We start from the raw sequence: 122516 nt of genomic DNA on the forward strand, positions 1-122516 counted from the left end.
CCGTAGAACTATACCAAAGCGACATGACGATACATTTTCTATCAAAATATAATCTGTAAGACAGTGTTCATGCAGCAAATACGTTGTATTCAACGATATCAAATATTAGCGTAGAAGCGTAGAACTATCCTCACCTAGCAAAATCTAACTCACGTGTACTTCATGTGCTACAAAGAGCCGACGATCTTTCTTAAGGTACAATGTAAGTGTAAACTTACAGTGACCTATGGCAGACGGTTTATACAGTGAGTCTCCATCGCATTGAGCTTAATTTTTTGGCATATCAAAAGTTGAAATTAATTAATTGCTTGAATTAGGTTTACGAAATGCCTTGATAACCAAAATAGTCCAAATGGCCGCCATACGAGGACTGTATCTACATTGCAGTTCGGAGCAGGTTATGTCATACGGTATGTATTTTATATTATTATGCAAACTGTACATATATGCCCCAATTTCATTCAACCGACCCCGTTCTATGATTAGATATGAAATTAAGCGTTCAATTTGAACGCTCGAGATTATATAATGTTATAATCCCTGGTATATCTTTAGGTTTTTACTGACTTATTGTCCAAAGAAACGTGCCTGACATTTCGATACTAATGAAAAATATTGTCTCATAATCTTCGCAGGTAACAAAGGATACTGTAATACTTGAAACTGATTGATTCGATGGACACTGAACGTCTTTATTGAAATGTCAAATATAAAATTCATAATGTCTGGGTCCCATCAGATCGAATCCAATTAAAACTGAAAATAATATATTAACATAACAAACAGGTATTTTAATCATTACAACTGTTTTTATGGTAATTTTTTGAATAATGCATTAGGTACAGGCCAAAGTATTTGGATGATATTCAGTCTGAAATAAATACTTTAAGTTTTTTTTTTATAGAACAGGGGGCAAACGGGCAGGAGGCTTACCTGATGTTAAGTGATACCGCCGCCCATGGACACTCTCAATGCCCGAGGGCTCGCGAGTGCGTTGCCGGTCTTTTAAGAATTGGTACGCTCTTTTCTTGAAGGACATTTTAAAACAAAATTCGATTTCTATATCAATTTAATAATCACCAAATACCACGTGTGTTTATGATATGAACAGTTACACCGTAAGGGACATTTAGAATACAATAATGACAGTGTCTCGGGAGTGCGCAGTTGGAAACTGGAACACTGAGGCGCCCGTGATGACAATTAGTTATGTAAAACATTATATTAATGTAATTTTCCCCATTTTTTTTTCGGAAGTGGATTACTTAAGTTGCGATAAAATACATATACTATGTAAGTTTCAAAATCATGTTCCTTATAAATTTTCGTCATAACATGAGTTCACAATGTCAAGAATTGGCTAACTTTCTACGAAGCTATGTAAATTTATAATAAATTTACATAATTTTAAATTTTTCCGACGTTTCGCGTGCTTTACAGCGTGCGTGGTCACGGTGACTGAAGACAGAGGGGTGTTGAATGTCAAAAAGTATCACAGATGTAGAGAAAAGTAACTGTATTTATTTCCCCGATCGATTAACGCTCAAACCCAAAAACCTATCTCAATCTATTTTTGACCATCTGAGATGGGTATCTTAATCCAAATATTGATAAAAGTGTGCCAATAACCAATCGACGGATTGATATTAGATTGGATATCGATCGAATGTCACATTGATAACAATCTGAGATAGTGAATTAATTATTGGGTTCGGGCATAAAAGCTGAAGGGGTTGGTTAAAATACCTATTTTCATTGCGTAGCTCTATTTAAAAATATATGGGGATGATTAAACGTGATATTTTACGTCATCCTTATGTGAAGTAATACCACCCATGAGTGACGCACGATAAGAACATTTTCGTATAATACATTAAATATTATTAGTCGTAAATTATAATGTACCGCTCTCAGCTATACGCATTTTATTATACTTTATAATATATTATATGCATGAAATCATACGGGAACATGTAAATTATGTATTGGAAAGGGTAAAGATAAATTACTCATTACTAACTGTGACATACAGAAAAAGTTTATTTATAATAATTATTTTATATTTTAGTTAGGAACTAATACGAATTGTATTGCATTGTAATGTACATTATTTCTTAATAAACCATCGAGGATTTTTTAAACACAAATTACTCGCATTAAATTTAAAAAAATTGCATATTAAATACATGAATTGTTGAGATTTGTGTGCATTGAGATTGTTTGTGTAATAACACTTGACTTCACTATATCCGCACTTCATCTCTTCAGTCTTTATCTCTTCAAATCGAATTCGATAAAGACGAAAGAGAGGTATTAATTGGTTGCGTTTCGGCTTGGTAATACATCAGGCATGATCTTAAAAGATATTCTAGAACTCACTAGGCAGAATTGAAGCAGATTGCTGCATACTTGTCGTACGGCGTTCTAGAGTGCTCAGTCTAGGTCCGAGAAAGTTCCGATATTCCCTCTCTCTCGTGTAGCATTCCATCCTTGTCTCTTTGTATATTATCACAGGGGTATAATTGGTCCTGAAAACGGGTTTCCTGAAAACTGTACCATTCGAATACACATGCTCTGTAACTGCCCGAGTAAATGTTTTAGCCTCCTTATAACGAGAGCCTCTCCAGAACAGGCCATTAATCACGTTACAGTTTATTTAAAACGTCTCTAACATGTGGTAAAATCGAGAAACACGTCATCGTAACAATATTATTGAAAAATTGTAAGGAAAGAACTTAATTTCCTATTGTTAAAAGGGTGCGTGCTTACGTGCTATTACGGAAATTGGCGGATTTTTATTTTTTATAGAACAGGGGGCAAACGGGCAGGAGGCTAACCTGATGTTAAGTGATACCGCCGCCCATGGACACTCTCAATGCTAGAGGGATCGCGACTGCGTTGCCGGCCTTTTAAGAATTGGTACGCTCTTTTCTTGAAGGAAGTCGAATTGGTTTGGAAATACTTCAGTCGGCAGCTGGTTCCACAAAGTGGTGGTGCGCGGCATCGGTCCAGTACTTTCTGAACCACTTCATTACAAACATACTACCATACAAATATTTCCTCTTTCTAATATAGATAAATGTAAATATTTTTTAGATTTATTATTTTTTATTAATTTACATACATTGACGGACGCCCTAGTATTTTGTAGAAGTATATAATATATATATATATATATATATATATTTTATTATTATTGGCTAGTGGGCCTATCTCCCCGGCGACTTACGCCCCGGGGCCGAGGAAGCTAAGCTTGAATAAGTTTTTCAGTACAAGTTTTTTATTGAAATAAAATAACAATATTTATTTTGATCATGAGTGGGTTGGTGTGGTTGAGGGTCAGTTTTGCTATTTGATACAATAATTTTCCCTCAATGTAGTAAGTATATTTACCACTATTAGCAATTCGAGCTAGAGAATTTCCTTAGATAAATGTAGTTAAAACTAATACAACAGAAATAATGTTAATGTATTCATGATTACAGTACAAGCATAGGTCTTAGGTGGTATACTAGGAGTTAAATCGTACGGAAAATTTTCCTTTAAAATATTTAACATTTATGAACAAGAGACTGATTATTCCGCTAAAGGTGTCAGATTTGTCTAGACGCATTAGTTGTGCGTAAAGACAGATTCGTTCACAAACTGACACGGGCAAAAAGCTATTTCGATCAAATTAGATTTTATATGGTCACCCCAGACGAAAATGCCGGCAATTTTATTCAAGGTAATTTATAAACATTTTCTTGTCATTGTCATTATAGCCTTATTACAGGCACCACATTGGATTATAACTACGACGTACAATAATTAGTAAATAAACCGCATGAGTTTCTTCTTGGTACAGATTTTATTCGTAACGTTATTAAAACTTCATTTTTACAATTTTCCCAACTTTGCTGTATAAATTCTTGTAGGAGCAAACTTTACTTAAAACTACATTAGTATGAAAGTAACCGTTTCTAGATTGCACTCAAGAGTACGATAAAAATTTGTACAAATTTTATTACAGACATTTGAAAATGTTCTTAAGTAATCATCAAATATTAACGGTATAATATAAGTAAGTTAGTTTTTATATACTTTGATTAACATTATTAATTTATTTTAATCAAGTTCAATTGAAATACGTTTTTGTCCAGAAAACGGTGATTACTCCGATAAAAATAGTTTGTTCAGAGCTTTTGACGTCCTTGTGTCCTTTTTACATGTCTTATATTCCTTATTTCACAAAAAAATAGTAGTACATATAATAAAATCATGAACTCATTTGTGTGGTGTATCCTACGAGATGCGCCGGCGAACTTACATCGGTAATATTAAATTTTACAATATTCATGGGCGAGCCGCGGCGCAATTGCTTGCGACACCCGTTCTTTCATTCTTGTCTGCCTATTTTACTAAATATATATTATTATTATTTAGTCGCAGAATCGTTCCAGGCACGATCTGTGCTTTAATAAGATGTCCTGTTGGTGGTTTCGGTCTACTGTAATCTGTGTTTGTTTCTCCTGGACTGTCTATAAGAATTTGCACCATCTGGAATATTAAACGCTTGCAGCTTTAGTAATTATTTATTTTTTGAAAATGTATAATTATTATCTTTACTAAAAATCTAAAACAATATCTTCTTAACCTGTCCTATGATGATACAGGAAATATTCTTATTGTACAAAAATAGTTAAAATATAAATGTGTTATGTAGAAATCATTAAGTAAAATACTGTTTACATGTGAAAAGGAAGAGGGAATCCTAGTGTTGTGTGTAGTGTTGTAGTGGGGCCAGTGCACTTTACTTAAAAATATTACTGTATATTATTGTGTCTAAGTTTTCTTTCTTATTATCACTTTAAACTATCGTATGTGTTTTTGGTAAAGTGTTTTTTACAATGCACCTATTAAAAGATCTGTTATCAGTCTAGGTTTCACGATTGTTACGATGGGTCCAGATGCCATGTCATCGTGTTCCAATTAAAAAAAAAACATGCGATAGCGGCCACAAAGACCTGAGGGGAATAAAGAGGAAATTGTCGAGCCGGCTCTTTGAATACCATTTTTATAACATGGAAATTCACATTTGTTATAAAAAAGGTATGGTTAATTTCCAAAATACACAATCGATGCATGTAACTTTGTAAATTTTTCATGAGACTACATGCCTTTAATTATTTCTGACAAATTCGTAGTTCTATCAGTTAATATATCAATCATTTAATTTGATTTACATATTATATAGGATATATATAGCATACTATGTTGAGGAGTCTTGTAAGTATGTGAAAAGTGACTTCAATCTTTACAGTTTAAAATGTATTCTTTACCTAGTGAAATAATAGATATATGAGTCATTGTATTTTATTATTGAAAAGTGGGCCAGTGTCTGTTGTTGCTGTCTGATGTTGGAGAAAATGTCGCGTGAGAAAATGATGTGGAAAAACCTAAAATGTCTAATATATTTCATAATTAGATGACTTCATTGGATTAGGTTAAGAGATGAGAAGAAAGTTTTATATTACGCGTTTGTATCACTAAACTAATTGAAGCCATTGACTGTATATTAGAGATAAACTTTTTGCTAAAGTCAACAAAGAAAATATCCCATTCAAACTAGAAGTAGTTAATAACACGCAACAAAGACGTCAGCTTGAACGTGTCAATTATGCACGGATATAAAAATCGAATCACTGTGTAATCAATCGATGGAACCTTCGAAGAGATCGTAATGATTGACAAATTAAATTAAATCTTATTTAGATGCAGTAAGATCGAAAATAACCTGTTCGTAAGAAGTAAAACGAGTTGGTCGCGCCATTGTGCGGGGGGGGGGGGGGAAGGCTCTCGCGCAGCCAGTGTGACGCTCGCGCTCGATTGATGAGCGCGGTTTTAACGATTTCTTTAAAAAAATCGATACAGAACCGTGTATAGTGAAAGTGTATGATATTAAAATTCGTTTCCATATCCTTAAGTGCAAGTGATTTGGTGAATATCGGGGCTATGTCGAGTGATTTTCGGTTTTAAATATTGGATTTAAAGACTGTATTTGCTTGCAGGTAATTATTACTGTTATTGATGATGTGGGTTTGTAATAAGTATTCAATTAGATGCAATAGAGATTTTGGGGAAATCTTGTAGCTTTCTAATTTCGCGTTAAGTTGCACTTATGTTTGCCATTCAATTTTATTGACGTCAAGTCAGTCGTGAGTTGAGAGAATAACAATCTTGAGTAGCCATCTTAACCCCTTTTATAAAAGATCATATTTAAACAGAACCTTGGTGAATATCATATAGTTCATTCATCATTTAGATATACTTGAAGAAAAAAATGTAGTTTACAATATTAAAAACGCGATTTTTACTTGTGGTCACACGTTGATTGGCAACTCGCAAAAGTCAAGGGGCAGCGGATAACAAGTGAATATTTTTATTTTTGCTCGAAAAGAATTTTACAATCCTATGCCAATCGCACAACAAAATTCATAACATTTGAAGTTTGCAGTAGGCATTCTATACTAATTTATCTCTATAGGCTCAATACATACTAATCATAACTTAAAGCATGTTGTAACATGTTGTAAATTTCAAGATTCTCTTTCGTTCTTTATAACAAAAATATCCTACATCATAATCACAAGTGTATCTAATAAGCAAATGTAAAAAGCTAATATGCGTATATAAGCTAAATGCGTGCGTAAAGCGTTCCGTCTTAGCTATATTAGGCAAAACATATTAATACATATATGAATATGATAGAAACAAGCTTTTGTTTATCTTTCTTTTTCCTTAAATATTATTATTCTTCTTGATATTTTCCGTTTGTTGCAAGTACATATATAAAGTTTATTAACTCTAAGGAAAATGTCAGTTGGAACTCATCAATTCTGACTTGAATCCACATATATATTTTGTTTAAATTCATCCATAGAATTTACCTCTTTCTGTAACATATTATGTACATTAATTGTTATGCAATCAATGGCGGCCGGATGTCATAACTGTTACGAACTTTCACTAAATATAAAATTTAAATATGTTATCTCCGGTTTAATTAAAAAAATATATTAAGGAGATCTCTATGATTTTGCTAAAAAAGTATATGTTATTTTTTTGACGATTGAAGCTTTAAGCTATAATGCCTTTATCAGGGCCAATTCTATCTACTTAAATACTTATATTTAAATTAGTGAAATCTAAACAAAAATATATAATTGAGTCTGGCAATAGTGAAAGGATATCGATCTATTGTTATAATATGGGAATTATCGCGAGAGATTCGTTGACCCAGTTGAATCACGACTAATATCAAATTAAATATCTAGTTAGACAAGATTCTTGTGAGACAAGATAAAAAACATGCAATAACAATCTAATTACGTTCGATAATTGTACACTTATTATACCATTCAGAAAATAACCAGAAGTCCTCGCTTCCTTGTAATGAAGGTTACAACGCCGGATATTTTAGGCTTTCGCGTCTCATAAAATATTAGCTTAAAATAGTCATTTTTCGTCGTGGCTTAGTAGGTACGTCCCAATGGAACGATGTTACTGAATATTACGCAAAGTTTGAGTAATATTGTAATACATAATGAGCATGTAGTACCTACTAGTTAGTACAGAGTTTGATTGTAATTGGCAGCCCATGTAATGTTAGGCCTAAAATTTGAATCACGATTAGAAACTTTGTTAATTAATTAGAAAGCTAATTCAAGACAAAGCTATTATAATTTCTTTGGCCAGTTACGTATAGATAAAAAGAGTGGTAGAAAGTTTATTTCCTTACGCCCTGAACTCACAAACTTTTTTGATGTTTTTTATTTATAAAATCATGTATTCATATAGGTAACACAATGTACACTTATAAACATCAGTCAAAATATATGAAATGCTAGATTACATTTACTGCCAGTTCAAAAATCAAGGGCGTAGAACGGACGAGAAAAACTGGCAATTAAGTCTCCGCCACTATTTTTAATGTGTTAATATTTTTATGTATTATGTCACTTACATGAAAAAACGTTTCTATTGGAGATGCGCGTACCGTCTCCATCAGAGCAGTTGCTAGAGCGCGGAGCGCAAGAGGTTTACGAACATAGTGGACACTCACCATAAAAATGGAGTCTGGACACAATAATTCTGGCCTCTACATCGCCTATCATCAGGGCTATGCTGACCAAACAGCCTATGCTGAATGTTGGGCTTTTGAGAAACAAACATAAAGCCTTAGACTGATCGCCGAGACAGGGTCTAGTTATAAATCTTATTAAATCCAAATTAATCATGGAGTTTATTAGCTAACCGTACTCGTGTTTATAGAAAGTATGTTTAAATTTTCTAAATAACTGTTCGACGCATAATGAGATTTAAATTGCTTTCAATTAGACCCAGCCAGAAACGTTAATTTAGTAAATATCTCTGATAAGAATTTTAATAGATTTACCCATAAGGGAATTTGTCAGTTTTGTTTATAGGTGTGAATAGTTTAAATAAAAATCGTTCTAAAACATTTTCTACTGACCCCACCCGACTACTAAGACACAAAATACTAAGGGTCTATTTCACAATGTTCCAAATAAGCTATTTATTACTTATTGGTAGGATAAACTAGTGTTTGTTGCGTTTCACGACTGTCAGAAAGCGCTATTCATCATGAAACGCGAAGTTTCTTATTCGGAACTTTTATCTTCCAAATAATTTATGTGTTGCATAGCTATTTGATACTTTATCGGTACATTGTGAAACAGACCCTAAATGCTATACAAATTCTTATTCGAGCATAGCAAACGTATAGAGTGTATAATTCCTGACGTTCGTGACGATAAAAATAAAATAATTACAGTTTGTAGTACTTAATCCATTCAAGAAGACATTTATTATCAGCTTTTTCAATTTTATAAGATATACTCGTCAGACACCTCTACAATATATTATTATCCATAATTATTTTAAACTACTTAAACCAAAAAAACATGAATGTAAGTAACACTTGTAGCCATAAAATTAATTATTACATAAAATTAATTAATTATTAAAATAATTATGTAGTAAACTAATTGTTTCCATTACAGAAAATATGAAATGTTTTGATTAACTCAAATGCAAGCGAATGAAGATTTTAATTAGTGTCTATTAAATTTACGAGTATATTTAATGGCCAGCCAGTAAACTAAATTCGAGAATTGGGCAAAATTCTCATTTAATTTCTGCAATTAATTCAAATATTATTTCATGCCAATTTCTAAATAATAATAATCCAGTTGGGCTACAATCTTAAGTGAGCTTCGGCTAAAATTGCATCAATTTCTAGTTTTTATTTTACAGACCTTCTGTGGCCAAACGTCATCAATATTTGCGTTTAGATATGCCGGTTTCCATACGATGTTTGTATTCACCGTAGTGTCAATTGCGTACATACTGAGAAAAACCCATTGGTGCACAGCCGAGATTCAATCACACCTCATAGTTGTCGCACACTTAAGCCATTAAGTCTGTCGCTTTCTGTTTAATATTAACATAAACAATTTCAAATCAAACAAATTCGATCCATCGGCAAATGTAACATGAGATAGACCAAAGCATTTAATCGTCATCAAAGTTTGCTTCGAAACCTCATTCCAATTTGATTCAGCTTAAAGCAAGCGACTATTGACGAATATTGACGATATTAAATTATCGGCATTTGTCAGGCGTAGTTCGGAATTTTTGAACGTAGTTATGATATATTTGCGTCGCCATTTACTTACTACTTTTTTTTTTTTTTACTTGGGGAAATGCGCCTACCCTACCGCGGCGCGACTGCTTGGTGCAGGAAGGTTATGTGAGACTCGCTGTTGTGCATACCTAGTAAAACCCCAAGGCGCCACCAACAATCGCCTTATGCGGTAACAGCAGAGCCTTATCCGCTACCCGATATGATGCGGCGGTTGCGTCCGCCTCTCCACGCCCATTGTTGGTTTGACGTTTTGACGTGACGTAAAACAGCAAGTATCCGTCACAAATCGAGCCATACGCTTGTACAAGTACCTAGGGAAGATCGGGTCCAGTACTTGCAGGGTTCTTTTGAACGCATGGACCCCTGCTTGCCCGCTTGGGCACTTCTTAGGTGGCGACGATTTAGTAGGTGCGTCGCATATTTGCGCCTGGGCTTTGTTAATTTGGGCCTGCGGTTTCTTTCGTAGTCGCAGTTGGGCTTCTGGACAAAATTCCCTGGTCTTTTCCGCCTCTTTGATTTTCATGACCGCCTCGCAGAAATTGTAGAAAAATTCAACGGGCAAAATTCCCGCGCTCAATAAAGACCATTTACTACTTAAGTTAACAGAGTACAAACAAAGCTAAGTGCTCTTCGTCTAAAGAGCTTGACTAGTGAACCATGTACTAGCAAGTCCTACATAAACTGTTTTATTTAACTTGCTAAATATAACAAGCACAGGTGATCACAAGAGCTTTAAGTTGAAATGAATATCGTTTTAACTGCAGGAGTGTCGTAGAACTTTTTCAATTTTAAAGCGATTTAAAAAAGGTTTAGTTACTTCGGGAATAAAGTTTGATAGGTTTCACTGAACAAAAGTGAAGTTTGAGGTACAAAGTTTTATAAAATCTTTACTTACTGTCTGTTTATTAACGGAAATATTTTATTGAGTATATATAAGACTAATATAGTTTTTTAACTTTCAATTTGCATACCCATTCTAAACTTAGTGAAAAAATTGAACACAAAAACAGAGTGTCTTTCCATAGTATTGGCTTTTACACATTCAAAGAAAACACTTTTTACCGGATTGAAGCTATGTATTATTGTAAACTTATAATTATTTAACATAATTTTAAATTTATCCGACGTTTCGCGGTCACGGTGACTGAAGACAAAAGGTGTTGAATGTAAAAAAAAGTATCACAGCTGTAGAAAAAGTTGTATTATCTGTATTTATTTCGAATCGACTAAAAGATGAAGGGTGTCTGCACAAATGGCCCACGGAACGAAACACGAAAATGGAGGACACCGTGAGCTATTTCTGCAGAAACCCAGAGATGTTAAGAATCTTTATTGGACACTTTCTTATGACTTTATTAATAAATTAGCTTACACTTCAGTTAGTCTACATCGTAATGTGCCATGATCGTAATGTTTTTTATACATGTATTTATTTTTAATTTGCTACTATATGTATGGTGCAACTTAAATAGGGATGTACTTTTTATTATAGATTAGCATTATTCCACTGCGGCCATAGAATTTTATTAATAATCAAATCAAATTAAGAAATACTAAAATGTTGTCAGGTTGAATTTAAAAGCTTTGATATAATGCGCATAATATATCGAAACTATTTTGTATTTATCTAATTAAATTGTGATTTAAGTTTAACTAACTAAATAATAGTGATGCAGTTTAAACTATCTATCTATACTTATTTTTTTCTTTAGATTTGATTTGATTTAATTTGAGTTTCTTTTTGGTAATTAATAATGCAATTATTTTTCTATTGTTCCATATTAGGGTTGCCTGGAAGAAATCGCTTGTAAGCGATAAGGCTGCCTGTCGCCTTACTTAAGTAACCTGCTTTTTTTGTTTTTTTTTTTATATGCATAATTTTAAGTAATTAATTAATATATGTATATTTTGTTACATCACCATCTAACATTATAATAATACAGGGAGATACCTATCTTGAGTCTAGCGGTGAGCGGCATAGCAAGGCTATATCTAACTGAGTAGTGAGTCAGGCAGAAGTGACTTATTCTCAGCCCGCGAAGCAACCTTGGGGTTTCACAGAGTGTAGTAACATTTGATATAAATGTAATTACCTATCTAGCAAGGCAAACCTACCGACTATTAAAATATTCATGTTCCGGATTACAAAAAGTATCTCTATCGACCAAAATAGCTCGTCGTGTTAATCGTGTTACAAATGAAATTATTTCCGCAATAGTTTTTTAAACCCGCGAGCGTCCCTGATATGTTATTGCATATTTGACTCTAAACGGGACATTGGTTTAATATTGGTCAAATAATAAATAATCAATGAAAAAATGAACACTTTTTTTAAGTTTATTTAAAAAAAAAATGGCGCAAAAGTTACGGATCACAAAATATAGGTAAGTAGGTACCTACCCAAAATCTTTAGTTGTTTATCAGACGAACACATTTTGTTTTAATATAGCTGGTGACGATTTCAAATAAGAATGAAACGTGGGCACGTTTTTTTTTATATTCTACGAAAATGAGACAATTGTACGCCCCACAGGCCACAGTTCATTTCGGGGACTCGCAATTTAAAAAAGGGACAGTCTCGTTCAAAACGTCTGGCCAAACGTCAATATTACGCCTAAGGTAAATTAAAAATATTTTTTGTACCGCGCGTGCAAGGTTGTGACATCAGTGCTGCGGATAAAAAATAAATAATAAAATACGTTTATTTTGGAACATAAGATCATCATCAGGTATCACTTATTCCACGTCAATCAATTCGAACCTGTAGGCATCCCTACTCATCGGCAAAGATCGAGATATTGAGAGGCCGCCATTCAACATATAAAAATGTTGGGATTGGTATCGCTATCTCTGTTGGAAGTAACTGAGTAAGGGCGTAGGTTTTAAAACTAATTAATACTGATTTGTTTTGTATATTTTAATGTTTAAAACTGTAAGCACTATAGGGGGAGGGGACTTGATTTTCTTATTTGGTGATTACTTTTTCAACCCACACATTGTCTATTCATGAAAACGAAATGCATTTTCGAGGATTTTTGCTTTCTTTTGCTGACAAGAGGAAGGGGGGGGATATATTGCAGTAAATCTGCTTATGTAATACTTGAACGGCCCCTAAGACAGTGTTAGAGTTTCCAGTTAGACTTTATATCTAGCAAACGCCACAGAACCTTCTGACACAGTACGAGAGAGTGTTACAAACAAAATGAATTAATATCCGTTGATGCACAGCCGTGAGTCAACTTTACTCTTCTTACAAAACGTATTTAAAATAACTTTCTACAAACAACTGGTATTTCGACCCAAAATGCATCAACCTCACCTGTCAAGCAAACTAGTGAGGTCCAAGATTTTAACGAAAAACTCAACCCGGAAAGCAAAACCGGATTGTACTACGTTCACGGAAATTGTTTGCCAAATAATATTCGTGTAATTAAAATGTATGGAATATACGCGAATATACATATATGGCATGGTCAGTGCGTGTCTTATTATATTAACCTGTCGATTACGAAACGACGTTGAATAATGTAACAAAATGGCTGTTATATTTAAAGCGTAAACATAATCTAATAGAAAAAGATAGACGTACTCTGGTTAAAACAGTGCAATTGGATAGATATCAATTTACTCTTCTAATACCACAAATAACTACTTTCCTAGCTTTCCGTCATCAAACTTCTCTATTGGTAATTTACAGATAACTAGAGAGGAATTGTTAGGAAAGTTACAAAGTGTCGATCTCTCTAAGGGTGCTGGCTTTGACGGGATTCCACCTATTTTTGTTCGTTTTTGCGCTACTGCTCTTGTTACACCGTTATTGATTATATTTGAGAAATCTTTGCACGAGGGAGTATTTCCTAGCCTATGGAAGATAGCCAAAGTTACACCAGTGTATAAATCTGGAGACAAAGGTGATGTTTTGAATTATAGACCTATCTGTATTCTAAACTTATTCGCTAAGATATTCGAGGGTTTCATCTATACCCATATGTATAACCATCTCAAACATATATTGAGCCCACGACAGCATGGATTTGTTACTGGAAGGTCAACCAACTCTAATCTTTTATGCTATTCTACTTATTTATGTTCATCATTTAATGATAAAAAGCAGGTGGACGCTATATATACCGATTTTTCAAAAGCTTTTGATAGAGTGGACCATTTTGCATTGCTTGTGAAGGCTCAGCATGTGGGGATTCATGGGAACTTATATAGATGGTTAAGTTCTTACCTTTTGAACCGTACCCAACTGGTTGCTCTGAGTGGGTACGAATCTGTGCCTTTTTTAGCAACATCGGGCGTGCCCCAGGGATCGAAGCTGGGTCCTTTACTCTTTTTGTTATTTGTGAATGACTTGCTTGGCAAAATAAGCAGTGAATGTTTGGCATATGCAGACGACATTAAAGTCTTCAGACGTATATCTGATGAAAGAGATTGTGAGACCTTACAATTGGATATTAATACTATCTCTGCTTGGTGCGATGAAAACTTTATGGTTCTGAATATTGAGAAGTGCCGAGTTATAACATTTACAAAAAGTAGGAACCCTATCCAGTATAAATATAATGTTAAGGGTATTCTAGTTGATAGAGTTGAGGTGATTCGCGACTTAGGAGTGCTATTTGACTCTGCTATGTCTTTTAGACCTCATTATAATGATATATGTAGCAGAGCTGGCCGGATGCTGTCCTTCATTCTTAGAACTGCTAAACCATTCAGGCGCGCCGACTCCTTGATTATCTTATATAGCTCTCTCGTGAGAACCATAGTTGAGTATTGTTCGACGGTATGGACCCCGATATACCAAACTCATATAGATAGATTGGAGGCTATACAAAGGCGGTTTGTCAGAGCATTGTGCTATAAGTATGGTCTTAGGAGAAAAATAAACCAATATGACCAGCGTCTTGCCCACTTTCAAATGGTGAGTCTTGAAAGGAGGAGGTGGGTGAGCGACCTGTGCACTTTGCATAAAATAGCAAATGGCTCATTTGACAGCTGCCTTTTGGAGAGGCTGGAGATCAAGGTGCCGACGCGTTCTGTGCGCATCCAGGAATTATTTGTTATACCTATGACTGATAACAATGTTTCCCAGAATGCTCCGCTCGTAAGAATGTGCAAATATTATAATGCTGTGTGTGCTGAGGTTGATATTTTTCACAATAATATTTGTAAATTTAAAAAGATAGTTCATAGTAAATACTTGCAACCTTAATTACTAATTTAATTGATTAATGTATATGTATATAAGCATGTGTGTGTGTGTATGTATAGATATAGTTTTTTCTTTTATTTTTTCTTTTTTTGTCATTCGGTTTGATATGTGTATGTTGTTTAGTTGATATTTAGTGTAAATGCTGTGTACAGATATAACTGGAAGTCAGATTTTTAAATGTTGTTTAGTGTGTAATAATTTTATGTATGTAATTAATCTGTTTTCTGTTTTTGTACCTAAATGTGAAAAATAAAAATAAAATAAAATAGTCTTTATGGATAAGGTGGTCTATCTTAGTTCTTACAATGAAAATACTTTGAGCCTCTCTTAAATACTCTTGATTTAAGTACGCTTGGTAGATAGTAGATACCAATGACTCTCTTGCAGGTGCTTTTGTCGCTCAATGAATAAGTATCGCAATACAGAGAGGAAATGCTGCCAGCATTAAACACCAATAGAGACCAAAAAATTTTATCCATTCATCCATCGAAAAAAGTATTTAAATACATTTTTAATTATTACCCATATGAAAATTGTAAATTCTATTGCGACTTCAATCTACGAGATCGTAGGTTCGATCCCCGGCTGTGCACCAATGGATTTTCTGCCTATGTGCGTTTCGAACAAAAAATAGTTTTTTTGTATCACAGAGAATATCAAACTTTGTACCTTTGATTTCGAACAAAATATATTTGAAGTATGATTGTTTTACGATTACTCTAAGTATTAAACGATCTGCCTTCAAACGTTCCTTGTTGGCCTATACTACATCAGAGACGTTATTAGTTTGTCAGTCATGGTAGAGTTGTTTATTCAGCGTATTGGCGAATGCATACTGCTAATGAAACTTGACATAGTGTTTGCGTGTAGAGAGAGGTACATACGAAGATGTTGAATTTTATCGTTTTTATACATGAAATTTGATTTTCACTATGTCACTTCAATACGACTTTATATGTTTTAAAACATTTGCATCCTGAGGGAATACGGACAACTATTATTTCCATATGTGTCTAGAAACATAACCTGGCTTCTGAACGCAAAACAATGGTAAAAAATATTCCTTGTCCTCTATCTAATTCGACTTGTCTTTATCGTTATAAACTAAATATTTATTTCTAACGTACAGTATTGAGAATACAGACTAATAGAAAAAACACATTAAAAAAAGTTTGGTCCCTCTGGCAGTTTAACATTAACACGGCAGTTCGTACACCGATTTTATATCTAATATTTTAATTGCTTACGTATTTTTTTAATTATTGGCATTTTAAATCCAAATATACTAGATATTTTATCTAATTATTTAACTACCAGCAGGATATATTATAAGATAGCCTATAACTCGTTATATATCATATAGGTTACATTATCTGTTTGCAATTGTTTGATTTCTAATGTAGGTGGTATCAACAGCCGCCACGCCTTACAATACATTAAAATAAATGACCTTTATTGACAATCTTGTAAGTAAACATAAAATGCATATGTTAATTCTACTTAGTTATTAACGAAATTTACTTAAAGTAAATGTAAATATTATCTTATTATTTCTTATTAGGCACCGGTACATTGATCGTCTTCCTATTCAGCATAGTTCTCCCCATAAAAATACTCTATGACCATTATTGTAATACCATAAACAATACAATCGTTTAAACTGCAGAGCACGTGTCATGGTCACTGACTTTGACTAACGGTAGCTATGCTTTGGCCGCGCCGGATCCGATCTTAAATACCTCTTTGATTTCTCATCAATATTATATAGAGATTTGCGTTTAACATTAGTTATTCATATAAAGGAAATTGAACGGGAAATATCTATTGTATCTTCAAGCAACGTAGCTTGGAAATACCCCAATACCTTCTTAACTGTGATGTGAAATTGATTATTTAAAAAAATCCTAATTGGTTACCATGGTAACCGATTAACAAGTTATTAATTTTTCTTAATATTTTTATAGATGGTATTGTATCTATGTATGTATGTCATTACAATCGCGATCTATATTTATAAATACATGAATGACTTAGTCTGTTCTATTATTTTGATGTATTTCTTCCCTTTAATTATTTAGTCATAATTTCAAAGATATAAGCCGGCCTTTTCGTAGATAGTCAGATATGGTAATAAATAATTAATTAATATATTCTGAAATTTATTCTAGGATTCACATATCTGGGTACAATAATATGTGTAGGCGCTTATTGTATCAAAAACTTTCGATCAGATAATAGCAGCCTTCAATAGAGAGTGAATGCCGGTACTGTAGCTAAAACGTACTTTCTACTCTTGCGTCATAAGTGCTGGCTTGGGATTTGTACACGGTGTTTTTGTAGAAAACACCTGAACATTGTACAGACAAGTTACTATAGGTCTATTAATGAAGAAATGAACACAATATAAAATTATAACTATAAATTGCTTGTCCCGGGTAACAAAGTCGTAAAGCACTTTTATGACTGTTGTAATGTTTTCTCATTTTTGTGATGAACTGGGATGTAAAGGCAGCTCAACAGTTCAACGTTCCCAGATCAACAGTTCTTCGATTTGTTAATGATAGTCTCTTCAATTGAATCAATAACAATTAAATTATAAAATAAAATAAAAATAGCCTTTATTACTGATTAACCTGATACAAATATACATTAGATTTATTTCAATTTTCGGTATCAGTTTGCCTTTTGGCATAGGCCTCCCCTAGGCTTTCCCATCCTTGAAGAATTTAGGTTTATTTGACAATATTGTCAAATATTGTCAAACAATTAAATTAGAGCGTACCAATTCTTAAAAGGCCAGCAACGCACTCGCGAGCCCTCTGGCATTGAGAGTGTCCATAGGCGGCGGTATCACTTAACATCAGGTGAGCCACCTGCCCGTTTGCCCCCTGTGCTATAAAAAAAAGTCGACGGCCAATATTTGGCCAAGATATTAAAACCTGAGTTCGGAATGATATAATCAAAGTTATCTGCATTCCATGTAAATTACGTTTTTTTAGTTTGATAGAAATTTTGATAAGGTTTTGTTTACATTTGGTTATTACATTTTTATTTGAATTAAAATTTAATATCTGACTGAGGCCTGTATTACGTGTTCTAACTCAGCACATTGTATAGTCTACAATTCATAAATTCAAATAGCTTTTGCATGTTGTGTCCTTATCAGATTTATCATCACTTCGAAATAAATAAACGTGACAAAACATTATTAACCTATTTCGGTTGGTGAAGGACCTAAAGGTCAACGCAAAATAATCGGTCACTTTTCAGTACACCGTAAATACCATTTGGCTTAAGTGTCTTAATTATGTACTACAATTGTTAGATTTGGGGACCGTTTAAAGTAAGAGATTCCTGTCTTCTCTTAAAGATCCAGTGCTTTCGTAGTAAGCTATTACTGACAACATTAAGATGTTGGGACATTTTAATAATTCTATAGTAAATGTTAATACTTTATAATTAAACAATGATATGATATCAGATATACCCTGGCTATATCTATGTAATATATTAGAAAACGGTCTCACACTGATTGCAAAATGTATGAGAAATAATAATATAAAAAACAACTAGAAGCGTTTGAGATCTGGGTTTATATCTTAATATATATAAATCTCCTGTCACGATGTTTGTCCACGATGGACTCCTAAACTATTTAACCGATTTTAAATTAAATTGGCACACCGTGAGCAGTCTGGTATTATATAATATGCTTAAAATATATTGGACATACCGCATACGAAATACAACAGTGCTGGACAGAATACAGATTATAGTATTAGTAATTTAGCATTTCGGACAAGTACGTACTTAACTCAAAAAAATACGAGCTCCTTCATCTAATCATACAAAGCAAAGTGGTAGGTGGAAGGGAACCTGGCCGCGTCCTGGTTGAAAAACTTAAGACTGGTTTGTTTTTGAAATTAAACTAGCTAGGAACAACTAGGAGATGACAAAAAAAAAACTAGGAGAAGACACTATAAGAAGAAGAAAAATACATAACGAAAGACCGGCCTGCGGGTCGGCGATAAAGGGTTGTTATTGCAGCCCATGGATACAGTCAAGGAGCCATTGCCTGCTTTTGTAGGTACCTAATCCTTATGTATTCCAGTTTATTTAGAGTAGAGGTAGGTAGAGAGAGGTATGGGTAGGGGCTGTTAGTACTGAAAGGTCTTCATTACTGATAAAATATACGGCTAAGCGCTGTTTCAAATGACACAAAGTACCAGACAAAAGCGAATAAATCAATGAAAGCGTATAAAGCGATGTTAGCGCCTAACAGTGAAACTGTTGTTCGGCCAGCTTTGTTTGTGACCTAAATGCTTGTCTATGACCAATTTGATGAAGAATAGCAATAAATATGATTGGTTATCGTGATTAAAATTGCTTTACAATGTTCTAACTGTGTATTTTATCTGTTTTGTTTAATTGTAATTTTTTACGACGCCGGGCCCAAGTCGTAAAATTTTAGTGTTTTAAGAATTACGCGAGAGTTGTTTAAAATTTCAGTTAAATATTGATTTACAACGGTGTTACTAAATTACGAACTTTAAGTAAAATTAGTTGAGTTACTGTTATAATAACGATCTATATTAATTGCCGATTAAGCAAGTATAATAATAATAATATTACCTATAATGCTCCGATGTAGTTTCCTGGACTTGCATGTTCAGAAGATTTATATATTTAGTCAAATACAGAAAGCTCCAAAAACCACTAAGGGGTTTAACCTTGGTGCCTGAAGGTCAACGCTGTGCACATTTTAAAATCCTTACACAAACAAAAGAGTAAAAAAAAATAAAATTATTACATAAAACGAAAGGAAAAAGAGAGCAAAGTTTTTATGCCTTTCGGGTGTTATTTTAAGATTTAAGGGTAATTAACAAGGTGAAACAGTATATGAGATTTTCTGTACTATGTATACATTTTTTACAGAGTCCGAAGTTTTATTTGCAGTAATGTATATATAAGTACATATGTATATACTCAATGTATACAAATATATAGAACTAGATGTTCTTCGCGGTGTAACCTGTGTAAAATAAAGACCCTTTTTCATTATTTCATATCTCTATTAGATTGTTCCGGGGTTATTTTAACACTATCTCGTAAGAATCAAAATAAATTTTCTTTAAAATGTAATATTTGTGATGATATAAGGTTAAGAGTTTATATCACATTTTAAAATAACATTGGCGAATACATTTTTATAAACTAACTTGATTTCTATATATTTTTCTTATGGAGTCTAAAAGGGTCAAGCGTGCGTGGCCACTATCCATCGGCTGATCTACTTGACCACAGTCAGTAGAGCGTGATCGCCGTAAACACAGCTTTCTCCGTGATAGACAAATGCCTTAACATACCAGACTCTGGGCCAAATCTTTGGTTTTAAAGTTTCTTAAATTGCGTTAAAACCGAAATAGGTTGAATGAAATACATTATTTTGACCAATTTAAAATTTACTCTTCATGTACATAAGTACACTTTTGTGTATTTGTTGCGGCACAATTTACATACATTTCATTTATAAGTTTGCTTTTTTTGTCTTTTTTAGTTATTATAATATTTTTTTTAATTATTATTAAACTTACACTTTACATTGTTTTTAACTTGTAAAACACGTGATAATATATCAGGAATATTCATAATATATCAAGAATATTAAAAATTATTGCATATTCTGGGATTAAGATAGATCAAGATTAGCTTAAGTAACTTAACAAATAGTTCTAAGAAACGATAAATGGATTCAAAATAATTTCTTGAAAGTCAAATAATTCAGTTTTCTTACTACAGGAATAGATTATAAGTTTTTGTCTGTAACTTTCAAATATCCGGAATATTTCGAGGAATCCCAAGACTTTGTAACATCTTCGTGAACTCAGTTACTTTATAGAAAATACAATTAAATGAATTATTCGTTTTAACTTTTCATTAGCTATAAAAAGGTGATATCGTTTATTAGATCGCGTTTCGCGTGTTCTATGATAGGTATCATAAATCTTTGTTATACTGGCACGAGCAATTAAAATTGCTAAAGTATAGAGCACTACTAACCTAATTTTGAGGAATTTGTACATCAGTTTGAAGCTTTAGAAAGAAAAATATGTTCTCAGTTAACACCGCATACCTATAACCATAAGTACAGTCGTCTATATATATATATATATATATATATATATATATATATATATATATATATATATATATTTTACATAACAGGGGAGTAACAGGCAGGAGGCTCACCGGATGTAAATTGATAAGTCTATGATCACTCACACTGCCAGAGTGATCGCAAGTGCGTTGCCGGCCTTTTAGGAATTGGTACATTGGGCCTTTCTTGTTCGAAAATATATCGGGGGGAAGCTGGTTCTTTATGGCCTGTTAATCAATATTTTGTATTTAATGAACAGAAAATTTTATATCCGATGGAATAGAGGCCAGCACACACTTTTTCATATATATGTATACTTATTCCTTCTGTATATTTATCTCAAAACATACTGAAAAAATATTTCACCACAACCAAGAAACAGCGTACCAATGCTGATCTGCAAGCCGAGAGTGTCCATGGGCGGTGGTAAGTCTAAACAACAGATAAGCCTGTCCCAACTCTATATATATAAAGAAACAGTATCCCTAAGTTATTGAATTTATTTTATAGGCTAAATTAAATTACATTTTTATAAAATATATTAAGTAACTTATAAATACTTTGATAAATAGCTTATTAATAAACTGGTCTGAGTGCGATTAGTAGTGAGTTTATTTATAACAATGCTTTTAAAAAGCCGATGTGCGTTAATAAAATTACTTCGATAAGTTAATGGCAATAACAAAGTTTTACTTTATCTTGCTTAGAACATAATGGATTTTAAATAATTAAACACTTTTAATTAACAAATATTTTATAAGTCGTTAATGAAACAGTTAATATGCTTTTGAATTTATTTTAGACTTGTGTAACAAACAAATTACTTAATAATGATACTAAACTGTGTCATCATGTGGATGTCAGAAACAAAGCGACTAAATATTTAAACATAATAGTAGGGGAGCCCAAGAGGGGATTTCGGGATTTACTCAAGCGCGGCAGATTAATATACAGGGGGATACCTTGTACCCGGTTAAGTACCTCCACCAAATATGAGGCCCATATATAAGGCCGCCCGTGAAGGATACAGGATCAGATTAGTAAAAAAAAATTGATCATCAGACATTCTCGAGCGCGTCAGATTAAGGTAGTGTGAGTTAATCACATCCTAAAAAGTGTATATTCCACTAATCTGACAATTTGAGAGTGACGTAAAGAGAGGGGAGGGCAGCAAAGTTGTAAAAAAAAATCGTCATCTTGACATTCTCGAGCGTAGCAAATTTTTTTTTTATTTTGAATGAAATAATTTAAGAATATTGAAAAATATATAATCTGACGATTTCCGCAAGCCGAAATAACAAAATTTCGTCGATAAAGTTCGTGCGATAAACGCGTGCAGCTGCGTGATGCCTACATTTCCTTCTCCGCGTTTCCCTCAAAATTAGATTTCATGTGAATTTGAACCGATTCGGACCGATAGATTTTGAGAAATTTTGAAAAATCTAAAAAAATAACAATTAGTTTTTTTGAAAGTGTTTTTGTGCAATAACTTTTAAACGGCTTTATCCATCAACTTCAAAAAACTAATCCACCTTTAAGCTTGAAAAACGACGTCGATCGCCACCAAACTGGTCATTACGGTTGATTCGTTCGAGAGATATCGTGAACGAAAGAAAACCGAAAAAAGTGTTTCTATCACATAACTTCGACATTTCATATCGGATTATCGTTTTTGATGAAATTAAATAATTAGAGATTAAAAAATGCGTCGATTGCCGTCAACCGCGGGAAAATTGCTTGATCCATTCAAAAGTTATTGGGGTTTGAAATTTTCAAAAATAGTGTTCTATGAAACTTCTATCAGACTTTCGAGCTGGGAGAACTCAAACGCATAGAAATATTATTTCTTTGAACTCAGCGAGCTCATAAGTACAATTTTAAGCGCCCAGGAATGGAATTGCAGGGATGGCCTTTAGGGTGAACCGTTTTTCTAATATTTTTTTTGTCAGATCAGGCAAATCCCTCTAGATAATCGTCAGATTATGAGACAGTACGTTTAGAATATAAATCTGAACCATATATATCTTAATCTGACGCGCTCGAGTATTTCAAAATGGCGATTTTTTTTTGCACATTATAATAATGGCTGCGAGTTTGCGTCAGATCGAAATCGTCAGATTATTGAATTAGAGCTTTTTTTTTGGTGCACTTAACACCCCCTTAGAAAATCTGACGCGCTCGATTAAATTTTTTTTTTTCATTTTTAACCCTTACGTACAACTACCCCCATCATGCAAATGATCAGATTAACATACGTACATTATTAAAAATACGTAGGACATTGATGCTATCAATATCTGACGCGCTCGAGTATGTCCATGCAACAGTTTTTTTTTACATATTTAAACATCTATAGCCGCTTTCCCCACCGATGAAAAGGTATATATCATATAACATTTTTTTCTTCTTATCATCTAAGCTTTGCAACCCAATAGGTCTCCACGACGCTCGAGTAAATCCCCATTTAGCATCGTGGGCTCCCCTACCATAATCAAAACGATGAATGGTGGTTTTTATTAACTACAAAAAGCCACACACAAAGACAAAAAGTATATTCATTATTATTAATTAACTGCAATAAATTGTACTACGTTGGTGCCTACAGTCTTTTTCTATAAAAGGAAAAAAAAATCTTTAGGGTATACTGGTTAGTCATTATTCTGGTATTCCTAACAACATTTTACGTATATATTCATAACATATAAAAAAGAGTATTATCAATATTCTTAACTCACATAATCATTAAATATGAATATTAGTATAGCAGAAAACTAAATTAAATTTATAAAGTTAGGTCTCTGTTGCTAAGTACCCTTAATGCTGGCAAAATGTTTGTACTTCGTAGGGTTTGGTTAATACCTATATAATATTTTGGTAAACCAAACCCTACGAAGACAATTCATTTTTGGCGACGGATAGAATGCAATCTCTGAGAGCGAAGCTCTGTACACTCATGTTTGTAATTATGTAATTATATTAAAATATACTTATATATGTTTAAAAGCTTTTTAATTATATATTTTAAAAAGTGCTCTAAGCTAAAATCTTGAGATGGGATATTGGCACGGTTTAACTGTTATTTTCATACAAAGGTCTATACACAATACACATACACCGATCCGATCTACCATGCTGGTATCGACAGATGGCTATTACATTCCGTCGATTGGTTATTGGCACACTTTTATTAATATTTGGAATAAGATGTCTTTCTCAGATGGTCAAAAATGGATTGAGATAGGTTATTGGGTTTGGGTGTTAAACGTCACGGCGCAGTGTCCCTACTCCAGAGGCAACAAAATTAAAGATATTTAGGGCCTGTTTCACAATGTCCGGATAAGTTCCAAATAAGCTATGTATTTCTTAATGGTAGGATAAACTAGTGTTTGTTGCGTTTCACCACTGCGCTATTATCGCCATAGCGCTATTCGTCATGAAAGGCGAAGTTTCTTATTCAGAACTTTTATCTTCCAAATAATTTATGTGTTGCATAGCTATTTGGTACTTCATCCATACATTGTGAAACAGACCCTTAGGATCCTTAATTGTCAAATTAAAGTCGACAAGTATTTCCATATTACAAAAAAAAACAAAAGATAATAACATGAGATGAGACTTGTTTCGGATATAATACATTCTTCGGATGTCGTTCTTTAATGAATTCCCACGTACAGTTTCCAGGAAACATATTATACTCGTATTACTTAATAATAAATATTGGACAAATTATTTTACAAAATCTATATAAATTAAGACATTTTTTGAATATTATTTTATTAATTTTATATTATTATTATTCAGTAATTATTCAGTAATTTTCTGAATATTTATTAATTCTACAAGAAAAAATGCATATATAATTTGGGTTGAAATATTAAAGTTTATTTTTAAATATTTTGTGTCGGAGTAATGGCGTTATCAGCTGCCATTGTCATTATTTATTACTGAGGTTTTATATTAACACAAATTAGTTTAAAACCTACCTGTGGCTTATTCAGTTTACCCAATGTATATAAATTATAGACTATTCGATAGTCGAAAGTGATTAGTGATTCTCCAATTTATTATGTCGCATAATATTTTCGAGTGAAATAAAAATCTATTGCTAATAATTAAAATAAATATAATGATAATTAAATCTTCCCAGAGCTAAGTTGCACGTCTCGGTATATTTCAAAGGGAATAATAATTTATTTCCACGTACTTTGATTGATCCAAGTGGAACGACAGGGCAAAATATGTCAGCTTCTTGTGAATTGATTTCTAGATAGAAATGCGATGTGAAAGTCGATGGCTTACCGCAAAAGTGTATGTTACGAGGAAACTCTAAGTATGTTAGGTATTATGTGTTACGCCTGTTTAGTCTACAATGACAAATATAATCTGTGTTAATTATTAACTTCTCAAAGTCTTATAATTATAATTCCGTCCTACTTGAGACGTATTTTTTTAGAGAAAGGTAATTCCAAAATAAGAAAATGCCTTTTGATAAACAGAAGAAACAATTTTGTTGGATAAAACAATAGATATTATTTAAACTTAAATTTCATTCCCATTTAGACTATATCGTTCATTTCGTTGAACCTATAAGGGCCAGTTTATTGATCCGTAGTTAAATGTGGTATAACCATTTGTTACTTTAACTATAGTTTAATAAACGTATGTATCATAGCATGATTTCTCTAACAAACAGCTGTTACTATATGAATAACCAGCGGCGATCTTGTTTAACCATCCTATACTGACTAATTAACATTTTTACTAATGGTTAGATATTTGACCATTAGTTACTCTAACCACGGATCAAAAATGTATTTTGCTGATTTTTAACTAATAGTTACGATATTTAACCAATAGTTAAGTTAACTACGGATCAAAAAACTGGCCCTAAGTCAAGCGGTAGCTTTCCGACGGCAGCGCTATATTTATATATTACTAAATTGAAATTGGCTACAAAAACTTAATGTAAAAGTCGGGATCGCAATCTTACAAAATAACAGGCTTTTACCGCAATTTATTTAGTTAACGTTGTGAATATAGATATTTAGTTTACAAGCGATGACGTTAAACTAAAAACATAAACAATCAGTAGGTTTTCCCAGTCTGCTGAATTAGCCAATTTTGATGATTTTATATACATATTTAAAAAGCACAGTAAATAGGTTTAATATAAATTTGACCCAGTTTTCTCAAATAAATTCTGTCTGCCAATATTGTATATGGTAATGGTATATGTATAAATATTGTCTGCCAATAATTATTTGCGTTTTGGCGTCTACATTTTATTTCTTATTAATTAATTATGATTTTGCTTATCATATATACTTCGTCTTTTGTTGCAGATATCGGGGAAACAGTAGTAAGATAATTGTGAAGTGAGACAAAACATTTATGTGTGTGTGATGTGGTTATCGTGTGTGAAACCAATGAAGCGGCGAAGAGTGCGTTTACCTCACCAGTAACTAGTACAATGTTGGCCGCTTGGATCCTTACGGGATGTTTGTGTCTGGGTAAGTACTTCGTGTTCATGCGATCCTGGTACTTCAGATGGTAAGGTGAAGGGTTAATGTGGCAAACAAACAAATCATTTTTTATTTTGATTAAAATAAAAAATAAATGATTATCTATAAATTTTCGGTTGAAAATAAATATGTAAGTACTATGACTAATCCTACTATGTTACATATCTTTCATTAATTTAAAATAATTAAGTACAATATTTTTATGTTTAATTAATAAAACCTAGATAAATTTTAACTATCTGTACGTTTATAATTTTTATATATTTTTTGTTGTATATGTAATTTAGGTTATACTTCGATTCATAGATAATAAATAATTAATTCTTAATAATTCTTTCCAATGAGATACACATAATGATTGTGTTAGAATTCCTCAGAGCATTAGATGTTCTTAGAAAACACTAGGATATAAGGAGGCGGCAACAGGTCTATCTAGCCTAGCTTTCTCATATAATATGTAGCACACGTCCAGAGTTCCAGACATGTCCGAACGTTCACATGAGCACACATAGACACCTTTTCTATTATCCCTATTTACGTCTCCTTCTAGCTGGTACAATAGATAGTGTGCGAAAGAGACGTTAGCCTGTTGATACGTAAAAAGTTTTGAGTCGTATTCTCCCATTGAATTGAATATGTGCATTATGTTGCACGATGTTCAGTATCATAGAATACTAGGGCACTAAGAATGTGTGAGATTATAATTGCAATTGCCAATAGGTCCATTCCGTAAATAACTCTGTCGCTAGTCATTACCACAAAAAATATAGATGTGATAGAACTAACGGTGAATTGGAAAATTATTTGATTTTAAGACAAGATATCAGTCACATTTATTCGAAATACTGGGCATACAATATAAAGTAATTAAAAGACCGAAGGTCCGGTAATCATCGTTTTTGTCAACATTGCTATGTAATGAGTTTTTTAGGAAATTTACAAATGGATTTGGCTCAATATTTGGGAACATATATTAATATCTAATATCTCCTACGCTGTTAGCATCATTTTTTTTATCCTTAATCAATCCCTAATTTACTATTAAATAAATGTTTAAAAAATATAAAATTCAAATTTTTCTAAACTTCACCATAATTAAGTAAATGAACGTTGTACAATTTAGTGCAACTGCTACAACTAGTGGTTTAGGGTTCGTCTTTTATCCCTGAGTAGTCGTAGGTTCGATTCCTGGCTAGCCACCAATGGACCGCCTATGCGCGCTAAAATTCCCTTGTAGTTGAAGTAAAACACCGTTAAGAAACCTTCTTGCTGTAGTCGTGTGTCAGGCACAGAAGACTGATCACCTACTTACCTTTTAAAAAAAAAACATATGCTCACTAAGCAGAACAGAAATCTGAAGGTCAGGCATAATACACGACTTTTTTTTCTTCACAAAAAATACTCTTCTATATTAAGTAGGTTTGACATTATTGAAAGCCATTTTAACGAAGACATTAAAGGACGTTTTTGACTTGTATATATTGTATACATTTTATTGACGTTTAGATTATACAACTCCAAGTACAACAAAAAGCTGTTTTAATACTGTAATCTTACTGCAATTCCGGCAGAGCTTAAAAAAGTTACCTAATTTTCATTTGGTTGTCAAGATTAACTCATCGGAAAATAAATTTTATTGCAACGGCGGGTAAATTATAATGATACAATAAATTATAGCAGAGTTTGCCGCGAACTTTCATTTCTTATTGACTTCAAAACGCCAAAGGTTTAAACGCGTATAGCATTACTTAAAATTACAAAGATCCATTAAGTTTGTTAGTACAACTAAAACAAATTTTAGTGAGGTTAGTAAAGTATTTTTTTTTTAAGTTAGAGTGGCCATAAAAAGGCCAGAATGGAGAAGATTGGAGGCCTTTGCCACCTGGCAAACGGACACGCATAAGTGCAACAAAAGAACAATCTACGAAAAATAAAGAAATTTTTTGTGTGTGTTCGTGGAGATTCGAGAATGGTTTAGATTCACAATTTTGTCCGCTGGACAATGTTTTTTTTAATTAATTAGTAGTTGTTGATTTTGGAATGTTTTACATTGGATCCGACAGACGGCGCTACCATCGCACTGTCAAATTTTAAATAATATTCGAATTTTAATTTTAGTCTGTCCCGACAGTTAGTTAGCGCTGCGATCAAATTAAAGAAAAGTTTTGTTATCATTGTGTTATTGTAGACCATGTGCTGGATCGTTAGATATTGTCATATCATTTGAATAATAATTTTCATCAAAATGGTCCAGAATGTTTTAGCTTATTAAAAAAAGTTTGAAATTTTCAAATTAAAGACGTATAGACAGGACAACGTCTGTCGGATCCACTAGTACTGTATATAATTTAAATACATTTAAAATATATACAGTATTTATTTTAAATGCATTAAAAAAAATATTAAGGTATATAGAAATAAACTATACTATTGTTATACAGACTACATTAAAACTATTCGTTTACGATAGCAACCTAGCTAACTACAGACACGCGATACGATCTTTCTTTGACCAATCATAATTACGCGGAGCACATTTATTACTTTAGATTTCCTACTAACTAAAAACAGAAACAGTGGCGCTACAACCTCTTTAGGTCCTGGCCTTAGATTTCTGAGTCTATTTCATGATCATTTTTTTTTTAATTTAATAGGCACGTAGGTGATCAGCCTCCAGTGCCTGACACACGTCGTCGACTTTTTGGGTCTAAGACATGTCGGTTTGTAAATTATTACTTATTAGCTATAGTACTTTTATTTAGTAGTAAATCATTCATTAAACATTAGAATAATTACGTGAAAATATCATCAAGAGCTTAACTATTTTTACTGAAACTTTTGTTAAAATCTCTCTAACGATTTACGAACATTAAAGTGGAATTTTAGAGTAGAGAAAATTGATTTCGGCTTCTTCATCGCGTCGAGATTAATGTTTGCTCAAACATTAATTCCATCGTTTTAATTAATCCTCGAAAATCGAATTTTTGATTATTTTAGGATGACTTTGTACCACTTCTATATTGTATGTATCGAAATTATTATTTCATGATGTATATATTTGTTAAATAAAATCTAACTCGCCTTTAGAATAAAATACACTTTTGTAGATCGTAGAAAGAAGACTATATGTTGCGAGCAAGAATTAATTTCAATTTATTTTTTAAAACCTCTTTTGCATACAAGTTGTTTATAGTAGCAAATCCGAACTACAATTGCACTGCTTATCACATTTAAGTTAAATTTTGTGAGATAAGATCATTGAACCCAGCCAATTTAATACGAAAACCGCAAATTCAGATAGTATATTTAAATTTAAATCATACAAACTTTTCACTTGTCATAACAGTACAAACTCAGGCGGAAGTTAATTTTGTGACGTATTTAAGTATAATCTTATATCTTTAAAAGAGCAATGCTTGTATATATATATCATTGGAATCACTATTTATATGTAATTGGAATCTCGGAATCGGCTTCAACGATTTTCATGAAATTTAGTATACGGGGGTTTTGGGGACGATAAATCGATCTAGCTAGGATAGAATTGCTCGTTTAAAGATGTCAGTCAAATAAAAACTTAAATATGAATATAATTTTTAATCTTTATTTGATAATTATATTCATATCTCATCATTTTCTTAAGTAGTATGTAATTCGTACTTAAATATAATTTCCAAAAAACACAATTTATAAAAAATATACAGAGCAAAGCTCGGTCATCCAGGTACTGTTAATAAACACTATACTTCAATACGTCACAAAAGTTTCTTATCTTATACTTGTACTTTTTAATGTAACTGTTGCTGTTTACTTACGATGACAGTCATATTTTTATCAAAGTGGAGAGAGTACTTTGTTAAAACCCATAGAAAATGTTATGCATACCTTAAAAACATTTATTTTACTCTTGAAAAGTCCGTTACGAACTTCCTACGCAATTCTATTGCCCTGGTACAAACGAATCCTAACAACAAACCAGCTCGCACAGAATATTTTTTCCATTTTCAAATATAACTTTTATAGTACTTGCCATAGAGTTCAATTTTACATTTTCCTCTTGAAGAGTATCTCTAAGTCATTTCTGAAGCCTGACCCAGCTTACCTACTCTTTACAAGGTCATACACACATGCACCTGTTGCTTGCCATCTCTTTCCCATTGTATAGGTGTGATAAGGAATGGTGGTTCTGATTTAAATCGCCTTAGTCTTTTTTCTATAAGTATAGCATTGTTTTGTATTAGCTACAAGTTTTGACTCATAATAGTTAAATAAGGCTTTAATACAATTATGTTTCCTGGTCGTAGCAAATTATAACTAATTGTTATCTATTTCGGGCTCCAGCCGAGCGGTCAAATCTCAAATTATTAAACGATGAAGTTTCATTATTAAATCACAGAGGAATGTCGGAAACTAAATATGTTAATTACACCTCAGCGATTCCCTATTTGGTTGTATATTCATTTGGTACGTATAGTTATAATTCTAGTTAAATGCCTATAACGATTTATGTCGATATTTTGTTGTATTTAAATTAACCTTGATATTTTATAATCCAAAGACCCAGTCTAGTTCACAGTTCACTTGTTTTATATAGCAATATAATTTAAAGTTGCGTGTTTGAATAAAACGCATACAGCGTATGGCGGATGTTCAAGGTGATCGGGTTAAGGAATTTATCGATGTTCCGCAGGCTTTTGGTACACGTCATCTGTAAAAAGCGAATGGCAAGCTAAACAGAATATTTAATGGTGGGCGCCAAAGTCTCATATTGGCTCTTTGTGAGACCATGACGTAACTATAGTTATATCTATTATTTGAGTATACTCTTTCGCTCGAACTCGATTCTCTAGTTGTTAACTAATTGTTATGTATATACTAATATTTTATTACTAATCTTATATATATATATTAAGTAAATAGTCGTATTTAGTTAATTTTCTATATTGTCTGTGTTACAGTTGTATTGATACAATATGGTCGCTAGGTTACTCATGTTAAAAAGCTTCAAAGCTGTATAATTATTTTCATATTTAAAAGCTTTCATTGTCTTTAACGCTTTTAAAGCTTTTGTGCCTGGTGGATCATAACTATTAATACATAAAAATATTACAGCACATGATAGGAATATATAAGTGATAAGTTATGTTGTAACAAGTGAAAGTGACTTTCACCACGCCACGCTGTATTAACGAGTTAAGCATGCATCTTGTTAAACTTGTTACAGTTTTGCAAATTGTTTTCATCTCATACTAACCTGGTATTTCGTAGCACTGAAGTCTAGAATAACTAGATATTTTGCCGTACCGGTTAAGAAAATCTAAGCCAGTGGTTCGAGTAATTGTAGGCGAATATAAAAACGATTTAAGTCCTCCTTATATTGATATTTTTAGGACAATTTCATTTCCTCTGTTACCGTTATCTTTAGGGACAACTTTACTTTGTTTTAGTTAAAGGAATTACTTTTTAAATATGCCGTTGGATTGTTAAGTTATTTCGTAAAAAGTCACCAGACAGGTCGATTATCTAACTAACGGCGCGTATTAAGAGATAGGTTTATTAGTTACAAATTTAGGGAAAATATAATTATTATCTATATAAAAATCACATATATTGGACATTGAAATTTTTAATTTAACGTGGGTTGGCGAATTTGTAAATTTTCGGGCAAACCATGTTAGTGGTTAAGAATGCGTTTATAACACCTACTCTGCATTCTGACTAGCAAAATTGCACTGTTATACTAACCTTGCCCGTGAAAAGACGGTAAGAAGTACATGAAACTGATCACCTGCATTGAAAATACTAAAATATATAAACTCTTCTATCTGTAATTGAGAGAGCTTTCTTAAAAGTCCGGCAACACACTTGCGCGTTTTTTGACAGTATGAGAGTCACCATTTAACATCAGGTGACCCCTGCCTTGTCTATAATAAAAATGACAGATACAGAGTTTTTAAATTACATTTATGTTTTGTAATGAAAAAATACTCTACGAAATGTTACTTAATTAAAATTTTCCAATTAATTTTATTCAACAAACCGAATATGTAATTCAATGCATTGCAGTTCAGTGACTTTTAATTGTCATCATAGAACATTGTTATATTATTCGCCCTTGTAAAGTATCAAGAAATTTAAACAAGACATATTATTAAACGATATATACCTAATTACTTACATGTAAAATTATTATTTATTCACAACAAATAACATAATACATAAAAATATACATAATAAGTAACTAACCTTAAAATTTAATAATTAAAAAATATTATTAAAATGAGTCCCTTTAGGCAAGGTTCCGAAGATACTGGCAGCGTTCCCCCTTTGAATAGCTAGACTAATTCTTTGTGCGAGGTAGCTGCCAGATCTTCGGACTCCTGTAATGTCGACTAACCTTTTTGATAATTCCCTAAAAAGCTTTAATGCGCTAGGACCCCACGGACCAAGGGTCTCGACACCGAATGGGACAAAATCATATTCAGAGCCTAGACCCCTGTATTTGCCTTTATTTGTCTTTAGCTTTTTCAGCCGCATCACAAGCTCTGTTTTTGATTCCATGAAGATGGAAATTTTTTATTTAATTTTTTATTTTATTTTATTTATTTTAAATTATTATTAAACGATATTACGTTACGATTAACGTCTTCCTGAGATAATTCAGTCAATTACGTTGTAGTTAATATCCCTGGAAGATACTTTGTTTTTATTGCCAAATTGCTGGAATTCTATCAAATTTTATAGAACTAGATAAATTTTTATTACGCTTATTTTCTGTTAACGTACTTTTTTCCTTTACAAATGTAACGGAGAGCGTTCTTCTCTCTCTCCTTCTCCTATCTCATATTTATTATTAGGTCCTTCTAACTTCCTGTGATCAATGAATGAAGAAATTCCATCATGTAGTATTGCCGACATATTGGCTACCTCTCTCTAGTCTCTTAAAAGTCTTCTACGTAATCACCACTTTATCATATTTTATATCCTATATTGCTCAATCATGTGTTTTTTTTTAATTTTCTTATGCTTTTTTATTGTTTTATTGATTTTTTCCTTACTTTTAACGTTACGAAGTTTAAAATAATCAAATAAACTTACAAAAATTATGTATTAGATAGAACATGTAAATACTTACTTAATATAAAACATTTATTTTTATGAATGTTCTGTTATAAAATTAATATTTTACTAATGCGTAGATGAGCCTTTTAAATGATTAAACAGCTAGGTACTTATAATTACGACTATGTGCCTAATGACCAAATTAATTTGGATAACAGACGAAATACTCAAAGAACAAACAAGGGAACATCACCGCTTGTTTTAGTTTACTGGGCCATTATATAAATTTATATCATTATAACCATGGGAACATTTAAATAATTTTGTCATGATAAATTCGTATAGTATGTAAGTAAACCGTATGAAGTCGTGGATGTAGTATAAAGTCTAATTATCAAAGATTTCAAGTATATATACAATTATTTAATTGTTTATGCTTGGGTTCATTATTTAATTGACTTAAGTAATTTGGTATACTTAAATACTTTGTATTTCAAACAAGTTGTTAATTAAACTTGTGCTATGACAGAAATGCGATTTTTTAATCAATGTAATGTATAAAAATCTCGTGTTACAGTATTGTAATTAAACTCCTCTGAAATGGAGATTTTTTTATTTTTTATTTTTTGGTAAAAAAACGCGAAATTTTATGATACAGGCTACAAAATACATTCAACCCTAAATTTTTTTGTATCTGAATTGAATCATGGCGGGACCAATTCAAGCAATTCTTATTTATTCCTTGAACTATGAAGAAGGGTTTTATGAAGGGTAAATTGGAAAAAAGGCTATATAAAAACATATTATTAAGACAAAACGACGTTCGTGGGCATAGCTAGTTTATCTTATAAATTCGACAATAAAGTTTAATGAAAGTACTACTCTAAAACCAGAAACTATTACAAGATCAAAAGTATTAGTTTGTGATTTCTGTTTCATGATATTTCTTTATATATATTGATAAGCTGGGTCTATAGAGTCACGAACGAAGAACTTCTTCGGCGCGGCAAACGATCCCGAGAACTCACTTTGACCAATAAATAGAAGAATATAAGTTACTTACACGGGACATGCTTCGACACAAACGGTACCGACTTCTTCAAGTCATAATGATGGGCCGACTCGACCTTTAAGGGAAAATGGCGCGCTGCCACAAGGAGGAAGTCGTGGCTCCGCAATATCAGAGAATGGACGGGAGTGGCCAGCGTAGAACAGCTTGGCCATGAATGAGAATCAATAAGAAGTATGACGAGCCAAACGCCGATTTGCAGTATTGGAGAGGCACGAGCCAAATGCATGGCGCAGATTATGTTTTCCTTACTGTGCCGATGTTGATTCCGCATCGAAAGAAAATATCATACATCGTAAATCCTTTGGTGTACGCACAATGTGTGATTCGAACGCACGAACTCAGGTTTAGTGTCGCACGACAAGATCATCGTTTCTAAAGCGCGGAAACAAGTTTTATTTTAAAGGGGATCGTCTGTTGAAGATTAATGAATACAAACTACATATATAACTGATTTGTACCTATGTACAGATAGATACTCTGTAGATATTATTATAATTTAATAGTGACGGTTCACAATACTGTTTTACATAATATTTTTGTGGGTTACGACTTATAAATGACTGAAAATCGAAAGTCTGGGCCAACACTGTTCTATTTATGCCTCGTCGAAGATAGATTAGTTTTACATCTATACATATTATGTGAACTAGATTGAACCTTGTGAAAGGTCGTTGTCTGATGAGATTTAAAATACTGCGGACCGACAAAGGATCTAGAATTTGTTCCACAATTTCGTTAACTATTTCTGAACACGGTGGTTGTTTGAAACGGTCTAAAACTTTGGGTTGTAAATTTTAATTAAAGTTTATTCTGATTTGAGAGCCTAAGTAACTTCACATGTTACTTTACGATTAGTTTCGGAAACAAATGTTTTAATTCAGTTACCATATAAGGCCATCATACCATTAAATACTACTATGGTTACATTTATACAAATCACAGCAATTTAATAATGTAATAGATTATGATTTTAAATATTATTCGGAATAAAGGGCACACAGATACCTAAAAGTAGATTGAAATAGAAACGTGTTTAACAGTAGGCTATTATTATTAAATTATATGGATATGCAACACATAGCATTTACAGAATGTTTGGGGTAGATGAGATAACTTTGTAAGTAATTCAAGAAGGTTTGCTCAGTGCCCACAACTTCCGGTGTTTCGCCAAGTAACAACGAAGATAGCGGTGACTAATTGCTTCTAACAGATTCTTAGTAAACTGTTAATATTACGCGAGAAATGACACGTTTTATTACAAACTGGGTACACTATTGTCCATAATTAACATTTGTTTGAAAACAAAAGTACGTGCGTACAAAGTACACATGTCAGAAGTGAAACTTCTCTGTAAATCAATTATTATAAGCCCCAATAGATGATCATGTACCAGTATATGATCACTCCATGTATTTGTATATCTATATTCACACTGTTAACACACGACACAATTGGGCATAAAAAAACATTTGTTTGAAAACAAAAGTGCGTGCGTACAAAGTACACATGTCAGAAGTGAAATTTCTTTGTAAATTAATTATTTAAAGCCCCAATACATGATCATGATGTATATGATCACTCCATGTATTTGTATATCTATATTCACACTGTTAACACACGACAGAATTGCCATCTACAGTTCTAATATTTAACTACTGCCTTCTGGCAGTGCGAGTGTCCATGCCTTCTGCCTGCCTTCTGTAACATAAAATAAAATAGTTTTTTTACAATTACTTTTACCTTTTTTATTCCAGCCTCGTCAGATCTGCAACTCCCCCCGGGATTCAATTTGCCTGCGATCACGCAAGTCGCCCGCAATTGGTATGTGATGTCCTCTGACCCGATCGGGTCAATAGTGACCCGGGTCACGAGGGAACGGACCGGGAAGCAGAACGTGACCTTCGGCTTGGAGACCGGTGGACCTCCAACACCTTTTGCGATTGACCCTCATACAGGCGTTGTTTTTGTTAATGACACGCTTGCGGATAAGGTAATTAATATTTACTGAATCAACGAAATTTTTTTTAATGTTTTGTTATGTTGAAAAATTTGGTTAAACTACTTGTTGTTTCAAATTGCAATAATTTTTATTCATTCCTTTTACGTGATTTGATATATATAGTTCTCCTTCATTTCTATGCATGTGTTAAAAATACGTAATTTATTAAAAAATATAGTTTTTATGTATATTTTTCTCGCTGCCTCTGAGACGTAGGCCTCTCCAAAACCTTCTGGTCAAAGCTTTTTCATATATGCACATAAAAGAAGAACATGATTTACAATTGATTTAAAATATTTCAGGAAAGTAAATCATACTCTCTCTGGGTAACGGCCGATGATGGCGTGTCACTCCCGCAAAGAACAGAAGTATTTGCAACCGTCACAGACGCATCAGGTGCCCGACCAAAAGTACCAAGTCCACCAGCTTTCGCCATTTCAAATTACAATACTGCTATGACGCTACAACCAAATTTTCCTTTACCACCTCAAAGCACCACCAAAGCAACAGAAGGAACAGAAAAAGTACCTGAAACAACAGTCATTACAACTTTAAGTCCACCTAAACCACCTGCAGATGTTCCGCTACAAGAAACAAACAAAGTTGGCATTAAACAAATGAAAAATAATACAAATGAGGAAACACGGCCGAGTAATGAAGTGCCGTTAACTGTCATACCATTAGTTGCAATTGGTGCTTTAATAGCGATCGTAGCTGGTGTTATAATATTTGTCTGGAAAAAGAGGCATGTAAAAGGAAAGAAAAGTACGAAGGATGATATGGTATGTGTTATTCTATTAATTACACTAACATGCAACTAACAAGACTCAATGAAAAGCTTATAAATGAAATCTAAATTATATAATACAAAATACCACAAAGATCGTAGCTAAAGTCCCAAGAATTTTTATGAGCTTTATCTTCATTTATTTTAAATCCGTTGTCCACAGAGCAAAGACTCAAGTGGGATTGTTCTGCAAGATTCGTCTGGCAACTTGTGGGATCGCCCACGTGCTTATTCCAATCAGTACAAATCTTGGGACACAGGTCATTTGCAGGTCAGGCTTCTCTAACTGAATCATTGTCGTTTTCAAATATCTCTCAGTAATGGTTAATGAATATATTGGCACGCCATAATAAAGAATCTAAGCGGCCTTATCGAGTTGAAAGCCCCAGTAGGAATACCCAATAGTTCAATTGCAATATCCTGGTCGTCAGTTACGTCTTACGAAAACTAAACATTCAGTTTGTAATGTCGAATGCCTGTAACCGATTGACTATAGGAATAATTTTATTGAAATAAATAATAATAAAAAATAAACTTAAGTGGTAATTACAACGTTAGTTATTTAATGTCTATAATAAAAAAAATATTTAAAATATATTTTCCTACGCTGTCCAAAATATAAAATACTAAATATTTTGTTGACTACAAAAAAAGGCTCGACTTCATACAATTTTTCATCTGTGCTCGTGTTGCAGACATTTAACACTTTATAGAATAGAGGAAATACAAAACAATTTAAAAATTCGTAGGTATTTACGGAAAGCGCTATATTTATATATATTTCAATTTCAGAAACACAACTTTTACAGTTCGAAACTTATGTGCGATCGAAACTGTTAATAATTCAATATGTGACTAACTTTTGTTTCCTAAATAATTAAAAAAATAAAAGTCTCCTCTCAACGAAGCCACTCATTAGCATGTGAATTCAAAGTTTTAATCATATTTAACTTTAAAGCTTTTGATTTAAAACTATTAGCTTAAAAGTTCGTTTAACGAACGAATTTAAACATACTGTGATTTAAATTGTTGGTAGAATTATATTTCATTTTGTTTATATTCACTTTCTTTCCTTTTATGAAATAAAACTTATTTTATATAAAGCTAGCAACATTGACCAGCCATATATACTTCGTATTTAACATAATATCATCTCAACTAAAATATAATAAAGCCGACCGGGAAAAGGGTTTTTCATATAGAAAGTCAGCAACTACCATATCTATAGCATAAGTTATAACAAACAATCACGTCACTACAAATTTTGGAGTAAGATTCAGAGTCAAAACTTATTGCCAAGTATGTATGTATGTATGCAAAATCCAAAATTCATAGTTGATCGAGTCATCGGCTGATAATCGGTCTTAACATAATTACTCGTATAAACAAATAGTAATTGTTAAGAAAATATTTTTTCTGTTTTCATGTATTAATACACTAGCTAAACTAATCTTAAAATGTAAATGACTTATGAATAAATAAGTTCTACAAACATATGAAGATACTGGACTTATAAAAAACCAATGTTTTGTAGACCAAATAATTTAACTTTAATTTAACATTAATTTGGTATAACATAGTCTACAGATGTTAAAAAAGCTTATTAATGTTATGACGTTATTCAAAAATGATTTTAGTTATTTAATGTCGTAAAATACCGTAAAACTTAAAACATAATTTTGTGACAGTCGGGAAAAAGTTGATGTGCGCTGGAAATTAATTAGAAACTGAGATGAAAACAATGAATTAAAATCTGCGTTTATGCAGTTTCGCAATAATGATAATTTTAACTTGTTAGTCTGCGCAATCTCTAAATTTCTTGAAAGAAATCATAGTAAACGAATAGTAAAGACAACATGCGTTAGATGCTAAAGGCAAGGTTATTATCATGTTATAATAATCCACATCGTGCAACGACTCTCTTATATGATTATAAAACTATAAATATATAACGGCTTATAAAAGCGTATAAAATGATCTATTACATCATTTACATCCAAGTAGGTTTCCATGAGTCGGACTTTATTCTTGATTAATAATTCCACTATGTGGAACCAGCTGCCAACTACAGTATTTCCGAACAAATTCGACTTAGGGCCCGTCTAGAATAGAGCGGACCAATTCTTATAACGCTGGCAAAGCACTTATGAGCCCTATGGTTGAGAGTGTCCATGGGCGGGGCGGTATCACTTACCATCAGGCGATCCTCCTGCCCGTTTGCCCCTTGATCTATAAAAAAGCAATTATAGCGATAACAATTCGTAAATTATGACCTGTATTTCGTTCATAAGATTTGATTTAGTTTATACTATACTTAATACTACTGGTATATAATACTTGTTCTTTTATAATTTTGATATATACCAATCATAATATTAAATAGTTATCTGCCAACTTCATGTAGAAGCCAACCGCAGCCCACGAAAGCTCAAAAGCACTCGAAACATCATGTTATATATTAATGTAATAAATTTGCGTTTAAGCTTTATTGTAATATATGTAAATGTTTACAATTAATAAAAAAAACTTAACTACTTCTGTATGAAACAGGGGAACGTATACGGGAAAGTATATTTCTTCATATAAATCACAATTTCATTTTTTTAACAGTCTTATAAAATATTTCTTATCGGCCATAACCAACTTAGCCTTATGTTTGTATATTTTAGTATCTATTAAAACAAAAACTATTCATTTCAGATTTCAGAAGAGACTACAATAAGCAAAGAAGATCCCATAGATGAGTGGGAGTTTCCTCGTCACCATCTGAAGATCTTTAATATTGTCGGCGAAGGGGCTTTCGGTCAAGTATGGCGAGCACAGGCTGTTGATATTGATGGTAAGGATTCGTAAACTCACTATATTTACTAGAAATGTATGGTACTTTATATACTATAAGTAATAGACAATTCTTGGACAGCAATGCTATATGCGCAATATATGCGCCTGTAAGATTCGCTCAAACGATGAAGGAAACGGGAGGACCCCGGCTTGCCTTACACCCAAAAAGTCAACGGCGTGTCTCAGGAAGACAAGGCTGATCACATGATCATGGAATAAATACAGAGATATGAGGGTCAGACCTTAAAAGGTTGTAGCGCCAATTCTTTTTATACTGCCAGCGCGTGAAAAGAGACTTTGTCAGTCGATGTCAGATTGTACATTAGGTACTAAGTTTTCTTTGACTGCTGACAAGTTGGACATACTAGCTCGTTGCCGCCACAAATGGACCTCCCGGATTCCATTAGAGGGTTTAGTTACCTCACCCCATCTTGGGTGTTGGTTTATTACTTCCAATATTATATCGCATACCTTCTCTAACGCCAAAATAGTATGACCATATGTGTGATGTATTAAGTCTCTCAGTTTGAAGCTGCAACATAACGATTACCACAAATGAGTGAAAATATATTGTTTGTGAAAAGTATATTTTCATATATAAAGAGAGAATACGTAAATGCATAACAATTTAATTTTTCCATCTGATGTCGTCTCTTACAGAACATCGTGCCTTTGTGCAAAATTCTTGAACGAGAACTGGAATTGTTATGAAATGTTTTCAAAAACTGTTTCAAGTAAACAGTACAGTTAATAACACAAAAGTAAACAAGAAATATTGATACAGTTTGTAGACTTTGCTTGTAAAGTTAAAACAAATAATTTATATATAGCTTTTAGGGATCGTAGCGTTGGCTTAGTCGCTTCGTATGTTTCTCTACTGACCGAAAGCTCCATTTATAAAATGAAATCTTTTAAGCCACTCTGCTACCCGTGTGTATATTGAAGTAAATATATTATTTGTTTAGTTCATTCTGATTTGGATTTTAAGTTAATTAGTTTATTTTTTCAATACATATTATGAAAATCTTACCTCGGATAATCATTCACCAATCACGACGAATCTTGAACTTTATTTTATTAAACTTTTAACTTGTTTTAAAGTAAATTTCTATGTATTTATGTGTATAAAACTGTTTCGGTTTTCGATTTGGGATCATCGGGAAATGAATATTTATTAAATAGCATTTCTTGTCAACATATTTATCACATTGAAATGTAAAAATGGATTATTTGAAATCTTACAAATCGTATGCAATAATTATATATATAAACAATATAACTATTCTACTAATTTAATTTCCAGGAAAGAAAGGCGAACAAACAGTAGCTGTAAAAACATTGAAAGGCAACGCCTCGGAGAAGGAAAAAACAGACTTGTTACAGGAATTAGCTGTCATGAAGTCGTTGGGGACGCATCCAAACGTTGTGAGACTTATTGGATGTTGCACAGAAAAGGTTGGAGCTTTTTAATTAACTTCGACAAATTATTTCACTTGAATAAACTTTCACAGACTGCTTGAATTAAGGTTTAAGAAACTGTTCATTGCTTCTACTATGTCAGAAATAAGAAACTTTACATAAAGGATGGTAGAGTGTCGTGTTTCACATTTCAATTATACTTGTAATGTGAAACACACATTATATTTTGATTTTGTCCCAGTCAGTGTCGAGACCCTTGGTCCGTGGGGTCTATAAGGCTTTTTAGGGAAATATCAAAAATATTAGTCGACATCACAGAAAACCGAGCTGGCAGCTACCTCGGACAAAGAATTAGTCTAGCTATTTAAAGGGGGAACGCTGCCAGTATCTTCGGAACCTAAAGGGACTCCTTTTAATCATATATTTAAGTTATTACATTTTAAGGTTAGTTATTGTATTAATATGTAAGTTAGTATATCTTGTAAATATTATTTAACAATTAATAAATATAAATTATACTTGAAAGCCATCACATGCATGCAGTAATGTAGTATACATTAAACAAATAAACAGATTTTATGATGCAGTGATAACGTAAAGCTTTCATAATTATATTTTCAAATAATAAAACCTCATCTCATTCCTATCTTTCAAGGTAAAAGTTCAAAGACGTTGAAATAACTAATAAAACATAAGAGAAATATGGATACATATTTAAAGTGGAAGTTTCATATATTACACATAATTGCCAAACTAAAATCACAAATTATAGGCAGATTTTGGTCAATATTAAAATACATACCGCAATCAGTACGTCATTTAATGTATAACTGTTTGGTCAAGCCATATTTCATGTATTTAATTGAAATTTCCGAAGGCACATACAAATTTTTTGATGGGTATCTCGTTCGTATATACATAGACCCAAAACTTACAAAATAAATTAAATAATTCATCAAAAAACCAAAGAAGTTTTGTTTTGTTGTGTAGCGTAACTTAAACTTCAGATCTTTATGGCCATTAATTTAATTTCATGGAAGGATAACATCGCGAGGAATATCTTAGACACCACTTGCATGTTATAAAAAATAAATGATAACGAAACATATACTGAAATCAGAAGCCCAGACCTAGACCTTGATTTTTACATAAACATAATATTATTCATTAGAATATATCAATATTTTTATCAAGTCTCGTCTTACTAATTAAAGAATATTCAATATCTTGATAGAACATTTCCTCATAATTACCTAACCGAACACGGAAATCACTTTATGATTGAAAATGAATTTCTCTGACCTTTCATAAGCCACCGAAGTAATACTTTCAAATAAACCAAACAAATATTAAGCAAAATAACATAGCATACATTATGTTTGATACATATATTACAAAAGTTTTATAAAAAGGTAGATTCCACAGGACTTTATAGCCCAAATACCAATATCTGAATACCCTTTTTCCTACATCAAGCGATGTCTGCATATATCTAATTAAAACAAGTACCGACATCTCATGTTTACTAAAACTAAATTAAATAAAGTCTGGAGATATTTGACGCCATTTCATTCCTGTATTTTGCGCCTTATATAAAGCTTTGGAGCACCTCTACTCGATCCTCTTTGTCCTGGGTATGGTGGGTTATGGACTAGCTACGCTTTAGAAGAGAGCTGGTTTTATGGCTGGCTTATTTAGGATACTTATGGGTCGAGTGCATAATGTGGATGTAATGGAGAGACTGGGTCTACTGGTTCCCAGAATCTGAGGCGAAAGTCACAGCTTTAGACTGTACCCCACGTACACTCCAACATAGTTAGCGAGCTGCTTCTAACATCTAATAAATAGATTTCTGTCGAGCTAGACCTATTTGTTTGTGGTTGAGTTTGCTAGAGCAGTTTGTTGCATTATTAGTTGTACGATCTAGTCATAAATAAAAATATTTTTAGATATATTTAGGTACTTTTAATTGTAGAATTATCGATGTAGGTATAGTACTATCATATTAGTAGCAACTGTTAAGATTATGTGGGAAATAAATAAATTTTTAATCGTAAAATATTTATTACAAAATTTTATATAAAACATTCAAACTGTGTAAATATATATTCTAACTGCCTTTTACGCCTTGTGTTTTGATAGAACAATTAAAATCATTAAAACTACAAATCAAACTGAGTATATTATATAGTATTTTATTTTATTATTTATTGTAAAATGTGTAAAACACTTTCTTGTTTATATTTAGGAACCTACGCTAGTGATTATGGAATTCGTCAGCTTGGGTAAGCTACAGCAGTTCTTAAGGGACTCGAGAGCTGAACGTCACTACGGAAATACTCATGGAGGGAGCCGGTTCCTCACATCACGTGATTTAACACATTTTGCGTTCCAAGTGGCTCGCGGAATGGACTTTCTTAGTTCTAAAGGAGTAAGTAAAGCCTGTAAAGACAATATATTTATAGATTTATTATACTAGATTTATTAAACATACAACTTTTCGTAAAGTTTATCCAGCTATTGCTAAGGATACCTTAAGCAGCTACATACCAACATATTGAACTTTTTTCTGGGCAAAGAAAATGTACGCCTTACCACAATAACATCCAAATTACAAAAAAAATTGTTCTGTTTAAGATTTTTTATTGTGCTTAGAGACATTTTGCGATTCTTTTTACATACTTTCAGCTCTGTTGTAATGCATTTACATAATTACTCACAAAAAATTAATTTAACAATACAGAAATATACAACGAGAGAAAAAAATTAAACTCAATAAATTTTTTGTTCTAAATCAATTACACCCTTTTCATTATGATATATTGGTAGCATTAATCTACGCTTATCTGTGGAAATATTTAAAAAAAGAGACTGTCATTTTTTTAATTTTTTTGGAAAAATTAATTAATTTTTATTTATATAGTGGAATACGACAGAAAAAAATTCAATTCAATTCATTTTCTGTTCTAAATCAATTACACCCTTTTTTGTTATGACAAATGGATACCATTAGTCTACGCTTATCTGTGGAAATATTTTAAAAAGAGATTGTCATAAGTCAATTGTTTTATTTTTTTTGTAAAAATTACAATTAATTTTTAATTATAATATAAACTTTATATTATAATTATAAAATATTTTATTTTATATACTTTTAGCTCTATTGTAATTTAACATAATTATTTACACAAATTATTTTTACATTACAAAAATATACGAAGGAAACTTTGTTCTCAATCAATTAAACCCTTTTTGTTATGACAAATGGATAGCATTAGTCTACGCTTATCTGTAGAAATATTTTAAAAAGAGAGTTAGTTGTTTTAATTTTTTTGTAAAAATTACAGATAATACACAGAGATTTAGCTGCTCGTAATGTGCTGATAACAGATGAGCGTACATGTAAAGTTGCTGACTTTGGATTTGCACGAGATGTCGCAGGAACGCATGTATATGAACGAAAAAGCGATGGCCGTCTACCAATCAGGTATATTATCAAGGGAAAAATTAGATTTTTTTCCTAGTAATAATTTATTCACGACGTCAAAAGAAATTATATCGATCCTGGAAATCAAGTTATTTTGTAAAAGAATTTTCATACCCCGATGTATGTATATATATATACCTATATACAAGGGCCCGTTCAAGTGTTACGTGCACTATAGGGGGTCTTTGATTTTCAGATTTGGTGATTACGGCAACAGTAATTATTTACTTTTTTACAAAAATAACCCACACACTTGAAAACGAAATTAATTTTTAAGGATTCCTACAAAAAATTAAAACCTTTATGTACTATTAATTTTAAAGGCCTGCATTACTTTTTCTGACAAGCGGAGGAGGGGGTGAGATAAATTGCATTAAAACTGTTTACGTAATACTTGTAAATTTTGGACAAACATTGTTCAAATGTTTATTTATGTCACTCTAAAATTTCAACATTATCTCGGGGTTAAAGATAGCCTGCCATTTCCTATTTAACGATCCAGTGAATTGAAATAAGGACTCACCTACGTGTAAGATAAATGTTTCTCGCATATTCATGTGTTTTGCTAACATGGTTACATAAATCGATTTCGACTTGACATTTCTTAAATTGTTCTTTTATGTTCACGCCAGTCAGTACAAGATTAATTTGTTCCCAATACCTTGTTTAAGAATCGATATCTTTCTGTATATATATATATATATATATATATATTTATTTATATTATAATTTCTGACAGACCCAAGTACATATAATAAATGAATACTAAAAATCGTGATCAGTAAACTACCACTGCCATTAACCAGCACAAAAAACATAAAACGAAGGGTTAAAAATTAAAAAGTATATTAACTTATTTCAGATGGATGGCCCCAGAGTCACTGTATGACGACATATTTAGTGTGAAATCGGATATTTGGAGCTTCGGGGTTTTGCTGTGGGAGATCGTGACCCTCGGTTCAACTCCTTACCCTGGCCTATCAGCTGGTGACGTCATGAGAAAGGTAATTTATTCTTTAGATAACTTAAAAAACCATTACAAGAGGGCAAGCAAGTGCAAGCTTTTTTTATTACGAAGAATTGCTTTACTAGCGATGATAAGACTGATGCTTGTATCACTTATAATTATGAAATTGTTAATTTATTTAAAAAATACAATTAAGGTAAGGTAAACGGGACCTGAAATTTGTATTTTTTTACGGTTTACCTAACCGTTTACCCAGTGCTGTATTTCAATAAAAAACTGTTTTATGTGTTCAAGCCAATTTCATGGCGTTTCTTATTGGAATTTAGGAGAAATAAATCTCACAAGAACACAATTTAGTTTTCATCTAGGCTGGTTTACGAGATTTTCTCGTACAAAAACAATAACAGATACATTGAACATAATAATAATCAATTTACTTTCTAAGTACAAAAATATATTTACGTTACTATGTTATTAATATTTAAATACTGTATTAAACGTTTATTTAAGTTTGAAATAATTGTAAAGTAAAAAAAGCGTTGTTCAAATTTCAACAAAAGACATTGTTTTGAATAATGTTTTAACTTAAAAAACAATCTTATTAAGAACATATTCACGAGTTCTGTATATAAAAGTAGAGTATTGGAAAATAAACTAGAAAGTATTGTTAATTTCGAAAACTTTCTTGCATATTGATAATACTTGCTGTAATAGAAATATCGAAAACACATACACCACATACACCGATCCGACCTACCATAGATATCTCATGGATTGCTTGTACCAACAGATGATTATTACAATCCGTCGATTGGTTACTGGCACACTTTAATCAATATTTGGATGAAGATGTCTATCTCAGATAGTCTAAAATGGATTGAGATAGGTTATTGGGTTCGGACATTAATTCAAATGGTTTTGTCCTTTGCAATCTTCTACTAGGCCCGTGGTTTCATGAAGTTGAATAGCCATATACATATTATACCTACGTTTATTTTATTACAATCAATGTTTATCATTTGAAATGCCAAAAAGACGGATAGTGACGCAATTACGTTGCACTAGAGTCTAGACAATCAATAACCACTAAACGGGACGCGTAGTTTCTTCATTCGAAACATAATATTCCACAATACTCTATCCATGTTAACTATAACATTATAAACTTCCTAGACCCACATAAGAAATTTAAATGATAGGTTTTAGGAAGAAATCACTAGCAGTAAACGAAACAATAAATACATTTTCAAAACATACTAAAAAAATGAAATTCAAATTCCAAACCATTTTAATAGATATTTTTTATATATTATTTTAGTGAGATCTTAAAGCTCGCTGTACAAAGCTTTTATAGATTCCAATTTAGTCAGCTTCAGTCTCAAGTCTCTACGTTGTGTTATATCCACATGATTTCGATTACAATTAAATTACCCTCCTGTGGGGTTTGGGCTCCACGTTGGGAAACACTGATCTAAACGTATAATTAAGGTCCTATTTCCAGTTGTGTAGGGCAAATACAGCGGTAGAAACGTACCGGGTTATACTTGTCTGGTTCTTTAATGTATACTAAGTTTAGTAAATTTACTAAACTTAGTATATCATGTTATTCGATACAAATATAAAATTATAACAAAAGGTGAATTATACAAGTAATACTAATTTAGTTTAGCGGTATGGAATATAGATATATGAAGACAATATTTTGTATTATCTGTGAATGATTTAATTTTTTATTAAAATTATAAAAGTTGTTTTTGTCGATATGTTTCGATTCACTTTGACATTTACTTCATGAAATTGATTATCGTTATAGTTGACGTTGGATGCAAATATATGCCATAAATAATTATATATAACTACTAAGAGGGAGGTACATTGTCTAAATTCGTAAAGGTACTGATTATGAATCAAATACTATCGAATGTTAAAGGTATTTACATTGAAAATTTATTAAATGAATAAAATAGTATACTTCAATTTTCAGTCATTTGTCCACAACGAACCACTAACTAGATGTAGTCTCCATAAAACAAAACTTTTTGTTCCATAATGTGTATAAGTCATATAATTCTTTTATTAGAGTTATCTGCTTACACCTGCCGTAAAGCTTAAACTAAATTAGTAATGTTTGGATAATTATTTTATCCCCTATTAGTCCTCATATTTAGGTATTGAATTTATAAACAAGTTAGAAACACCATCAGGGGAAAATGGTCACATTAATAGTTCTAAATTTGAACTCAATGGAATCGTTTAAATGTAATTTTCGTATTTGGTTTCATTTAACTTGAACAAATTTGCAGGTTCGCGACGGTCATCGCCTGGACAAACCGGAACATTGCCGTCGAGAGCTTTACAACATTATGTACTATTGTTGGGAGGCGGAACCGAGCTCGAGACCGGAATTCAAAGAAATCGTAGGAATGTTAGAGCGATTGTTGTGCACTGAAATGGACTATATTGAATTAGAACGATTCCCTGACCATTCATACTACAATGTACAACATTTGGATGGCGAAAAACTGTAATTAAATAATTTACTAACACGTATTGTTATTAAAAATGTACAAGTACTTGCAAAGATTTTAACAAAATATCGTTCTCGAAAATAACTAGTGTGTACCTAAGTAGCCGTTTATTTATCATGAATTATATCAGTACTTGGCATATTAGCGGAGAATTATGATTTTGAAATAGTAATATTTCTACTTAGTTGGTTGATAATATATTTCTCGTATTACAAAACTAATATTTTCCCTTTCGGAACTTTTCCTGTTTAATAAAGGAGGTTTCCCTCTCGAAATCCTTGTTTCTCCATGCCAAACGGTGTAAGTTTACGAATATTATTTTTCTGTTCTACACTGTGTAGTTATATACGGCTGTATCATAAAACGTGGAAACCACGTCTTTGTTAACATGGTTACGTATTTTCTATAAAATAACTGTTACTATGGCAACAAACAAAACCTCAATCCAAATCAAATCCGAGTTTTATTATAAGTGTTTGTATTGTAAAGTGAGATTAATTTGTTCAATAGAACCAAAATTTTGAATGTAAGAATGAATTAGGTATTAATTTATTTAATTTGCTTTTAATGTGCAATCTATATGTATGGTTAAGACGTTTAAATATGTAATACTACAAATTTGATGTACTGTTGTGGTACTCTATAACTCTGATAGCGATCCAGACTTCAATATTAAATAAAGTTTCTCTCATATTGGCTTACAGAAACACACTTACAGGTTCGCTTTAGTTTTAGTTTCAGGTTGTACGTACTTTTCATTATATAATGATACTAAGCAACCAAAATCTAATATAATACTATATCGGCAATTCTTTTAAGATCTGTATTAAAGAGATTTTGTAATTTAATAATAGTTACTAGTCCTTAGGTAATAATCAATTGTAATAATAATAAATTGTTTTAAGTTTAAAGTTACGCTTCAATATTTGGAATAAACGTTTTGTTTTGTAATTGTTTTATTATTTCAAGTAAAACTTAAGTTTCTCATATTTCTTAAGCTGTAGAATGTTTACATCAATTACTACAATTTACTAAATTTGTATATTGTTTAATTTGAGCCTGACTGGCTGCGGGAATCTAATTAAGGATCATTATAATTACTAACAAGTGACAAGAATTTAAAAACAAAAGAACTAAATGGTAATGGGCCGGATATAAATGGAGCAAAGTTGTAACACTATAGCAACCAAGAGGCCATAAAGAAACCGAGGCAATTTAAAAGGTGGGCCAAGGAAGTCGTGGAATTGGCTGGAAATACCTGGACGAGATTTGTATACAATAAGGGAAAATGGAGGACAATGGGGGAGGCATTTGCCTGTGGGCAAACAGAATCAGTTATCGTAGATATAAAAAAAAACAATAGTTATATATTTTTAGCCGCTAAAAATAAATATTTATTAACTATGCCATTTAGACTTAATATACCATAGCTGACATGTTTTTACTATGATTCTAAATGATTATATGATATGATTGATTCTAAACTCAGTAACAAAATGATTTTATCATTAGAATGCTAAATTATGCCAGAGTATTCTTATTTTTTCAAAATATTAAATTTACAGCTGTGTGAAGCCTTATAATAACTCATGAAATGTGTTTATATAATCAAAGCTCATAAAAATAACTCTAAAACGGATTTACATCATGAAACCGTATGAAAATCCACAGGCAAACATCTGCTTTTCAATGTAAATGTACTACCGCAGAAGCAATTTTGGCGAGCTGCCTGCTTGTTTATGTAACTTTGCAGCATCAAAAATTCAATTTAGTTTCAGACAAATCAACATTGATAACGATATTGAATAATCCCTATTTCCCTCGGTACGAGATGCCGTGTGAACGGCTTGACTGATTTCGCTTTTATGTTTTTGTTGCCTTTGTTTGTTAGGAGATAGAATTAGAAAATTTAAGACTACTTAACCACAGTATTAAGTAATCCTGACTTGTTACGATAGCAATTTTTTTCAGTGCTTTTACAATTCAAACATTGTTGACGTAACATTGACAGAACGTGCTGCAAATATCTTCAAAGTGGATGTAAGAAAAATATATATCGTGTAAAACAAATGCTTCGATCGGAGTTATAATTGTGACAAAATATTAAAAATCTTGAAAATCCATGTTTTTCACATGGCCAGTTATATGTCGCCTGTTCCCGTATTGGAATACCAACAAAACTATTTATATAGGCGCCAGAAAACAAACAATTTTATATATCATAAAGCGTTATAATTACACTGTGTTTCTGAAATTTTTTTTAGTTAATTACACCAGTTCAAATTCAATATTTATAGTTAAGATAGGACCACGTATGTTGGGTCCCCTAGTTCAAAATAAAAATTCAGCCCAATAAGATGTAATAGGTGTAGTGTGTTTATTGTCTGGTGTACGACTATGATAAGGCTATTAAAGAGAATAAATTAAATCGTAACAATTTCGTTTAGTTGACGTTGCTTTGAAATTGACAGTATTTATGTAATACTAGCGGATCCGACAGACGTTGTCCTACACGTCTTTAATTTCAAAATTTCAATTTTTAATAAGCCATTTTGATGAAAATTATTATTCAAATGTTATGACAATATCTAACGATCCAGTTCATGGTCACACACGATATAACACAATGATAACAAAACTATTTTTAAATTTCGGGACAGACTAAAATTAAAATTCGAATATTATTTAAAATTTGACACTGCGATGGTAGCGCCGTCTGTCGAATCCAATGTAAAACATTCCAAAATCAACAACAACTTATAAATGGAAAATTAATTAAAAAAACATTGTCCAGCGGACAAAATTGTGAATCTAAACCATTCCCAGATCCCCTTGAACACACACAAAAAATTTCGTCTAAATCGGTCCAGTCGTTTAGGAGGAGTTCAGTCACATACACACGCACACAAGAAATATATATATTAAGATGAAATATAATTATAAACAGCCTTTTAATATTAACGGTTTATACGAAATAAAATAAAAAAATAACACCTATTTTTTGCGTGATTTGTTGAGACCCACAACTCGTTTATTTCCGTTGGTTCGGAGTTTATTCTATTGGAATTTCAATTTCCCAAATTTATTCAACACACAAACTACAAGTGTATAACAATGTTATTTTAGAAAATAAACATGAATGTATATTTATAATTATACACATGACTCGACCTTAAAAATAACGACAGTAGATAATCGCAAAACAGAAATAAGTTTTTAATTCCATTACTGACACAACAAACAATCAGGGTTTATTTGAATAAAGATGTCAACTTTTTGTGTCAAAATAATTATATAAAATGTAAGAATTATATATTGTAAGGTGTTAATAAAAGCGAATACATTGGTCATGTTACTTATATACAAGAATATTTTGACGTTACTGATTTTCTGTATCAAGATCCCCATTCCCAGTAAGTGTTACTTTAGTTATAAAAAAGTAATAAACTTTGAAATAAGCTATAAAAATCACAATAAAGCGATTTCATATAAATTAGAATCCTACCTATACCATAATTATGGCTAATAAGTAATTACGCTGACTGAATATTCTGTAATACTATCACACAGCTTAAACTATGATAATTTTCATTATAATTATTACTGTTTTATATTTTAGTACTTTGATCGGGTGTCCCAAATACCTGTACTCTAATTTATTTACCTGGTTTAAGAGTTTATTTAAAGAAAACACAACATTTTTAATCGCCAAGTTTTTTTTGGTGTTTTTGTAAGGAGCTGCAACCATTACATTACGTTCCACATGACATCTTAAGTAATAAATAAAAATAATATAAATTAAAAACAAACATTTGTCTCAGACTTTCCAAGATCCTCTTTCAGTAGAAGGCACTGCTAGTGTGTATTAACTAAACTACCATACTAGCTGTTACCTTAATATTTTAGCTGCAATACAAGACCAGACCAGTACGCGGGCGAACACATTGTTGGATGACGCAGACGACATACAAAGACAGTTAGACAATGAAGCGCGCGACAGAATGTTAAAAGTGAGATCAAATTACTAATTGTCTATTTTTATAGAACAGGAGGCAAACGTGGAGAAGGCTGATCTAATGTAAAGCGATACCGCCGCCCATGGACACTCTCAATGCGTTATAGGTTATGCGCGATACGCCAAGAAAAGCTTTTTTTAAGTCTTCTCAATTCCGACCAATTTCAAATGTTCTAACACAAACATGGGATGCTACAAATATCCCAAAGCAACATATATTTGTTTTCAAAATAATAAAAAAATATCCAAACTTACGAAACCGGGACTCGGCTTGTAGACGAAATTAATTTAGTCTAAACATACTTTTGATCTCACCGTTTAATTTTAAAATGTTTGTTTTTTACGCCACAGTTTTAATCAAAAATTATACTGTAATTATTTTATATTAATTATAAAAATAATTCAGACGGTTAACGTGCTTAATAGCATGTACGATCTTGGATTAAATCTTAATCCAGTTAAGTGTATTTATACTTTTTATTTATTTAAACGAAATATTCTCACATTAAGAAATCAACCAATCAAAGTGGGGCCAATAATTGGTGAGTCAAATGAATTAGTCGTTTCAATGGCTCTTTCGCTTGATTGACGTTTAGAGCCGCTTAAATTTTCACCTAAATATATTTTCAGCCGACAACAGTGTGGGTGTTTCGCCTTCCCACGCAGACACCGGAACTCAAGATGGCGGTAATAAAGAAAAGATTGCTTGTTAGTTGTATAGATGTTGCTTAACCCACAAGATTATTTAAATACAAAAGTCCATGTTAAAATTAAATTAATGATTTTAATTTTAATGTATATTGAGATTTAGCGTATTTTAGTTAAATTCTAATTATTAGATTTTTTCCGCTTTCAGAACCAGATCAAAAGATGCAGGAGTTCCAAATTGCAGAATAAAGGCAAGACTTATTATTTATTTAACTCTAGTTACAGCAGTCACATTGCGCTGAAAATCTACAATCGTGTTGTACGGGCAATTTTATTTATAACTTAATAATCTTAAAAGGCCGGCAATGCACTCGCAAGTTCCCGGCATTGAGAGTGTCCATGGGCGGCAGTATAACGATAGGGTGAGCCTCCTGCCCGTTTGCCCCCTGTTCTATTAAAAAAAAATTCAAAATGTTTCATTACAATCCAAACAACTCATTATGAACTTCTACCCTATTTAAACTTCTCTTAGTTATAATTATTTTTAACGTTATGATTATCGGAGTGCTATACATACTTGTATGTGACCATAGTTTCTGTCTGTGTGGAATAAATCTTTTAAAATTTCAGATGTTGCTGGTTGGGACTATAAAAGTATGTGATTTATTTATTTCGTAATCATACAGCTTATAATACAATTACACTGAAAATATAGCCAAAAATGCAATACTTAATATTTAACTAAAGAAATTTACAAAAGAAAACAAACAACAAAAATCATTCAATACATTTAACTTAGTGGTACCTAATTTGGCTGTGTTGGGTGATGATGTAAAAGTGAGGGAAAGTACGTGAAGGTATGCATAAGATTTGCATATGTTATGTATAAGATGTGGGTTATGCCTAAACTGACCATTTATTGTTAAACCGGGACGGATTCAATTTAGGTCTAATAATATGATAAAAAAATGATAAAAAAAGCACTTTTTTAAAGTGAGGGTATTTATTTAGGAAAACTGAATTGGCTTAGAAGTTACAAATCATAAAATATAGGCATCCGAAAAGTTTCGTTGTTCATCAGACAAGCAATTTTTGTTTTAATATAGCTTCTGACGATTTCAAATATAAATGAAACTCTTGGCACGTATTTTTTATATTCTGCTACTTAAAAAAGGCTTACTATAAAGTTAGTGATTATCTAGTTGATAAAAGGGCCTGGGACTAGTGCTGGGCAGGCTACTTCTTATTAATTTGCTATATTTGTTTTAAATATTGTAGAATAGGATAGTAGAATTGTTTGATGATTTGCTTTTTTTTTAAAAAGTACCGAGAGTTTTTTACGCCGGCTTTTTCTCTCGGCCAACGCACTCTGTCTTCTTTGCCGATGAGTAGGGATGCCAACAGGCTCGAATTTAATGACGTGGAATAAGTGATCCCATGATTATCTTATGTTCCAAAATCAACGTTTTTTTTTTTTTTAATTTTCACGCGGTTTCTGAGAACGGGACAATTTTGCGTCCCACAGTTCATTTCGGGGACACCGGGACTCGTAATTGGAAAACGGGACATATTTCTGGTCACGTTAGGTATGCCCATGATGCAGGTGATTTTGCACTATGGATATTCTAAATAGTATTTTAAACCATATGCCGCGATATCTTAAACAAGTCAAGGCTTATATTGGTCGTTGTAAAACCCGGCTGCGGGATACAAAACCGTTTATTTTTATTTTTTGCTTTTATAATATTAGCCAAATATTTCAGTAATAATTAAAATGTAGAGGAAATGACACTGCAATGTGAAATTATTTTTATACGTAAGAAATACGACGAGACGGCGAGCGGGGTTGTCTTCTTAAATAATCTTCTTATAATTTTATCGCAACAGACGTGTATCCGACAAGGATAATAAAAGTAACATAGTTTTATGTGAAGTCCGATTACATTGCGTCACACATGTACGACATGACATTTAGCGATGTAAACCAATCGCTATCACATAATATGTCGCTCATAAAATTATGAAGATATTACCGAAGTAGTTGCCACCCGGGCCCGGCAAAAAACGCCAATCCCACCATGTTTAACCAAATAAAGTCCCTTTTTCGGAAAGAGGGTTTATTTATTTACTTACAACCCATACATGGCCAAACCGAGACTAAAAACAATTATAATTTTTAACGTTATGCTTATCAATAACATAAAACCACAATAAAATACAATTAAGTTATTAACAAAATTGATAGAAAATGCTATCCTCTGATCCCCTCCAATTTTACTTCTACATACGCTTCCCGAAAAGATGCTCTCTGGATAGGATATTTGACACTTCTCAGCTGCCTTGCTACTCGGCCGCAGATCAGCCTGATCTCGTGCCTGAGAGACTATTGAGGGTGCTACGTAAAAAAATGCCGACTGACAGTTCAAGGCGCCGGGCCGACAGGGCGTCGGATTCTGTTGGCAACTTTAAATTTGGTACTGTCATTTATTTATTTATTTATTTGGAAACAAAACGGATACAGCTTGACAATAAAAATAAAACATAAAATAAACACATTAGATGTATCCACGATAGGTTTCACTTATATACTATATGATACAAACAAAACAAAACATGACAACGACACATATACATGGCAGAGTTAAGACACTAACAGTTGTTTTATTTTATTTTTAAATAAAGCAGTAGTGGTGTGCGAAAAAGGGTCAATGTTTTTAATAGAATCTAAAGAAGAACACATCCTGTGAAGAGGCTCGCGGAACCCAATGTTGGTTCTGGGAGTCTGAAAATTAAAAGTTCTATGTGAACGTAGAGACCTGGCAGGAACATTAAATGGTATGAGTTCAAGAATAATTTAGTCTAGATAACATTATTCCAGATCAAATGAAGTGGTATTTAGATTTTCCTGAGTGTGGTGGCCATTTGCAGTCGCCAATAGATATTCCCAATGGCTTGATCAAGACAAAGGCGGGTCGGAAAATGATATTCGCTAATTACAATAAACGTCCGGAAGCATTCTATATGTCTAATGATGGAAATCGACGTAAGATATCAAAACAATTGTCTTTTAGTAGAGAGGTAATATTATTTTATTATGTGTTGCGACCTCAGTGCCGTGCAGTAAAATTACTATCATATATATTTATCATAATAATTAATCATAATTTTTTTACTTTTGATTACAAATATCTATTCTGACTAGTAAATACAGATGAAAAAGTAATATTCTACCTTTAAAAGTAATGCTTAAAAATTACTCAAATATCGGACAACCTTTCAGTTTAGTAGGAGGTTGGTTACTAAGCCTACTTTACATCCTTATAAGAGGCTTTGAACATTTTATCAGCTTCTACCTGGATATTTACTCGCGTGAATTTTGTGTGCTTAATATATATATATATTAATATATTATATTTATATATTTTTTGCGGCATTATCAAAAATAATATTTATATTTTCGTAAATTTACATAAAACCATATATCTTATCGTTCTCTCATAAAACTTAATTCTCATCTTTTTTTTTTATTGGACCACAAAATTAGGACAAACACATGTCAACATCAACTTACATGCGAAAATATAAAAAAGCGGCGCCGTCCCTAAAACATGTGGACACGACCAGCGAAATTAGGTCTTATGAAATTGCATCATATGACGATAAATATTTATAATATATATATTATATCGTCTTAAACATATATCATGCCTTTTTAAATTCATGCTTTAAATTATATTACCGTTATCAACCAGATATCACAGCTGAGAGATTTTCTATAACAAGGAAATTCCCAGACTCGTTAAAGCACTGTTCTTTATGAAAGTTCCATCTGGGCCATTGAGATGAGAACCATTTATACGGAACAGATATAAAATGAAGTTTATCGCATCACCATTACTAAGAACGTTATCTCAACTTACATTAATGCGTCCCTTTATTGCACTACGCGTAGCTATTGCTACGGTATTATGTAGCACTTTCCTTAAAATAACTTCCGTTTAGGCGAACTCTACGAAAATTCTGTAGTGTACAAAGTATTTATCACATTGTAATTAGAACCCTGGTAGAGTACTGACTTTATAAATAAACCAAGTTTTAGTTGGGGCATAATGAAAAGTGTATTATTCTTCCAAGTAACATAAATGATTTATTACTTTTCTTAATATGTGAACATGAAATTGCAACCGAAGAAGAAAACTTGTTGATTACATAATATTATTTAAAAAATTTAATTAAGTCAGATATAAAAGGTCTGGATGGGATAGAAATAGTGTGGTAAATACTTCAAAAATAGTATAATTGATGCAACAACGTTTGCTCCCTGTTCTATAAAAAAAAATGTTTCGCTTATGTCTAAGTATTTTTCGTTTTCAGTTCGTTTATTCGGAGATTGGAGTAGGAAAGACAGACCGATGATATATGGAGGAGGAGCTCACAATCGACGTTATGTTTTCCACTCAATAACACTTCACTGGCCGTCTGAACACTCAGTCGGTGGTCTTCAATACCCACTTGAAAGCCAAGTACTGCATGTCTCGGCGGATTATGATACATTTGACGACGCTATTAATGTTTCAAGGAAGGATCGGCTCGCTTTTCTTGGCATCGTCAATTTGTATATGGTAATTTATAGGGTATAGTTTTTAATTTATGAACTAAAATAAACATTTTGCACCTAATTTTAAAGAGAGTGCGTTAGAACTTGACCTCATTTAAGTTTGTTTATTTGTCAAGTCCAAAGCATGTGCGTTGTACATCGTACATTCACACTCACACATATTAATCTTTTGTACTGTGTATTTCTGTATTATTCGCTGTAATTAAACACTTCTATAAATTTTAAACAAATCTTACCTAGAACCGCAGTTTAAGGTTAAGTCAATTAAGTCTCGGCAAAACTTAATTGCCAAAAAAACTTCATAATGAAACTTATAATATTATTAAAGTACAATGGTTTTAATTTTACCTTTGAAATCTAGTAATTACTAATTATGCGTTATACATTAACTTTGTTAAGCAAATACAATTTCATAATAAGATTTTAGATTTAATATCTTTCCAAATATTGTCGGTAATATTTTACCTTTGTAATACTCTTCAAAATTAATCCGTAATTAAACACAGAGTATATCTATATCTGTGCTCTTATGTATAAATTATTTTAATATTGATTACTTTACTTACTAAAAGAGTGCGGTTTTTTTCATGGCATCAATTTAGGGTTCTCTCAATATTATATCATCACATCTTCTTAATACAATGCAATTCTTATTGTTTTAAAGGGCTAGTTATCATAGTTTACCTGTATTGTACATTTTACTCAACTCTATGAATACAAGCATTTCGTTACATTCATAACACAATGTTTTTAGTACCTTTTAACACTCGTGGTTTGCAAACTGTTAGCTAACCATCGCCAATACAGATCGTATATTTTACATCAATTTTCCAAGTTTAGGCTATTAGTTAAATATTTGGTCACACAGATTTTCTAAGGTTCAAACCTTGGAACCCTAATGAATTTGACTGTTACAACGGTTAACCTCCGGCACTCGTCAGGACTCGTAACAATTTTATTAAGCATTAGCGGCCCGTCCCGACTTCGCACGCGTGAACTGTGGGTGTAAATATTGATATTTCCTTTAATACTGTGGAATAACTATTGATCATAATGTCATAGACATATCAGTTTGATAAACTCACACTCAAACACAAAATAACTTTTTCATAGCTAGCAGCTGGCTCCACAAGTATATATATATATATACTTGTGGAGCCAGCTGCCAGTAGAGGTACCTATATCCGAACCAATAGAACACAATTTTCGTTCCCATACTCCTCCGAAATGGCGACTTATCATTTTTTTTATGTATATTCATTACATCTGAGAATCATCTACTATCTATCTTTCGTATACCTAAATGATAAGGGGTGACCCCTAGTTTATTTTTTTATTTTTAGACAAAATATTTTGTTTTTATTTTTTTATGATTCAACATACAACAAAACATACAACCCATAATTTTCATTTACCCTCTACGATCAACCCTTATTTGTTATTTGTTGATTAAGGGCTGATAACTTGAACTCTGAGGTGAATATAGAGAAAAATTACATGAAAACCTAAAAATTTTTCATTGTGGAAAACCCAGTCAGAGACTGGGTAGCATAGCAAAGTGTTCCATATTGGTATGTACTAAATGGGAGTCTAGGCATTATAGAGAAACGAAATTCGTGGGGGCAGCTAGTATATGTATAGTTTGTTGAATGTCGTCAATTAAAAGTAGTAAAAGTATAAAAATGTCCATTTCAAACAGTAAGTCTTCTCAAATCCTTCATTAAACTTTTTATCAAATGTCTCCCTTCTAGATTCCGAATGCCAAAGATAATTTTATTTTCAAATTTCTGAAAGTGATAAAGTACTTCGAATAACTTCACGTTGATCCGATTATTTTTAGAACCTTAAGTAGATAGATTACTTCTAAATTACATCGTCAAGCTACCAGGAAGTTGAGCTTTCAAAAGCTTAACGTAAATTTAACTACATATATTCAATTTTTAGTATCTCAATCACGAGCCTAACGGTAGTACTATGGCTACAGCTCTATAAAAAAATCACATTTAATAAATTATCAGATTTACGTACCCTTAAGTATCATTGTATACAGAATTGGTAGACAATTATTTATATAACTTTCTAACCAGGTTGTGTTTTTTTCAGTACAGAAATTACTCTCACTGCAGCGTTGGAAGCATATTGAATAACGCAAAAAGTGGATTAAACTCGACAATTACTTCGCAACCTTTGAGTCATTTCAATCCACCCTTGAAATATTATGCCAGTTATCATGGCTCTTTGACTGTGCCACCTTGTACAGAGGCTGTACTTTGGCTTATTAGAGATCAAACATTGCCTATAACAAGGGTAAGGAATTATCTTAATAGCAGTTGATTATATAAACTACTAGCGACCCGCACCGGCTTTGGAATGGTGCAATGCTGATTAAAGGCACGTATTTATTAGCTATTGTTATTTTCCTCTCTAAAGAGCTCCGCTGCCTAGCCTTTACAACTCAGCTCGGGCTGTTTTGGCAGGCCTAGCTCGGCCTATGGGAGGGAGAACCGCGGCCTCCGACACGCTATATATAGGCAGGCCACGTCGCGCCGATATAATGTAATATCTTCGAATATATTCATTTAAATCATATGCTGTACATGGCCATTTAGATCCATATTCAATAAATAATTTATTATAGGTATTATATGGATACGGATAAACGCCATAGCCATTATTTGTCGTAAAAAGAAAATAACAAAAACATTTATTGTGCGATATCCATAAGAGATAGACTTATACCGTCTGAGATTTCTGTAGACCTTTTCAATGTGTATTTGATGGATGTTATAATACATATAAAACTTCCACGTCAATCTCTCTATTCATAAAAAACCGCATCAAAATCCGTTGCGTAGTTTTAAAGATTGAAGCGTACATAAGTATATCGGGACAGAGAAAGCGACTTTATTTTATACTATGTAGTGATGACGGACTTTGATGAATGACGGCTGCCATTCCAAGACATTAATTATATAATATAATATGATCAGAGAGACTCTATTACAGTTTTTCATTCGCTTGATACAAAAATCAAAACGGCGTATTACAATTGTTGACTAGTTTAAACCCTCGCCGGTCCAGGGAAGGTTTTCAAGTGTTCAATAAACTCTTTACGTTATCAATACTGACTCGATGGCTGCTGAAAAAAGCATCTTCCACTGTCTAAATTATGTTGGAATGCCAAGCACCCAATTTTCGATTTTTAGCTCGCTCGCCATCCACTAAAATCCAGATAATAGATTAAGTTTGATTGTGAACTTGTCTTTCATAGGCGCTTTGCTACTTTCTTAATATCCCGATGATTTCGTTAGTTATAACTTTTGTACACTTCGAAATTTCACGTTTTACTATAATACCGACTGATATATGTTTGTTATTAATATATATGTTTTTTTTTTGTTTTTTATCTTCGTTTTTTTTTTCAGGAAGCAGCGAAAGCGTTTAAGTCTCTGCTCATTGAGGACTTCCAAGGAAGCCTTCGACGTGAAATACAACCGCTCAACGATAGAAGAATTTACCTTTTCAAATGATTGCGTATAGAGAGAACTATACGGATATTTATCTAATAACGTTTTTTAAGTAGAAATGAGTTGGTATAAAACATTAAATTATTTTTATCAGTATCGTGGGGTTTCTTTGCAATTATTGGAGGTTAGATGAACAGTTCAGATCAGAATCATGTTTTTTTTTATAGAACAGGAGGCATACGGGCAGGAGGCTCACCTGATTTTAAGTGATACCGCCCCACCGCCCATGGACACATGGATGCTAGCGGGCTCGCGAGTGCGTTGCCTGCTTTTTAAGAATTTGTAAGGTTGATAAATTGAAATACTTGAATTAATTAGACGGGTATAATTAATTAAAACATTATACCAAAACAATTTGCGTGATTTAATTATGATAAAAGAGGATCGTGACGGATTACGAAAATGTTTATATTTCATATGAAGCTAAATTACTGAGACTGATGGCTAAGCCGGTTATTCTTAATCTTCTGTTTGTGTCTTTGAATTTCAGCTGTGCGACTTAGCGAGAGAGCCTTTCGTGTTCTGTCATAACAAAATCCAATATGGTTTTAACACGGGAATTATACTAAGAGCTAAGTCTCGGAATATTTTTGTCATAGTGTAAATAAAATATAAAAATGTGATTATCTATAGTAATACTAGCTGACCCGGCAAACGTTGTTTTGCCATGTTTTTGTGCCAAAAAATTAAAGTTTATAATTAACAAAAAAAACATAAGGGATGATTGTAGAGGGGTGAAAATTTAGGGTTGCATGTATTTTTGTATGGTGTATTGTAAAAAAATAAAAACGAAAAATTTTGTCTAAAAAATAAATAAAAAAATTTGAGGATGGACCACCCTTAACATTTAGGGGGATGAAAAATAGATGTTGTTCGATTCTCAGACCTACCCAATACGCACACAAAATTTCATGAGAATCGGTCGAGCCGATTCGGAGGAGTTCGGTTACTAAACCCGTGACACAAGAATTTTATATATTAGATTATAAAGAAGAAAATTTGTACGTAAGTATGCAACGAATTGGCTCAAACAGTACTGAATTGATTTTAAAAATTCACCACTTGAATTCTGTATTATCACTGATTACTGTGATTAGTATAGACTGTTTTAATTGCACGAAAAAAGTAAGGATCCCTACTAAACCTACAATAATGTTATCCAAGGTGTAAAAAATATTATTGTTGACATTTATTCTGTTATCATTTTGTTTTTAATAAAGTCCCGTACCCAAATGGAGCCAGAGATACACTATTGCTAAATATATTATTATTAAGGTATATGTCCACCCGTGCGAAGCCAGGCCGAGCCGCTAGTTCATTATAATAAGCAAAAGATAACAGAGCTTTGGGATCCCTTTTAAGCAATAAAAAAAATACCGGTTCCAGTTCATCCATAACAAATTTAAAAGTTAATTTCATAACAAGGTTATTCATTATTTTTAGTTTTTCAAATTGCATTTTATAGATATAGATATTAGATATTTTTTTAACTGTTTGAAAGTAACCACTTTTCCCATTTTTTAAACATAAACTAAGCGATATGAATGTGTGTGTATGCATGTGTGCGAATGAGTGAGTGTAATGGGTATGAATGTGTAACAACTGAATTGGTCTGTGTTCAGGAGCCAGTATTTTAAACGTTTTTTTAAGTTGTGGATGGTGAGCGAGAAGATTAAGTATTATTATGGAAAACATAGTATTATTATTCTACGACCAAAATATTAGGGAATCCCGATCATCTATTTGCCTATGAAATTATGTTCCAGAAAAATATTTCACATCTTAAATTCCGTGAAAAAGATCCATAGAACTAACGCCCTTGCGAATTGCTTGTCGTTGCAATAAATTATTTACAATAAGCCCTAATCAGCATAGGTCACGGCGATCGATGAAATTGTACTGTACTGTAGGCGACACAAATGTTGCCATTATAGTAAAATCAGCTTAATAACGAAGGGATAAAATTGCAAATATTCTATACATTTCTTATCTAGATCCACGAACTTGACATGTCAGTTGTATAACATCGGAAGACCGCTGCTTAAGGCGACATTCATTCTTGTTTCATATTTTATAAGAAATGAAATGAAATGAAATCATTTATTTGCTAAGATTGTGGTACAATTAGATACATTAATAGTCTAAGATCCGGGATTAGAAAAATACCCTCAACTGTTATTTAGATGTAACAATTTTTTATAAGCTTATTTCAATATTTCTGCCATCATAAGCCTACTGTAAATAATTGTAATTAATTAATTAACAACTAATTTATTAGTAATTTTTACAGGTAATAGCGTAATTTTAAAAAGTTAAAAACCTTCCATAACATTAAACTCATTGGTTATTGCTAAAACCACACCAAATAATTTTTAAATTTTGTATTCGTGATTAGATAGGGATAAAAGATTAAATCCAACGTAAAGCTTGTTACTAATATTATATACTTATTATACTACTAATATTCTGTAATTCTATTACGTAGTGTTTGCACATTTATATGATAACAATCGTCCCCTTAACGAGTCAACATTGTGTCTTCCCGGTTTGGTCACTGACTAGCACGTGGTAGTCAGTTATCTAATCGGTGTGTGACAGGCACCATCTATCATCGCGGATTCGTTTATCGTCTTCCTAATCTTCAGAAGTGTCATTTCTCTATACACACGTTTGTATTTTAAATCAATGGTAAAAAAATAGTTTGTTCGCTATAGAATGTTACTTTAAAGTCATTAAGTAAGTTGGTGCGTTTCATTGGTGATCTCTCTGTAACTATCTAGTCATAGATAACAAAATCGTATACTTAAATTGACACTTTGGAGTTACCAACAAAAGCAAAGACACTATATATATTTAGCGTTTGATTTAATTATAAGTAATTTTCTTTACAAAACGTTAACGTAATAAATAATATCTTTAACATTAGGAGAGCCTCCCCCTGTTCTGTACAAAAAAACTTATAAAGCGTAAAAACTAGTAAAAATATGCAAAATACCAACTTTATATCAAGTAAAATATTTAGATAGTGAGTAAACGATCGTAAAAATCTAACAAAACGTGATAAGGACAACATACATAAATAGAATAGATTGTTTCAGACTTACTGCTATTAATTGTTTTCTGTAAAACTTTTATTATTTATTCCTTTGTTTCTTGATGCATCGGCTAGAACTAATGGCGAATGTGTTGATCACAAAGAAGACGCAGACGGCATTAGTACGCTGTCCATGATATGGATGATTAAAATGGAATAAACAAGTATTTTTATTAAAAAAAAGTATTGATAAAACATACAAAACTTGCATTACACAAATAAACGAATAAATAATTTTGAACTTAACAAACTAATCAGCAGTATCTTTAAATTTTATTTATTTATTCTTACAGTTCTATTTTTACAGTAACTTAATACTAATACAATAGAAAACTAATCTAAAAACATAATACAAATATAACAAGTAAAAACTTAAAACCTAAACCATTTTATAACTAACTATAAATAATGCAATTCTTGTGAATTTAGCCAGTGTGCAACTGAATACATCTGTCTCACACACTATAATATTTAGGGTGCGCAAGACAGGCGTAAATGGTACTTCTTTGAGTAGGTTCGGACGCGCCCGAGGCACTGCCAGCAATTGAGCAAATGTTGCCCTTTATAAAGAAAGGGGCTAATATTTGTATAATGATATTGACATAGGTTATATATATTACTAAAGCTTTAAAATTCCAGTAAGGCTTGTAGGTCATTAATCAGCTGTAACAACTAATTAAAGTCTACAGGTACTATAACAATTTTTAGTGGAACATCACTTAATGAAATAAAATTTCTCTCGGCCTACACCCTCTGTCTTCTTTGCTGATGAGTAGGGATACCTACAGGTTCAAATTTAATAACGTGGAATAAGTGATACCTTGATGATCTTATGTTCCCCAATAAACGTACTTTTTTAATGGAAGTTACAATGTACATTGCAAAATATGGATATTCTTTAGTGGGGACTCATAAGATTAAACTAGAAGTACATATATCACAGCCAATTAGCTTAAATAGCCGTTCAATTAACTGCCTAGCCTTTTAACTAAACAGCGCCGTTTAATTAGCGGCCTGAAAAATTTTTAACCGTTGAGATTACAACATTTTATAAACTTAAAGGATATTTATGTGGGTGTAAGGATTCTCCCATATCTTATCTAAAATCCCCGAAATCCTCTTCTCTGTTGATAGTAGTATGGAATACAAGTCACGGCTTAGAGATTCATGCTATTTTTATTTCAAAACTCCGAGATTCGTCTACTACGCGAATTTTATAAAAAATGACACTACAGATTTAGTTAAATAACTGGTATGATTGTCGCTTTATTAAAGACTTTTTTGACTAAATTTTGAATTAGAAAATTGATAACATATATTTTGGTCTTGTTAGGGAAGTCCATACATAATTGGCAATAATTTTAAGGGGTTCAATACTAAAAAAATCGTATTTTAAATCAAAAATAATTTCTAATAAATATTTGACTTAAAAAAAAATATCACCAATTTTATTTGATTGTTACAAGAAATTTAAATCAAACATTGTTATTTACGATACGATTAAGTTATCATATCAGCAAATTATCGTAAGTGCTTAATCGTAATTACTTGTTTTAAGTAAAAAAATATCATTATCAAACTTAACTTAAAAATTCAACTTATTTTAATTTAATCTTAACAGAACTATTTTAAATTTATTTGTTACATAAAAACGATTTAGCGGCTTGTAGACAAATAATATGCGTCAAAAAGGGTTTTTTAATTTTGTATCGACGTTCAAATTATAAGAAAAGCATATATTCCATTGCGTGGTTAGTTAGTATATAATGTTAATGTATAGTTTTTTATTAAAGTGAAATCATTGCCAATAGACTGATTTAGGAATTATAAAGATAAGCGGGTCGATGATGATTTGAGATTTTATATTATCTATTAGTGATCATTCATAGCAAAATTATACATTTTTTTCTATGATGGTTAATATGATCACAAATCAAATTGCAAAGAAAAACTATTAACAATAATGTCCCGGGACACGTAAGTCTTGTAGTTTACGTCGTAGTTCGTAAATCTGTAGTTCAGGAAAGCCATTATCTTTTAACTACAAAATATTATGTAGGCCTATTGTAGATTATATTTTTTTCCTTTTTTAATCTATAATTATGACACGTTTCCCTAACGTCAACTTGACATTTTAATGGTGTAAATGTATAAATCAGTAGTTTTACGTTGATTTTTTTTTAATATTCGTTTACATTTTTGTATTTATTATTTACTGTGTATCATGAACACTGCAAATGATCATCTTTGTCGGTCCAATTGAATGAATTGCCGCCAATGGGACTTCAAGGTAATAGAAATCACAATGAGTTCAAGAAAACGCAAACCTGAAGAAACATTTATACGAAGTGTTATTAGGGAATTTCAAAAGGAAATCATTCGATTTCTCGAAACAATCTCGAAAGCTCAAATGGATACCTTAACGAAATTATGTAAAGAACTTCGAGAAGTTAAAACGAAAATGTATGGTTTTAATGCAACTACTAGATTTAACATTGATCGTAATGTTGAAATTGAATTAGAAGCTATTGAATTGGAGAACAGGTCTTTAAGAGAGAAACTGAAGAACTTGGAAAAAACCCTAATTCATCTAAAAAAATCGATTATTACGCGCAAAGACGGAAAAGTTCATAATTATTTTCAAATAGAATGCTTAAAAGGGCCAACAGAGAAGGAGGATAAAATTTTAGTTCATAATAAAAACGAAGTAACTGATATTCAAATAGTCGAAGACGTTTCCTCGCCGAAAAAACTCGGTAAGTTAATTAATTAATTTATTTAAAAATTGGTTTGCCCAGGGGGATTACAATAGGAATTTACATAATTTTTCTTTTACCGAGACGAATTCAATTCCGCGCAGAGTGGAGTGGACTGAACCCCTCCTACCCATCAATGTCACTGTTGGTAAAAGTGACGTGATGGGTGGGAGTTTTAGCTAAGTGACCCAGATAACACGTAAAATCTTGCCGGGTAGCCATTGATAGATCTAGGGATTATCAAATACAAACATCAAGAACAAACGTCAGTACTAACTATTTTTACACCCAATAACAGACAAGCCCAGCATGCATTATAAAAATCAGTGGAGCTACAACAACTTTAGGTCTGGCCTCAGATTTCTGAATCTGTTTCAAGATCACTTTTAATGTTTCCTAGCGATTTTTTCCTTCATTCATTCATTCTACCGTTCGAGCAAATGTTAAATGCGCACATAGAAAGAAAGTCCATTGGTGCACAGCCGGGGATCGAACCTACGACATCAGGTATGAGAGTTGCACGCTGAAGCCACTAGGCCAACAGTGCTCTCCAGCATGCATTATACTTGTACATAATTACTTAAGAGAATTCATTCAAACTATGAATTTGTTATTGAAAAATCGAGAAATGTAATAAGTCTGGAGAAATGTAATGCAATAAGTCATGCAGAGTTTTGGAAAAAGATAGCGCTACGAAACTGTGAGTAAAATTTTAATGGGTTTGATTCTCGTTTCGTCACATATTTAATCAAAAACGTAAAAAATTAAATACAAAATCATTGCTTATTTATCCGTTAAAATGGTACGTAAATAATAGGTACTACGTCCATCGCAATTACTTCGTAACAATAAGTAACATTTATCTATTTAATCTACATAATAAAATTAATATTTTAAAGCATAGAGTCCATTTGGTTGTTCTCTGGAATTATTGTTTTAATAAGCTTTTACTCAGGAAGTTTAAAGATATATCATAAGTAATAAAGTACTATCAATGGAACCTGAATAGTTTTTTTTTTCAAATAGGGGAAATTATTTTTACAATCTATCTGCGCGGCGTAAAGAAAAGATTAGGGCGAAAAGAGTCCCCGAGAACAAAATCTACAGCTTCAATATAGAGTGCAATATGTAGTTGGATGGAAACAATACTTATTCCAAAGTCTGATAATAAAATTAGCATGCCCAACAAATAAATAATCAATAAAAGATAAAGCAATCTTAGATTAGATACAACCTTCAAAACGAATCATTTTCTTAAATTCGCAGTTGTAAACTAGACGTAGTAAAATGGATACTAATGTGGGATTTAAAATTACCAGTTCAAAAACAGCCGCGACATCAGATGGTAAAACCTATTTATTTATTTTTATTCTTTGACAGATTTCTTGTTCATTTGTCTAACCTAAATGTAATTTGAGAGTTTTTAATTCAACTTTCGCGTTCAATTTGTAGATGTAACCCTAACATTTTTTAAATGTATTCCACCGCCACGCCTGTATGAACGCTTCAAAACAATATATTTTTGAATGATTTTCACCAACAGATAGTTTTATTATTCAGGGAAACTTAAGTAAAGTTTTATGTGAATTGTCTGTAATATAACGATTACTCTTGAAGAGGTCGCAATTATTTTGACAAAATACACGAAGTTCACTCGGGTCGAAATAAGTTTAATACAACTTTCAGTTCAAGGATACTTTATAGGAAGGAAATATTAAAAATGAAATTATTAAAAATTATAGAATACAATCGTTAAGTGAACGTGATTATTTAAGACGTCATGTGGTACATTGTGTTTTAATTGCATTGCTAAGCATTTAATATGTATTTCTTTATAAGTGTAAATTTTGTTAAAAAAAATTATTGACAGTGCCGTCAATTATACTAATTTCTGAATTTGAGAAATATGTTTAAATTAGGGATGCATCGATACGATACCGATTTTGATACTCTTATAGAATCGCCCATACCGATATATCGGCAAAGCTAAAGTATCGCCGATATACCGGTGTCGGTATCGGATGCATCTTCTTATAATGCCATCCCCATCCATCCATCCTTGCGAAGGTTGGCGATCATACTAGCTATTTTAATTTTGGATGCCGCGCTTCTAAACATTGACTTGGTGCTTTGACCAAACCATTGTCTCAAGTTCTTCAACCAGGATGTGCGTCTACGGTCAGGTCTCCTTTTTCGGATGCATCCCTAATTTAAATATATAACAAGGGTGAAATATTGAAATTAATTTTCAAGTGAATAACTTTTTCTAAACACTAGTCAGTGTTATGTCATACAAACTTAAATTATGCAAAGTAAAATTGTGCAACTCATTTTGCGTTATTAATTAAGTTAATAACGTTAATATTATTCAGCTATATTTTTTATAAATATACCTATCATTTTATTCAAGAAACAGCTTTCCCACTGGGTTGTGACCTTAAATTTCATAAAATAATTGCGAGTATTTTTTTATATTTATATAAATATATAAAAAAAATATTAAAAAATACAATTAATTGTAAACTAAGTTTTTTTATCTGTGTGTCGTGAATGATTAGTTATCGTAAATAGTTTTGTAATTAACAACAAAATTATCGATAACGATACCTAGGCCTCACATATTTCCTATAATATAGAATACTTTTCATTGAAATTCATGATCGTGACACACAATCTGGTATTTATATTTTTATCAATAGCATTTTTATCTTGTAAAATACTTATATATTACGTGTGACGTTCGTTTTGATTGATACATTTCCGTGTTGCACCAGGGCTGGATTTAGAAGCCTCGGGGTAACGAAAGGATGGATGGCCCCCTGGCCCCAAATTATTTTCTAATTAAAATAAAAAAAAAATCCGTTGAGTTTTTAATAAAAAAAATATTGTTAAATCAAGATTATTTTAGAATTTAACAAAAATATATCAAAAGAAATGTTGTTTACTAGTGTTTACTACTCGGAATTTAAAATGTATTTTTCCAAAGTCTCTATTGTAGGGAGCTCCTCTATTGCTGGGGGGCGATGTTTAGGGTTGCCCTAAATCCGACATTTCCGATACAACGTTATCATAGAGTTAAAGAAAACACCTTTTTACGGATTATAGTTATGTATTATTGTAGTCACCGTGACCACGCACGCTGTAAAGCACGCGAAACGTCGGTTTAAATTTAAAATTATGTCTAAATGATTATAAGTTTAAATACAATAATACATAACTATAATCCGTAAAAAAGTGTTTTCTTTAAATGTGTAAAAGTTATGTTAACGTATTTTATACGTACCTATGGCTCGCTTATATGCAACGTATTGCTCCAGTGAATATACAATTTCGCTCTTACAGCTCAAGTATAATGTAACGAATTTGGGGTTTCCCTCTTGTGCAACGTTACGGTACGGTCGGGATTCAATTTCGCGTTTTTGTTAATTAATTTTAAATCAATCAATTTTTGACTTTCCGGTACTTTTCACCACATATTTTTAGGTATGAAGAGTCATTGGACAATTATGAAACGTTTTATTGGGTACAGAATCACGTTACGGCGCCTTACATGGGGGGCTGGGGGGTCAAGAACCTCTAAAAACTGCGTGACGTCATACTTGAACGCTCCCTATAATTACTTTCATTAATTATAGAGTGCGGTAAATATTGATATATTTTATTTACTACACTCTTTCTACTTACCGTAATTTTCAGTATTACGATTTTGATGAGGTTTAAGTTTCTATTTAGTTTTATTTGTTTTATTTTTCCTTGACAGTTTAAAAAAATTTATACTCTAATATAAAACATGTGTGTAAAATTTGTGAAGTCATATTATGTGTTTGTTTAGCCATTAACTCTACTGTTACCTAACGAGACCTTATAAATCCGAAACGACAAGCGAAATAACTTAAACCTCAAAAACTAAGTATGTTAATGTTTTTATTCATAACAAACCTATAATTAAAAATAAAACTGCTTTTACTAATTAAACTTCTTACGCTTTAGATGCGATATTAACTTAGTATTATATTGTTTCAGCTGAACAAATATCAAAATTACGAGCGTCACAGTCACCCATAGCAATTTCAGTGAATCGGTGTCCGACCTGGTCATCATTAGATCCTCTAAAGTTCAAAGGATACTGGAATAATGACTCCCACGGGGTTCTTCTGAACACTGGCCAGACAGGTAAATTAAAATAATTATATAACTAATTGCGCTACATCTCTTGGTCTTAGATTTTGAACTCTATATCAGTTTCGTGATTGTTATATATAATAGACAAAGAGGTGATCAGCCTTTTATGCCTGACACTCGCTGACGACTTTTTCATGCCTTCCTTTCATGCCTTCTTCATGTTTAAGTACACTGCACAAGCGAGTGATAAATTGATGTGATGTGAAAAATTCGTCTGATGATATCCATATATTTATTATTTTTACTTTTATCGTAATACTACAGCTAACAAAATATATATCAAAATAAATAATTACACTGAAAATATCGACAAAGATGCAATATAATATTTACCAAGGTTCAAACGTTTACAAGCAATAAAAATATCTGAAATACATTTAACTAAGTAATACCTAATTTGGCTGTGATGTGTGATGGTATAAAAATGAGGGTATAAAGGTGTGTATGCTGATGATTCAGGTGATTTTACGCTACGAATATTTTTTATACTCCTTTGAACCATTTTCTGCAATAACATGTATGTATAAGTCAACGCTTAAAATATATTGGTCTTTGTATGTCCGAGTTAATTGCATAGTTAGTGTTTTTGTGAGGAACATGAAACAAAGCAAAGTTTGATTATTTGAATTTTCTCTGATATATGTTACTATAATTATATTGATAATATATATATGCTATTTTTCATTGAAATATATTACTAGATAACCAAGATAAATTCCTATCACTGTCATATATTATCGTAAAATTAGGGAAAACCTTTTTTTGAAAATGCAGATAAAAAAATATCTGCGTTATTAAATTTGATACAGTCATACACTCAATCAATTGAAAGCATTCCTCTCCTCTTATTAATCGTAACAATATTCTTTCTTATATTCGTCTATACTAATATTATAAAGAGGAAAGGTTTGATTTTTTGTTTGTTTGTTTGTATGAATTGAATAGGCTCCGAAACTACTTGGCAGATTTGAAAAATTCTTTCACTGTTGGAAAGCATCCTGATACATCATTCCTGAGTGACATAGGCTATATTTCATTTTCAAAAAAAATAGGGATCCTTACTAAAATTACGATAACGTAATCCAAGGTGTGAAAAAAATATCAAAAAACTACCTTACATCGCGTGCGCTGCGAAAACTATTGATGATAGAACAAAATGATATGCTACATTTTTTTAGAACACACCATTATCTACAAAAAATTAGCGGCAGCATATCTCTAACTATTATAGTCATGTCACAATAAGCGTTTTTTTATTGAAAAAAAGAAATTAAAATACCACCGCTACAAAAAGCTCTTTATTTGTACCTTGGTATTAACCCTTATCAAAATAAATGATGTATTATTTAAGACTGCTTCAATATCTTTATAGAAGCTCTCTAGCGAGGAAAATAATAATACTTAATAAAACGTGCTTTTCATCAGCATTGCACCCGTGCGAAGCCGGGGCGAATCACTAGTTAAGTAATATTTCCAAACTATGTAATAATTATAACACAACAAATCTATTATATTTAAATAATGTTTTTAGGTAATAGAAGAATCTCAATGATTACCAAAGCAACAATAAAAATCATGGAATCGACCAGAACATTTCCTGATAATCCGAGCCTGTATTAAATGAGAGTACTAAACACTTAAAAAATAATCAAAGAAAAGTCTCATTTTAGGCAATATTTATATTGAGAATTAAAAATCATCTAAAAGTCTATATTTTAACGTTAAAATAACGAATTCTTTCGCAAAAGTAGACTTTTATGTTTATCAGTTAAATTTAGTATATACGCTTCGTTTGTGGAAATAGTTGACGTCGTATTTTCACCTTTTTATAGTCTTAGAATTGTATTTAAGTGTGTTTATCCATAACGTACAATTACGTTCGCAAGCATGACCTTAAATATTTGTTGAACAAAAATACCTTTGTAAGTTAGCAAGGCGCCTGCGAGACAATAATGTAACTATTTTACCAAATCAGTCATGAACTGAGATAAGATATTGGAAATTCTACAGAATTATCTTATCAATATTAAGTCACATTTCAATAAATAATACTAAGCCTTCACTACTGGATATTATGTAAATTTTATAGACTTTGAAAAATTATGATAAACATGTCAAAATGTTGTCAGAGAAGTAATGTTCTTACTAAATAAATATTGTTTGTTCTTAGCCTTATACCAATGATATATAATAATTTTTATATACAATGAACATTAGTGTTCAGTTAAATATATTTCCGATGATCACAGTAGGTAAACAGTATTAAAGTATAATCAACTTAAAAGGCACGCAAAATTTAGTTAGTATTAGTAGTATCTTTAAATTTTTCAATCATGTCGAGACTTAAAGAATGTCGACTTATTGATAAACGTATTTATAGCTAGTTATAATTCAATAAATTAAGCTAATGTGGGTACAATTTCAAAAGAGTGTCGGTTCCGCAACGTCTACTTAGCTAATTCAATTTTAGAAGTTCATCTGGGTCGTAAAACTTCACAATGCTTTTTCTAAGTCTTCCTTGTTATTTGCAATCTTCATCAGGCTCGATCCCCACTTTTACGATCTTGTTTAGATGTCCAGCCCACATATGTTATTTCTTTATCACACATACATAGACTGTATAAAATGTTGATAACTACATTTTGTTGGAAATTTCAGCTGTATAGAAATTATTAGTATCAAAAATATTTTTCCTTCTCACTTTACGAAAAGGAGGTATAATTACTTAAGAGCACTTGAATAATTCAACGCTATTTTCGCTTTAAAACTGCTTTTATACAATATATAATAAATGGTTGTCAACATGTTGTAATAACAAAAATATTAATTTACACACATATAGCATCATAAACGCCTATTAGCGGCTCTCGCAGACCACACTCGACACATATATATGAAATAAAAAAGTTTTATTTAAACTAATTAACTTTCCGTCGGAAAGCTTTGATAAAACTCGTTAACTATTTGATAAACTATAATGACTGTTATACTGTTTTAGCATATTTCACATTTGACTCTGCAACACGGCCGATATTGAGTGGTGGTCCGCTGATAGGGGAATACATATTTGAGCAGATGCACTTTCATTGGTCGGTTGATGACTTCACTGGCTGTGAACATGTGCTTGATGGACATGGGTTAGTATTTCTTTTAGTCGCGTTAGCCATAACGGCTTACCATATTCAATATTATCAGTTAGTTTCTTCTTGTGAAAATTATGAAACGTCACTAAAAAGCACAGTTTCACACACACACACATTCACAGTGAATTGCCTGAACACAGAGAAGATATAATTAATGAATTAAATGAGTATCTATGTAGTCTTCACTAGTAGTTAGTTTAAATAATTTAAATTTTAAGTTTAAATAATTATTCGCTCTTTTGTCGTTGATTAATTTTATGGTTAAGACGATTAGTCGTGATTTTTCAATATATTCAGATAATAATTGGAGTTAATCATTATTATCTTTGACGAAAACAAAATTCCGCGATTTATCTAGATGAATATAAAACCACAAAGCTTATCGTTCATGATAAAAATTGAGTTTTTTTTTAAATATTATGGAGTTGTAAACAGGATTAAAAAGACGAAATAGACCTACACCAAACAATGTAGATGTTCTTAAAGCTTTTTACGCCTATATTTATAAATACATATATGATATTTTTCCGATAAAAAACCAGTTCCTAAGCTAAACGCGTTAAACCAAACTATTCAGCTTATAAAGCAAAATATTGTAACTTCTCGTCATCTGTATTTGTGATAGTGAAATACTCTTTAATTCAAAAAGAAACATTGCCTCAAACATTAACTCTGATAGATACAACAAAGGAATTATTATAAAGTATCCTTAAGTAAATGACAGCTAGCCGTAAACTTCTGCTATCTTGTCTCTCAGTAGGCTTAACAAGGATTGGAGTTTGATATAATTTTGACGTTTATTTGCCGTCTTAACTAAATAAATAAATATAGGATGTACAAATAATTATAAGTTTAAATACAATAATACATAACTATAATCCGTTAAAAAGTGTTTTTCTTTAAATGTGTAAAAGTTATGTTAATAAAAGACAATACTAAATAAACATAGTCTTTATTAACTTTTAATCTTTTATTTAATCTTACATTTTACATTATTTTAACATTTTATCTTATTTCTACTTATACTTATTAACGAAATTTAATTAAGGTAAATGTAAATATTATCCCATTAGACACCGGTTTCTTGATTGTCTTGCTTTTCAGTATAGGCCTCCCCAAGTATTCTCCACAAAGATCTATCTATTGCTTTCCTCTTCCATGTGGCTCCTGCCACCTTTTTAATATCATCTTCCCATCTACGATGTTGTCTACCTTTACTTCTCGTTTTATGTCTAGGTCACCATTCCACCGTCTTAACTAAATGCTGTTAAATACGTCTCTTAAAATTAATAAGGGGAGAGCAATGAAATACGGCACATATATTTTTTTCAGATACGCAGCAGAATGCCATCTTGTACATTACAATAGTAAATATGAATCTATGGAAGTAGCTGTGGCAAACCCTGATGGTTTGGCAGTCGTGGGATTCCTTCTAGAGGCAGTTGATGCTCCTAACCCAAGTTTTGACTGGTTTGTTGAAGCCTTAGACCAGATTAAGAAGCAAGATAATGCTGTTCAATTACCTTCCGGTGAGTGATTATACGTTTAGAAAGAACATTATAGGCCATCAATGGATTATAATAAAATAATTTCATTTGTTACCATGGTATTTATTACCTCAATATCCAACCAAATGGTTCATACTCTCACGTGCGAGTATGGTTAATTGTATGAAACAATAAAATATCTATGCTGTATCAAAATGTATGCTGGACCAAAGAACGCAGTGTCTAGAACATACGTGCCCTTTTAGCGACTTGTAATTAGTATAATACCTCGCAATTATCTTCAATCTTTTTCATGAAATATTTAAATTATAAAATCATACCTTGAAAATTTAGATCAGAGCAAATGAAAATTGTTGTCTTAATGAATCTGAAAACTATAGTCTGATATTTTCTATTAAAAATGTATTAATTGTGTATTTATTCTGTTTCGCTCTTTCCTTGATATTTTTAAGACTTAGGGTCTGTTTCACAATGTCCGGATAAGTTCCAAATAAGCTATTTATTACTTATTGGTAGGATAAACTAGTGTTTGTAGCGTTTCACGACTGTTAGATAGCGCTATTCGTCATGAAACGCGAAGTTTCTTATTCGGAATTTTTATCTTTCGAATAACTTGTGTTGCATAGCCATTTGGTACTTTATCCATACATTGTGAAACAGGCCCTAATTACCGTAAGTTTCTTGATTTCTCTAGATGTTATCTTTTGTGTATGATATATTGCCCTTATACCATTCATAGCAGTGAACAGTCGGGCATCGAAGTTAGGCCCTCAGGGTCGTGAGCCGCAGACCTTGTTTAAATAACACTGGTCCTCATATACGTTATATACTAACCCTTGTTATAAGAGCTCCTTTACTTACAGCGTCATTAGCTTGGATGGATAGAGCGGAAGTAACAACTGGTAGCTATGTTACGTACAAAGGATCATTAACGACGCCGCCATACACAGAATGTGTTACTTGGATCATATATGAGAAACCAGTCCAGATTGGTAGCGAACAGGTTAGTTTTCCAGGGAGTTTTTCATACAATTTAGGGTGGGGTGGGTTAAAGTCCTAATATGTTTAATCCAAAAATATTATTACGTATATTGTTTACAGAGAACAATGCAAGGAGTTCATTTTTGAAAAAATAGAGTTGCTTGATCTTTGAATTAACATATTTGTCCCACAAGATTTTACAATTTTCTGTTGATAAATATACGTCATATCAAAAGATATTGATTAAAGAAATTCTGGCAAAGAAATATGAACAAAGCTCTATAAAAAGCATAAGATCGATAAACAAAATTATTGAATGTGATTCATTTGCCTAATTACCTTTAGTGTAAAAATTTAAATCTCATTAAAAACCAAAAAGTCGTGCGTAGTGTGTAGTATTCTGATTTTGCAGTTTTACAGAAAAAAACCAAAAACACTGTAAATGAATAAAGATACTTAGTTCTATTTGTTTAACTGTCTAATTCCTAAATAAAACTGTAAACTCTTATTAGTTTCGCTTATGAGCAGTTTAGAAATGATTCCAATCAGTTTTAAACATTAATAGTGTATAGTTTAATGCAGGACAATCCTATATGTTTATGAACTTATCTGGCATGGGTACAATTTATTAGTGAAGTTTCAACTCAACTTAATTACTTTAATTTAAAATCATGCGTATTAAGAAACTGCAAAATAAAAGTTGTTTTTTATATTCTTGTTACAGCTGGGACTATTAAGACAATTGGAGGGTGTCGACAAAACGCCAATCGAACGGAATGTAAGGCCCACTCAGAGGCACCCACCAGGACACTCCGTTATTTACGTTAAACAAGTGAAAGCGAAACTGTGACCAAATATTTGTTATTGTATTATATTTATTTCAAATGATTTGATGTTTTCTTGAAAAAACAAATGAAAAATAAATCGACCAACAAATGTTACCTACAATCTACAAAAATCAAATTGTAACCATCTATTTAAATCTAAATTGCTCAAAATTCCTGCACACATCTCCATTGTAGTTGCAACGTGTTCATACATTTTTACATAGAATATGTTTCGTATTGTGAAATCCATTGGTGAAGCCTCCAAGAAAATATTAGAAACAGTTGTCGTTTCTGACGTATCACCTTCCGGTAGATTAAGAATTAATTGCCGAATTCTAAAGTACTCATAATCAAATTTATCTATCAACTGCCCAAGTAGAATGTTGACAGCTCGGTATTTTTCCTGCATAATGTCGTCTTCTTCATACCAAGGTTTAAGTAAATGAAGGTGGGATTTCCTTAGCAGCTCGTAATATTTCATTCTGTCATCGTATTCTTTTTCTACCATTGCACTTCTCCAGCTTGTTATTGAGAGATCCCAAGTCTCATTAGGTAACATTTCCGAATATAAATCTCTGAGATTTGTAACTTCTGTCTGATGATAGAAACAGACGGGATTTTTCATAATAAACATATCTTTTTCAAGAAGCAGCTTTTTGTAAGGATAAGCTTCGGGTTTAATACTAACTGCTTTAGTAATGGTATCGTCAATTAAGCTCATAATAATGTTTCGTGAGGCGGCATGATTTATTTTTCCTTCTAGCTTACCAGCCTTTCTTATCAATCTTTCTATGTTTTCAACCGAATCACCAGTTAAATTAATGATAAATTTTTCTGTAAGAGTATCAAAAAAACAAACGTTGCTAGTACTTAGCTCCCATATTTCATTGTATATTCCAGGTTTGTCTGATATAAATGTAAAACATAATTCTTTTTCTTGGCCAGGGTATAAACTACCTTCATTTTTATTAAAGAAAAATACTTGTTCTAGAGGCTCTTCCGGAATAAATGGAAGCGATCGTTTTATCTTTTTCCAACAGTATTTTATCATTACTGTTCCTGGATTTTTTACGAAAAGTTTACACCTGCCAGCTCGATTGATTGGTGTATTAAAATAATAAGACCATGTATTACAAGACTCATGACATAATTCTTTTTGCATGGCTCTTAGATGAGATATTTTATGATCGTGTATATCTTTGATGAATAGAGAGTTGTTTATTTTTAGAGCGTAAATTGAACAGGTTGCTTCATCTCCTCGAGTTATTACAGTAGAAAGCGTCACTTTTGGCAGAGGCGGTATTTTTGGCGGCGCTGGCTTTGGTTTATTGCCTCTTACTAATAATTCGTCTATATCCGGCCTGTAAGAGCCAAAAATAGTTGAAATTTACTTATCTTTAATTATTTCTTAAAATCTATCATAAGTATTTATAAAACCTATATAACCTGAATGGGTCAATTTTTTTAATCTGCTCCTTTAGGTCGTTTTCCCTTTTTTCTCGGTATTGCATGTACTCGTGGTCTAAGTTACCGCATGGTTTTCGTTCTGGTACTCCAATAATACCTTTCTCTGTTTCTTGTATGTATTTTGGTACTCCTATATGTTGTATAACTCGAGGAAGGCCCTTCTCTTCTTTTGTTCTTTGTATTTCGTACACATTTTCACAATAGCAACCTTGTTTTAGTCGCTGTGGTTGTTCCCACAAATAACCACGTACTGTCGGTTTTTTCTCGATTTGGGCATGTTCCAGAACGATTTTTCTTTCTTTATCCTCACGTATTTTCTCTAATAAATTCATAGTGAGGTCGGCTGGTGGTCTGTCAGTTTTTTGTGCCAAATGCAGTGTTTCTTCTTTTCTAATTTCTATCCATTTTTCCCACACTAACAGTTCTCGATCCGGATACACTTCCATTTGCTTATATTTTGGTTTAGATTCCTGGTTTTGCATTTTAAAAGATGTTTTAGCAATTATTTTCTAGTTTGACCGACAAGTGTCAAATCAAGTCAATGTATTAAGTTGTAGTTTATGGTTGCTACGTAAGCATACAAAATTAAGATGAATAATTTTGCATCTATATCATTTGAACCATGCATTTCATATTCATAATTAATTGTGCTCATATATATGATAATTGTAATATATTTATTACAAATTATAAACAATTATTTATAATAATATTAATCAATGCCTCAAAAAGCTATAACGAAGTGTTAGATAAACGTGTGTGTCATTTCAAAGTCACATCAGTATATTGTGACAGTATGTAAAGTTATTTTGATTTTAAAACTTGTAAACCAAAAAAAAAATTGTGTATTAATTTCGGCTTTAAATTATTATGTTATATTTATAATGTTAAAAGCCACGGCAGTCGCACAAACAGGTACTATAGAAACCGAATTTAACTACGTTATAAATTCTAACATGTATTTATAAGTAGTATACGTACCACAATAAAACGTTAGATGGTAAAAATGGTTTAATATTCCAACCGAAAGCAAGGAATACAATTCTTATAAAATGTTCAAACCAAATACCTTTCTTAACAGTTCTAAGCCATTTTCAAAAGCTCTTTATAAATGGCTTACGATTTGTTTCATTCATATTGGGTATCATAATACAAACATTCTCAAATTCCATTAAAATATTATTTTAAACTTAATTTTCATCTACATGAATATTATAAAGAGGAAAATTTGTTTCGTACGATTGAAACGAATAAACTTAAAAAGTACTGGACTGATTTCAAACCTTTCACCGTTCAAATTCATTATCCATATTTTTTTTAATATGTATTTAAATATCTAGTCGTGTGACTGGGATAGGCCGCAAATGAACAATATATTAGTGCAAGCAAATTAAGTATTTTCATTATAGAGGAGGAAGAAGCACCTAAGGAAGAAGTTAAAACTGTACCTCAATATGGCAGTGTAGCCTGGATTTACTACTTGAGTGAAACAGAAGGACACCTACCGACACCGATCAATGTATCTATTACAGCATCATTATCCTACCCATGTCCGGAACTTAAGTGGTACAATTTTGACGTCTACCCGCACAAAATAAAATTGACGAATACTGGATACACAGGTGGTTTATAGCGGACTATTTGTAAGTCTCGGTAGCTAATTAATTGCGGCATGACTCTGAGATCGATGACCCTAATGAAACCTAGAGATTTTCTTTCTTCGTAGTTATTTCTTACTAGTACTGTACGAAAGCGTCAAGTGTAATAAAAATTATAAAAAAATACTGATAAAGCTTTAGGTACTTCGTATTCTGTCACACTGATTTTTCAATTTTCTATACAGAAGCGTATCCCTAAATTTATTTCATCTTAAAATCCCCGACTTCACACACCCCATCTTACCTTTTTCACAGAAGTGACAGGCTTTTTAGGAGATTAAAAGAACGTCGTGTCTTCAAAGGTCAAATACCTTGTCTTCTATTTGTACATGTGTTCATATTTCAATTGTTTTTTTTTTATTTAAAGCCAAAAGTAGCAGGCATCAACACTACATGCGTTTAAAAAATGTTTTCCTAACTATATTTTCTTACGTAATAAACTGTCTATGTTTATGATTGAAATAAATATTTTCCATCAGGGTAAGAATCGTAATTAACAAGCTTAACTACTAGGGTAATATTTATAACTGCCGTTAATTAATTACATAATAAAAGGTAGTCTGGTTTCGTCATCACATTTATTAAATGTAATTCGCACTAAGCATATTTTTATTTGGTTGTGGTTTATTTTTAGTGATACTTGGGGCAAAATGGCGCACAGAACGTCCATATTTGGAGGGAGGACCGTTTTTAGAAAAACATGTATTGTCACAAGTCCATTTTCACTGGGGTAAAAATATGATGGAAGGTAGCGAGCATACAGTCGATAAAAGGCGATATCCTGGTGAAATGCAGGTTTTACTTAATAGATTTGTTTACACAACTAAGTTTGTCGACCGCATTTACATACTCACCAAAGATTTTGTAATTCACGCATTATACTTGCCTATATCTTTTCTCGTTATTCCTATTCCGGAATGCATTGGAATGCTCCGATATAGAAACTAACATGAGTACTCGTACATTGGAATGTTTTATAATAATTATAATAGTTTAGGTGTTTGTTTTCATACTATTGTTTTATTGTTTAGAATATCATGTTAGAAAGAGGTTTTATCTGGCCAGTAACAAACATTACTGTTCTTAAAACGTCTTGTTGTTAGAAAACGAAATCTACGTCTACAAACTATAGAAATATTATATATAATAGTTGAGTTATTTAAAATGTGAAATATCAAAATCATATGAACATTGAATCATGCAATAAATAGATTGAGTCATTCTTGTAGTTAATAGTAGTTAATAAATATTTTCGAGTGTATAATTCGAAATTCTTTATTAACTACTATATGCGATAATTCCAGCACAATATATTACGTTTTGAATAAGTTTAAAACATTTGTCAGAATAATTATTATTTAGAGCGATTTAATTAATGTACTGGATTAAGAACAATAGTTTGATATATTAAAATATGTATAAGCGACTCCAGCCTACTACTACTACTACAATATAGTAGGAATTAAGTGCTTGTAATAACAAATTCGAAGAAAGTGACCTTCAACTATCTGTAGTTTATACTAGGATTCTTTTATTTGAAAAATAACCTTAACCTTAAACTTTGATAGGTGACATTTTTTAAGGCGGATTACATGACACAAGAAGAAGCATTACGCCACAACGATGGAGTCGTTATGGTGTGTTATATGATCAAAGTATGTAAAAAATTAAATATATTTTATTTATTATTTTTATATTTTACCTTTAATGTTAATAACATTAACATTAATTTTCAATAAAAGTACGTAACTTTATTCTCTATGGGATATTGTCTGTAATTTCCTTAAACGTAACTTATCGTCCATTTACGTTTTCCGGTTGAGTCTATAGGGTTAAGGGGCGTCAACATCTTATATTCCTATAAATGTATTCCGTAGTACGGAGTGAATCCTGACGAGCGTCTAAGTTGGATAATTGAAGGGTTTCCAAGGATTCAAGAAGCCCAAACTCATACACGGGTTGGCCCGTATCCTATGTCTCGACTGCTTCCAATGTTTTATGAAGATTACTTTCTGTATTGGGGAGGCTTAGACACAGTGCTGGGTGAAAACTATGTCGTTAGATGGCTTGTACCGCGAAAATCATTGTTTGCTTCTTTTGATCAAGTAAGAACAAAATACTTTAAAAATTAAAGACTCCCAAATCGCCTCAAATTTAGAAAGAGAACAATTAAATCTAGACAAAAGTTTGGATTATACTAGACTAGCCTTAATATTATGATATTTACAAATTATCCTGTAAGAGAAACTATAAATTGAAAATAATAATTCGTAGATGAAAGCATTCCGAAAATTATGGAACCCTTGGGATGAGCCCAATCTTTGTAACTTTAGACAATTGCAAGATCGCCAAGATAGGAACGTTTTATTTATTAGCCCACACTGGAATTTGTACAACTCTTTACTTCCAACACCAAGAATACCCGAAGAATCGATATCAGTACTATCGTCAAATTATCAAAAAAATCATTGGATGTTACCGCCTAAAAATGCCTACATGTTACCAAAAGAAGAGGTTACTGAAGATTAAGACAGAAATTAGTAAGACAATAGCTATATTTTATTTACATTTCACTGTAGATGATGAAAGTTTGGATTCAAATCTCAGTTAAGATGTGGGAAGGCCCTTAATACTATTGTGTTTATAAATAAAAGTTAAAGTTAGAATGTAAGTTAATAATTTGACAGTATTTGAATAAAGAATCTGCCGCGCGTTTTTACAACTTTTAAGATTATATTTTTGTACACGCTATATATTTATATTTTATTACAGCTATTTTTTCCGAAATATTATATAGGGATAGTATGTCGTAGTAGTATAGAAATCCTGATTAATGGTATACAGTCTTCATAACGGCAGATTGTATACATTGACTTGACAGGTCTCTTAAATGTCAATCCCTTAAATTACACAGTTTTGCAGACTGCAGATGTTCTACTATAAACAAGGGAGAATGACAATGACAAAACAACAAAAATCAGCTGCAACCCCAGAAACTAGAAAACTATCTCTGATGAATTGAATTGGAAACACTTGGAGACCAATAACAAAGTATCAAAATAAAATGTTCCGAAATGTTCTTCGTACCAGCCGCTGGCTGGCGCACAAAAGAATCAATATTTTACCAACTACATTTCGACCCTATCCGATGATCAAAGTTTTTCATTCTAGTTATTATATAGCATCAAACCGTAAGTTTTCATCAAATCCTAGCAATATCGAAACTTCTGATTATGTTGAACAATCAGTATTTGAAGAAATCTGTACCGAAACTTTAGAATCGTTGTGCGAATATTTTGAAGAAATTATTGACCAAAACACCAATCTAAAACTAGCTGACGTAACGTTTAGTGTAAGTACCTTATTTCATTTAATTTATATACTTAAATATAATCGAAATAATCACAAATTGACTACACATTTTTAGTAATGTGTTGTAAATTATTATAATGGCACTATGAATATTATAAGCGTTAAGTTCTGCAACATTCTTTTCTGTTTTTAGGATGGTGTACTCACAGTTAACCTAGGACCAACTTATGGAACATATGTTATAAACAGGCAAACACCCAACAAGCAGATTTGGCTCAGTTCTCCTATTTCTGGACCAAAACGTTATGATCTTGTTTTGAAAAACGGAGGTTATTGGATTTACAAGCATGATGGTGTACCACTACATCGCTTACTACAAGAAGAAATCTCAAAAATTATAGAAAATGTTGATTTTAAATCATGTAATCATAGCCTACTATAATCAATTGTTTATGAAAGGATAATAAGTAATATAGATAGGAATTTCTCAGATTTTGTTTTATTTAATTGCCAAAATGGAAGTTATTGAAGATGGCAATATTATGGACAGGATCCCTATTCTGTTGCAAAGGGATTTGGAGTATTATCAGGCGAGTGTAGTTAAATTAGAACTGTATATAATGTTTCTCTTTCATATTAAAATATGCCAACATTTATTTTCCTATGCATTTAATATATTTTTTGTTTATGGTTCTTTGTGTATGAATTGTATGTAACATTCTAATTGTAAGGCTTAGTACTTCGGATAAACTAAAATAAAAACATGCTATAGTTAAAAAGTATTTTAAGAGATATGTGATAGATATTTGCAATAATTTTTTTTAACTTATATTAAACAATAATGGTAATATAAGATACTTAAAGTGATTTATGTTATAATTTCAGAATAATCAAACTGTCTTATCTGAAAAGATCTGTAGTGGAGTTGTTGGGGGACGGCTAGATTTTCCTAGGAGTGCTTCATTTGCTGCTGTGAAAATTGTTCTTTGGCTTGAAGAGGAATTCTCAGTTGCTTTTAAGTAGGTTTATTATCTTGTTTGAGAGAATTTGTATTTATTATTATTATTTTAGTATTTAATTTTATTGATATAAATGAAAAGAAGAATTCACTTGGATTAAATACAGCCTTGCTTATAGTGTTAAAATTAATTTGATTTCTTCAAAATTAGCAAGTTAAAAAACTTTATTTAAGCCTGCATTAGTTAAACATTCATTAAATTTAAATGAAATAAAAATTAAATTAAATGTTACTAATAACATAATAATACTTCAATGACTTTTGTTTATCAAATCTTAACCAATTGTACTATTAAATTTTAGGTTTAGTATTAATCTAACAAAACTTCCCATTTGTAAATCTACACTTGGAATATTGCTTTTTTATGTTATTTTTTTTAGAAATTAATCTGAATCAGAAAGAGTTATTACTTGTGATGTTTCATTACCTCGATATATTTATGTATATATAACTTATATTGAAACTTTGAATTTGCCTGTATTCAATAAAGATTGTTGGAAATCAATTATTTTTGTGTATGCTGATTGATCTACATGTGGTTTAAAAGATGTGGATTAAATTTTATAACCCCAAGTATGTATACCTATACCTAGAATATTACTTAATAGTCATTTCAAGGGAAGTGGGATGTTTTCAAGTGGACCTAGTAAGTTTCTTAAGAATCATGAGCAGATATTGACTCCACCAAAAAAACATTTTTTTTCAGACAAGGCTCAGGCATGTTTGTGACATTAGAAGATGATAATATAGAGGCCGGTGTGGCTAAAACATCAGATCCCGATAAGTTTGTTCAGCTAGCCATCAAATCAAGTGATTCTCTATTAGGTAAATATTACTAAACACATATCATGACACAGTAAATAAATCAACTCTAGGTTCTTTTCCAAAATCCATCTGTATCTATATTTTTGATACAATGCCAAATAATACTTGGAACGATTTTTATTATCCATCTATTTTGACCCTAGAATGTAAAATAGTGATTGAGTTGAATATAAAGGCATAGTATTTTTTTTATGACTAAATAGGCAGGTGGACAATAATCTGTCAAATGGTGAAGAAAACCATTTGAATTCCTGTATAAAACTCATAAAGTGTCAGGGACAGAAGGCCGATCACCCTATTAATAAAATATCACGAATTAGTTCCCAACAGCAAGGGTTTTTTTTATTAGAACACCTCCATATGCTGGCCCAAGAAGCACTGGACCATGCTGACTTACCAGTTCTAACTGCGACCCTGGGTGCTGCCGCTTTGCTTAAAAACAGTCTGTACTGCTATTTGCAGCACATTGAAGATACAGGTCTTGCTGAAATGCAATCTATCATGCAGGTACAAATAAAATATGATGTATTCTCATTTGCAAAATAGTCTTGATTGATGAGATTCTGAAAGGTTGAATGCACTTAGTATTTTAGTTCAAAGGCATTTTAAATCAATTCCAAAAAAGGTTCTCAAAGGCCTAAATTCATATTGAGGTGATTCTACTCAGATTCTTCAGATTTTTTGTGAAAGAAAATTATTTAGATTTTTTCAGTATTCAATTTCGTCTACATTATTATAAAAGCTGTTAAGTTTTAAACAACCTCAATATTAATAAGGGAGCGTTCAAGTAACGAATTTTACGTAATACTTGAACGCTTTCGGGGGGTTTGGAGTAAAACGATGCAGGGGGGGGGATTGAATTATGCCTTATTTTTAATATTATTTTCGACTTTCCGATTTTTTACACCACATAAGTGGCAACTTTTAGGTTTAAAAGTTGCCATTTATGTGGTGGTGGACTCACTGGTGAACGCTCCCTAACTGCTGGAAATAGAAACTAACTGTTTAAACTAAATTTTTAATTTTATTAATTGTATTCAATTGTGTTCTCTAAAAACTATTTAAAAATCTTAATACAAATATGAGATGAGATATCGAAAAGAACCAATAAAATATTAATCTATTCCAGTCCTGTTACAAAAGATACGTAACAATGTCTGAAGCAGTTGGCGAAAGAGTTTTAGACTTGCACAATAGAGTTCTGTCATTGTACATACTCCAAGACTCAGGCGGTCGACCCATAGATTTGCAAAGGACTATACAGGCTGGCACACCTTCGGTCAACGGGTGGTGGCTTTATATGAACGGTAAGTTAATTGCAGAACTCTAAACTGATTTAATTAATTCTCATTTCTAGACTGCTCTACCATTAATTTAATTTTATTCTTTATTTAATATATAGAAAATTTGACTTCAATTTGTATCGTGACATAATTTTTTCCCAAACTAATTTTTTACTGTCATCTACAAGAATTATTCTTTGCATATAATTTGTGGAATATAAAATTAAAAATAGTAACGCTACAAAGTTTTAGATCTTTGTTACATAATTTTTTATCTGATTATTTAATCAAGTAGATCATCAGCTGTGCCAGGCTCAAGCCATCGATTTTATGTGATTTCGGCATTCCATTTCCTCACAATGTTATTCGCCGTACGAGCGATCCTTATACAGATAGTGCAATTCACGAAGACGCGCCCCACCTATTTTTGGTTGAGGTGATCGCGGGGTGCGGGGAGTTCAGTGCGTCAGTTGCGAACCGTCAACGGTTTATTGTAGTGTGCGTGTGTGCCGATAACACTCGACATTGACGGAGGCTTGCACACATATACTATAAACGGTTAGGAGGAATAATGGGGCGAGTCTTCGTGGACTGCACAATATGTATACGTAAATATAAAGTGCGGCGTTCAAGCCTACGACGAAACTAAGGTGAAATAGTCAGTAATAATTGTAAATTTTTTAGGTAGTCGAAAAGATCTATGGGATACGGTACCACCGCGTATGGCTCAGAGGATATTCGCCGGAATGCTCAATGAGACGCTAACGATACTCACAGTACGATACTGTCAGGTATGTCGAGCTTTTTTTTAAAAGTCAAAGAGTTTCTAACTTTTGGTGTTCTAGTGGTGGCACTAAGTTTAATGGAAGTATAATGGTAAACGTACCTAATGGTTTTAAAAGGTCGAACTGAACGACGCATACAAGACTAAATATGTGTTATTCTATTAAAGGTTATTTGAGTAAAATATTATAGTAATTCATATTTATTTGATAATGTGTACGTAGGAATATATTTTAATAATTTCAAGACTGGCATCAGCTGTCAATTTGATCTGACAGTCTCTCCACTGACGACTACTTCTGTAATTTATGTATTTCTGTATTTATTTATTATTGATTATCGAAACATAAATTTAAATACAAAAAATACTATGGTGGTACAACTAAACTTCGCATATTCTGCCACATTGTCGTGCAAATTTTTCTTAAAAGGTAGAATTTTACATAGAAGTTATATATTACATTACATTATGATGATCATTCATAATGTAATGTACTTATACATAGGTTACTTCTATGTAAAATTCTAAATAAAGTTTAGATTGTACCACCATAATATTTTTGTACCGCATTCTTGCAAATAAATTATTATTAATTAATTAATATTGCTTCGAGAATTTCCGAGATAACAAACAAACACACGTTTATCGAATTGTGAAGTACGTCATGTACGTGATTTGTTGAAGAATATTTATTTAAATAATTAATGAAAGGCTAATCTAAACATCAACGCTATATATAATTATATTTTTTAGACCAGCACAGACCACATACCACTACTCGTAAATGACATAGTGAATATATTGCTGTGCACAGCTCAATTGTTACCTTGTATATGCGCGTGTGGTTCAGACCTGGTAGGCTTACAAAAGTCCATACAAAGTCGTGACGTCAGAGACGTCCACGCGAAATGCAATGAACTGTTCAAATGTATGGTTTTTAGAGGAGCCGAATTGCACTTTTTACATCAGGTAAATCATTTTTTTATATGTGTCTTTACTGGAATTACAATCAACCAATTAACACTAATAAGTAATTTAAGTCTATTTTTTTAAATTTAATTAAATGAAAATAGTTTATTGTTATTCGATTTTTTAATCAAGTCAAATCTTTTTTTCATCTAGGTAACACAATGTACACTTATCAACGTCAAAAAATAAATAAACATTGACTGCTTCTAATTTTACATTTACTGCCAGTTCTCAAATCAAGGTCGTAGAATGGAAGAGAAGAGCTGGCCATAACCTCTTTGCCTCTCTTTTTAATCGCCAAGTTTTTTTTACACAATGTTTGTAAGGAGCTTTAACCACCATTTTCCACATGACATCTTTATAATAAATAATAATAAAATAAATTAAAAACAAAGATTTGTCCTCTATCAGCATCATATCTCCTGGGAACAACACTCAAATACTTATACACAAATGTTATACGGGGCAAACGGGCAGAAGTGAACCTGATGTTATAAAGCTATACCGCCGCCTTTGGATACTCATATTGTCTGAAGGCTAGCCAGTGCGTTGCCGTGATAAATGCGCAATGTTGGCCAATTAACTTCAGCCTTAAAATCTCGCCACTCAGGTTTGATCTCTCGTTTTGATTGAACGGTGAAGGAAGGCATTCCTTAGACGCAAAACGATGTGTGTCAGGTTTTTGATCACCTATAAGAAAAAATATCACAAAACATATACATAAATGCATATTAAACCAGTCAAATTGCAGTATTTTAATTAACATTTTAATTTTTTACAGGCATTCAAAGAGAAGGAAGAAAAAACAATGACAAAGGAATGTCCCTACCCATGGTTTACGTTTGTAAGTCCCAATTTGTTTGATGGTTTCGATGACGTCACGACGCATACGCAGGACTTGCCGAATAAAACTGCTATCGGTTTAGAACTAATTGTATTATTGGCACAACCACAGCCATCCTGGAATTTGCTTGTTAAGGTACATACATATAAACTTTTCAAGTACCCTCTTTAATATTATAAATCAAGTTATATACGTTATGTTTGTAATTTGTAGAAGGCAGGTAAAGATCGTTAAGATTTTTTAATTCGTTCTGTTAATAAGTTTATGGCAAGGCAACAAAATTGATTTTTTTTTAATACAAGATTACTTTAAGAAGTCTCGTTTCTGAATATCACTCTGACGGACCTAAAAGAGTGACTTTAATTTTGACACGATTCTAGTTTGACATTGACAACATACAACGTCTGTTGTATCTATCTGTCAAATTGTTAACATTTCTCACAGGCTAAAAATTTTAATACAGGTGTTAATGATGCGAAACTGTCATTTAGCGAGAATGCTTCTTATCTCTGCTATACAACATATGTCTAGTGATAACTCGCGGTGGCCCGCCGATGGTTTGTGGTACGGGGATGGGACTAGGCATAGATGTGACGGCTTTCTGTGTACGGCTGACGGGTTTTGTACGTTCACAGAGGATAAAAAGGGTATGTCAATGTCACAACTTGAACTGTACGTGGTAATATATTATTTTAAGCAATTTAAGACGTTTTAAGCTCGTAAGTGCTGATATTAAGCTTTATTTATTATTGTGAAATTTTGTTTAAATGTGTCAAGTGAAGCATGACGTAATAGTTGCATTTTCTTACAATTACCTTGTAAACTTGGCGATTCAAGAATAACGTTATAATATAATTATAGTATCTTGCTAGTTTTTCTCGGTCTAAGTCTTTTATTTGGTGAACTTAGCTAAACAACTAAGTAATTTGTTTAAATATTACGTTTTTAAGTTACCAATATATAATAAACTAACTGTCCTCGCGAGCGTTGTTTCGCCTTAATAATATTTTTTTACTTTGCTTTTTTTCCACTTTTCACTCCATAAAAACCTTCCTCAGAGAAGCAATAAATAACCAGGCATAATTCAAGTTTTATTTAACTCATAAAAAATAGGAGTTGAATAGTTGTATAGGGGTTAAAATTCTAGTAGTAGTTCTATGTATTTTATGTATGCTGTATCATAAAAAAATATAATAAAAACAAATTGTCTAAAAAACAAAAATATAGTGGATGAAAAATAGATGTCCGATTCGCAGACCTAACTAATATGCACATAAAAGTTCACGAAAATCGGTTGAGCCATTTCGGAGGAGTTGATTAACAGAACGACCGTGACACGTGAATTTTATATTACTTATTAGTTTGATTGAAAGGTTCTGGTCTTTTTTTAAAGGAAGTGATAATATAAAACTTTTACGACCAATAGGAGTATTCATAGTAAAATGACGTAACATTAAAAATTAGTTACCAGTGTCAAGATCTGTCAATTGATTTCTTTATTTATCTCTTACAGCCTAAGATTATTTTGTTGTATTATCGCAGTGATATTTCACATTTGTCACTGCTATTTTTCAGATGGCGAAGAGTATGCTAGAGCGGTGGGCGCTTTGTCTTATATAATAGCCAATATTGGCAGTACGGATGAAGTGAAATCCACTTTATGCTATGCATTGGAAGTATCTGGCAGAGATTGGGCATCTTGCTTGGATAAACGACAGGTAGAACTCAAATAGAACTTCTTAAACGCGTTTTGTCATAGCAGGTGGCATGCAGGAGAACCAAAGTATTGGCCCATGGACACTCATTACAAGACGGAATTAAACATATTTCTTCCAATAAATAAATGAATAAATAAATAAATTTAAAATATGTGTCTTTAACTCTTCTAGTTATTTAACGTCGATTGGATATTTGTAACCATGGTTACGGTTTTCCAGGTACAGTACCGGGTTATTTATAAGTCGCATCGTACTTTAGAAAGAGATACTCGCTTTGTAGAACGAATGTCATCTCTGACATGTAAAAAATGATAACTGTCAGAATTCTACAGAATTAAAAATCAGAGTTTACGTTTAGTCCGTGTTTTATAACAGTATAGCGTTTTTGCCAAAAAAAAAATATTTTTATTGATATGTATAACTTTGTTGTAATAGGTATGGTGCGATAGGAGACCACCATGGCTGGCTGGGGTAATGGGATTACTTGGCACAGCTTTGGAATTTATACCTTCGGTACTTGTTAACGCAATACAGTCTGGTGCCTCTATGTACCAGGTAATATTATTTTAAATAATTTAATTAATGTAGGACAACTGTCGGACGTATAGATTTGGAGCGTCTACCATGCAAACACTGAGAAAGAAAAACATGGATAAAATGAGCGCTAGAAGTGCAAAACTACTTGAGACATAAAATTACTTAGACAAAACTAACTACACGCAGAAGTCAATTAGTACATCGCTGTAATGACGTCATAGTGATGTACTAACTGCATAAAAAATTCAAGTAATCTTTAAGGCCCCTCGACACTCACGATAGTAGTTATTGTTTATTTATAATATCAATAAGGGGGTTTAGTATAGGTATATTTTTTGGTAACAGTTCTATATCCATAGGTTAATAAAAACCTAACGGAAATGTAACGGTAGTAGTTTACTGATCGTACTGTCGCGTCAAGGGCGAGAGCGGTAGGCGGTGGGGTGTGGTGGGAGGGGAAGTATATTAGATTTCTGCGTGTAGTAACGGAATAAAATAAAGTACCCATATGTCTAAAAAGTATTGACTAATAGTAATCGTGTAGTTTAACCAAACGTATCGTATAATGCGGAATACGTGAAGGTTAAAATCTTATAAATTTCAATAATGTTTTATTGTTTAAAAATGTTTTTGTATTAAACATTTCCCATTATTTCTTATAATGAAATTGTATTGGTCAGCTATTTCTATAGATTTATCGGACAGATATAAGGGTGTGTAATAATAGCTTAGTTTATATATATATATATATATTTTTTTTTTCCGTAAAATTCTTCTTGTTTGAAGGCAAATTTTCTTGCTTATTGAGAAGCGCTCAGCTAAAGACTACAGCCTTGCTCGAGTGACTCCCTGAGATCGAAGGTTCGATCCCAGGCTGTGTAATAGAATCCATGTGCGCTTTTAACACACTTGTAATAAAGACATTGTATGGGAACAGATGAAGAAAGCCCAAAAATCTGAGCAGACACAGATAGATAAACACCAACTCTGAAGAAACTGAGTTAAGGCGCCACTGATTTTTTTGATAGACTCAAAATTAATTTCTTTCAGACAATGTCGCTTTGCTTAAGCTGCATATCTCGTACCTTGATCTCAATACCGCGTAGTTTCTTAAACACAGCAGAAATATTGGAAAAATCCTTGCCAACCAATGTTCACCCAGTTGGCGGATCTGTCGTGTTACAAATGTTGATTACTGTGATCTACGAAGAGCTTTTGAAGTGGGCTAAGAAAGAGGCTTTGAAGGAAACTGCAGGTGATTTATTAGTTACTGTATTAACACCCAGTTTTAAAACTTTGTTTTATGTGCAATGTACAAATGATTTTAAATTTTAGCATGTGGTGATGCAAATAATACAAACGTTCGGCACACAGCCAGGGCGAAACAAGTCAGAATACATTCCATGCATACAAGTGAGTATTAATTTTCTAAGCCATTTTTAAATTGCAGTATACATAATTTCTATGGAAAACAATAAAAACTTTTCAATACAATACAAATATAACCTTGACGATCCTCTCACCATAGTGATTATAAAAAAACGTAACGGTAGAAAGTCCTGTAGGTGTCAAAGAAACTTTTTTTGGCGCATGAGGGTAAATTTTTTACGGATGAAACGTCACGAATATGTGCAGCGTTTATTTCAAGAAAAGAGAGAGAGTGATTGAGACCGATTGAGAGAGAGTAGGGAAGGGAGATATTACTGGCCACTCAGCGGCACTATTAGAATTTCCACTGCAGTAGACACTGGTGGTAGGAGATGAAAAGTTTCTTACCAGTTCTTCTCGTTCCGTTCAACGCTCTTGATTAAAAACTGGTAGTAAATTCAAATTAATAATAATAGTTATTTTGAGTTTTGACTTGAAATACCTTCTCCTGTTTTCTTCTCCTCTTTCCTTGAAAGGATTTCTCCTAGAGCTGTATCCCTATCACTTTGTACATAATATACATATTATTTCATGTTTCCAGCTTTGTCTAGTTCAGTTAGTTTCGATGGAAGTCACAGCAGTCCATCATCAATAGCTTTGGCTGTGGCCGAAGCGCTCTGTTCCATAGACGAGGACGACAAACATACGAACGAGATAGAGAATCTGTTCGAGGAAACAAAGAAGAAATATTCAGTCTCAAACACTTTTGGCTTGGAAGATTTTCCTGAGTTTGCTGAGTTTTTTGAAGAGGTGATTATATATAGAAATTGAAACACAATGTTTTTTAGTAAGCATTTAAATTCGCTGAAGAGACATTTAATTTTATTGATATTTTAATTAGGGTAACGTTCCTGCATCTAACGCGGAGAGGCCAGACGATGCCGCGGCTTTAACTAGTCAAATATTGATGACGTCGGCTGGAAGAGATAGCCTTCGGGTATTTTTTTGTGTATATTACGCAGTAAAGCAGTTAAATCAGGGAGTAAATTGAATCTCTAGACAGTTAATTAAAGATCGATATTCAATCAAGTTACAATAAAACAAAACACGGAATTTCCAAACTCTCAGTTCGTCACGATCACACCGAAATAATCAAGGCGGAGTCGACAACATGTTTACAATTTCACCGTTTCAATTTGTTACAAAAAACCACTTACACAACCAACGAACGTTTACCGAAAGAAAAAAAAAGAGTGTGTGTGTATGTACTGTTTACTTATGTACACGCGTTAGAAGTTACACTTCTTTGGCGTATGAAAAAAAACTAAAATGCAGTAGTGATTAACGATAAATATTAAAATTAATCAAAAAGATTTTATTTAAATAAATTAATAAATTAATAAATTATAAATAAATACTATCACCGTCGTTTATGAAATTTATTTAAAAACACCAAAATAATACAATATTTATTCATACTGTTTAATTGTACTGTTACGAAACACGTGTTCTAAATATAAAAATACTAGAATATACAACTTGAACATAGTTATCGATTTTCATGCCACCTAGACCTAACTTTACGATGTCGAATTTAGGTGTTGGTGTGCGCGCGCATCTTAAAAATAATTCACTCTTATCATTTTTCTCCATCGCGCCAAAAGAAGTATAACTTCACTAAACTCTAAAAGTAATCAGCTGTTGTCTCAACCGCCATCTTGTTTTACATTATATATATATTATTAATCACGCTGGCTTTCGGTCTCAGAGATAGTTAAACGTTTTCGACGCTAATTTATTTAAATCAAAATGCTAGCTACTTAATTGAATACCGATCTTTAATTATCTGTATGGAGACAAAAAAAGACAAACGGGACAGTGAGCGTAACGGGACAGTCATCAATTTATTTTTTATGTCAAAAAATTCCTTTCTGCTTGCGATTTTAACGTTAATGAAGTATATGTGACATTATATTAGTATTTCAATTCTCATTTTAGGTTTTGTATGATCATCTACAAATGCATTCAGAAAGAATTTACAAAGATTTGGGGATTCAAGACGATTGTGACGTTACTATTCCGCTAAACACAGCGCCATTGCTTTATATAATGTTTCATATCGGAAGGCGGCCTTTCGATCAAGTAAGATATGAAAATTTAATTTACTGGATTAAAACACATCATATATATGAGACGCAGTAAAGTAGTTAAATCAGAGAGTTAATTGAATCACTAGACACTTAATAAAAGATCGATAAGTTCCGTCAGACAAGTGAGTGAACGAAAGGTATTTCCTAAACGTTTCTAGGCAAATGAGGTAAATAAGACTAACCTAACAGTCTAGAGATTCAACTCATAACTCTCTGATATAACTAATTTACTGCGACACATAAAAACACATTATATTATTATTTATTTAATCCGAAAATTACAAAAATAAATAAATTATTAATTATTAAATATAGACTGAGTGTCTTAATGTGCGTTACTGTCTTCGACAAAAAAATATTTTGTTATTTGAGGGTTTTATTTTTTATATCTGACTAACTTTTTTGTTCTACGTAAAATGTACTATATTTAAAAAAAAACAGACAATATTTTTATTTTATTTACGAGTTGAGGATAAGTTCTTACATTCAATTTAAAAAAAACATAGTTATAATAGCGCCATCTTGTGGTTGTAATTGTAAGTATAATCACTAAATTGGGAGTTTTATTTGTATTGCAGTACTTCCGTGGAGAGTGGCCAATGCCTTGGAGTAGGCTTGTATCAGCTGCCAAAGCTTGGTCCGGCACAGAGGGCGCTAAAATACATGTGAATCGACGTACAGATTTTCGAAATATTAAAAATCAAAAAAATAAACAATTACTTGAACTGTATTCTATATTTAAGGATAAACCCGAAGGCCTGTTATAAAAATATACTGAAATATTTGTTGGGAACGAAAATGTAGTAAATAAACACGTAGTAACAGTCGTTGTTTTATTTTAATGTTAAAGTAACGAAGAACAGTCGATAACTATTAATAATCATGCTCTTTTTACAATTACAAGATGTCTTGAATTATCAATTAAGTTATTGCTTGCTATATACTCGTAACTCAATGGAACCAATTAGTAATAGAATTCAACGCCGACCGTGAGTTTTTACAATATTTTGAAAAGCGACGCCGACATAAAGTTACCTACAACTAAAGATAGATGGCGCAGTCCACAAAAATAATTTTAACTATATAATATGGCGTTAAGTAATGATAATTGTAAAGAGACATAAACCAAAATCAGTAATAACTAAATGTTCTTAGCGGAATCATGTTAGAAATTTTTTTATCAATACTGCATTGAATTCTGAGCTTGGAAGGACATTCGTCACGACTGCAGGGACCGAAAGGTTCATTTGATCGACAGATTAACTTACAGAACTGCCGTGATTAGCATACAAGGTCTGTATAAACATTTTCAGCTTCAGAGATTCTTTTTTTTTTTTAGAAAATGGCATTTATTTCCTGTTCCTCACTAGAATCGAAGCCGGAAACTGGAGTTTTTATTTATTTATACACTCCATTTTTAACACTCCATGCATACAGTAGTATAATATATTTATTTTATTTACTTATTAATTGACATTAAATTAAAAGGAGGGCACCTGGCGGCCTGATAGCGTTAGAGCGTTCTCTTCCAGACAACCACTGGGAGAAACAAATTAGATAAGGTAAGCAAGAAGTGCAAAAATACATAAGTCATATTAAGCAATTAAAACATATAAACTTTGATCAGGACAATATGAATCACGATAATTTTAGATCATTTAGTACGAAAGTTACGTGTACAGGTTTGTACAGTTTGTTTATTTCAGATGTAAAGTTAATTTCTTGAGCAAAAATATTTCAAATATGCAAGAAAAAAGACCCAAAACTCCTTTAAAGACCTACATTTCTCATCATCAGAGGTTTCTGTAAAAATTAACGTACTTAAACCGGGTATAATTTCTTTCTACAAAAATACAAATCAGGTGGAAGATTAGTAATCTTGCGAGCCTTCTGTTAATTAGTCAATAACCAACTAATTCACGATAAATACCTTATTATAACTATGTGACAAAAGACGATGTAGGAAAAGGCAGGCATTCAAGTATTTAATTTATCAAAAAGCACGATTAAAATGAAAGCTTTCTAAAGATATGCCCTACATTACCTCAACTTTAAATTGCTAAGTATGATTTCTTAACGCAATGTTTATGAGAAATTCTCAAAGGAATAAAGCTGAATACAGAATCAGCAAAAGTTTTAAATTCCTCTTGGACATTCAAACCGACGTAAATATAATATAACTGCATCTTGAAGTCTTTACAAGGTATTATGAGGCAGAAAGTTGTGAAAGCTTCCCCGTGTCACGAGTTTTATAATAGAATCGGTGAGGCCAATATAAATTGACATAGTCAATCGAACTATAAGAATCTTTAACTTTGTTGTATAGTTTGTACGAGACGGTAAAGTTACTGTCAAGGCATGTTTGCTGTCTGTTATCGGTGTATTTAAGTTTATTGTAAACAAAAGAAAAACCGATTTTTGAAAACAAAAGACGAATCGATAGTACGAAAATTAGTCGAGACTAACTGTAACTGGTCTAGAAGCTGACAGAAGACCTGGTTTCGTTTTTTTTTTAATTTACAGGGTTACTTTTCTGGTCTACTTTTTAGTAGTAGATAGTTATGAACAATTAACAACTTAGTTTTTCTCAGTGATACGCGTGTCATGGCGATGACTTATCATTAATTAAACATCTGTACAGTCTACACAGCTGATTAATTAATACGGAGGAAATATGAAATGGCATAACATTAATATAGGTCTAATATATAAACTGTATAGAAATCTATACCTAAACCATAAGCAAAAATTATTAATATTTCTGTAAAGCAGTTGATGTATAAATATTTTTGCGTCTGTTTAACGTGTTGTTTGCGTGTGTTTTGTAAAACAACTTGCTGATCATACAAACCCAAATATATTGTCCGCCTCAATGCGAACCGAGCGCTTTGTGCCTCAACTATGGCGAAGTTTGATACGTTTTACGATTTCGTGTTTTAACCTCAATATTTAAGGCGAAACAAGGGATGACGAGGTTCCAGTGATTAAAATCGACATCGAATCAATTCAAGAACAGTTTACTCTAAACATCTTCAATTATTTCAATTGTTGCGTTCATTTGTTTAACAATGGTAAACCCAAATTGCATGAAATCAAATCATGTCGCCATCAAATACGACGCTTGCTAAATACAAACAATACAACGCCTTGCAACTGAATAATAGAAGAGTATTATGGCGAATAGGAGTGTATAATATACTTAACTGTTGTGTAGTTGTATACCAACCAGACGTTAACTGAGAATGGAGTAACAGTTTGTGTTCTACAAGTCCTCGAATTTGGGTTGTTGACGTTCAGTCAAGTTGTTCAGAACAATTGATCCATTTGCAAAGGTGGTACAAGCTTTTACGAAAGAATGTTTAAATATTTTTATTCAAGATTTGAAGTTATATATTTGAGCTACTTAAGTTGAATACTATCTTTTTTATTATGGTTGCCTGCTAGAGCTTGCTTTTGAACGAAATGCCCCATTGCCTGATTAATATTTAAGTCTGATTACACTATACTTTTTCAATAAATTAATAAATGTTGTATTTTTGTATGTAACTTATATCAAACAAAAACTTTTATTTTCAAGATAATTGTAATAAAATAAAATAAAAAGTCTTATTTGGTGATTACATCAATATTAATTATTTACTTTTTTACACAAATTACCCACACATTGACTTACTTTGCTTTAAAATGAATTGCATTTTCGAAATTTCCTTCAAAAAATTAAAACTTTTAGATACTTTTATTTTATTAAGATTTCCTTACTTTTGCTGACAAGAGGAAGGGGGGATAACAACTATACGATAACAGTAATTTTATACCTCTGTGATGTAGAGATACCTTAAAAGAGGTAATCACCGCTCACTTTAAAACCAAAACACGATCGAACCCCTATACATGATTTAAAAAAAAATAACGCGGTAGCTGCCGCCCTGCTTAATCTAATCTATGACATATGGTAGGTATATACCTATCGCCAAGGTTGCTCCGGGATTGTTTATTTAGAACTACGTGCCTCCATTGTTATGCATTCAACCGAATTCAAATCGAAATTGATTTATTTGTATGTTTTGATTTCATACATCCGTGTCGGTGAATAATAATTGATGAGGTTTGTAAATTGCATTTCTATGCATAATTTTAAGTAGGTATATATTAAATACAAATGAACTTAGCTTATTGTAGAAATGTTATGGTAATTATTTAATTTAAAAAAGTTTAATTAAAATTCATTTCATCGCAGCCCTACAACAATTATATTTTGATTTTAATTATTAAAACAATGATCGGGCAAGCTAAAGTTCTTCCCTATAATATCTTATTATAAAGAAAGAGAAAGATTTTTTATATACAAACGAGACTGCGGGACTCCCAAAAAGGGCTGTCTTCGCAGCCCATAGACACCCATTTTTAGGGGGTGCGTTTCCGGCCTTTGAGGTATGAGTGCTCGAATTTTGAATAGAAATAAAAAATAGTTTAAATAAAACTAGTACGATAAAACTTTTTTTTTGGTTTTATTCAATATAGTTATTTTCACACTTCTTTGTAGAAATATAATATTAAACATAATTAAATGAGAAATAGAACAATTGGTGGCTTTATCGCTTTCGAGCAATTTCTTCCAGGTAACAGCTATGAGAAAAAAATAATTAGATATGGTAAGCAAGAAGCGCAAAAATACATAAGACATTTTAAACAAAACTAAACCCTTATGAATTCATTTGATAGTGTTACAAACATCATAAAAGACACTATAAATTACCATGTGAGCCTCATGAATTCCATTGTGTTACATTTTCTTAGTGCTATTATTGTCGACAGTTTTTTTTTGAGCACATAAAAGCTAGTGAGAATAAATTCAATGGTACTAATAAGATAAATATAATCTTGCAACGTAATACGTATCAGAGAATGTTACGTTGTTATAATTGAGTCAATGGGCATATTTATAAGTGCTATTCAGATTTCTATCAATTCTAAATCAAAGTCCATGGGCGGCGGTATCATTTAACATCCTGCCCGTTTGCCCCCTCTTCTATAAAAAAAAGCTTTGAGATAATCCCACTACCTCGAACCTTTGTCCTACCCGTAATCCATCTGTTACATTAGATCTCTTGGTGCAGACATCCCGTATTTATTTATAAATTCACTACACTACATTCTGTGATAGGATAAGTCTGTAAGGCTTTGGTATCCGTATAGTTGTTAGGTTCTTACGCCTCACTCTCTCATATGCATGAAAATGACAGTTCAACTGTGTCTATATCCTATCTTAAGATTTTAACTTACACCAGTTTTTTATATAACTAAAAAGCTATTCGGTATGTTTTTAAACATAGACATATTTTAATATTATCGTAACGGTTTTATTTACTTATTAATTTTTATTTATTAATTATTATACTGTTGATTATCAAATATAAGTGTAAAGAGCGAAGAGCTTGCATTCTATCCTTCGCCAAAAATGGATTGTCTTCGTAGGGTTTGTTAATTGGGATGCACATAGGAGATCGATCGACTGTCATGATCTGACAATCTATCTGAGGATGTGGATTGATTAGGTTCGGGCGGTGAAGTCTCAGCCACTAAAATGTAAGCATCTTCAACAATTCAAACTACTCTAAAACTTAAAACGCATCGCCACTAAAATATTACTTTAACTCCACGCTGTCGTACTAATTTTGCCATAACTAGAACAAATTCGAGCAACTTCATACATTGTCTTAATTTACTCAGTAAACACAAAACTTAAGAGAACTGGTGCTAGATAGCTGTACTTAGAATTACTTGTTCAACTATTGTAGAGAATTTATGCTCGCTATAACTTCGACAGCGAAGATTGGAAAGGTCTCTGGTTGGCGGAAATTGGAAATCATTGTTTATGTCGTTCGGATACGCTGCAATGATAATGGAATACCTCGCTTTGTGTTTTTCATTAACACTTACAAATTTAAGCGGTTCCAACTTTACTGTCCCCCTGTAGAATTTAGAGAGAATTTACTTTAATTATTAGTATTATTATTTATCGAGTTATGAGATCCAATTTAAATGCTGTTGCTGTGTGACAATAATATCGATTTTTAATTTAATTGGACTACACAATTAGGGCAAACGAATGTTTTAACAACAAATTGGCTCTCATATAAAAATGGCCCCGTGATTTTGTGTTAATTAATTATCCAATTTAACTTAGGGTCCTTCAAGAAAACAGCGTACAAATTCCTTAAAGGCCGGCAACGCACTCGCGAGCTCTCTGGCATCGAGTTTCCATGGGCGGTGGCATCACTTAACATCAGATGAGCCTTCTGCCCGTTTGCCCCATGTACTATAAAAAATATCACTTCAGTTTACAATCTTTAAACGATATTATAATAACAATGAGCTCACTAAGCTGCTGCGGAAGCTGCTCAAGCTAGCAGTCATCATACGGGCCACAGGTCCTAGGAAAATTTGTAGCTGTAAGGTGTTTTTTCCAACTCTGGAGAAAAACATGTAGAACATAAGAATATCTTATTCAAAATTTAATAAACTCGCTACCAACTTCACATTTGGAATGAACCGGAATAAACTTGTGTCTAAAGTCGAAACTCTGCTACGTGAAGTCTCAGACTAGGGTAGACAAAATCTAGTACAATTTAACCTCAAGAAGACACAACTTTGCGCGTGTTATGTTAAAAAACCTTTGTTGCTACTCTCTTAAAAGATACTCTCCAGCTAGCTATTGGAATAATGAGCGTTGATATATCGAATGTTCAGTATCAGTATCAATTCTTAAAAGTCCAGCAGAGCACTTGCGAGCCAGCCTTCTGGCAATGTGTGTCCATGGGCGGCCGTATCACTTAATCAAATAAGCTTCCTGACCGTTTACCTTCTATTACAGACACATAAATTAAAAATATACGTATCCAGATTTTATATTTATAAATAAACAAGAACAGTTGCGTCAAAAATTTTCATTATAAAGACAGTGATATCTCGCAGTTCATAACGCCACAATACAAACTTTCACAATTTGCGGCTGAGATATAAGAAAATCGATGGAGTTTCCAACTATTGGCTGGAGGCGGGATTTACTGCGAATAACTTGGACAATAGCATAGTTGAATGTCGATCTCTGTTCTATGGCTGAGTTTAGAACTATCAAAACGTGACACCTTTGCATTGGTTTGAAATAGATTGCGGCGTAGACATCGATTTATTATAACATGAACAAGGGCACAAGCGAAAACTTTGTAACTACCCTGTATAAATAATTATAAGTTTAAATACAAATACATAACTATAATCCGTTAAAAAAGTGTTTTTCTTTACCCTGTATAATATAAGATTATAAAATTATTTCGTGTATTATAATATTATTTTCATTAAATTCCTTCCTTTAACGAATTCTTATTTTTAAGTTTTTATTAAAACACTGTATTAAGTATTATAATTGAAGACACTAATCTTAATCCACTCACGTCTTCAATAATTGTTTTCTTAGTTTGCAAATCACACAAAATTTTAAATGTTTATTGGTAACAGTTGATCTCGACGAAAGGCCCTTCCCACATAAACAATAATTGTAGCTACTAACCTGGGATGATAAAATAAGGTAAGGTGGGTGCAGAATTGTGCAATTTGTTCTTTTGTGTAACACTTTATGTATTCTGTATATAATTAAGAAACAGAACGTTTTTCATTTTGTTAAGTCTTCGAATATTCTCTGAGTAAAACTTTTGAACATAAAGCTTTTGTAGAGTTCCATCTCACTGACGATGAGGGAACATTTTATTATAATATGTAAATTAATTTCAAAAGTTCTGATGAAGTTCTAGCCAATATGTCTGAGTATGGAAAGACAAACATCTCACAGACTATTGATCACTAATTCAGCAAGTAGTTATTAATTGATCTGCGAGTAACTATGAGGTATTAAATATTAAAATACATGATGTTAAAATTTGTTTTTATATGAAATAATAAGTCTAGCAAAATTTCTAATTACGGCGCATATAATGAAATCTAGTAATAAAAATAGAAAAATATTTAAAATACATAAAAAATCCTTGTGATAAAGTTTTTGCCAAGGCACTATAATATTAAACAATAAACAATTCGTCACATAACAGTTATAATTACTGTTTGCATAGAATTTATATTATTACAATTTTATTACTATAAGAACTATTTATAATAATTAGCATGGTTTCTGTATGCATGGATTTGTTTATGTATTATGCTTATTTGTGCCATATATAAATTTTCTATGTTTTGGATTAGACGTAGAGGTAGCAACATTAGATATGTAAATACGTATGTAAGCTGCCGTAGCCTCAGAGCAGGCGTAAAATAATAAACGGCTGTAATATAAGTATTTCCTTCAACCTTGATTTTGATCCCTTTGGAGTAGAGACTAATGGGCCAGAGTGGGCGCTAATTAAAGATTTGAGTGACGCGTGGTACATAGTACCGGTGACATCAGAATAAGTATCGCAAAACAGCGATGAAATGGTGCCAGGACTAAAGGTAAACTGTTACAGCTAAACTATTAAAATTTGTTTTAATTTTCTATTTGTAAAATTGTAATTAGTATTACTATGAATGTTTATCCGCCGGTAAAGTTATTGTATATACTAATATATTTTGCTGGCTCTGGTGAGTAAAGCACTATTAGTGTTTTAACGTTTTCTCATTTTAACTTCCTTCAGTTATGCATCTGTAATTTTTTCAGAATTCACACAAAACATTTCTGTAAAAATACAAGGATATTCTTTATTCTACCGAAATCATTTTGTGCACTAGTTTTACGGTTTACCTAATTTTACCCATGAAAAAGATCGCAACAACCATAAAGAAAGTTTTAGTTTAAATATTAACTCTACCAAGATTACTTGGTACAATTAAAAAGTTAATGCGTCTATTACCTAAGTAAATAATTTATTACCACTATTTCCGCGAAAATATTGGTATTACGTTCCAAACTATCGTCAAAATGTTCCGTCATGATGTGCGATTACTGTGTGTTCCGTAATTATGTTTAAACAGTGAAGCAATCGTAAACGCTTTTCTCTTCAGTCTAATTAAATGAATTTCTATAATATATACTTAGTTATTTTTAAACTTTTAATAACAACAACGTTTAACTTGTTGAATAGGAAAAAAAAGCTTTCATTTGATTACTATAATTTTGTAATACTCTTAATAACCCAATAATAATAGCATTACCTTTTTTAATTTTTCCTGAATAAAACAAGTTTTTTTACGACCTTGGTCCCCAGGGCATCGATTTGTGTGTTAGAAATAAATTAAAACTAAATTAGTTCAAACCAAACAAAATAATTTACATAAAATATTGAACTTATTCTTTGGATGGGCTTTGTATAACTGATAGAAGCGTTGTTCATAACTTATCTATTTATATTTACCGTGTATGTATAACATCGTTTGTTTAAGTTAGGAAAGACAAACACCGGAAGAGGATTCCCACGTTATGTTAGTTGCTACGATGTGCTACGGCGTAGCAATTATTTACATCACGAACGGAAGGAGCAGCTGACAACAACAAAAATAAATTAAAGATTGTGTGTTAAGTTTAATCCCGTAATTACTAACGATTAACGGAAATATTTTATATTACGCTAGTAACAGTAACTCAAGTCGAGGATTTTGACATTCTAGTTTTCTCACGATAACATCTTTCACCTTTCTAACAAATTGTATTACTATTACTACCATTACTAAGCTGAGGATAGAATACACTTAATCACTAGAATTATGTACTTACATGATTAAATTGCAAAGTAATACTCAAACACTTTAAGTATAGTCGGGAAGTTTTGATTTATGTTTCTATTATGAGTAAGCTAAAGCGTTACCCTTTGTGATGGACGATGTTCAAGTTCTACCAAGTAATTGTACTTTCATTACTCGGTTGGTCCGTGATGTATTAAAGAATCTTAACATGATTAAACATGTTGCAGGCACTTGGAAACTTAGCGATATAAGCTTTGAAGTTAAATATAATATAAAGTTTGATCCCTTGTTACAGAGCTGGGTGTTTTATCATATAGATTAAACACAAATGTGTATACATCGGGTATTTTTAAACATGAAAACTGGCCAAGTTGGTGTTTAAGTCGACAACAGATGGAGTACACCCTCCGGTATATTTCATCCCTATAAATTCCTTTATAGGGATAAAATTTATTTCTGGTGTTTGAAGCATTAATCATTACAGATTCAAAATGTTAGTTCATTAACACCTATTCAATTAATATTGTTTAAGGTGCTTTTAACATTTTTTAAAAAATTAGGAGGATTTAAAGAAAACATCAAAGTCACTTCGAAATATGAATACAAGATATTAAGAATATATACTTGAGATATAATAGTAAAAGTGTCTTATCAAATATCTTCTATTATTGTGTAACACCCGAACCCAATAATTAATCCACAATTTCAGATTGAAAACAATCTGATCTCAGATTGTTTTCAATCTGAATAACCAAACCCTACGAAGACAACAATTTTTTTATCAATATTTGGATTAAGATATCTATTTCAAGTGGTAAAAAATGGATTGAGGAAGATTATTAGGTTTGGCCGTAAGACAACAACGAATTCGATTTTTTAAATCACAACAATAGTAGGTAAAACGCGTGAACAAAATAATTATTCTTAAAAATTCATGGAATATAAATGGACACAATTTTTTATTCGAAGCTTAAATCTCGTTACAATATATTGGACACGATAACTTCGTGATGCCCGTTTGTTTCCATATTTAGATTTGTTTATTTTGATAAATATGAAATTGTTGGTTTTTACAATAACTACCGCGATGGACTCCTAAACTACTGAACCGATTTTAAATTAAATTTGCACACCGTGAGCAGTCTGGTCCAACTTAAGACATAGGATAGCTAAGATCTTTAATTATAGTCGCAATTTTATTTTATTGCAAATATTTGATTATTATTTGATATTGTACGAGTATCTAACCGACATAAGCTACCTTTAGCATCAGTTCTCCTACTCTCCTCGCTCTCCTCCTCCTAATTTCCCTTGAATAGCTTACTACTATGTAATATAATAAAAACCTTAGCCACAGCAACGCTTGGCCGAGTCTGCTAGTCTATTATAAGAATATACCAACTCCAGCTTAACGAAAATATTTCCAACTTAAGATTGATCATTAATATTAACAACACTACAAAATGTATTTACTTCTAATGTATATTGCATTCAAAACCCACTCAACAGTCGTACCTTTTAATTGATCTCTTGACACTACAAAGACAAAACCTCGAACAATTAATCCTTTACAAAGCAAAATTGAATACTAGTCGATATGAAGTTATATCTGAGTCAATAGCAGCAATCAGTACCGCTTGGCGTGCTTCCAAGGCGCCAAAAGCGAAGCTATGAACTTAGGGAAATCACTCGCTGGCAAAGATACAAATCTCGATGCTCTTCGAGATAATATTGACTAGACGCTTATTAGAAAAGTTTATTACTTGTGTTTGTTTATTCGTTTACCGGCGTAAAGTGAGTGCTGGCACAATCATCGAAGATATGGCGTTCGTTGCTCAATAAGTAGCGGAAAAATGGAGCCATACTATTCACGCCAATTATAACGATGGATTTTTTGACATAGTAACACTAATAGCCAATCGGAGTTAAAAAAAAGCTTGCTGCTTAGCTAGCAGCAGGGAGTGTCAAGTCTCTTTCCTAGAAAGGTCTATAGGTAAACTTAACAAGTAAAAACATAATATATCACAGCCAACTACCGCAACAGCTTAGGCTATTAACTGATCGGCGCCGTTTAACCAGCGGCTTGAAAGATAGCCAGTTGATCAAATAGCTAGGCAAATGACTTGTATCGATGAAGACGATGAATACTTGCCTGTTCATTTCTAGTTAGTTCCACTTTCTACCACCTGCACCAAACCGTCAAAATTGGGTCGGCAGACAGGTAAGCTATTGTATTTTATAAAAAAATTCTTTAGGAACTTTTTTATATAATAGGGGCCAAACGAGCCTACGGGACGCTCAAAAAGGGCAGTCATCGTAGCCTATAGACACCCATTCTTAGTATGTGCGTTACTGGCTTTTGAGGCAGAAGTATTCTCTAAGTTTGAATAGTTGGAGGTCGTATCTCTCAGGGAAGAAATTATATACATAGTTTCTAAAAAATACTTTTAAGTAATATAATGGAAACATAAACGACACATTTTTTTGTCCACCAGATCTAACAAATTGAACATAATAAAATTAAAGTGAGGCCTTTAGGTAATTTGTTACTCCATGTTATATATATATATATATATAAATAATAAGTCAATCAATCAAAACATTATAGACGGAAAACGTAGACATATATTTTTTTTATGAAAATAATATTTTTTCTCAATCCAGGGAATAAACCTAATTATTAATAATTTCATCCTGGCAGTTAAATTACCCAATACAAAAGAGGACGCTGGCGAGCCAAGAATTTCAAACTTTGTATTAGCGAGCCAAATTTTTCCTTTTTATTTGATCAGAATATCGGAGCAAGATTTTGTCCTCCGGCATTGCGAACGAAAACATTCTTTAATTAAATAAACCGAGACAGGTGGAGCTCTACTGAGTCTAATATCCGATAGAAATTCTTTGTTTATAAAATGTTTTCTTACAGTAGAAAAATACATTTAAAAAATTAGAGTGAAATAAATATAAGAGCTGTGTTGGCCTAGTGGCTTATTGTGTACTCTCAACTTGAGGTCGTAGGTACGATCCTGACAATGCACCAATAGGCTTTCTGTCTATGTGCGAAGAAACACATCGTGAATAATCTGGAAATAAATAAATTATATAGATATTATAAACGCATTTATGTAAGTTTTACATATGTACATAATAGACATCAAGTACTATATGAGTACGTGTATTTGATTTATTTACCTATTTACTGCTTATATATAACATGGCCAAATTAAACGTAATAATTTTAAGTAAACTAAAAATATTATAAAATTATATCCCATTTTGATATCTACTAATCATTTCTAGATACATTTTTAAATCATAGTATCACCTCCCTATCCGCTAACAAATAGGTCGCTCTTCGACGAAAAGTCGAGAAAACTGCAAGAGAAAACGGGGAAACGAAGGCTTGTAACACTGCGTGTCGAATGCACAGAAAAAAGGTTATGTTTTCGGCAGCGGTGATAATTGTCCGGAACGTCTCTCCCAGCAAGTATGCGATTTCCATTTCGTTATTAATTATACTTAAACCTAAATCGATTAAAGCTAAATGCCTATGAAGTTCTTGAGAATAATACCCTAAAATTCCTATCAAGAACATAGCAGGGTAGGGTAGAGAGGAGGAAAAAAGTTGTACCTTAATTTATATAAGTGTTAAGGAACTTCTGTTGCAACCATTTATTACCCAATATTATCTGATATGATAGGACCGTACGACCATGTCGATACGAGAATTACAATAATTAATTACACTAGTGTGAGTGTCTGAGAGACCAGCTGATTTCTTTTTTTTGTAATGGTCCGGAAATAGACAAATTTGTGACTGGACTTGTCAACGGGCTTATACAGTCATACTAACTTTAGATCCTATCCTATAGTCGCCGAGTATTTTATTCGGAGAGGTACTAATGTTCAGCACTTCGCATTTGTCAGTTCAGCAGTTCATCTAAATCGAGTTGCATTGTTTGTCTTAATTACTTTAAAAACGTTGACGTTGCCGGCAAATAATGGGTCTTTGGACGATTAAATACAACTTGGAAGGTCATTAATCATTATAAAAAATAGCAACGATCCTAGATTTGAACCCTGATTATACCAGAACTTGTTTGATATGCGAGATATATTGTCATTTTTAACGAACTCAATGTTGCCATATTCCTTTAAAAATATAGTTTTCAGTATTAAATTTCATTACAATGAAAAACGCTGGCATTACTAAGATGAACCACTCCTAAATAGTTTATAAAACTACAGCTACATATATATATTCATAAGAATACTCGAAAGAACAATTGGCAAATATACTACTATTGCTGGAAATTAATTTCTCAACGAGAACAATAATGAGGAAACGAATATAGGTGTCGCGGGAGGGAGAATAAAATATTACAACAAAGAAGAAAGCACGAGGAAGAAGAATACAAAAGCGTTGATTGTTTATTTTAAGTTTAGTTTTTGGCTTATGCGAGTACTATATATTAGATAAAATATGTCTGTCATGTTCATTTCCCTGGCTTTGACTGATGTAATGCATTTGAAACTTAATAATTAATACAAACAAACAAAAATCATTTATTCATATAGGTAACATAATGTACACTTATGAACGTAAAAAAAAGAAATATTCATTACATGATTCTAATTTTACATTTACTGCCAGTTCTCAAATCAAGGGCGTAGAACGGAAGAGAAGAACTTGCAATAAACTCTCCGCCACTCTTTTTAATCGACCAGTTTTTTTACATAATTTTTGTAAGGAGCTGCAACCATTACACCATGTTCCATATTATGACATCTTCAGTAATGAATAAAAATAAAATAAATTAAAAACTTAGATTTGGCCTCTAGGAGGCATGGTGAAATAGCACGGACTTACATACTCATGTAAACAACACGCAAATACGTAAATAATCTTAAGAAATCTCGTTTAAATTACTATACAGAATAAGTTTACATTATTGATATTTGTAACATTATCGATTACAGAGAGCTACTACTATTCTACTATTCTAGAATAGTATTGTCTTTGTAGCTAGAGAGCTGGCGAGCAAAATATCTACATTATTTGCTCAAGTGGCAGACTTTTTAACAACAAAAATTATTTAATAAGGCTTAATATTTCTTATTCCCAGACCACGACTGGCATTATAGTATCGCTGTTAATTGAATAAGTCTTAAAACAACAGGTATACTATCAAACACAGGTAGACAGCCAGACTACGATTCTGACTTTTCATGTAAACAGTTGTTAAAGATTTTTTTAAATTAATAAAAATATATATCAATAGCGTGGCAGTGTCAGTTTAAAACCCTGCAAACGACCGTAAAAAATAGTCCGCCACCATCACAGCGCTGCGTTTTCTATTAAAAGCGCTTTAAAAGTGTCTACAAAAAAAGTGTGCTATATCATTCCCTCGTGTCTACCTCTTTGACTGTTATTTATATAGTCGCGAGAGGGTAATAAAAATGTGTTTATCTTCATAATACCGAGTGCACCACAGATGCAAGCGGGTTGTGTGTTTAATATATGTTTAAAACATTTTTATTTTGATCCACTTAAGTGCTTTAGCGTGTGACTATCATCCCTGAGATCGTGGGTTCAATCCCAATCTGTGTCAATGGATTTTTTGTGGGTGAGCATTTAACATTTGCTCGTGAAGAAACCTTACCTTAGACGGATGCCTTATACTCAAATAGTTGACGGCATATGTCAAAGTATCTTAATAAATAAAGATACAGACCAAAAAAAAATTAAACAACCTTACGTCACTGATTTTTAATACATTTTTTATAGAACAGGGGGCAAACGAACAGGAGGCTCACCTGATGTAAGTAAGTAAATTTCATATATCTAATTGAAATATGAGGTGCATATATATATTGAATTTAAAAAAATCATTACAAGGTTACAATTTTTAACACAGACTATTTAAATCTGTAATAATATATTTACCAAGAAACCAAAATTATGACGATTTACCAACTTATGTTGATAGAACCTGGATCTTAATTTTGTTAAATAACTCTCTCCAGTAGCTTATCATTTAAAAAAATCAAACACACCACGCAATACTCGCTGATCGAGTTTGCTTATCTTGCCGAAGCTGCGTGTAAATTATTTGAAGAAGTCTATTAAGTATGAGAGTGTGCAATTATTTAACCAATCGCCGTCTTGGATTCGTAGTATAAGCGCGTTTAAACAATTCAAACAGGCACTAAAGAAACACATCAATATGAGTATTCGTATTAAGTTTCTTACAAAAATAAAATAGATATCACAAAACGTGCTTCTTTGTGGTGAAACAAATAACAATTTAAAAATAATAACAATAAATATACAATTTGACTTAGGTTAACTTCTTTGCTATTCAGAGTTAAACAAATCTGTAATGTGTGAGTCTATTGATTAATCCTACGTGGGTGTCAATAATGCGATTGTTCACATCTAAAGTCGGATTATCCTCCCTAATACGTCAGTTATTGGATAATGATATCTGTTTTCAAAAAATCTACGTGAATAAGGTCCAACTAGAAATACCGATGGTAATACGTGTACACTCCGCAAAACGGAATGTTCAATATGGCAGGTGTCGAGATAACGAGCCATCCTCCATACAGTCCTGATCTGGCACCCTGCGACTTTCATTTATTACCAAGAACTAAATATAAAATTCGTAGTATTCACTTTAAGAGACCTGAAGATGCGAAAGCTAAGAAAATGGCATAGAAGAGACCCCTAATGCTTTGGTCTGGTGATCATGACCCACAACGCTGCGATATGCGGTATGCGTTGACACTCAATCATATGAAAAACGTCGAGAATGTTCTCTTGTTCCGTCGCAGTATGCGTCAGCGGCGAGGGGCACGGCGTCATTCTCGGTTCAACGCTGCGGTGTGCGTCACTCAGTCAATATGGAATTTTTCTAGCTGCGGCAAAATCAACTGACCACCTCTCCGAAGGACGCTAAATGCTGCGTCGTGACGCTGCGTTGCGGCGCATACCGCAGCGTTGTGCGTCATGATCACCAGACCTAAGCTTAAGGAAGAATGGGACCATTTCTTTTCTCAGTGGTTCCAAACGACGATCTCTAGAAGAGAGAATCCTCTAGAATAGAGAGGAACGGAGATTACTTCGAAAAACAATAAAAGAATTGGCAACTTTCTACATTAAGCCGTTTTTCTAAACATTTTATACAGACCACATAAAATAGAGATAAAATAATCTTTAATTGTTTAATAACTAATGAATAACAATTAAGGATACGATGTTTTATTCTTCTCAATTAATAATTATCGTTATTTTTAAATTTTAAATATAAAAAAATCCTGAATTAATAATTACCTACTTAATTCAGAATTAAATCTGGTAGGTATATATATATATATTTATATATATTTATCACGTGTTAAGTAAATCATGTATGAAAGACAAGAAAAGACAAAATAAAAAGTACAGCGTCAGGAAAAATAAATAAGGTAACAGATGTTACTACAACAATAAATAAACTCAAGCGGAAATGGGCGGGGCACATGGCAAAAAGAACAGAAAAGTGGAGCTACTAAATTGGTACCCAAAAGCACAGCCAAGGGAGACAACTAAGAAGGTGGATAGACCACATAAAGAAACAGCAGGTGGTACATGGCAGAGAGTGGCACAGTGCAGAGAGGAATGGCCAAGGCCTTTGCCAAAAAAGGCAGACATATACACTAGAAGAGGATTAAAATGGTAATTTGTTTAAATGTATATGTTTCAATATAGGATATAATTATTATTATTATAAGTAAATCATAGTTCGCCCCAACGTCTAATAACCAAAGTTGAACTGCATGTTAGAGGAACAAAAACATTTGAACTACAACCGCTTATTCTGTAATGTTCTTCAGGCAAACAAAAAGTGTATAAGTGAAGTGCTGCCAAGTATCTCTAGTGGAAAGTAAACACATCTAAGTGCTCATGGCCCATTTCATTGCGACGAGTTATCATCTACTCGGGCGTGTGTTACACCGTCACGTAATGTACTACTTACTATAACTGCAAACTACCATTGGAGCAAAGTGAATAGCACCGTCTGATGAAGACAATTATTTTTGCGTCTGATTTTGCGATTGGGTTGATGATCCAGTTAGCTTTGACCTTATAGCATGGCGGAGTGTTAATTGCCAGTTGCTCTTCCGTTATACGCCCTTAAAGTGAGAACTGGCAGTAAATGTAAAATTAGAAGCATTTCATATACATTTGTGATATTATGATTGTGAGCTATGCCCAACAGTGCTTTGAACCTCTTTTTATGTGGCCTACCATATAAATTCCCTGAGACTCGTAGTAAATTTAGAATTAATTTAACTTCTTTTCTGACGCTCATAAGTGTACTTGTTTACCCATATAAATAAAATTATTTTGACCTTGACTATGACTTTGACTTTTCCGTTGACTTTCACTCTAATATAACATTACAAATACTAAGAACTTTTTATAATCCAGCAATATTGTGCTTGCAAGAGTTACTGAGAATGAAATCCCGTATTTTATGTAGTTCCACTAATTAATTTAGTAAACAATGGTCAATAGCTAAGTACTTTCCCATCCAAGATAGTATAGAAAACTCATGACAGTTACAATTTTACTAGAAAGATAAAACTACGCGTTACTTACATTATTATTGTAACAGATTATTATATATTTATTATGCAGTAGATACGTTTAGAGATTGTTATTATTTTAGAAACAAGAATAATGTTAATACGGTTATGTATTTTAATAGGCTATTGTTACCGAAATAAGGAAGAGAACGGTGTAATAGTAGGATTTTGAAGTAAGCATCTCAATAACACGATCGATGTCGGTTCGATCATGATTAGTTTTAGTACGCTTTCATAAACTTGAAGGAAGCTTGTTATTTATATAAATCCGTTATTGAACGCTTTCACCATTATTTATTGAATTCAATTTTTATTTATAATTTAATAAATCTAATGAATATGTGTATATTTTTATCGGCATGCGACTTGCTAATAAAAACAATACAGTTTCTCTTTAGTTGTATATGTAAATATACTTTAAAAAAATAATGAAACAAAGTTAACTTCCTCACATATATAATTAAGTATAACTTATAGAACTTATAACATATTCTAAACTATAACTATAACTTGTATATATATTTGTATATTTTTACATATTTCGTATTTGTAATGTGCCTGTTATGTCCATATTAATAAATAAATATTGTCTTATAGAATCATATTCTTTACAAATTCTATATTCAAATTTCAATTGTTTTATAAGCAATTTATCAACGAAACATGAAATAAAGTACACTTCAATAAACTATATAGCATTAAGTGATATCTCAATAAAAAAATGGGGTAATCAAGTAAAGCGTCGCATGTCTATGGCACGTTTAGTACGGCATATTAAATAAATTGGTTATGATTACTCGTCATGTATGAAGCCCCAAGACACACTTCTGTATCTGTATTCTTGATTAATTTTCTTTATAAGCAATTAGGTTATTCGCTTTCTGAGCCTAATACACGTCGGGACGTCTAAGATCTGTTGGCTTCTTAACGATATATAGCTTCGTGGGACTAAGTATTAATTTCGAATATGAAAGTAAATAAATCTTTTTCGTAGCTTCAATTAAAGCCATACCTCAACGAGACGCCATGGCGACATGGCTAGCGACGTTACCATGGCTACGTCTGGCGTCCTTGCATCGCCGGACCGTGCCAGCAAATCGAGTCGCCAATGCATTCAAAAAACATCGAAACTAAATTAAAATAAAATTATCAATAAAATAAAAATTATAATTTTATTTAATTATTTTAAATCAAATTTGAAAAAGATTTCAAAAACATATTTTTGTACGTGACCGAATTACCACACCTTAGCACTTTTTTTTGCTTTATCGTAGTGTCTTTATTATGATTTTTACTTAGTTATCCTGAAAGATATTGTTAGTAAGGCTCCTGCACTCCGAATAATAAATATTTTAAAATTTGATTTAAGATGATTAAATAAAATAATAATTATTAATTTATTACTAATTAACTTTTAATTTAGTTTTGATTTTTATTTTTGTGTCGAGACATAACTGGATGCATTCGCGACGCGATTTTGCCACTCAGACTGACGTTGCCATGGCAACGTCGCTGGCCACGTCGCCATGGCGTCTCAGTGAGGTATGGCCCTTTAACATTCGTAACAGCTACTGTTTTTAATCGAAAATATGCTGTAATAATAGCGAGAGAAAGCCGTAAAACATTCCCTTTGATAATGATATTTTAAAAGCATATTACATAAAAATGTCAACGCTGGCTATTCAAAACTTACAAGTTCCTTGTAAACAAAAACCTTGGCTAGTAAAAAGAGGGGCGGACTGTTTTTTGACTTAACCTCCGATTTTAATTTGGGTACTAAATATAATTCTTCTACCATTTCTATTAAAGAACTTTGGTTGGATTTGCATTAATGAGTCGTGTGTCACACAGCAAACAAAGAATGAATCGAACAAATGTCAATAGTAAAACTCAAACACTGTGTAATTCCGACGAACTTCTAGTAAATGATCAACAGCTCACGCAATAAATTAGCCAATTTGTGGTCAGTGCGAGCGAATGTGTTCCGTCCGTCCACTCTAATTAATTATCCGCCACTCCTACTGTACTTAATCAAGCATCGGACTCGAACTTTTGATTGTATGCTTGTTTAATTAATGTTTGTATAACTTTGTTTATGAGTAGGCATATCAGTTTACTTGACATGGATATGTTTTATCAGGGAAAATATCAGATAGCTTACGGAATGTAATCAAATACCTATACTTATCCTATTCATAATAACGAAATCAGACACGCTTAAACTAAGTTAATCTCGTCATTATATTAAATTGCGTTTTGGCTACAGCCAACAATACATTGTAAAGAAAGAAAACAAAAGACTGCTGGATCTGCTTTAGGCCTGTACATACAATATAATACTGTTAGAATGTATGAAACAAAAAAAGAACGCGTGGCATTCTGGGACTGCCGCGGTTAAGCTATTGCATAGCATTTTTTATCAACTTATGTAATTATTATTATTTGTTTATTTTTTTAAATCCTCCTACAACTCATCTGCTCATAGTCCGAAGACTGAAAGCACGATGCGCTCTTGAAAAAAATTTCATTTTTATTTACATGGTATTTTTTTGATAATAGTTTAATCTACGCTATACCCGCGCTTACACTACTAACGCACCTGTGTTACGTCACCGATCACGTCAGACCGATGTGAGACGCAGTATGCGCTATGTCCTGCTCTAACGCGTACTGGATGCAACTATATTACGTCATCGTGTATTAGATTTTTATGTTTGTTACGGAATTTCGTGATTCGGTCGCCGTGCTCAAAGGACGCGATAAAATGAATTAGCTGTTTATATTTACTATTATTTGGCTACATTTTTTACAATTTAAACTATCTTCATATTACATTAACGTTTGTTGTGTATGTAATTATAAAATACAATATATTTTATATACACTTTGTTTGCACACTTTTACTATATGCCATTACTGTTGCTATTAATTAGTTTCATAACATTTTTAAGTTAGATTTAAGCATTTTGTATATTTCTTATAATTATGAGCAATAATTATTTTTATCTATTTATATAAGCTAAATCTGTACTAAAATATTTTGTTAAGTACACATAATAAAAAGTATAAATCTTTGTGTGGTCACCTCAAACTAGAAATTTAAAACATTTAGTTACCAGGATACGATATCTGAAGGGAGTTAATTCCACGAACACAGTAAAAAGTACTTCATTCGATAGGTCTGGGCTGTTATCAATCCAAACATATTATGTTGAAGGTTATTTTAAGTTGTGAATATTTTAAGCAAGGGCAGTTCGCCTTCGCATACGAAACGCTAGGATTATTAAAAAAATAATGGCGGGTGTGATTTCTGCCGGAATTTTATTAAAGATAAGGCTGGTAAGGATTTTGAAGCTAATATACTAGAATGAAAACAAAAGACGAAAGGATCCCACAAACAGGATGCTTTTATTCCAATTCCCACGTTTGAGGCATCTCTGATTCAATCATAGACACGCGACACAATCCGTCCTTTATGTCTTTCATGTTTTCTTCACAGTCTACCAACTCAGTTTTCGCGGTTTGATGAAGTTCGCGAGTTCACATAAGAAACAATGAAATATCTTCCAAAGAAAGAAATGCGTAATTGTAACTAATTATTGGCGATAAGGGTTATTTAGTATGTCAACTAAATGGCTTGCATGTGAGTGTAATTAATTGTACATCAGTAGCACGTGGGGTCGCCAATTTTCTTATTTATCGGCTCCAATTCTCGTCCATTAAGCGTTTGCCCCGGGTTATTAGGGCCAGTGACAAATTGATGCTATTTATTAATGTTTCATTGTACGCGATTTTGGACATAAAACTATATGAAGATGTATTGTTTGTTTATTTAAGCTGAATTATAGTGATGAAGCAACCTTCGTGGGAATGCAATCCTTAATAAGATGAAGTATCAGTTTTAGAAGTTGTTGATTCAATATAAATATGTTATTTGATCAACACTACGACATTATTATCATTGCATCAGAACAAAAGAAAAAGGAAAATGTATGTCCAGATAATTCGTAAAGTACGATACAATGGAGGCAGTACTTTCTTTACTAAGTGAGGTTTTTTATTTCAAATGCAAATATTTCATGCACTTAAAATAGAGAAGACTTTCATATATTTAATGTTTTCTGTATCGTTTTACATTACTGTGAAAACTATTAAAGAGTACTTAATCTTCGTTTATACAAACGTCTTTACAGAACATCATAACAAACCCATACAAAAATCCAAGATGAAGAGGCCCGCATTTAATTTAATAAATTGATCTTAAAGCCTTCTCGAAGCGCGATATAAGTTGGAAATGTTCCAAAGAAGCCTTGAAATGCTGAGATCAAACCGGGCGATTTATACTTTACATGTCCGTTTAGGATTTTACTTCAAATTACTTATAGTAACGGTTTTTTCAGTAATATTTTCTTTTAATGCCCAGACTTTTTTAAGAATTGCTTAATACAATATTAACAGGAATAATAAGTTTGTTGTGATTAATGCTTGTAGTTTAGAAACTTCCAATAATGATTGCGACAACGACCAAGATTTTTTTGAACTTTATATCCACATTGAATTCGGGACCGCAATTGCTATCGCTATTGAGAGTTACAGCGTGCCTTTGTAGATTAGGTAAGATTTCAATGCTCCATCTGAGCACATACAACTGTCGTTGTTACTTTATTCAAAACCTGTATTCACAAACAAAATCTTGATAAATTTTTGTTGAAAATATTTACGATATGCAAGTAGTTACTGTAAAATTATATATTGTTTATACTTTTTAGATGTTATACCTACGTTTTATGACTATTAAAAATCACAATGCAACATTCGGGTAGAAAACATTGTTTAACGCTCAAAAATCTAATAACGAAAAAATATCTAACAGAGCAGATTGGAAAAACATAATTCACGAACTCTATCGCAGCCTGTCTATTCTGCCATAATAGCAGCATATTTTATATTATATCTAGCTTACATTCACGCTGAATTGGCAGATATGATAAAATATTGAACGTGTTTTTCTTTTTTTTTTACTTTTGAACAAATCTTTATAATTTACATTTCTTGTACAATCGAATAAAGCCCATTTTTACGTATAGTATAAATGTGGAAATTCTGAAGTATTTCATGAAAAGAGCGTACCAATTCTTAAAAGGCCGGCAACGCACTCGTGCGCCCTCTGGCATCGAGAGTACCCATGGGCGGCGGTATCACTTAACATCAGTCGAGCTTCCTGCCCGTTTGACCCCTGTTCTATAAAAAAAATATTAAATTTTCTAAATTGAACTACAATTGTCAAAAAAATATGAACATAAACTAAACCTATTACTTACAATATTGTAATTATTTTAAAAACATATTAATCAATTAAATTTATATTTCACTGACAAAACTCAAAAATATTTATAATCATTAGAGATGATTATATTGACTATAACTTGTATAAATCTCTTTTTCATTTATATTCAAAAGTGTATTTATTTTAATGAGAATTGTAGTTCTTTTAGGACCATTTTACTGTATAAATTATACAAATATCGATTGAATGTTAAATCGTGAAGACTGATAGTAAAATATACTTGCTATCTTAATTTTTGTATAATAGAAAGGTTGATATTCATGGCTCAAAGCGATCATTGCCCACAATGACGGTCCAGCCATTTATCTTGTAAAATCTGCCCATTGAATGGTCAAAGCCTTTTATGGCCGAGCCAGATTACAGCAGGTAATGGAAACGAAATATCACCTCCGAATGGAGTGCTCATTGTGTATTGTGATGTATTATTGGTAAGTTGAATCGTTTTTGAATAATATTTTAACAATATCGGTACCAAAAGTTTTACATTTATATTAATATCTTTTAAATCAATAAATAAAATATGTGGTATAATCGGTGCTATGAATGGAGGGCACCGTAGGCAAAATGCTTGTTTGCCTACAGTAGGTTCATAGAATTTCACAGAAAGGTCAAATAATGGCAGTCAAATCAGTGTCAAGTACAAAAGTTCGACCAAAATACACTTATTATACTAAACACATTCTACGTGTAAGTTACGTTATGCTACGGATATGCTAGGCATATGCTAGGTACGCATTTACTATGTATGGTTTGTTTATGTAAAGTAGAGCAGGTATATCTGAAGCATTTATTTTTGTGACAAGTACAGGAGTCACTACCGAAGTATTTACCTAGGTCACAAGCCGAAGAAAATATTATTTTAGGGGAAGCTTAAATGTTATATAGTATTATACGCTATGATAACTATTTAAGCATTAGGTATTTCAGAAAAATGTCTGTGAAATTTATTATATATTTATTAACACTTCGATGCAGAAATATTACAATTGACATATTATGATGAAAAGGAACACTTGCGGCTTTATCGCTTTCATATAATAATGACGTATTCTACTAATAAAAATATAGTGAGGACAGATGTACAAAAATAGATAACTAACAGACATAATACTAAAAAAAAAATTATTATTTAATCTATAATCTTACAAACGTCTTCTATAATCTGATTTGTAATGTGAAAATTATTCTATACCCGTTTCCGATTTGATTTCACTCAGATTTAAGCTGAAATTGTTAGATCGTTAAAAAGTACTTAACGAAATTGAACTTATATTAAAGATCTATTAGGTGCGTTATAGGATTGCTTTTACTGCAGTTAAAACTTCTTTGAAATATTTTTAATAATTTAAGATCACAAATTCAAATTATAATATATTTAATATCAAGCTTAAACATAGTTTAACCTAAGTAATTGAATTTTTGTTTAATGAACTAAACACATACTGCTATTATGATGTGGCCAAAATCTGTTCGTCACATTATTAATTTACTAATTCTGAGTTTCATGAACATAATCTTACATTTAACACATTTGAATTTCTGGTTTCTGGTGGTTTCCATTTCAACCAAAGTTACTTAGTTTGATTTCCAGCAAGACAATAATTTATGTTATTAATATAGAAAAGCTTGTTTTACTACTAGACATTGGTGCCGGCACTTCCGTCTGTAATATTTTTAAGACAAAATATTTGTACATGTATATAGGTTTGTAATGTTTTCATACAAAATTACTGGACTTTTTTAAAATTCCCTGCACTTTCACTAAATGCCATAAGCTATTTCACATTAAAAAAGGGAATGCCTAACAAAAATGCAATAATATAACGTGAGGTGTGAAAGAAATATACTTAAAAAATCTGTGATTGCGTACGCTATGAAAACTATTGATAATAGAACAAAAAAATGTTGTTGTACTATAGAACGTATCAATCTACAAAGAAAATGTTTTACCCATAAGCAATTGTATTATGGCCTTACCGGAGTCTGAACTCCAAAATATGAGATTAATTTGCAGCCACTAAACTAAACTAAAATGATTCTCGCTCCAGACGGCTTATTTCTTTGACTCACTCCTACAACTTACAAAACTTGCATCTCAATGCTACGCATAAAATCCCCGGTCTTACTCCGTCACTTTTAGATCTTATTTTTGTTTCTTCTCCTCACCTTGTGGCTAAGTATGGGCAACTTCCTGCTGTCGCTTTCTCGCACCACGACCTTCTCTATCTCTCCTTTAATGCGAAGCCACCCAAGCAGAAACCGACAGTAGTTATGCGTCGCAGCTTTGGTGGAATCGATCATGAGAGCCTGCTTAGTGATGCATTCAAATTTGACTGGAGTGGTCTATACGACTTAGCCTTCCTCGATGACAAAGTTGAGCTGTTCACCTCTTCTATCATAAACCTCTATGATAAGCACGCCCCAGTGAGACGTGTTAAACTTAAACATTTACCTGCTCCCTGGCTTACTGATGAGATAAAAAGTTTGATTCACAAAAAAAACAGAGCCAAAGCTAAAATGAGAACTGCCAAATCTGATGCAGAGCGCGAAAAATATAAAGTAGTTCGTAATCGTTGTAACACTCGCTGTCGTGATGCTCAAAGACAACATATTCACGATTCAATATCCAATGGTGACACCGCGAAAATCTGGAAGTTCCTCAAAAACTTGGGGATTGGCAGAGTGGCACAGAATGATATTTCTTCAGCTATTGATATAGACAATCTTAACTCTCACTTTACCTCTTCTACTACCCATGATAAATCTTCTCTTGAGAAGACACTCAATAATCTAGCATCTCTTCCTA

At 32.2% G+C, this 122516-nt stretch overlaps 7 protein-coding genes across 8 annotated transcripts; 6 read left to right on the forward strand and 1 right to left on the reverse strand.

The window, feature by feature from the left end:
* Window positions 1-5856: 5856 nt before the first annotated feature.
* LOC111004172 (tyrosine kinase receptor Cad96Ca) lies at window positions 5857-49719 on the forward strand. Of its 2 annotated transcripts, XM_045628917.1 has the most exons (11): window positions 5857-6050; window positions 26427-26594; window positions 36495-36730; window positions 37042-37521; window positions 37690-37797; window positions 40227-40365; window positions 41671-41822; window positions 44035-44217; window positions 45134-45273; window positions 46136-46277; window positions 48544-49719. In XM_045628917.1, the coding sequence occupies exons 2-11, from the start codon at window positions 26555-26557 to the stop codon at window positions 48766-48768; spliced, it is 1845 nt and encodes a 614-aa protein (XP_045484873.1). In that variant the 5' UTR covers window positions 5857-6050; window positions 26427-26554; the 3' UTR covers window positions 48769-49719. The 2 variants fall into 2 exon arrangements, with proteins under 2 accessions (XP_045484873.1, XP_045484874.1); XM_045628918.1 differs by lacking the exon at window positions 37690-37797.
* Window positions 49720-52117: 2398 nt separating this feature from the next.
* LOC111004176 (carbonic anhydrase 6-like) lies at window positions 52118-61598 on the forward strand. The gene is made up of 8 exons (XM_045629008.1): window positions 52118-52181; window positions 52675-52778; window positions 53414-53491; window positions 55677-55905; window positions 56310-56474; window positions 57806-58053; window positions 60153-60356; window positions 61475-61598. The coding sequence occupies exons 1-8, from the start codon at window positions 52118-52120 to the stop codon at window positions 61577-61579; spliced, it is 1197 nt and encodes a 398-aa protein (XP_045484964.1). The 3' UTR covers window positions 61580-61598.
* A 7053-nt stretch (window positions 61599-68651) lies between these two features.
* LOC111004159 (carbonic anhydrase 1) lies at window positions 68652-78128 on the forward strand. The gene is made up of 6 exons (XM_022275037.2): window positions 68652-68771; window positions 71450-71599; window positions 74607-74745; window positions 76084-76280; window positions 77123-77262; window positions 77965-78128. Exons 1-6 carry the CDS (start codon window positions 68714-68716, stop codon window positions 78088-78090), a joined length of 810 nt encoding a protein of 269 aa, XP_022130729.1. The 5' UTR covers window positions 68652-68713; the 3' UTR covers window positions 78091-78128.
* Window positions 78125-80175, reverse strand: LOC111004160 (MYCBP-associated protein). Its single transcript, XM_022275038.2, has 2 exons — window positions 79514-80175; window positions 78125-79428 (listed from the first exon to the last, which is right to left on the reverse strand). Exons 1-2 carry the CDS (start codon window positions 80014-80016, stop codon window positions 78183-78185), a joined length of 1749 nt encoding a protein of 582 aa, XP_022130730.2. The 5' UTR covers window positions 80017-80175; the 3' UTR covers window positions 78125-78182.
* A 470-nt stretch (window positions 80176-80645) lies between these two features.
* On the forward strand, window positions 80646-83726 carry LOC111004177 (carbonic anhydrase 2-like). Its single transcript, XM_045629009.1, has 6 exons — window positions 80646-80675; window positions 80892-81156; window positions 81827-81987; window positions 82761-82847; window positions 83070-83297; window positions 83467-83726. The coding sequence occupies exons 1-6, from the start codon at window positions 80646-80648 to the stop codon at window positions 83719-83721; spliced, it is 1026 nt and encodes a 341-aa protein (XP_045484965.1). The 3' UTR covers window positions 83722-83726.
* Window positions 83727-84111: 385 nt separating this feature from the next.
* On the forward strand, window positions 84112-84994 carry LOC111004167 (frataxin homolog, mitochondrial). Its single transcript, XM_022275053.2, has 2 exons — window positions 84112-84544; window positions 84698-84994. Exons 1-2 carry the CDS (start codon window positions 84257-84259, stop codon window positions 84944-84946), a joined length of 537 nt encoding a protein of 178 aa, XP_022130745.2. The 5' UTR covers window positions 84112-84256; the 3' UTR covers window positions 84947-84994.
* On the forward strand, window positions 84964-96824 carry LOC111004166. Its single transcript, XM_022275051.2, has 17 exons — window positions 84964-85094; window positions 85390-85523; window positions 86229-86347; window positions 86697-86854; window positions 87477-87654; window positions 88315-88421; window positions 89168-89383; window positions 90165-90362; window positions 90691-90874; window positions 91803-91945; window positions 92381-92500; window positions 93533-93737; window positions 93818-93895; window positions 94452-94660; window positions 94752-94847; window positions 95849-95992; window positions 96579-96824. Exons 1-17 carry the CDS (start codon window positions 85020-85022, stop codon window positions 96765-96767), a joined length of 2553 nt encoding a protein of 850 aa, XP_022130743.2. The 5' UTR covers window positions 84964-85019; the 3' UTR covers window positions 96768-96824.
* Window positions 96825-122516: the final 25692 nt, after the last annotated feature.

This window comes from Pieris rapae, chromosome 7 (genome assembly GCF_905147795.1).
Source record: "Pieris rapae chromosome 7, ilPieRapa1.1, whole genome shotgun sequence".
NCBI lineage: Eukaryota > Metazoa > Arthropoda > Insecta > Lepidoptera > Pieridae > Pieris > Pieris rapae.

Coding starts and splice junctions, on each gene's coding strand:
- LOC111004172 (XM_045628917.1), top strand. CDS start 26,555: ATGTTGGCCGCTTGGATCCTTACGGGATGTTTGTGTCTGG. Junction 44,218..45,133: donor ACTTTCTTAGTTCTAAAGGA/GTAAGTAAAGCC, acceptor TAAAAATTACAG/ATAATACACAGAGATTTAGC. Junction 46,278..48,543: donor CTGGTGACGTCATGAGAAAG/GTAATTTATTCT, acceptor ACAAATTTGCAG/GTTCGCGACGGTCATCGCCT.
- LOC111004176 (XM_045629008.1), top strand. CDS start 52,118: ATGTTACTTATATACAAGAATATTTTGACGTTACTGATTTTCTGTATC. Junction 53,492..55,676: donor TAATAAAGAAAAGATTGCTT/GTTAGTTGTATA, acceptor CAAAATTGATAG/AAAATGCTATCCTCTGATCC. Junction 55,906..56,309: donor TGTTGGCAACTTTAAATTTG/GTACTGTCATTT, acceptor ACATTATTCCAG/ATCAAATGAAGTGGTATTTA.
- LOC111004159 (XM_022275037.2), top strand. CDS start 68,714: ATGGATACTAATGTGGGATTTAAAATTACCAGTTCAAAAACAGCCGCG. Junction 68,772..71,449: donor AACAGCCGCGACATCAGATG/GTAAAACCTATT, acceptor ATATTGTTTCAG/CTGAACAAATATCAAAATTA. Junction 76,281..77,122: donor TGCTGTTCAATTACCTTCCG/GTGAGTGATTAT, acceptor CTTTACTTACAG/CGTCATTAGCTTGGATGGAT.
- LOC111004160 (XM_022275038.2), bottom strand. CDS start 80,016: ATGCAAAACCAGGAATCTAAACCAAAATATAAGCAAATGGAAGTGTAT. Junction 79,429..79,513: donor AAAAAAATTGACCCATTCAG/GTTATATAGGTT, acceptor TGGCTCTTACAG/GCCGGATATAGACGAATTAT.
- LOC111004177 (XM_045629009.1), top strand. CDS start 80,646: ATGGCTTACGATTTGTTTCATTCATATTGG. Junction 81,988..82,760: donor GATATCCTGGTGAAATGCAG/GTTTTACTTAAT, acceptor AAACTTTGATAG/GTGACATTTTTTAAGGCGGA. Junction 82,848..83,069: donor TGGTGTGTTATATGATCAAA/GTATGTAAAAAA, acceptor TGTATTCCGTAG/TACGGAGTGAATCCTGACGA.
- LOC111004167 (XM_022275053.2), top strand. CDS start 84,257: ATGTTCCGAAATGTTCTTCGTACCAGCCGCTGGCTGGCGCACAAAAGA. Junction 84,545..84,697: donor TAGCTGACGTAACGTTTAGT/GTAAGTACCTTA, acceptor TTCTGTTTTTAG/GATGGTGTACTCACAGTTAA.
- LOC111004166 (XM_022275051.2), top strand. CDS start 85,020: ATGGAAGTTATTGAAGATGGCAATATTATGGACAGGATCCCTATTCTG. Junction 85,095..85,389: donor GGGATTTGGAGTATTATCAG/GCGAGTGTAGTT, acceptor TTATAATTTCAG/AATAATCAAACTGTCTTATC. Junction 93,738..93,817: donor GGCTTTGAAGGAAACTGCAG/GTGATTTATTAG, acceptor TTTAAATTTTAG/CATGTGGTGATGCAAATAAT.